The sequence below is a fragment of the Dendrobates tinctorius genome, unplaced genomic scaffold (genome assembly GCF_039654945.1).
Source record: "Dendrobates tinctorius isolate UK_male_01 unplaced genomic scaffold, ASM3965494v1 ptg000213l, whole genome shotgun sequence".
Classification (NCBI taxonomy): Eukaryota; Metazoa; Chordata; class Amphibia; order Anura; family Dendrobatidae; genus Dendrobates; species Dendrobates tinctorius.
In genome coordinates, this window is record NW_027361880.1 from 5,810,514 (window position 1) to 5,954,692 (window position 144,179).

At 44.7% G+C, this 144,179-nt stretch overlaps 2 protein-coding genes across 3 annotated transcripts; one reads left to right on the forward strand and one right to left on the reverse strand.

The window, feature by feature from the left end:
* Nucleotides 1-25,910: 25,910 nt before the first annotated feature.
* INPP5J (inositol polyphosphate-5-phosphatase J) lies at nucleotides 25,911-96,745 on the forward strand. Of its 2 annotated transcripts, XM_073554798.1 has the most exons (13): nucleotides 25,911-26,239; nucleotides 45,886-46,421; nucleotides 48,218-48,325; nucleotides 48,737-48,845; nucleotides 55,041-55,157; nucleotides 58,167-58,342; nucleotides 70,451-70,562; nucleotides 87,667-87,776; nucleotides 88,305-88,488; nucleotides 94,968-95,105; nucleotides 95,184-95,270; nucleotides 95,375-95,479; nucleotides 95,593-96,745. In XM_073554798.1, the coding sequence occupies exons 1-13, from the start codon at nucleotides 26,183-26,185 to the stop codon at nucleotides 96,091-96,093; spliced, it is 2,340 nt and encodes a 779-aa protein (XP_073410899.1). In that variant the 5' UTR covers nucleotides 25,911-26,182; the 3' UTR covers nucleotides 96,094-96,745. The 2 variants fall into 2 exon arrangements, with proteins under 2 accessions (XP_073410899.1, XP_073410900.1); XM_073554799.1 differs by lacking the exon at nucleotides 45,886-46,421 and having other exon boundaries at nucleotides 25,918-26,239.
* Nucleotides 96,746-113,903: 17,158 nt separating this feature from the next.
* Nucleotides 113,904-117,645, reverse strand: PLA2G3 (phospholipase A2 group III). Its single transcript, XM_073554800.1, has 4 exons — nucleotides 117,172-117,645; nucleotides 116,818-116,950; nucleotides 114,785-114,919; nucleotides 113,904-114,636 (listed from the first exon to the last, which is right to left on the reverse strand). The coding sequence occupies exons 1-4, from the start codon at nucleotides 117,329-117,331 to the stop codon at nucleotides 114,318-114,320; spliced, it is 747 nt and encodes a 248-aa protein (XP_073410901.1). The 5' UTR covers nucleotides 117,332-117,645; the 3' UTR covers nucleotides 113,904-114,317.
* Nucleotides 117,646-144,179: the final 26,534 nt, after the last annotated feature.

The following is a 144,179-nucleotide window of genomic DNA, read 5'->3' on the forward strand; positions in this document are numbered from 1 at the left end:
AATAAGTAACTAAATTTTAATTTTCTTTACTTTTTTTATATTGTGTAAACCCCTATAACACTGTCACTGTGAGGACAATTTTCACACATTTGATATATACAAAATTTAACTCATAATATAAAATTGATGTATATTTTATATCCTTGTACTCCAATTTTTATATTGTAGACACCTGGCACATTGTGGAAAATCCCATGCAGCACTACACACCCATTAATGCCTTGGCATCAGATGGTAAAGATTAAAAATAAAAAGGCAAAAAACTCCCTATGTCCAACCCAACCAAAACCTGGATGTTACACACTGTTACATTACTACAGTTCTGCTTCCGTCCCCTGGTTCTGCTGTACTCTGTTGTACTCCACATCAAGTTTTGCATGTTCAGTCGTGTGGATCAACATCATCATCTCCCGAGTGTTACATCTGCTGTCTGCCTGCACCTATGCAAGGTTCCCTCCTCCCACCATGTGGGGACGCCGGCTTAGGCTGAGTGCAGATGTGCTTTTTGGCCCTGCGGATTTTTCAGCGCAGAATTGAAGAAATCCGCAGGTCAAATGACCTGCATTTTTCCTGTGGATTTCTTCCATTTTTAATGCGGTTTTCTTGCGGTTTTTGTGCGGTTTTCCATTGCGGTTTTCCCCCTGTGGATTTGGAGACGGGAGATGGAAAACCGCACAAAAGAAGTAACATGCTGCGGATTTTGTACCGCAGGAAAACCGTGCGGAAAAATCCGCAGCGTCTGCACAGCGTTTTTTTCTCCCTCACCCATGACAGCACCACGGAGAGAGGGGGTCCGCCCATCAAGGACAGGAACCTACAGACAAAAGAGCGGCACCTCTCCTCCGCCCCCCAGTTGGGTTCCTGTCCTTGACGGGTGAACCACGGCAGCAGGAGCGCAGCGCTTACCGGAAGGTGAAGATCCGGGACCGTCCCGTCCGCGGTCAGACAGTGGGGAGGCCCCTGTCGCGGCGGGGTCGGTTGCCGAAGCCGCCACCGCTGCAGCTGAGGGGCTGTCCAGGGTGAGCGGGCGGGGAGGACCAGGCCGCCGCTCCGGGAGGAGTAGGGGCCGGGGGACGCCGGTATAGGGGCAGCGCCGGGTACAGAGGTGTACCAAGATGACGCTGCCCCGGAAGTAGAAGGAGGAACTTCCGGGTCCCCGCGGTCGGCACATGCGCAGTGCGCACTCCCCAGGGGAGGCAGCGGTGCAGGCCGGGAAGACAGGTGACGCCAGGGCGGCTTATTCAAATTTGGAACGCTGAAGCAGCCTCAGGGCTGGAAGCGTTCAGGCACGATGGATAGCGACCAGCATGAGGAGCTACAGCAGCCTAAGCAGCAGCAGCAGCAACATAGGCAGCATCACCAGCACCGCCAAAAGGATAAAGACGGACGGGGGAGCCGGTCCAGTAGCCACTCCATGCAGCATTCAACTGCAAGGAGCAAGTCACCTGCCGTGGATCGCCCAGTGAGGGATTTGGATCCACTTCCAGAACCGGTACCTGCAACCGCGCATGGGGGGTAAGTGGATCTTCGTGAATGTTCCCCATTGTAATAGACTTCTTTCCCTTATCAGGGAAAGAAGAAAGAAAAAACCAAGAACAGGGAATGCCCCACCTGTAGGAAACCATTACCAACGCCCTGGGAGAAAAAAATTGTGTGACTCCTATATTCAGGAGGTCCTCGGCGATGAAACCCCGGATCATGCCGCAGACCTAAGGGCGGTAATCCGTGCAGAAATTCAGAGTGCCCTTTCATCCAAAAAACGGGAAAGGAAAGGAAGGAAGGGGGACGTGGTAATAGAGTCCCAATCAGAGAGCTTATCGTCAGGGGAAGTCACCTCCCATACTGTAAATACCAACTCGTCATCCTCCGAAGAGGGGACGGAAGGTCGTCATTGTTTCCCCCTGGACGAAGTGGATGCCTTAGTAAAGGCGGTAAGATCCACTATGGGGGTGGAAGACCCCCGGACTGATAGATCAGTCCAGGACATTATGTTCGGAGGACTGGGTCAAAAGAAACGGAGGGTATTTCCGTTAAATAAGAACGTCCAAGGCCTCATAGATAAAGAATGGGAAAAACTCTACGGTTCCTTCCATCAAAAGAAAGTACCCATTTGATGAGGAGGCATCCACATCGTGGGATAAGGCCCCCAAACTAGACGTGGCGGTAGCCAAAGCTTCAAGAAGGTTTGCACTCCCCTTTGAAGATATGGGTACCCTGAAAGACCCGTTAGATAAAAAAGCGGATACCCTACTTAAGGGCACCTGGGAATCAGCAGGGGGAAACATCAGGCCGGCGGTAGCGGCAACCTGTACCTCCAGAGCTCTTATGGTATGGATAGACCAATTGGAGAGACAGATAAGGGAAGGGGTTCCCAGAGATAAAATCCTGGAATCCATGCCAATGACAAGAGGGGCGGCAGCCTTCCTGGCCGACTCTTCGGCTGATTCGATAAGATTGTCATCTAAAACGGCAGCCTTGTCGAATGCAGCTAGAAGAGCTTTATGGTTAAAATGTTGGCCTGGGGATCTCCAGACAAAAATGGAGTTATGCGCCATTCCCTGTGAAGGAAAATTCCTCTTCGGGGAAACCTTGGATGACATCCTCGAAAAGGCAGGCGACAAAAAGAAAGGCTTCCCAAACCTAGGACCAGTGAGCGCCACAGGCTTTAAACGGTCCTTTCGGAACAAAAAGTTCTTTCAGAGGAGACCCCCGAGAGACCAAAAATGGGAAGACAGAAGAAGGGACAGGGGGTTCATCTTCGGTAACTCGTCCCGGGATAAAAAACCCGCCAAGTGACTGTGGGCCCAGGGTGGGAGGGAGACTAAGTTTTTTCCTCCCAGCCTGGGAGAAAATATCCAACAATCCCTGGCTGATAAATCTTGTAAGATCAGGATTAAGGATAAACTTTTATTCTCTCCCGCCGCAAAAATATATAATTACCCCGATAAGGTCGTCAAAAAACGAACAGGACACCCTCGAAAAGGAGGTCCTGAGTATGTTGGACAAAAAAGTCCTACAGGAGGTTCCCCCACAGGAGAGAGGCAGGGGGTTCTACTCGCCTCTCTTCCTAGTAACCAAACCAGACGGCACCTTCCGCACCATCATAAATTTAAAAAGACTGAATTGCTATATCAAGAACGAAAAATTCAAGATGGAATCGATCATCAAAATTCTCTTTCCGCAATGCTTTATGGTGGTCTTAGACCTCAGCGATGCCTACTACCATGTCCCCATTCACAAAGAATCCAGGCAATACCTCAGGCTAGCAGTCTCGATAGCAGGAGAAATAAGAGAATTCCAATACAAGGCCCTGCCATTTGGGATCTCAGTGGCTCCACGGGTCTTTACGAAATTGGTGGCAGAGATGATGGCTCACATAAGAGAACAGGATGTTCTGATAGTGCCTTATTTGGACGACTTTTTAATAGCGAGCAACTCAGGCCAGAAATGCACAGAACAGAGGGACAGAGTGATGAGCACTCTAAAAAACCTCGGGTGGCTTTTGAACCTGAAAAAGTCAAGGCTGGAACCAAGGAGAGTCCAGGAGTTCCTAGGCCTGACACTGGATTCAAACATCCAAGTGTGTTACTTGCCAGATCACAAAAGCGACAGAATTATTCATATGGTACAAAAAGCGAGGCAAAACCCTTCTATGACACTAAGACGAGCAATGTCCCTGTTAGGGTCCCTCTCTGCATGCTTGCCGGCGGTCCAGTGGGCACAAATACACATGAGGGATCTGCAGTGGGATATCCTGACCAACCAGCGGGCCTTAGGAGACCACTTGGAACATCATATTACGCTAGTTTCAAAAACTATTCATTCCCTAGCATGGTGGGAGGACAAAAACAACTTGTCCAAAGGGATCCCCTGGGAGGCCAAGATCACACATGTAATTACCACCGACGCCAGTCCTGTGGGATGGGGAGCACACATGGGCATCAGTGTGGCTCAAGGGGGATGGAGAAGTCAAGAACTAAAAGCCTCCTCGAATCAAAAAGAACTGCTAGCAGTAAATTATGCCTTGAGTCACTTTTTGCCAGCATTAAAGGGCCATCATGTCCGGATATTCTCGGACAACCGAGTAACAGTGGCCTATATAAACCACCAGGGGGGAACCAGGTCCAGAACGCTAATGGAGGCATCCTCCGAGATATTCAGGTTAGCCGAGGAAAACTTACTGTCCCTATCGGCGCTACACATACGGGGAGTAGAGAACCAGACAGCAGACTTTCTGAGCCGTACCCAACTACATCAAGGGGAGTGGGCTCTAAATCAGTCCGTTTTTCAGAAGATTGTGGAAATGTGGGGAACCCCAGACATAGACTTATTTGCAGACCACAAAAACAAAAAAGTGGAAGCATTCTGTTCTCTAAATCCCAAGGGGAATCCTCAGACCCTGGACGCATTTATGCTCCCATGGACACGGGGACTACTGTATGCCTTCCCACCGACCATTCTCCTCCCGGCGGTGATAAGGAAAGTCAGGGAAGAGGGGGCTCGGGTAATACTTATAGCCCCTTTCTGGCCAAAAAGAACATGGTTTTCATGGCTCAGAATAATGTCAGTAACCGACCCCTGGGTTCTACCAGATCTCCCCGACCTTCTATCGCAGGGTCCTGTGCTACACCCCCAAGCAGTGAACCTCCATTTAACAGCATGGAATTTGAAAGGTCACTGCTGAGGGGGAAAGGATTTTCAGAAAATCTAATTTCCACGTTACAAAAAAGTAGAAAACCAATTACAATCAAAGCCTATGGTAGAACCTGGAGGAAATTCCTATCCAGTTCGGGGGGCAAAGGTTCAGGATGGAATACAAATGGATAAAATCCTGGAATTCCTCCAAAGGGGGTTAGAAGAGGGACTAGCGACTAACACACTGAGGGTACAGGTAGCGGCCCTAGGCGCCCTCTATAATCAGGAGGTGGCGAGCGACCCTTGGGAATCACGGTTTATGAGGGCCGCAGCCAGGTCTAGACCAATAGCTACCCAGAAAGTACCATCATGGGATCTGAACTTAGTGTTGTCAGCCCTAACAGGACCCCCATTCGAGCCTATCCAGTCAGCTCCACTAAAGACCCTATCATTAAAAACGATACTGCTAGTGGCCCTAACATCGGCTCGCAGAGTGAGTGACATTCAAGCCTTATCGGCATTACCCCCATTCATTAAAATTATGGAGGATAGAATTATATTGAAACCTGACCCTGCATATTTGCCCAAGGTAGCAACACACTTTCATAGATCACAGGAGGTAGTCCTTCCTTCCTTCTGCCCAAACCCTACGAATAGAGGAGAGGAGAAATTTCACACATTAGATGTGAAGAGGTGCTTAGTGCACTACCTAGAGGCCACCAAGGGATGTAGGAAGGAAGGATCTCTTTGTGTGTTTCCAGGGACCTCGTAAGGGGCTCGGGGCGTCCAAAAGTACCCTGGCAAGATGGATAAGGGATGCGATTGCCCTGGCATACTCATGCAGCGGGAATACCATCCCGGAGGGTCTAAAAGCCCACTCTACGAGAGCAATGGCGACCTCATGGGCAGAAAGATCAGAGGTATCAATAGAACAGATCTGTAAGGCGGCCACCTGGTCAACACCTTCTACCTTTTTCAAACACTATCGCCTAGATCTAGCCTCTGCGTCTGACCTGACCTTCGGGAGAAGGGTCCTTCAGGCGGTGGTCCCTCCCTAAGCTACCAATCTCTGAAATTCTCTCCGTGGTGCTGTCATGGGTGAGGGAGAATAGCTTAGTTACTCACCGATAACGGTGTTTCTCGGAACCCATGACAGCACCCGCTTAATTCCCCCCCTTTTTTCACGTGCGGTGAGCACGATTTAATGTGTGTAGAGTGTGTTCTTAGACACGAGGCTTCTCTATAAGTATACAAATTATAATGTTATGTATATACTTTTGTTGTTAACTAACCGGGAGACCCTCTGATGCTCCGTAACCAACTGGGGGCGGAGGAAAGGTGCCGCTCTTTTGTCTGTAGGTTCCTGTCCTTGATGGGCGGACCCCCTCTCTCCGTGGTGCTGTCATGGGTTCCGAGAAACACCGTTATCGGTGAGTAACTAAGCTATTTTTTTTCATTGCTTTAAATGCTACTGTACATCACAATGCGGATATGCAACGTTTCTGTGCGGTAAAATCCACTGTGGATCCGCTGGATATCCGCATCGTGTGCACACAGCCTTATTCACCACGACTGCAAAAGCTTCCTCGAGTGCTCCCTCCTCCTTCCCTGTGCCTGGTGTATTAACAATGCATTATACCTGCATTAAAAGTAAAAAAAAAAAAAAAAATTCCCATAAAGGGACTAAGTATAAAACTAAAACAAAAATGTAAAAAAAACAACAAAACAATACAAAATTACGCTAATAAATACACATTTTTTATGTAAAAAAAAAATAAAATAAAATAGAAAAAGTACACGTTTAGTATTGCCAGGTCCAGATCAACCCAATCTATAAAAGGGTCACACTAATTAACCCCTTCAATGCGACAGTGAACGCCGTAAAAAAACGCAAAAAGTAGCAAACTATGCTTAAGGGCTCATACTCACTTGCGAGAATCACATGAAACCCGGCACTGGGACCGGAGCGTGCGGATGCATAGAAATACATGTAGCCGCACGCTTCGGTGACAGTGCCGGGATTTCATGCGAGAGACCCGCACGAGAATGAGCCCTAAGCATCATGCTGCTGTAAAAAAAGTGGAATAAAACCTGATAAAAAAGAATGTACGGTAAATAAAAATTGTACCGCTAAAAACGACAGCTTGTTCTGGAAAAAACAAGCCATTGGCGGAAAAATAAAGAAGTTATAGCTCTCAGAATAAAGTAATGCAATTTTTTTTTTCTACAAAAGTTTTTGTGTAAACGCACCAAAATATAAAAAAATTTATATAAATGTGGTATCGCTGTAATCGTAATGACCTGAGGAATAACGCTGCCTTACCAATTATACCACACACAACTGGAAAAAAAACCCTCAAAAAAACTATTCCTGAATTGCTGTTTTTTTCTTTATTCTGCCTCCACAAAAATTGGAATAGAAAGCGATTAAAAAAGTCATGTGACCGAAAATAGGACAAAAAAACCCGTTAACTATACAACCAATATAAATCTGGTATCGCTATAATCGCACCAACATGCAGAATAAAGTTGCCTAATTTCTTATACCGCACAAGGAATGGCGTAAAAAATAAATTAAACCAATTATTCACCTGCTGTTGATTTGATCATTCTGCCTCCCAAAGATTGCAGTACGGCCCGACTCACATTTACAGTGGGCACAGAAAGTATTCAGACCCCTTTACATTTTTCACTCTGTTATATTGCAGCCATTTGGTAAATTCAAAAAAGTTCATTTTTTTCCTCATTAATGTACACTCTGCACCCCATCTTGACTGAAAAGAGACCCAGAAATGTAGAAATTTTTGCAAATTTATTAAAAAAAACAAAAAACAAAAAACAAAACATATCACATGTTTATAAGTCTTCAGAACCTTTGCTCAGACACTCAAATTTAAATTACATGCTGTCCATTTCCTTGTGATCCTCCCTGAGGTGGTTTTAGGTTCCGTTACATTTAGCGATGCACCAGCGATCCCGACAATGATACGACCCGTTCAGAATCGCTGGTGCATCGCTAAATGGTCGCTAGTGAGCTGCCAAACAGGCAGATCTCACCAGCGATGCAGCAGCAGTCGGCGGTCGTCACTTACCTGTCGCACGCAGCGAGGGTGACGTCTTCTGCCCGCGTCCATGGAGTCGCTCGTCGACGCCAACAGGAAGCCGATGACGAGAAATGGACCATCCCGTTCTCGCGCGATCAGTGATAGCCAGCGGGGTGATGCTTTAGCGATATCACTAGCGATCTCGCTATGTGTGAAGGGGCTTTACTCCTTCATTTGAGTCCAGCTGCGTTTAATTAAACTGATAGGACTTGACTTGTAAAGGCACACACCTGTCTATATAAGACCTCACAGTGCATGTCAGACCAAATGACAATCCTGAGGTCAAAGGAACTGGCCAAGGAACTCAGAGACAGAATTGTGGCAAGGCACAGATCTGGCCAAGGTTACAAAAGAATTTCTGCTGTACTCAAGGTTCCTAAGAGCACAGTGGCCTCCATAATCCTTAAATGGAAGAAGTTTGAGACCACCAGAAGTCTTCCTAGACCTGGCAGTCCAGCCAAACTGAGCAATCATCGGAGAAGAGCCTTGGTGAGAGAGGTAAAGAAGAACCACAAGATCACTGTGGCTGAGCTTCACAGATGCAGTAGGGAGATGGGAGAAAGTTCCACAAAGTCAACTATCACTGCAGCCCTCCACCAGTCTGGCCTTTATGGCAGAGTGGCCCAATGAAAGCCTCTCTTCAATGCCAAACATATGAAGGCCCGCATAGAGTTTCCTAAAAACACATGAAGGACTCTCAGAGTATGAGAAATAAGATTCTCTGGTCTGAAGAGATGAAGATAGAATTATCACCAAAAAATTCTAAGCGGTATGCGTGGAGAAAACCAGGCACTGCTCATCACCTGCCCAATACAATCCCAACAGTGAAACATGGTGGTGGCATCATCATGCTATGGGGGTGTTTTTCAACTGCAGGGACAGGATGACTGGTTGCAATTGAAGGAAACATGAATGCGGCCAAGTACAGAGATATCTAGGATGAAAACTTCTTCCAGAGTGCTCTGGACCTCAGACTTGGCCGAAGGTTAACCTTCCAACAAGAAAGTGACCTTAAGCACACAGCTAAAATAACAGAGGAGTGGCTTCAGAAGAACTCCGACCATTTTTGACTGGCCCAGCTAGAGCCCTGACCTAAACCCAATTGAGCATCTCTGGAGAGATCTGAAAATGGCTGTACACCAACGATCACCATTCAACCTGACGGAACTGGAGAGGATCTGCAAGGAAAAATGTCAGAGGATCCCCAAATCGAGGTGTCAAAAACTTGTTGCATCATTCCCAGGAACACTAATGGCTGTACTAGCTCAAAAGGGTGCTTCTACTCAATACTGAGCAAAGGGTCTGAATACTTATGACCATGTGATATTTCAGTTTTTTTCTTTTTAAAAAATTTGCAAAAATTTGTACATTTCTGTTTTTTTTTTTCAGTCAAGATGGGGTGCAGAGTGTACATTAATGAGAAAAAAAATGAACTTTTTGAATTTACCAAATGGCTGCAATGAAACAGAGTGAAAAATTTAAAGGGGTCTGAATACTTTTCATATTCACTGTGTCTTGCGCTCTGCGCTTACACAGGGGTTTCAGTGTAAATCTCTGAAATACATGATTCAGATGGAAACCCCGGCGGAAGATTCCCTATAATGAGGCAGACTAGGGCACTGTGGATGCCGTCTGATCTGTGATCCGGCAGTGTCAGTCTTTTTAGGTGTGCATAAAATCGTGGTCCACAGTTTTGTGCACTTTTGAAAAGAAGTACTCTGCTGAACAGAGGCGAGACAGAGTCCAGAATAACCTTGCTGCCTCATTCTAGTGAATGGATCCCTCGGGGATTTCATCTGAATCGGGGGGGTCCCTGTGCAAGAAATGTGTGTGGGCCCGTCTCCTTCTATGGCGGCAAAGATATATCCACAAACACATACATGTATATATATTACACAGTCTCCTTTATTATGTATATTGCCATCCCTTATTATACAGTGCCTTCTCTTGTTATGTACAGCACCATCCCTTACATATTGGATTATCTAGAGCCTTGTTTTTTATTACATACCGTCCTGTCTTGTTAGCTGTATAATGCAATGATGGATTATGGAGCATGGAAAAGCTTCTTTTCTAATGGAGGAGCTGATGGACTGGTAGTCTGGTCACCAGCTCCTCCATCAGCAGTCATTTTATATCTAAAAGAGAGGGGACTATGTAATAAGAGGGCACTGTGAATAACAAAAATAACAAGAATACACGGTAAGAGACAGCACTGTACATAACAGCAGAGAAACTTATATAATAAGGGATGGCATCATAAAAAGTGACTACACCATATACTGAGGGATGGCGCTATACATAATAAGCGAGTACACTACAGTGCTGTGCAAATTAATTGGGACAAAACATTTTTTTAAATAAAATCGTAAGTTGGTTACCAGTCAGTGATTCAAACCAGTTTTACCTGCTTTGAACAGGTGTGAGTGCCTGTTCAAAGCAGTTAAAACTGGTTTGAATCACTGACTGGTAACCAACTTACGATTTTACTTAAAAAAAAAAAAAAATGCTTTGTCCCAATTAATTTGCACAGCACTGTATATACTAAGGGACTGTGTTAGACATAGTAAGCGATAACGTCTTCCTCCCCCTGTTCCTAAATCCATTATAAATCCCCCTTCCTCCCATCCCAATGCCCCACAACTCTCATTGTACTCCTCCCCCGCATCCCATTATTGTCCTCTTCACCACCTCCGTCATTGCTTTCTCCACCACCAACCCCCATCATTGCCTATTCCATCACCTCCATTGTTTCCTTCTCCCCCACCACCCCATCCCTTTCCACCACCTCCTTCATTGCTTTCTCACCACCACCCTCATCATTGCCCTCTCCATCACCCCCATCATTGTCTTCTCCCCACCACCCCAATCATTGCCCATTCCACCACTTCCATCATTTCCTCCTCTCCCACCACCCCCATCATTGTCCTTTCAACTGCCACCATCATTGCTTTCTCCTTCACCACCCCATCATTGCTCTCTCCATCATTCCCTTCTCCCCCATCACTGCCCTCTCTTCCACCTACACACACAGCACCATTCACCTCTCTGCACATTCCCCCGCAGCAAAACACACACCTCTCACCGCTCCGCACGCTCTCCCGTAGCATCCCCGTCTCCGGTAGCTTCCTCTCTCTGGCACAGCCGCAGCGCTGAATGATGATGTCATCCAGTTATGCTGCTGACTGTGACAGGAAGCGCGGACAAGAAGCAGGACAGATCGCTGCAGCTCCGCTGCCATTTTCTCTTGCAGGCATGAGGGCAATCTGGCCAGGGTCCCCCCCAGATTGCCCTCATTATTAGCTGTCCTGCAGGGGCCCCCTCCACCTTCAGGCCCCGGTGTAGCCGCACTGGCTGCACATGCAGTATGTCTGCCCCTGATCTGAATTACGTCACTCAAGAGATTTAGATGGAAACTTCGATGTAAGTGCTTAGTGTAGAGTGCTGGATAAAAGTGATCCCAAATATTATGTAAAATGTTCCCTATAAAAGCTTCAACTAATCCACAAAAAAGCAAGTCCCCACCCAGGTCTGTCATCTGTTGAAGGAAATATAGGGGGCTTCAATATTACTGGCAGTACAAAAGCTCTGGAAAATCGAAATGGCTTCTCACCGGCAAAAGTGATTCAGACAATTCTGAGCTCCCAAATCCAAATGCCCCCCTCCCTTCTGAGCCCCAGTGTGCAAAAACCACCATTAGTGTCCACATGTTTGGCAGGGGTATAATTTCCAAAATGGGGTCACTTAAGGACGGATTCTACTCTTTTAGCACAAACTATTCTAGGAAAATTTGCACTGAAGGAGGTAAATAGGTCTTCATCCCTCCAGAGTCTCGCTGTATGGTTAAGCAGTACTGTACAGTCACATATAAGGTATTTCTATATTCATCAGAAATTGTGAGACACATTTTGGTGTAATTTTTACCCATTTTCCTGTGAAAATGTAAAATTTGGGGCTAAAACAAAATTTTGGTGGTAAAAATGTAATTATTTTTTCTTCACTGCCCAAGGGCATAAAATTCTGTGACACACCTGTGGTATCAATATGATCACTACATCCCTAGATGAATTCATTGAGAGGTTTAGTTTGTAAAATGGGGTCACTTATGGGGGATTCTGCTGTTCTTGCACCTCAGGGGCTCTCGCAGTGGGTCATGGCACACTCAAACCATAACAGTAAAATCTGCACTATAATATGGCGCTCCTTCTCTTTTGAGCTTTGCACTGTGCCTCAAAAGTGGTTCCCGATTACATGTAGAATATTGGCGCACACACGAGAAATTGCACAACAAATTGAGATGTCCTTTTTTCCTATTAGCCCTTATAGAAATTAAAAATTTGGTGCTAAAACAACATTTTAGTGGAATAAATTTAATTATTATTTCTTCACCACCCAATGATATAAATTTCTATGAGGCACATATGGTGTCAATATGATCACTGCACTCCTAGATGAATTCATTGAGAGGTGTAGTTTGTAAAATGACATCACTTATAGGGGGTTTCTGTTGTTTTGGCACCTCAGGGGTTTTGCCAATTTGACATGGCACCCTCAAACTATTCCAGCAAAATCTGAACTTCAATATGAGGCTTTTTCCCTTCTGAGCTTTGCACTGTGCCTCAAAAGTAGTTTTTTTTCCCCCACACATGGGGTAATGCCACACTCAGGAGAAATTGCACAACAAATTTTGGGTTTAAGTGTCTCCTGTTTCCCTTGTGAAAATAAAAAAAAATTGGGGCTAAAATAATTTTTTTTGCGGGAAAATATTTTATTTTTTAATTTTCTTAGCTCTGTTATAAACTTCTGTGAAGCTCCTGGGGGTTCAAGGTGCTCACCATAGATCTAGATAAGTTCCTTGAGTGGGTATAGTTTCCAAAATGGAGTCACTTGTGAGTGTGTTTCCACGTTTAGGCACATCAGAGGCACTCCAAACGTGACATGACGCCTGCACTCGATTCCATCCAATTTTACGGTGCTCCTTCCCTTCTGAGCTCTGTCATGCCCTCAAACAGTGGTTTTCCCCAACGTATGGGATATTGCTGTTCTCAGGAGAAATTTCACAACAATCTTTGGGTCTATTTTCTCCTGTTTTTCCAAAATTTGTGAAAATAAAAAAATTTAGAACTAAAAGATCATTTTTTTAGAATTTTTTTTTTTATTTTGACGGCTCTGTTATAAACTTCTGTGAAGCATCTGGGGATTCATGATGCTCACCACACATCTAGATAAGTTCCTTGATGGTTATAGTTTCCAAAATGGTGCCTCTTGTGGGTGTGTTTAAGCATATCAGAGGCTATCCAAACGTGACATGGCGCCTGCTCTCGATTCCAGCCAATTTTGTGCTCAAAAAGTCAAACCTTGCTCCTTCCCTTCAGAGCCCTGCCGTGTGCCACAAGCAGTGGTTTTCCTCTACACATGCAGCATCTGCGTACTGAGGAGAAATTGCACAACAATTTTTGGGATTTATTTTCTCCTGCTACCCTTGTGAATATAAAAAAAAAAAATTGGATCTTAAGTAAAATTGTTGTGAAAAACAGTTAAACGTTTATCTTTACACATTACTGCAGTTCCTGTGAAGCACCTGAAGGGTTAATAAACTTCTTGAATGTGGTTTTGAACACCTTGAGGGGTGCAGTTTTGACAATGGTGTCACTTTTGGTATTTTCTATTATATAGGCCCATCAAAGTGACTTCAAATGTGAGGTAGTCCCTAAAAAATGGTTTTGTAAATTGTTGGACAAATGTGAAATTGCTGGTCAACTTTGAACCCTTGTAACTTTTTGGGTAAAAATCTGGGTTCCAAAATTGTGCTGATGTAAGGCAGACATGTGGGAAATATTATTTATTAACTATTTTGTGTGACATATCTCTGAATTAAAGGCATAAAAATTAAAAGTTTGAAATGTGTGAAATCTTATAAATTTTTGTCAAATTTCTTTTTTTTTTTTTTTTCACAAACGCAAATCATATCGAATAATTTTACCGTTATCAAGTAGTACAATATGTCACGAAAAAATAATCTCAGAATTAGTGGGATCCATCGACACGTTCCAAAGTTATAACCTCAAAGTTACACTGGTCAGATTTAAAAAATGAGGCCCGGTCATTAATCTAAAAAGTGGCTCGGTACTTAAGAGGTTAATAGAGAAGTTCCTGTTTTCTGCTCAGGTCTCTGGAGGGTGCACCAGCAAAGACATGTGAACTTTCTTTCTGTTGTCAGTTGCTGCTTCCCCTTTACCATCCGTCCCTTACACATATTCAGAACAAGGAAGTAGCACATGTTCTTTAGCAAGTACCCAAAACTAAGGAGAGTTTACCATCATTAACTGCTTATGTAGCAAGTCACCTATAGGCAGCCAGAAATGTATGTTTAAGGCTATGTGCATACGTGCAGAATTGCCGCAGCAATTCCACAACTCCCTGCCGCGGGAAATCCGCATGCGGAATTCCCGCGAAAAACTAGTGTTTTGCAAGCGTAATTAGCTTGTAGAATGCTAGTGGTTTCCAAGCGATCTGTAGCAACACTTGGAAAACTGACAACTTTTTACTATTGAGGCTGCCTATGCAGCCTCAGTAGTAAAAAGATATAATGTTAAAAATAATAATAAAAAAATCGTGATATTCTCACCTGCCCGCAGCGTTCCCGAGCCTCGCGATGCTCCTAGCAAGTCCAGTTCCCAGAGATGCCTTGCGACAATGACCCCAGATGACATAGCATCACGCGATACCGCTACGTCATCACAGGTCATTGTCGCAAGGCATCACTGGGAACGGTGTTGCTGGGAGTATCACTGAGGCCTGGGAACACTGCGGGGGGGATGCCGGAAGGTGAGAATATCACGATTTTTTATTTTAATTTTTTTTTTAACAGGGATATGGTACTCAGGGCCTGGAGGAGAATCTCCTCTCCTCCAGACCGTGGGTACCATCCGCACATTTTCCACTTACTTTGTGCATGGTGGGCATATAGCCACATGTGTAAAGTAAGCAGAACAATGCATTCCTATGTGTGTGGAATCCCCGCGATTCCGCAAAAAGAATGAGAATGCTGCGTATTTTTCCGCGATGCGATTCCCCTGCGGAGAAATACGCAGCATTAGCACAGCATGTGCGGAATGCCACTGAATACAATGGGTTGCGTTGTGCAAGCGTTTTCGCAGCAAAAACGCTAAAAAACCGCAACGTGTGCACATAGCCTAAAGGGGTTGTCCGTTCTGATGAAAGACAGCAGACTTCACCATGCATAGAATGTGCACACTGCACGCTGTCAGGATTCTCCAGTGTGGCTGGTGAAACAGGCGGTCATCTGACCACAACTATGTGATTTGCATCCACGCAGCAACGTGATGCCTAGATGTGCTTAGCCTCGTTCAATGCATGTGAATTGAGTGAGGCCGATCATGTCTAGTCGGAATGTGTTTGGAAATCGCATATTTGTGGTCACATGTGTGCCCGCTCTTGTTCACATCGGAGAATCCTGAGAGCAGTGCGCGCTCTATAAGGATTCAGAAGTCTGCCGTCATCACAAGACCAGATGACCATTTGAAAGATACTGTTACCTCTCCATCTGTGTCTGGTGCAATTTCATCTACTTCTGTATTGTGCTGTTCCTCTGTTAGTCCTGCTAGAAATTTATGAATAAATTGACAATTAGGTGCTACCGGCAACATTGACTGATATTGTGCGACCGTGTCGGACTGGGGCTCCACAAATGTATATAACAATGATCTAGATAGATTGATAAATGAATTAGATTTCGCCTTTGTCTGTACATAGTGATTCAAGCATATTGTGACAAGTGCTGCTCATATAAGAGGGAGGTGGCTCGTTCCTGCACAGGGGCCCACCGGAGGATTCTCCTGTTCTCCTGTGGGCCAAGCCAAGCCTGCTGTCCAATCCGTGATGAGAGCGCAGTCACATACCCTATGACAAGGGCAGTAGTAACACCGTCTATCTATTAATACATTGATTTACAGGAGGAATAATGCAATGCGGAGTTAGAGGAAACGATGCTCCAAAAATGTGACGTGAAATTGTGTCCATAGATCCGAGTACAGCTTTGTGAAAGGAAGATTGGGGTAACCAAAGGAGTCTGATGTTTCTTTCCTGACTATAGGCTTTTATACATTTGTGTGGAGATTAGTGGGATATTTATCTATGCAATAAAAAACACAATATATTGAAAAACAAACTGTTGCCATTTGGCGCTTGGTGAATATTCTCATTAACCATTTCTTGTGCGCTCTACATACATTAATAACACAGGTCAACGAAAAAAAAATTTTTTTCTGGTGTCCAAAATATTTTAATGAATTTGGGGTATTTTTGGGGTGCTGATTCTGAATATGTCATCAGTTTTGCCAGATTGGCTCAAGTTTTTGAGATTTTTGGTATCTTATTTATAGCACTTGTTGGTAAATGCGACGCATCATCTCATTAATTTCTTTGGATTAGTACTTGAACTGAGCAGTTCTCAATATAGTTTTGTGTTAATTAGTGTTCTAAAAGTTTGTTCATAGCTTGATTTTTGCACTAACTTTATGTTGTTGTCTGTTTTCCAGTGAAAAGCATGAACTCATCATGAAGAAGTTGTCTTAACGATCCAGACTCATTCTGTTACATTTGTGGTGAATATACACTGCCAAAACATAGAAGAAACATAACACACTTCGTAAAAAAAGTGTATTTTGCCTATTTTGGGGTTATGCTTGGGGACCAAGACAAGTTTTGGGCACCACACATAGTGTGCAAAGCATGTATCGAATTATTACGAAAATGGAGCAAAGGACAAAGAAAAAGCTTCAAATTTGGTGTTCCAATGGTGTGGAGAGAGCCAAAAAATCATCATGATGACTGTTATTTCTGTGCAGTGCAAGTGCAAGGATTCAATAAGCATAAGAAACGAAAATGGGAGTAACATGGAATCTGCAAGAAGGCCTGTCCCTCATTGTGAAGATGTGCCTGTACCTGTGTTTACCATAAATAACAGTCATCATGATGATTTTTTGGCTCTCTCCACACCATTGGAACACCAAATTTGAAGCTTTTTCTTTGTCCTTTGCTCCATTTTCGTAATAATTCGATACATGCTTTGCACACTATGTGTGGTGCCCAAAACTTGTCTTGGTCCCCAAGCATAACCCCAAAATAGGCAAAATACACTTTTTTTACGAAGTCTGTTATGTTTCTTCTATGTTTTGGCAGTGTGTATTCACCACAAATGTAACAGAATGAGTCTGGATCGTTAAGACAACTTCTTCATGATGAGTTCATGCTTTTCACTGGAAAACAGACAACAACATAAAGTTAGTGCAAAAATCAAGCTATGAACAAACTTTTAGAACACTAATTAACACAAAACTATATTGAGAACTGCTCAGTTCAAGTACTAATCCAAAGAAATTAATGAGATGATGCGTCGCATTTACCAACAAGTGCTATAAATAAGATACCAAAAATCTCAAAAACTTGAGCCAATCTGGCAAAACTGATGACATATTCAGAATCAGCACCCCAAAAATACCCTAAATTCGATGAAATATCTTTGGCACCAAAAATGCTGTTGACCAGTGTAATAGATGGGACCTGGGGTCTTTGTGGGATACAAAGCTCACTGGTGAGTTCTCCGATTTTCGCAGACAATATGCCTTAAAAGCAACAGATGTCTCATACATAAAATGGTAAAGGTTTTGATGTTTTTCTCAACCCCAATCTGAGTTTATCTTGTTGTCATTGTTTTCCGCAGTTTCTAAAAACAAGGTGATTTTTTGCCATTTGCTCCTGAAAAACAAAGATGTCATTCTGCCAGTGCTAGAGAAATGCATCTGCCCACAATATCATACTCACAGGGCTTCTACAAATGATTCACCCCTGTACTGTCAGGTTTTATTGTTTGCCAGCATTGCATTATGGTGGCTTTATTAGGTTTTTTGATAATGATCAAAGGTAACATTTTTTTTTGTAGGATCTGAAAGCAGTTATATTTCCAAGGAAACATAATAACACAATATGTAACTAGAACAATGTGAACAGAAAACTCTAAGTAATTTACATCCATTGAAATGATTAAACGCCTTAATAACTGAGCGTGATCACCCCATAGGTGAACAGCACAAACATTAGTTTGGCCGGATAGGGTTGGGGACGGAGCCTTTGCTCTTGAGATATTGACAAATTCCAAAGTCCCCATTATTGGGAAAGAAATGCATAGGGAGATACTAACTGTACATCATTGGTAGATATTAACTATATATCATTGGCGGTGTCCTTATTAGGGTCCACTTGGGGCCTGTCCTTGTTAGGACAGGAGTCTTACAGGGGCACGGCAGGGAGCCTTAGGGAACCAACCCATATCCCTACCCCCATTGCTCCATTGATTGGACCCTATTCCTGGCATATACTACATTGGAATCACTGCTGGGTCTGAATGTTCGTCCTTAATGGTGAGATCAAACCATTTTTTAACTGAGCACTGGTTTGCACGAGCACTTTATTATGTGTGTGTTTTTGTGTGGTTTGTCCTTTTTAATTGATTATTAAAAGTTATGTTTTATCTTTTTTGGGCATCTCTCCAAGCTATAGTCAAATTCCAAAGTCATTCGATTCTAACAGAGCATTCAAGAACCACGATGCTGGGGCCATGAGGTTCTTATTGGTCAGACCAACAGCAATCAGCAAATTTTTGTCTATACAATGGATGAGAACAAACAAAGATCAGACAACCCTTTTAAACATCTCATCCTCTTGTTCAGGAGCGCATCGGTCCTCAGCCTCTGTTTCCTGCTTGATTGACAATTCGGATGCACAACCTGAACTGTGCCCTCTCCAAAACTGCAAACAGAGGTCGCTTTGCCTCTGCAGCAGACAAGCAGCACAGGGGACACTGAAGCTGCCTGAATCAGGAGATTACAGTCCACTCCTTCCAGTCTGAGCAATGCTTGCAAGCAGGGCCGGACTGGGACTAAAATTCAGCCCTGGCATTTGAAGTTACACAGGGCCACTAGTCACATGGTGACTATATAATATCTTTGTACACTTGTAGGTTACAAGAAGTGAGAGGAGATTAACACGACTATATAACATGTAGTCAGAGCTGTGCCCAGTATTTCAGCTCAGTCCTATTTATTGCTTTTAGGTACAGTACTCCTCCCAAAGCTCTGTCCCCTTTTGTACACACGGTGACAGAATTCCTGGCAGAACTGCTATCCATTGGGCAACCAGACCCCCTGGTCACAGCCGCCCCTATCATACCCCCCAACTTTTGAAGAAGGGAGAGAGGGAGCTGCAAATTTTAGGCCACGCCCCGGCCACATCCATTTCACAACTAGTCACACCCATGTCCACGCCCCACCGCACCCATTTAGCACTGCTGATCACACTGACTGGTACTGAGGGCACAGTGGCTGGCATTATGGGCACTCTGACTTGCACTAAGGAAGAGAAAACAGAGAGAAAAAAGAAAACAGAGAGAGAAAGGAGAGCGAGAGAGAAAGAACAGAGAATGAAAGAGGGGGAAAGAAAGAAAGAACAGAGAGAAAGAGAGGAAAGAAAAAGAAAGAAAGAGGGGAAAGAAAGAACAGAGAGAGAGAGAGAAAGAAAAAAGAAAGATTAGAGAGAGAAAGAAAGAACAGAGAGAGAGAAAATGAGGAAAAGACAGAACAGAGAATGAGAAAGAAAGAAAAAGAGAGAAATAAAGAGAGATTCTATAAAGATACTATAGCAGCCCAGCTCCCATTGTAGTGCCCACCTGAGCCTCCCGATGCAGGACATATCATGATCCGCTCACATGGCCGGCATCCCCGATTCCAAGGCGATCCTGCTGTCTGCGTTGTCGGAGGAGGACATGGTGATGGAACTGAAGCATTCCTAGTTCCGTCACAATCTCCTCATGAAATGATCTCATTTCCGGTCAGCTTCCAGCATATCACTTCCGGTAGAACGTCATGTGTGAGTTTTAAAATGCTCCTCGGGGCTCCGCCGTGTACTCCTGTGTCCGTGGGAAAAGCCTGCTTTGTATGCTTCGTACACACTTTTGGCTCCGCTCCGTACATCCCGTACACATATGGCTCCACTCCGTATACCCCATACACACACGGCTCCGGTCCGTACACCTCATACACGTGCGGCTCCTCTCCGTACACCTCGTACACACGCGGCTCCTCTCCGTACACCTTGTACACGCGGCTCCATTCTGTACACCTCATACACACACGGCTCCTCTCCGTACATCTTGTACACATCCAGCTCCGCTTCGTACACCTCGTACACACGCGGCTCCGCTCCGTACACCTCGTACACACACGGCTCCGCTCCGTAAACCTCGTACACACACGGCTCCGCTCCGTACACCTCATAAACACACAGCTCTGCTACATCTACCCTGTAAACCCCTCCTGACCCCACACATACTTACCTCATCCAGCACCATGACAACCAGCACAGCAGAGTCCGGCAGACACCAAGAGGCAGGGCTGTGCGCACAGGACCTGTGATGAGGTCACAGGAGGGGCGGAGTCAGGGGGTCACATGATCAGGGGTCTGGACAAATGCTCCTGATCATGTGACCCCTGACTCCTCCCCTCCTGTGACCTCATCACAGGTCCTGTGTACAGAGAAGAGAGCAGGCAAGCGATGCTGTGAGTGGCTGCGGGGGGGTCTCAAGCTAGGGCGAGGATGGGGTGCGTGGCGGCTTATCTCACTGCAGTGCGCGCAGAGGGCCGGCGGAAGGAACAACAGCCAGACCAGTGGCCGCATCAGCTGGCAAGCGGCCAGATGAGCGGTCGCTGCCGCCCGCGGCCCACATGACAGCGGCCCAGCGGGAAAATGCTCATTTGGGCATATTACCAATCCGGGCCTGCTTACAAGCTCTATAGGCAACAGCTTGTAAGCACCAGGATAACCAAAGACTAGAGATGGGTGGACCGGTGAAAGTTCAGGTTCTGGTACCAGAACAGTACCCGAATTTTCACCAGAACCCGAAAAAAATCTCTTTCCTCCTGAGCCACCACGGACTTACCCAAACACTGCATCAGACTTCAGCAGAAAATCCGTGTTCGGCGTTCAGGCCCAATCAGTCACTGTCTGTTACAAACGCCAAACTTTTCTGTTCAGGTTCGCCCACGTCGACCGAAAACCAGCTAAGTGCTGCTCCCAGTAAACGTGTATGGAACGATAGTGCACATGATCAACCACAACTCACTTCAGCCGGGGCTCCCAAGTTCTCAGGATTGCTGGGGGCCATGGCGGTCAGACCACCAGCGATTGGAAAGGTATCGCCTGTCCCTTGAGAAAATTGAGACTACCTCATTAATGTTTAGGTCCTGTAGAAACCCACTAAAAGTCTATTTTTTTTGTTGAGGAACTCAATACTTTTGACCCAAATTACTCTGATCCTATTATTTATCTTCTATTATTTAATATCTTATATTACTCTAGTCTATTGCCTCCTATCTGCAGGGCCGGATTTAGGCAAAGTGGGGCCCTAGGCAAAGTTTAAAATGGCCCCCCAAATGCTAACATATTGCACATCACACAGAAGCATTTTGATTGTATTTACATGCGCTGAGGGTGATCGACAATATTGAAGTCATTCAACACGTGTTTCCCGGCCTCTTTCCACCGTCTGAGAAAGAATGATGGGGACAGAACGATCACTAATGGATCACTAACAGATCACCATACAGTATCATGTTATCAGCAGCACATCTACAGTTTACACCCCATAGTCCTCCATATAATATAATGTGCCCCATAGTCCTCCATACAGTATAATACACGCCTCATCGTCCGCCATATAGTATAATACACTCCTCATAGCCCTCCATATATTAAAATACACTCAGTCCTCCATATAGTATAATACACGCCCCATAGTCCTCTGTTATGAATGGGTCACCGAGGAGGAAAACAAGACCAAGCCACGTCACAGAAAACCAGAGAGGTTGGTAACTACACGGATTGCAGACCCCTGATCCCAACCACACAACTAACAGCAGTCGTGGAGCGTACCTACGATCATTCTAGATGCCTCGTCACAGCCGGAGGACTAAATAAGCCTAAGGCTAAGTGCACACGTTGCAGAAAATTTCTGCACAAAAACCTGAATCCCTTCCCAGAAACCGCACCTATTTTTCCTGCGGCGTTTTTGGCGCGTTTTTTGCGCGGTTTTGATGCGCTTTTGATGCGTTTTTTACCGCAGCGGTTTCTAAACGCATGGAAGAAGCCAAAACCGCGGAAAAATCCACAAAATTAATGTGCATGCTGCGTTTTTTACCGCGATGCGTTTTCTTCGCGGTAAAAAACGCATCAATGTGCACAAAAAGTGAAAAATGCATAGAAAAGACTGTGCAGCTTATTTTTAGCGGTTTTATAGCGGTTGTATAGTGAAAACCGCGGTAAAAACCGCTAAAAAAATGCTGTGTGTGAACACAGCCTAAAGCAAAAAAAGGGGAAATCTAAAACTGCCCCAGAGCAGACCCCAAAGGAATAGACAGCCCCCACACATGTATTGATGGTGAGACAAGATGAAAACATGAACACAGGTAGGAAAATAGGCTGAGCAAACGATGGGGCCCATACTAACTAGAAAGGACAGGAAAGGAAAGATACTGTCTGCAATCATGCCAAAAAAACCCTGCAAAAAATACCCTGAAGTCACTAGACTTCTCCCACTAAATCAGCACTCTGGCATATTCTGAGAACAGAGCAAAAAGAGGCCAATCTAATAAGGGACAAAAAGCAAACTGACACAAACAGTAACATAAGGATGGAAATTCAGCACAGCCCCAGCAGGGGCTGGCTGACCACACAAAACTGAATAGACAAAACCAAATCAAATGTGAACAATAGCAAAGATAACTTAGCTTGAGAAGGCAGGAACTGAGCTGGAAACTAAGACCTCAGGAGGCAGGAAAAAATCACCAGCATGGGAATTGGGAGTCGGCTGTCTTAAATCTAGTCTGAGACTCCATATGTCCAATCCTCTTCCTCATTATCAGGTGGCAGGTCTCTGTTAATTAGATCAGCTTCACTACCTCCTGCCACCACCAGAGGGAGCCCGGAAAGAGAACTCACAACTCCTCTGTCAGCAGAACCAGCTCCCTCACCAGAAACCAGAGGCAGACCAGAAAATGAGTTAATAACAGTCCTCCATATAATGTAATACACTCCTCATAGTCCTCCAAATATTAAAATACACTGCTCAGTCCTCCATATAGAATAATACACTCCTCATAGTGCTCCATATAGTATAATACACCGCCAGTCATCCATGTAGTACAATTCACGTCCCATAGTATAATGGACCCCATAGTTCTTCATATAGTATAATGTATTCCCCATAGTCCTCAATACAGTATAATGTAGCCACCCCACAGAGTATAATGCAGCCCCACCATAAAATATAATGTAACCCCCCATAGAATATAATACATCCCCCCTCTTATAGTATAATGCAGCCACCCCACAGAATATAATGTAACCCCCCATAGAATATAATGCAGCCCCCCTCGTATGCTATAATGCAGCTCTTCCATAGAATATATGGCAGCCCCCTCATAGAGTATAATGCAGCCCCCCATAGAATATAATACAGCCCCTTATATAGTATAATGTTGCACCTCCATAGAATACAATGTAGCCCTCATATAGTATAATGTTGCACCTCCATAGAATACAATGTAGCCCTTCTCATATAGTATAATGCAGCCCCAATAGAATATAATGTAGCCCCCTCATAAAGTATAATGAAGCCCCCATAGAATATAATGCAGCTCCCCCATAGAATACAATGTAGCCCCGAATAGAATAGAATACAGCCCACCTCCCCATAGAATATAATGTAGCCCCACATAGAATATAATGTATAATGTACCCCACATGGTATATAGCACAGCCCCACATGGTATATAGCATTGCACCAAATAGCATATAACCCCCCCCCCCCGAGAATGGCCCCATAGTCCAGTACTCACTGTTACATTAAAAAAAGAAAAAAAATACAATCCTCGCCTCTCCTCGTGCTCCTGCCTCAGCAGCTGCACTGCCTGGACACAGTGACTGCGTGATGACGTCATCGTGCACCCGCCATGCCAGAGGCAGAGCGGGGAATGATAGGAGAGGGAGCGTCAACTGACACTCTCTCCTTTATCATTACTTTGAACTGTACCGGCGTCTATGACGCTGGTATAGGTCAATGTGGCGGGGGGGGAGTCAGCGCTGGCGGCAGGTGGGCCCCCCTACCTCACGGGCCCCATAACGGCTGTGTAACCTGCCGGTAGCTGGGGGCCCCTGGGGGAGCGGGGGCCCTAGGCAGCTGCCTGGTCTGCCTGCCGCCAACGCTGACCCTGCCTTTCTGCACATTACACCCCAAGCAGGTTTTAATTTAAAATTAAATATTTCTAATTCAGACCATTTTGTCATTGTGTTTAATTGAAACCATAAATATATAAATGAAAAAGTGGGCTTTCACACAATGTGCCCGATTTTCCCGGAAGGTATGTAGAGAATAACAGCCTGTGCCAGCACAGTGAATATACAGCCTACCCATAAACTGCCACCTGTGCATTATTTCATATTTGTATGCCACCAGTGGAGTTGCCCTGGGTGCCAAAGGCTATAAGGGCCCAAACTTTCACCCCATTGCCCGCATCTCACTGGATTGATACCACTTCTTCTTGGAGTGGCGCAGTGGGTGATTCACAAATCTGCTTACACAGAATGCAGAGGTAGAGAGACCAAAAGGACAAAGATCAGCACAATTAAATGATCTTTGTCATCTCGGTCGCTGTGTAAGAAGAGCGCAGCAGCCAATGACAAACCCATCTCCGCTGCTGGGCGCTGCACATGCAGGGATCGGGATGACAGATGCTTAGCAGCTAATGAATGAAGGCAGCATTGAATATGTAGTACACAGTAATGTCTTCGTCCAATACTAAGAGCTGTCTTTATAAGTTTACACTCCGTCTAACCCTTTGGGATGGGGATTAGTTTAGGGTTAGGCTTACAACTACTATTAGTGTAAGGATGGGCTCTCATGACCGCTGCCGAGTGCTCGCTGATGTTTTATTGGACAGCACTCGGACCAATGTTGTACTATGCGGCAAGGCAGATCTGTGGCTCCGGAATTCAGATCTACTAGCTTTGCCCGTGCGAAATTTTCGCACATTGGTCGTCGGGGGCGCAGGCAATTTCAGCAAAAGCAAGCTGGTCAAATGTAAATGTATTTCATGAGCTGATGAACACAGACAGGTATTTATATATGTAGATTGGTAATACAATAAATTGTTTTGATAAGTAGAGGCCAAAAAATGTCTTCCGGTTAAGGTGCCACCTGCAGGTCATTGTGTCTTTCTGCAGGTTTATGAAAATGAATTTATAAACTGTATTTAGTGATAAAATTGTGGATGTGTGGTTTGTTTGGCTGTTTTCTTGCTGAAGGGAGCAAGTTTACCTTTCAAATGGTGTATCATGTGTGTGTGGGGCGAAGTGATCAGCGAAAAAGCAGTGCAGGTTTACAAATGTGTTGGTAGTGTGCTTTGGGGTACTGTGGTGCCACCTGCAGGTCATATTTCCTTACTGCAGGTTTATGAAAATTAACATTTAAACTGTATTTTGTGATCAAATCGTGGATGTGTGGTTTGTTTGGCTATTTTTTTGCTGAAGGGGGCAAGTTTACCTTTCAAATGGTCTATCATTTGTGTGTGTGGGTGCAGTATGAACGGGGATACAAAGGAATCACTGAAAAACAGTGTTTAGAAATAATAAAATAGATGGGCGTGTGTGAATTATTGGACTGCACTCGGATATCATCAGAGTGCAGTCTGACATCCGCGGCCAGAGACAATGGAGAAGATGGAGGAATGAAGTTCTCCATCGTCTCCCCACTTGAGCTCTGATTCTTACATGGGAGAGAATCGGATCACACTAAGATGACCCTCGGCTCATACGCTGATCAGAGTGTCATTAGTGTAACCGGTGGGGAAGACTCTGGTGCGCTAATAGGTCACAGGATAAGGGGCACCAGATACCTGCCCCTGACAGCCCACCCACAGTGCAATGGGTCATGTGACTAGTGAAAGTGCCAGCTGTGGCCCCCACACCTGCCTGGCCGCCCAAGGACAGTATAGGGGTGCTGGGTAAGCCAATGCACTGCAGTGAATGCAGCAACTGCTGGTTCTCTTCCTGTAGTGCCAGCCAGGCCCCACCCCTGCTGGTGGGCATTTACTGGGCAAAGTAACTCCAGCCGCTCCCGAGGGACCACCATACCTATAGCATGGGTTACTAGAGAAGACATTGTTACCGGGGACACATTATTGCACCGGGTGGCGCCTCCGCCATCACAATCACCCGCCTGTCCCTTTAACGTGCTCCTGCAGGTTGGTGTCCTGACGTCACCTGCAGCTGAGGAGGAGGAGGAGGAGGAGGAGGGCATCTGCTGAGCAGCTATGGCAGAGCACGGGGACCGCGGGAGGACGCGCCGGGCGCGGGATGCGGGCTCACAGGTAACGTGCCGGCACCGGAATGTCAGCGAGCGGGGGCGGGCAGACGGAGATGGCGGGCTCCCCGGTATCCGGAGCTGCCTCATGCACTGACCTTGTGCCGGCTCGGGGACCCCAGTGCAATGTGACCCCTCTGTTCTCTAGAAGCACAATGTCACCCCTCCCTTGTGTGCCAGATAAATGCACGAAAAGCTGGTAGTGTATTTATAGCCCATTACTATCTGTAGAGGACAATGTGACTCCGATAAGGGGAGTAGTACACTGCTCTTATGTATATGCCCTGATAGGGGGAGTAGTACACTGCTCTTATGTATATGCCCTGATAGGGGGAGTAGTACACTGCTCTTATGTATATGCCCTGATAGGGGGAGTAGTACGCTGCTCTTATGTATGTGCCCTGATAGGGGGAGTAGTACACTGCTCTTATGTATATGCCCTCTGATAGGGGGAGTAGTACACTGCTCTTATGTATATGCCCTGATAGGGGGAGTAGTACACTGCTCTTATGTATGTGCCCTCTGATAGGGGGGAGTAGTACACTGCTCTTATGTATATGCCCTCTGATAGGGGGGAGTAGTACACTGCTCTTATGTATATGCCCTGATAGGGGGAGTAGTACACTGCTCTTATGTATGTGCCCTCTGATAGGGGGAGTAGTACACTGCTCTTATGTATATGCCCTCTGATAGGGGGAGTAGTACACTGCTCTTATGTATGTGCCCTGATAGGGGGAGTAGTACACTGCTCTTATGTATATGCCCTGATAGGGGGAGTAGTACACTGCTCTTATGTATATGCCCTGATAGGGGGAGTAGTACACTGCTCTTATGTATATGCCCTCTGATAGGGGGAGTAGTACACTGCTCTTATGTATATGCCCTGATAGGGGGAGTAGTACACTGCTCTTATGTATATGCCCTGATAGGGGGAGTAGTACACTGCTCTTATGTATATGCCCTGATAGGGGGAGTAGTACACTGCTCTTATGTATATGCCCTCTGATAGGGGGAGTAGTACGCCGCTCTTATGTATATGCCCTCTGATAGGGGGAGTAGTACACTGCTCTTATGTATATGCCCTGATAGGGGGAGTAGTACACTGCTCTTATGTATATGCCCTCTGATAGGGGGAGTAGTACACTGCTCTTATGTATATGCCCTCTGATAGGGGGAGTAGTACACTGCTCTTATGTATGTGCCCTGATAGGGGGAGTAGTACACTGCTCTTATGTATATGCCCTGATAGGGGGAGTAGTACACTGCTCTTATGTATATGCCCTCTGATAGGGGGAGTAGTACACTGCTCTTATGTATATGCCCTGATAGGGGGAGTAGTACACTGCTCTTATGTATATGCCCTCTGATAGGGGGAGTAGTACACTGCTCTTATGTATATGCCCTCTGATAGGGGGAGTAGTACGCCGCTCTTATGTATATGCCCTCTGATAGGGGGAGTAGTACGCTGCTCTTATGTATATGCCCTGATAGGGGGAGTAGTACACTGCTCTTATGTATATGCCCTCTGATAGGGGGAGTAGTACACTGCTCTTATGTATATGCCCTCTGATAGGGGGAGTAGTACACTGCTCTTATGTATGTGCCCTGATAGGGGGAGTAGTACACTGCTCTTATGTATATGCCCTGATAGGGGGAGTAGTACACTGCTCTTATGTATATGCCCTCTGATAGGGGGAGTAGTACACTGCTCTTATGTATATGCCCTGATAGGGGGAGTAGTACACTGCTCTTATGTATATGCCCTCTGATAGGGGGAGTAGTACACTGCTCTTATGTATATGCCCTGATAGGGGGAGTAGTACACTGCTCTTATGTATATGCCCTCTGATAGGGGGAGTAGTACACTGCTCTTATGTATATGCCCTGATAGGGGGGAGTAGTACACTGCTCTTATGTATATGCCCTCTGATGGGGGGAGTAGTACACTGCTCTTATGTATATGCCCTGATAGGGGGAGTAGTACACTGCTCTTATGTATATGCCCTCTGATAAGGGGAGTAGTACACTGCTCTTATGTATATGCCCTGATAGGGGGAGTAGTACACTGCTCTTATGTATATGCCCTCTGATAGGGGGAGTAGTACACTGCTCTTATGTATATGCCCTGATAGGGGGAGTAGTACACTGCTCTTATGTATATGCCCTCTGATAGGGGGAGTAGTACACTGCTCTTATGTATATGCCCTGATAGGGGGGAGTAGTACACTGCTCTTATGTATATGCCCTCTGATGGGGGGAGTAGTACACTGCTCTTATGTATATGCCCTGATAGGGGGAGTAGTACGCTGCTCTTATGTATATGCCCTCTGATAGGGGGAGTAGTACACTGCTCTTATGTATATGCCCTGATAGGGGGAGTAGTACACTGCTCTTATGTATATGCCCTGATAGGGGGAGTAGTACACTGCTCTTATGTATATGCCCTGATAGGGGGAGTAGTACACTGCTCTTATGTATATGCCCTCTGATAGGGGGAGTAGTACACTGCTCTTATGTATATGCCCTGATAGGGGGGAGTAGTACACTGCTCTTATGTATATGCCCTCTGATGGGGGGAGTAGTACACTGCTCTTATGTATATGCCCTGATAGGGGGAGTAGTACACTGCTCTTATGTATATGCCCTGATAGGGGGAGTAGTACACTGCTCTTATGTATATGCCCTCTGATAAGGGGAGTAGTACACTGCTCTTATGTATATGCCCTGATAGGGGGAGTAGTACACTGCTCTTATGTATATGCCCTCTGATAGGGGGAGTAGTACACTGCTCTTATGTATATGCCCTGATAGGGGGAGTAGTACACTGCTCTTATGTATATGCCCTCTGATAGGGGGAGTAGTACACTGCTCTTATGTATATGCCCTGATAGGGGGGAGTAGTACACTGCTCTTATGTATATGCCCTCTGATGGGGGGAGTAGTACACTGCTCTTATGTATATGCCCTGATAGGGGGAGTAGTACGCTGCTCTTATGTATATGCCCTCTGATAGGGGGAGTAGTACACTGCTCTTATGTATATGCCCTGATAGGGGGAGTAGTACACTGCTCTTATGTATATGCCCTGATAGGGGGAGTAGTACACTGCTCTTATGTATATGCCCTGATAGGGGGAGTAGTACGCTGCTCTTATGTATATGCCCTCTGATAGGGGGAGTAGTACACTGCTCTTATGTATATGCCCTGATAGGGGGAGTAGTACACTGCTCTTATGTATATGCCCTGATAGGGGGAGTAGTACACTGCTCTTATGTATATGCCCTCTGATAGGGGGGAGTAGTACACTGCTCTTATGTATATGCCCTGATAGGGGGAGTAGTACGCTGCTCTTATGTATATGCCCTCTGATAGGGGGAGTAGTACACTGCTCTTATGTATATGCCCTGATAGGGGGAGTAGTACACTGCTCTTATGTATATGCCCTCTGATAGGGGGAGTAGTACACTGCTCTTATGTATATGCCCTGATAGGGGGAGTAGTACACTGCTCTTATGTATATGCCCTCTGATAGGGGGAGTAGTACACTGCTCTTATGTATATGCCCTCTGATAGGGGGGGAGTAGTACACTGCTCTTATGTATATGCCCTGATAGGGGGAGTAGTACACTGCTCTTATGTATATGCCCTGATAGGGGGAGTAGTACACTGCTCTTATGTATATGCCCTGATAGGGGGAGTAGTACACTGCTCTTATGTATATGCCCTGGTAGGGGGAGTAGTACACTGCTCTTATGTATATGCCCTCTGATAGGGGGAGTAGTACACTGCTCTTATGTATATGCCCTGATAGGGGGAGTAGTACACTGCTCTTATGTATATGCCCTCTGATAGGGGGAGTAGTACACTGCTCTTATGTATATGCCCTCTGATAGGGGGAGTAGTACACTGCTCTTATGTATATGCCCTGATAGGGGGAGTAGTACACTGCTCTTATGTATATGCCCTCTGATAGGGGGAGTAGTACACTGCTCTTATGTATATGCCCTGATAGGGGGAGTAGTACACTGCTCTTATGTATATGCCCTGATAGGGGGAGTAGTACACTGCTCTTATGTATATGCCCTGATAGGGGGAGTAGTACACTGCTCTTATGTATATGCCCTGATAGGGGGAGTAGTACACTGCTCTTATGTATGTGCCCTCTGATAGGGGGAGTAGTACACTGCTCTTATGTATATGCCCTGATAGGGGGAGTAGTACACTGCTCTTATGTATATGCCCTCTGATAGGGGGAGTAGTACGCCGCTCTTATGTATATGCCCTGATAGGGGGAGTAGTACACTGCTCTTATGTATATGCCCTGATAGGGGGAGTAGTACACTGCTCTTATGTATATGCCCTGATAGGGGGAGTAGTACACTGCTCTTATGTATATGCCCTCTGATAGGGGGAGTAGTACGCCGCTCTTATGTATATGCCCTCTGATAGGGGGAGTAGTACACTGCTCTTATGTATATGCCCTGATAGGGGGAGTAGTACACTGCTCTTATGTATATGCCCTCTGATAGGGGGAGTAGTACACTGCTCTTATGTATATGCCCTCTGATAGGGGGAGTAGTACACTGCTCTTATGTATGTGCCCTGATAGGGGGAGTAGTACACTGCTCTTATGTATATGCCCTGATAGGGGGAGTAGTACACTGCTCTTATGTATATGCCCTCTGATAGGGGGAGTAGTACACTGCTCTTATGTATATGCCCTGATAGGGGGAGTAGTACACTGCTCTTATGTATATGCCCTCTGATAGGGGGAGTAGTACACTGCTCTTATGTATATGCCCTCTGATAGGGGGAGTAGTACGCCGCTCTTATGTATATGCCCTCTGATAGGGGGAGTAGTACGCTGCTCTTATGTATATGCCCTGATAGGGGGAGTAGTACACTGCTCTTATGTATATGCCCTCTGATAGGGGGAGTAGTACACTGCTCTTATGTATATGCCCTCTGATAGGGGGAGTAGTACACTGCTCTTATGTATGTGCCCTGATAGGGGGAGTAGTACACTGCTCTTATGTATATGCCCTGATAGGGGGAGTAGTACACTGCTCTTATGTATATGCCCTCTGATAGGGGGAGTAGTACACTGCTCTTATGTATATGCCCTGATAGGGGGAGTAGTACACTGCTCTTATGTATATGCCCTCTGATAGGGGGAGTAGTACACTGCTCTTATGTATATGCCCTGATAGGGGGAGTAGTACACTGCTCTTATGTATATGCCCTCTGATAGGGGGAGTAGTACACTGCTCTTATGTATATGCCCTGATAGGGGGGAGTAGTACACTGCTCTTATGTATATGCCCTCTGATGGGGGGAGTAGTACACTGCTCTTATGTATATGCCCTGATAGGGGGAGTAGTACACTGCTCTTATGTATATGCCCTCTGATAAGGGGAGTAGTACACTGCTCTTATGTATATGCCCTGATAGGGGGAGTAGTACACTGCTCTTATGTATATGCCCTCTGATAGGGGGAGTAGTACACTGCTCTTATGTATATGCCCTGATAGGGGGAGTAGTACACTGCTCTTATGTATATGCCCTGATAGGGGGAGTAGTACACTGCTCTTATGTATATGCCCTGATAGGGGGAGTAGTACACTGCTCTTATGTATATGCCCTGATAGGGGGAGTAGTACACTGCTCTTATGTATATGCCCTCTGATAGGGGGAGTAGTACACTGCTCTTATGTATATGCCCTGATAGGGGGAGTAGTACACTGCTCTTATGTATATGCCCTGATAGGGGGAGTAGTACACTGCTCTTATGTATATGCCCTCTGATAGGGGGAGTAGTACACTGCTCTTATGTATATGCCCTCTGATAGGGGGGAGTAGTACACTGCTCTTATGTATATGCCCTGATAGGGGGGAGTAGTACACTGCTCTTATGTATATGCCCTGATAGGGGGAGTAGTACACTGCTCTTTTGTATATGCCCTCTGATAGGGGGAGTAGTACACTGCTCTTATGTATATGCCCTGATAGGGGGAGTAGTACACTGCTCTTATGTATATGCCCTGATAGGGGGAGTAGTACACTGCTCTTATGTATATGCCCTCTGATAGGGGGGAGTAGTACACTGCTCTTATGTATATGCCCTGATAGGGGGAGTAGTACACTGCTCTTATGTATATGCCCTCTGATAGGGGGAGTAGTACACTGCTCTTATGTATATGCCCTGATAGGGGGGAGTAGTACACTGCTCTTATGTATATGCCCTCTGATAGGGGGAGTAGTACACTGCTCTTATGTATATGCCCTCTGATAGGGGGAGTAGTACACTGCTCTTATGTATATGCCCTCTGGTAGGGGGAGTAGTACACTGCTCTTATGTATATGCCCTGATAGGGGGAGTAGTGCGCTGCTCTTATGTATATGCCCTCTGATAGGGGGAGTAGTACACTGCTCTTATGTATATGCCCTGATAGGGGGAGTAGTACACTGCTCTTATGTATATGCCCTGATAGGGGGAGTAGTACACTGCTCTTATGTATATGCCCTGATAGGGGGAGTAGTACACTGCTCTTATGTATATGCCCTCTGATAGGGGGAGTAGTACACTGCTCTTATGTATATGCCCTCTGGTAGGGGGAGTAGTACACTGCTCTTATGTATATGCCCTGATAGGGGGAGTAGTACACTGCTCTTATGTATATGCCCTGATAGGGGGAGTAGTACACTGCTCTTATGTATATGCCCTGATAGGGGGTGTAGTGCGCTGCTCTTATGTATATGCCCTGATAGGGGGAGTAGTACACTGCTCTTATGTATATGCCCTCTGATAGGGGGAGTAGTACACTGCTCTTATGTATATGCCCTGATAGGGGGAGTAGTACACTGCTCTTATGTATATGCCCTCTGATAGGGGGAGTAGTACACTGCTCTTATGTATATGCCCTCTGGTAGGGGGAGTAGTACACTGCTCTTATGTATATGCCCTCTGGTAGGGGGAGTAGTACACTGCTCTTATGTATATGCCCTCTGATAGGGGGAGTAGTACACTGCTCTTATGTATATGCCCTGATAGGGGGAGTAGTACACTGCTCTTATGTATATGCCCTGATAGGGGGAGTAGTACACTGCTCTTATGTATATGCCCTGATAGGGGGAGTAGTACACTGCTCTTATGTATATGCCCTCTGGTAGGGGGAGTAGTACACTGCTCTTATGTATATGCCCTGATAGGGGGAGTAGTACACTGCTCTTATGTATATGCCCTGATAGGGGGAGTAGTACACTGCTCTTATGTATATGCCCTGATAGGGGGTGTAGTGCGCTGCTCTTATGTATATGCCCTGATAGGGGGAGTAGTACACTGCTCTTATGTATATGCCCTCTGATAGGGGGAGTAGTACACTGCTCTTATGTATATGCCCTGATAGGGGGAGTAGTACACTGCTCTTATGTATATGCCCTCTGATAGGGGGAGTAGTACACTGCTCTTATGTATATGCCCTCTGATAGGGGGAGTAGTACACTGCTCTTATGTATATGCCCTGATAGGGGGAGTAGTACACTGCTCTTATGTATGTGCCCTCTGATAGGGGGAGTAGTACACTGCTCTTATGTATACGCCCTCTGATAGGGGGAGTAGTACGCTGCTCTTATGTATATGCCCTCTGATAGGGGGAGTAGTACGCTGCTCTTATGTATATGCCCTCTGATAGGGGGAGTAGTACACTGCTCTTATGTATATGCCCTCTGATAGGGGGAGTAGTACACTGCTCTTATGTATATGCCCTCTGATAGGGGGAGTAGTACACTGCTCTTATGTATATGCCCTCTGGTAGGGGGAGTAGTACACTGCTCTTATGTATATGCCCTGATAGGGGGAGTAGTACACTGCTCTTATGTATATGCCCTGATAGGGGGTGTAGTGCGCTGCTCTTATGTATATGCCCTCTGATAGGGGGAGTAGTACACTGCTCTTATGTATATGCCCTGATAGGGGGAGTAGTACACTGCTCTTATGTATATGCCCTCTGATAAGGGGAGTAGTACACTGCTCTTATGTATATGCCCTGATAGGGGGAGTAGTGCGCTGCTCTTATGTATATGCCCTCTGATAAGGGGAGTAGTACACTGCTCTTATGTATATGCCCTCTGATAAGGGGAGTAGTACACTGCTCTTATGTATATGCCCTCTGATAGGGGGAGTAGTACACTGCTCTTATGTATATGCCCTGATAGGGGGAGTAGTGCGCTGCTCTTATGTATATGCCCTCTGATAGGGGGAGTAGTACACTGCTCTTATGTATATGCCCTGGTAGGGGGAGTTTTACACTGCTCTTATGTATATGCCCTGATAGGGGGAGTAGTGCGCTGCTCTTATGTATATGCCCTCTGATAGGGGGAGTAGTACACTGCTCTTATGTATATGCCCTCTGATAAGGGGAGTAGTACACTGCTCTTATGTATATGCCCTGATAGGGGGAGTAGTACACTGCTCTTATGTATACGCCCTGATAGGGGGAGTAGTACACTGCTCTTATGTATATGCCCTCTGATAGGGGGAGTAGTACACTGCTCTTATGTATATGCCCTGATAGGGGGAGTAGTACACTGCTCTTATGTATATGCCCTGATAGGGGGAGTAGTACACTGCTCTTATGTATATGCCCTCTGATAGGGGGGAGTAGTACACTGCTCTTATGTATATGCCCTCTGATAGGGGGGAGTAGTACACTGCTCTTATGTATATGCCCTGATAGGGGGAGTAGTACACTGCTCTTATGTATATGCCCTCTGATAGGGGGAGTAGTACACTGCTCTTATGTATATGCCCTGATAGGGGGGAGTAGTACACTGCTCTTATGTATATGCCCTCTGATAGGGGGGAGTAGTACACTGCTCTTATGTATATGCCCTGATAGGGGGAGTAGTACACTGCTCTTATGTATATGCCCTCTGATAGGGGGAGTAGTACACTGCTCTTATGTATATGCCCTCTGATAGGGGGAGTAGTACACTGCTCTTATGTATACGCCCTCTGATAGGGGGAGTAGTACACTGCTCTTATGTATATGCCCTCTGATAGGGGGAGTAGTACACTGCTCTTATGTATATGCCCTCTGATAGGGGGAGTAGTACACTGCTCTTATGTATATGCCCTCTGATAGGGGGAGTAGTACACTGCTCTTATGTATATGCCCTCTGATAAGGGGAGTAGTACACTGCTCTTATGTATATGCCCTCTGATAGGGGGAGTAGTACACTGCTCTTATGTATATGCCCTCTGATAGGGGGAGTAGTACACTGCTCTTATGTATATGCCCTCTGATAGGGGGAGTAGTACACTGCTCTTATGTATATGCCCTCTGATAGGGGGAGTAGTACACTGCTCTTATGTATATGCCCTCTGATAGGGGGAGTAGTACACTGCTCTTATGTATATGCCCTCTGATAGGGGGAGTAGTACACTGCTCTTATGTATATGCCCTCTGATAGGGGGAGTAGTACACTGCTCTTATGTATATGCCCTCTGATAGGGGGAGTAGTACACTGCTCTTATGTATATGCCCTCTGATAGGGGGAGTAGTACACTGCTCTTATGTATATGCCCTCTGATAGGGGGAGTAGTACACTGCTCTTATGTATATGCCCTGATAGGGGGAGTAGTACACTGCTCTTATGTATATGCCCTCTGATAGGGGGAGTAGTACACTGCTCTTATGTATATGCCCTCTGATAGGGGGAGTAGTACACTGCTCTTATGTATATGCCCTCTGATAGGGGGAGTAGTACACTGCTCTTATGTATATGCCCTGATAGGGGGAGTAGTACACTGCTCTTATGTATATGCCCTCTGATAGGGGGAGTAGTAGTACACTGCTTTTATGTGTACTGCTTTTTATGTATATTCAGTATCCAGTATGAGCTTCAAGGGTAGAAATACATGTACTTACACAACTTGCGTGCTCTCAGTGAAGGTATTAATGGTTGTCTGATGCATTTTCTACCATACTGAATGAACTTGGGCATGCAAGTCATCAAGATCCGCTGCTGGCAGCTCGCTTTGCAGTTGCCAACCAATTACATCCCAGATGTGCTCGATAGGAGACAATGCTGATGATGCTGCAGGCCAAGGTAACACGCAGGGCTGTGTAGTCAGTCGTGGAGTCGGTATGAAATGGACTTACTCCGACTACTAAAATGTTTAGTAAATAGGGTACAGTAGTTCAATGCAGGATATGCTATTAATGTTTTCATAAGAATTTGGGAAAGTTATGAAAGTGTCTGTTCTGTTCCTGATCTAAAGATCTCTGCTTTTAGGTGAGATGAATCTGTGCTGCACTTTATGTACATGCTCAGTAGTGAGGCAGTGCTGTGGGGTCGGAGGTTTAGGTGGGATGAGTCTGTGCTGCACTTTATGTACATGCTCAGTAGTGTCCAGTGCTGTGGGGTCGGAGGTTTAGGTGAGATGAATCTGTGCTGCACTTTATGTATATGCTCAGTAGTGAACAGTGCTGTGGAGTCGGAGGTTTAGGTGAGATGAATCTGCGCTGCACTTTATGTACATGCTCAGTAGTGACCAGTGCTGTGGGGTCGGAGGTTTAGGTGAGATGAGTCTGTGCTGCACTTTATGTACATGCTCAGTAGTGAGGCAGTGCTGTGGGGTCGGAGGTTTAGGTGAGATGAATCTGTGCTGCACTTTATGTACATGCTCAGTAGTGACCAGTGGTGTGGGGTCGGAGGTTTAGGTGAGATGAATCTATGTTGCACTTTATGTACATGCTCAGTAGTGAGGCAGTGCTGTGGGGTCGGAGGTTTAGGTGAGATGAATCTGTGCTGCACTTTATGTACATGCTCAGTAGTGAGGCAGTGCTGTGGGGTTGGAGGTTTAGGTGAGATGAATCTGTGCTGCACTTTATGTACATGCTCAGTAGTGAGGCAGTGCTGTGGGGTCAGAGGTTTAGATGAGATGAATCTGTGCTGCATTTTATGTACATGCTCAGTAATGACCAGTGCTGGGGAGTCGGAGGTTTAGGTGAGATGAATCTGTGCTGCATTTTATGTACATGCGCAGTAGTGACCAGTGCTGTGGGGTCAGAAGTTTAGGTGTGATGAATCTGTGCTGCACTTTATGTACATGCTCAGTAGTGACCAATGCTGTGGGGTCAGAGGTTTAGGTGAGATGAATCTGTGCTGCACTTTATGTACATGCTCAGTAGTGACCAGTGCTGTGGGATCGGAGGTTTAGGTGAGATGAATCTGTGCTGCACTTTATGTACATGCTCAGTAGTAAGGCAGTGCTGTGGGGTTGGAGGTTTAGTTGAGATGAATCTGTGCTGCACTTTATGTACATGCTCAGTAGTGACCAGTGCTGTGGGATCGGAGGTTTAGGTGAGATGAATCTGTGCTGCACTTTATGTACATGCTCAGTAGTAAGGCAGTGCTGTGGGGTTGGAGGTTTAGTTGAGATGAATCTGTGCTGCAATTTATGTACATGCTCAGTAGTGACCAGTGCTGTGGGGTCGGGGGTTTAGATGAGATGAATCTGTGCTGCACTTTATGTACATGCTCAGTAGTGACCAGTGCTGTGGGGTTGGAGGTTTAGGTGAGATGAATCTGTGCTGCACTTTATGTACATGCTCAGTAGTGACCAGTGCTGTGGGGTCAGAGGTTTAGGTGAGATGAATCTGTGCTGCACTTTATGTACATGCTCAGTAGTGACCAGTGCTGTGGGATCGGAGGTTTAGGTGAGATGAATCTGTGCTGCACTTTATGTACATGCTCAGTAGTAAGGCAGTGCTGTGGGGTTGGAGGTTTAGTTGAGATGAATCTGTGCTGCAATTTATGTACATGCTCAGTAGTGACCAGTGCTGTGGGGTCGGAGGTTTAGATGAGATGAATCTGTGCTGCACTTTATGTACATGCTCAGTAGTGACCAGTGCTGTGGGGTTGGAGGTTTAGGTGAGATGAATCTGTGCTGCACTTTATGTACATGCTCAGTAGTGACCAGTGCTGTGGGGTCAGAGGTTTAGGTGAGATGAATCTGTGCTGCACTTTATGTACATGCTCAGTAGTGACCAGTGCTGTGGGATCGGAGGTTTAGGTGAGATGAATCTGTGCTGCACTTTATGTACATGCTCAGTAGTAAGGCAGTGCTGTGGGGTTGGAGGTTTAGTTGAGATGAATCTGTGCTGCAATTTATGTACATGCTCAGTAGTGACCAGTGCTGTGGGGTCGGAGGTTTAGATGAGATGAATCTGTGCTGCACTTTATGTACATGCTCAGTAGTGACCAGTGCTGTGGTGTTGGAGGTTTAGGTGAGATGAATCTGTGCTGCACTTTATGTACATGCTCAGTAGTGACCAGTGCTGTGGAGTCGGAGGTTTAGATGAGATGAATCTGTGCTGCACTTTATGTACATGCTCAGTAGTGACCAGTGCTGTGGAGTCGGAGGTTTAGGTGAGATGAATCTGTGCGGCACTTTATGTACATGCTCAGTAGTGAGGCAGTGCTGTGGGGTCAGAGGTTTAGGTGAGATGAATCTGTGCTGCACTTTACGTACATGCTCAGTAGTGTCCAGTGCTGTGGGGTCGGAGGTTTAGGTGAGATGAATCTGTGCTGCACTTTATGTACATGCTCAGTAGTGACCAGTGCTGTGGAGTCGGAGGTTTAGGTGAGATGAATCTGTGCTGCACTTTATGTACATGCTCAGTAATGACCAGTTATTGGGAGTCGGGAGTCAGGGAAATTAAGGAGTTGGAGGTTTGGCTTGCCGACTCCACAGGCTAAGGGTATGTTTCCATGTGGCGTTATACTTCAGTATTTGCTGCGGATTTGACGCTGCGTACAGCTGCAGCGTCCAATCCGCAGAGTCCAGATGTTACAGCATAGTGGAGGGGATTTTATGAAATCCCGTCTCCACTATGCGTGCAGGGCCGCATCCGGAGGCCCTGCGTAACCAGACATGCGGCGCATCTTTATAGACAGCAGCATGTCTATCTTGCGGAGACGCTCCGTCTTACCAAGATAAATAACCCAGTCTATGGATGTGATGCGGTGATTCCGCATGTGTTCAATGAACACTTCTGGGATCACCGTGTGTACACGAAGGGGGCGGCGCTTTGGGCGGAGCGGGGTTTTTGCTGCGTCCAAAGCACTGCCAGTACACAGTGTGGAGACATAACCTATCACGTTTAGACCTCAGAGGGTGCTCACAGTAGCACAAGCAGCATGAGGCCTGGTTTTGTCATATTGAAAAACAGATCCTGGGACATTTTTAAGACATAGCCTTTCCACTGGTTCCACTATTGCATCATTCTGTACTTCAAGAGGAATTGGATGTCACCAAGCCTAAGGCATCAAACAGTGTCTACTACACAAACCATCAGAAAGTGTTTCCACAACATTGGGCTATGAGCCAGAAGGCCTGTTACATGTGTTCCTTTGACCTCAAGCCATCACTCTCAAAGGCTATTATGGTTAAGACTGCAATGAAGGCTGGAAAGTGGATGCAGTGAGAGCTGGAGATTGGTATGTACACCTCGTTGGCAACGCCATGAAGAGACCTTCGCAATTGAACGTTATATCAGTCTTAATCCCAGGATTATGGTGTAGGGTTCAATAATGTACAATAGCTGGACCCCTCGAATCTTCATTCTGTGTACACTAACAGCTCGTCGTGGCATGGATTAGATTGTGGAACCAGTGGTACGGCCATTTCTCTGTGGTGTCCCATGAACTGTTTTTCAACACATCAGAGGCTGCATGTTCTTTGTGCTACTGTGAGCAGACTGCGTGGCCTAAACTTTTTTCCATGGCCTGCGTCTCCAGACTGGTCTTACATCATGCATATTAGGGACATCATTGGTTCACAAATGGAGCTGCCAGCAGCCGCTCTTGATGGTTTGCATGCACAATTGCATTCAGCATGGCAGAATATTCCTCAGATAACTACAGTATTAGAGGGAACCTGTCAGCAGGATTGTGCGGAGTAGCCTACAGTGTCAGTTTGGCGCTGTTACGCTGATGAAAATAATCCCTTGGTTGTTGTTTAATATTTATTTTCAGTTTTAAGTTAATGAACTGTTTAGATATTCATCAGTATGTCTTCTGACAGATCACCGATCCCTCAGTGACCTGCCCCTTATTTTACATAATATTCTATATATTGTAATAAAAAAAAAAAACACCTGCAGCAGGCAGGCATTGGCACTGCACATGATTGCATGTGTAATGTGTATTAAATTGATTTATTTGATATAAGTAAATTCATTTAAAAAAAAGGCCTCCAAAATGGCACCGGTGGTGCCTGTGCAGTAGCAGCTATCGGCGATTGCCGATAGATGCTACTGTGCAGGCATCGGCGGCGCCATTTTGCCAGAGTAAAAAAAAAAATTGTCTCCACTAAGATGGCGCTGGTGGCTCCTGCACAGTAGCATCTATCAGATGACCCCACACGCCGACCCAGAGCACGAGAATCTCATTAATTGAAAACTAAAAATAAAGATTAAATAACCACAAGACGGATTTCATCAACCCAGGTATCATTGTAATCAGTATAATGGCACCATCCTGACAGTGTCTGTAGGTTACTGTGCACAATCCTGCTGTCAGGTTCCCTTTAACAACCTCACTGATGGCATACCTAGGCATGTAAGTGCATGTGTTTCTGCACATGGCTCTCATTTTCATTACTGAATAAATCGAGATGTTTTGAAAGTCGTCTGCATATCATTTCAGTGTTAACGATCCTATGATTTCCACAATTCCACAGCTTTTCCTTATTGGTGTAGCAATTTCAATGTTGAGGCGTGTACTGTATATACACGCTTTAGAATATTATACTGACTAATTTTAATGATTATAAATGCTGTCATTGAAGTAGTAAAGATTCAGGAGAAGGTCCAGCCTGGGCATTAATCTGTATCCTGCTGTCTTCGCCAAATTTAACCAAATATATAATATACTTGATACGCTTGGCCGCCACACTCTTGGCATCATCTCTTTGGGGAACACAGATTGATAGTACTTGCTGACTCGTGGTTTCCCTTGAGATGAGCAATGTTGGCAGCTAGTCAATTCTTGCCTTTCCTTGGGATTATATGTGCATTCTGCTGTTCTGAAAGATGGCGTAGGGAATTTACACAGTTGTGTGTGTATAAAGTGGCGAAAGTCTGGGCACCCCTGGTCAAACTTAGGGTCCCATTTCACTTAGCGACGCACCAGTGATCCCGACAACGATATGACCTGGTAAGGATCGCTGGTGTGTCGCTAAATGTTCGCTAGTAAGCTGCCAAACAGGCAGATCTCTTCAGTGACGCAGCAACCATCCAGCGATCCTCGGCGGTCGTTGGCACCTTGTCACACAGCAGCTTTTCTGAACGATTCCAACCTGCGTCCCTGAGTTCTGCGTCGCCAACGAGGTCGCTCGTCGGGTCAAACACAGTGATGCGCGCTGGCCAGCGGGACACCGACGATGAAAAAATGGCCCAGGACATTCGAGCACGATCAGCAATATTCAGCGGGGGGGCCGGTCACCGCTATGTGTCACATGTAGTGAGATCATTGGCGAGGTCGCTGTTGCGTCACAAAATCGGTGACATTTCAGCAATCTCGCTAGCGATCTCGCTATGTGAGACGGGGGCTTAAAGGGAACCTGTCATGTCCAGCTTTTGAATTTGGCGTCGCCTCCTCAGCATTCATTTCTTTTTCTGGTGCCAGTGGTGCAGCAGGATCTGTGATGATGTCAGCACCATGTGACCAGTAGGGGCAGAGCTTAGGAGAGCAGTGGTGCAGCAGGACCTGTGATGATGTCAGCACCATGTGACCAGTAGGGGCGGAGCTTAGCAGAGCAGTGGTGCAGCAGGACCTGTGATGATGTCAGCACCATGTGACCCATAGTGGCGGAGCTTAGCAGGGCAGCGGTGCAGCAAGACCTGTGTTGACATCAGAATATTACAGTGCAGCCGAGAGAAAAAGAAATGAACGCTGAGGAGGCGGCACCAAATTCAAAAGCAGGACATGACGGACATATGTGAGGCGTCTGTATCCAGGGGGGAAAGACCTGCCCCCCTGTCAAATATCAGGTAGATATGCGGTGGATGCTGCGTTTACACAGGTCCTGCTGCCACCCACCAATGACAGACATTTGAAACTACAGCCAGCTGCTGTTCTTACAGCGCAATATTGGGGTTTTCTATGAGTCACAGGATTTAACAATCCCACAAGTAATCCCCTTTGGGACAATTCCCTTCAGGCATAGCCATAGGATGTTTATGCCAACTTCTGGTTGGTGCAACCTTTGGAGCTTTTCAAAGTCACAGATCTAATAATCCTGTATATGATCTCGATTGGAATATTTCTCTACTACCCCTTCTCTTTGAAATCTACAGGTTTATATACCAGTTCTTACATGGTGGATGGTATCACCTCCAATAGCACCTAATTTACTATTGGTCATACAATATAATGTCCAGAAAATTATAGAGATAGGAGCAGTCTTGTTTACCACTGATAAAGGCTAGTTGATACAGCCGAAACATCTATATTTGTGACTGCAAATAAAAATTCTTCATCTTTGCAACGAGTTGAGTGCCAAAATTTTTTTTGATTATTATTATTATAAATATCAGGTATGTCTGACCAATTTTAAAAACGATTATTTCTGAAGTGGAAGGGACGCTAAATAAAAGAGCCACCATGACAGAATACAGCATTAGTGCTGCACAAGGTGGCTCTTTTACTTAAAAACGCCTTGGGGGGGGGGGCGTGACAGGTTCCCTTTAACTGTTATTGTGAACAGATAAGCAGATTGAAGATGATATGATCTCTAAAAAGCCTAAAGTTAAAGTTGACACATTTCCTTTGTATTTTATGCGGAAAAAATATTTCATCTTTTACATTTTAAAAATTACAAAAATGAAAATGGGCTGATGCACAATTTTGGGCACCCTTGGAGATTTGTGTGGTCAGATAACTTTGACCAAGGTTTCAGACCTTAATTAGCCTGTTAGGGTTATAGCTTGTTCACTATCATCATTATGAAAGGCCAGGTGATGCAAATTTCCCAGTTTTATAAAAACCCAGCCACCTCTAACCTTGTTCCTAAAAACAGCAGCCTTGAGTACTTCTAAGCAGCTTCCTAGTACTCTGAAAATAGTGGAGGCTCACAAAGCAGGAGACGGCTATAAGAAGATAGCAAAGCGTTTTCAAGTTGCCCTTATCTCAGTATAAAATGTAATTAAGAAATGGCAGTTAGCAGGAACAGTGGAAGTCAAGATGAGGTTTGGGAGTCCAAGCAAAACTTCAGTGAGCGCTGCTCATTGGATTGCTAGAGAGTCAAATCAGAACCCGTGTTTGACAGCAGAAGACCTTCAGAAAGATTTAGCAGACTCTGAAGTTGTGGTGTGAATTGATCTACTATTTAGAGACACCTGCACAAATATGGTCTTCATGGAAGAGTCATCAGAAGAAAACCTCTCCTGCATCCTCACCATAAAATTCAGTGTCAGACGTATGCAAAAGAATATCTAAACAAGCATGATGCATTTTGGAAACAAATCCTGTGGACCGATGAGGTTAAAATATACCTCTTTGGCAACAATGATCAAAGGTATATGTGGAGAAAAAGGGGCACAGAATTTCAGGAAAAAAAACATCTTGCCAAACATTACGTTTGGGGGTGGATCAATTATGCTTTTGGGTTGTTCTGCAGCCAATGGCACGGGGAACATTTCACATGTATAGGCAAGAATGTATTCAACAAATTATTGATGCAAACATAACACCATATAGACCTTGATCCATCAAATTGTTTGTTTACACCAGAAATTTGATGTAAGTCACAACATTTTTGCACAAACTTTGTAGCTTTTAGAGTTTTTTGGCATGCTCTTCCAAAATGTGCAGAGCTGGTGTGGGACGGGGGCATGGTGACTCCCGTTCATCTAGTTCATTATGAGCTGTGGAGTTCCTTATGTCACCACTCTTACTCCAGTCTTTGAATGGAGTAAGATTTGGGTGAGGTGCATGCAACTTTTTAATACGCGTCTAATTCAATAAGACTTTAACACGCCCCCTCATGAAGACTGGAATGATCAACGCCAGTCTTGTTGAATTGGGGCCATATTCTGTATCTTCTGTCTATAGGGCCCCGTACCCACTAGATAGCTGTCGGCTGAATAATTCCCAGTTGTCTCACACTCAGTAAGGCTCAGCTGACTAATCCTGTAACAGAGAGACAGATTTCTTTAAAGGCTGAGTCCTCTCTACCCTGACATCTGTCAGGTAAAGGTTGGAAGGCCTATGCAAATTTGACCATCCAACTAAATTTTTCGGGGTCAGATGACTTCAGAGGCCCATACAGACATTGGTGAGGACTCATTGCTAGCCATTTTAAAACAGTTCATGTTTTTTCAACCATATCTGTGTACTTTTGGATGTGTGCTTTGGGTCATTGTCTTGCTGGAGAAAACATGATCTTCGACTCAAACCAAGTTTTCTTACACTGGGTAGAACATTTTGCTCTAAAATCTATTGATAATTCTCTGATTTCATGATTCCTGTGATACGGTCAAGGCCTCCAGCAACAGACACAGCAAAGCAACCCCACAGCTTTGTGGATCCTTCACCATGCTTAACTGTTGGTAGGGTGTTCTTTTCCAAGTTTTCCTTATAAGCTTCATTGTACCGTCTGTAAATAAATTGTGGCTTTGCATTGCCAAAAAGCTCTATTTTTGTTTCATCTGCCCACAGAACATTTTCGCAGAAGAATTGTGATTTGTCAAGGTACTCTTTTGAATAGATCAGTTGTTCCTTTTTATGTCTTTTGTTCAGCAATGGTTTCTTCCTTGGCCTTCGCCCATAGAACTCTGCTTGGTTTTAGTGTGCGGCGTATGGTACTTGTTGAACCCATGACCCCCATGACTATTCCAGGTTGGCCTTCAGGTCTTTGGATGTTTGCCGTGGTGTGTTTTTCCACAATTTGCACCAACCATCGAAGACCTCTCTTGTCAATTTTCATCTTTCTCTCACGTCTAGGGATGTTCTTGATGGTTCCATGCTTGGCAAACTTCTTAATAACATTGCGCACTGTTGAAACTGGGATACCAATGTCTTTAAAGATGGGATTACACCCTTTGGAAGTCTTGTGTTTGCTAGTAATAGTAGTTCTGATGTCCTCAGACAGCTCCTTTGTCTTCACCATTGTTACAAAGGAACATGGCCTACCATGTGGCTTTTTAAAACACTGTGACTAATTCATTGGCTAATTCATGTCACATGGACACCGATAATTAATCACAGGTGATTCTCATTTATGATTTACCAGGCGACTCAAAATGTGTTTCCATACTAATTTAATGTAAAGGTTGCCAATATCAGTGTCACAGCGAAAATTATTTTTTTATTTTTTATTTTTCCCTCCCATTGTTTTTTTGTTTTAAATTGTTGTTTATAATTTGCTCTTTTGTATTTAACACGAGTGCACTATTAAAAAAAAACCTGTTTCACTTGATTCATTTTTTTCAGGAGATATTCCACATTATGTACTTAAACTTCATGAGTGCCAATAACGATGAGCAGCACTGTACTTAATGTAAAGTTGTGATATTTGCCAGATGTGCTTTTTGACTTATTTTGATCATGTTGACACTGTATGCTTTGTGCTTGCTTCCTAAAGATGGATGCCCAACTTGTGTTTGTTGCTCCACCATCTCCAGAGTTGTCCACAAGGCATGTCTCTTCGACTTCTCCTCGACTTAGTCCTGCAGGATCTGGTAGATCTCAACCTGAAGGTTCTAGCTGTTCACAAACTTCACTTCCGGTAGGACAACTGTCTATTCGTCCTGTTGCACCTGTGGGATCTTCTGCTCCTGACCGGTCACAACCAGAAGGATCCTTGAGACTTCATCCTGTGGGTTCCCAGTTCAGTCCAAAAAATGAATTTGGTAGATCGCAACCTGAAGGATCTTGTCCAGGTCTTCTATCTCCAACTCATCAATATAGGCCACTTCCTCCTGCTCCATCCTCCCCTCATCGATCGCCAGTCCCTAGCCCAAGAGGATCACCACAGCCTAGCAGATCCCAAGCTTCTCCACGTCCTGTTAGATCTCAGGATTCTTGTTTGAGATCTCATTCCAATCCATCATCTCAAGTTGAAGCAGACAAATCACTTTTTAATGGTGCTGAATTAAACAAAGCAGGAGAGGATTTTAGGTAAATGTATAAACATAAACCAAAATGCTTAGCTATAGCATGTTACAAATGAAATGCACTCATTTGGTCTAATTGCATTTTAATAGCTGAAACCTGATTATATCGGACCTGTTGTGACAAACCTTGTGTGTAATTTCATTCTTCTGTCTTGAGTTAGGCTGTATGTGCATTGTGTTTGAGACTTTTCTTCAGCAGGATATCTCCAATGGAAGGCTCTTACCTCTTGTAGTACTATATAGGCATACATACAGTGGGATTCTTTGCCCATAGGTTGTAAAGGAAGAAAAAGTTCTTATGTTGCAGAGTCTAAATTGTAAAGTGCAGTGTGCCTTGCTTTTCTATACCATTGGATCTGGTCTCCCTTTGTTTGAAGGAAGCCGTATAGATATGTTTGGTGTCTAAGAAATATAGACCATTGTTCACTGATCTTTTCTTCACTCCTTCTTCCTCCTCCTATTGTTACCTTTACATACAGAATGAATGCAGTAAAACAAGACTGCACACAGAGGGTTTGATTGTAGATTGTAACCACAGAGCAACATCTGAATCCAAGCCACACAGAATACATTCATCAGTCTTAAAATGATTGCCAAACTGCAGTCTTCCTGTAGAACAGTCATAAACCAACTCTGTGGATCCTCAGGAGGAAGGAATGAACAATAGGCTCTGACGATGAATACATGTAATGTCCATTAGTCTGACACCAGAAATATATTTTTGTGGTCTTGAGTCTGCTTACCTAAATATCAAGAGTGAGTGCCTAGTGGTGTACTTACCTATGTGTAGATTAGCCGCTTTCTAAATTTAAGTAAGAGTTTTGCTATGAAATATGCTATTTGTATAGAGGGAGTAGCGATGTGGGGCTTCTTACTTCTGGTGCTGCTTATCTCTCGAGAAAACAGATGATGGGACCAGCACTCTTTTCAGCATATGTTCTGAGTAGAGATGAATGGATCTGGCCAGATTAGAATTCGCCAAACCATGTGGCTTTGACCTAGAAATTCGATGTGCTTTGAGTTTATTCTCTGTGAATTGAATGTCCCTTATCATCATCTGGAGAGATAACAAAACTTAGGATGTAGAGAAAAAAAAAGCCGATACTTGCCTTACTGACCCACTTACCGTTCTTGGTGCCCCTTATTACTCCTACGCGTTTAAACCTTTGGCATCTTCACACTGCATTTGCAGAGACGTTCCAGGCCTAGTCGCGGCTTGAAGTCCCAGCCTAGATAGAGCTTCGTAAGGTCGGGACGCAGGTCATAATGTCACGATGTGTGCAGCAACGTTACAACGCTCACTCACATCCCTGCGCGTGCAGTCTCGGCCTGGCATCTAGATGCCTAGTGTTTCAGTGTGCCATGGCGGTAAATGGCTCCAAGGACCATGTAGGGGAAAATGAACAGCAGAGATGAGGTGATTATTCTTTTTTTTTTTTTTTTGTAACTATTTGCTGGTCCTATACAATTTAGCAGTTTTGCTGAATTTGCGCAGGGGGAATTACAAAAAAGTGTTTTCTGGAGAATATGGATTTTTGTAAAATGCGCATAGAATTTAATTTCACTCAGATAAATGACTCCAACTCTAACTCTGAGCATGAGTTTATATCCAGAAATGTGACTTCTAGTTTGGGGATTTGATTCATTGCGTTCTTGCATGTAACGCAAATACTGTATGATACTATCCCCAAACTACATTCATTTTTAATTGTGTGTTTTCCTGTGCTGATGCTATAATTGCTTGACTATATATTGTGTTCATGTTTTCCCACTATTGTTGTATACTATGTCCCTGTGCAGGGTATATATCCTCACGTGGAATGTGGGCTGTTCTGTGCCACCGTCAGACCTCACGGGTCTTCTGTGCCTAAATGCTGGAGATGGCAAGACCGATATGTTTGTTATTGGGTAAGATATATCCTTTACATCCTATCCCTTAAATGTTACAATAATAAATAATATCCGTGGCCACTTTTAAGTTCCCGTATACTTTAGATAGCTGTCGGCTGATGGTTTGGTCGATCGTTCGGCTGTCAGCTCTCTCACCTGAATCTCTCTTACAAAAAGTGCTTCTGTTTTCTTTATGAAGGCCAATGCCAGACATCTCTGGCAGCAGTTTCTCTTGTAGGGAACAAAAGGATCGGCAGTCAGAAATCTGACATGACAGATCCTTATCTTCCCTGACAATCATCTGTCGGGGGCCCCTATACATATTAGCCGAATCCGTCAATAATGGCGGGTACGGCCAGAAATCATCTAATATGTGGGGGCCTTTTTTGCTGTCATTTATCAGCCTGCTCATATACTATATTTCTGCAGATTACAGGAGGTCAATTCCATGATCAACAAGCGTCTGAAGGATGCTCTGTTCTCAGATCAGTGGAGTGAAGTGTTCATGGATGTCCTGAGCCCCTTCAGCTATGTGCTGGTGAGATATATAGGTGGAAAGCATGTAGACCACTGCCTGTATTATCTAATATGTCGATTTCTGTCTGTTTATTGTTGTGCTTGTGCTCGGTATATGCCCGTAATGGAGATACCTATGTGCAAGTGTATGTGTATGGATATGTATATACATAATATATACATGTATTTCTATCTATCTATCTATCTATCTTTGTTTTAGTGATGTGATCCTGTAAGTTTGCTCCAGCATGCTATGTGCTAAGAAGGGTTAGTCCGACTATGATTGAGCCAGGTTTCTTTGTTTAACACAGTGGTTCCCAAACTCCAGTCCTTGCATACCCAACAGGTCTTGTTTTCAGGATTTCCATAGTGTTTTGCAACTTCATGGCTGAGTTGCTGTGGTTCTTAAATGGTTACACTTTTTAGAAATGTCATGAGCTGACTTCTTACAATAGTAAGACCCTATTACTGTACCACACTGGTATCAGTGAGCTCTTTAGAACAACCAATTCTATCACAAATGCTAATAAAGGATGATTGCGTGACTGGGGGCTGCATTTTATACACCTGCGGCAATGGGACTGAATAAAAAACCTAAATGCAATGATATAGAGGCGTTAAAATTCTTTTTGTCCATATAACTAGATTATGTAGGAATTGCTGCCTCACTTGTCTTCTTGACAGCATAATTACCAGTAATGAAAAGCTTGAATGTTTTCCGGAGTAAAGTATCTTTGGGATATATTTTGCTGTGTTGCAGCTTGGTAATGCCAGAAATGTAATGCTTGTAATGGATTACTGTTGGCACTGGGCTATTTTCTGCATTATCATTAGTCAGGAGTGCTGATTACTACCTTTAGGCAGAGGACCACATTACAGTGATTGGGCCAGGAGAGAAAAGGAAGTTTGAATTGGGGCTATGGGATTGGATCACTAAGGGGAGGGGACAGTAAAGGGGAATATAAAAGGAAAAGTGCGGGAAAGGAGGCCATATTTGGGGGGGATGCTAGAGAGAAGAATCCATCCCCACTCTCTCCCTCACCTGCTTACCTGATCGTGATGTCTAAACTGAATGCTCTCCTGGGCCACCTGAGAGCTGCGGCAGGTGCGAGAGGTGAAGCCTGGCTGGAGGAGCAGTTGTCCGGGCTGCTGAAAGGAGCGGAGCCACAGCCTGTTCCTGAAGGGTACAATCGATGACCTAGGAGAACAAGGCCGCCGAAAAGGTTGAGCCCCGATGTGACTCCAGGCGTCGGCTCAGGAGCCCCTCCGATCAGCTGGTGCCGTCTTGATGCAGTGTTCAGGTGGCCTGGGAGGAATCATGGCAGCCATCCTGGGCTGCAGGAGGAGGCAGGCCATGGTGCTAGCAGGCCGCATGTCCTGCTTCTCCTGGGAGTTCAGAATTCAGTTCTGCAACGTTGGGCACTACCGGCGATGTTCCTGTCGCAGGGCAGGTGGAAGGACAGCTGGTGCTGAATCCAGACAAGAGGAACGAGGGCAGGCGACGGGTCCTGGTGCTGTGGTTCCTGGTGCAGAGCCTACTGTGACATCATAGACCAGGGACAGAGGTGAAGAGATTGGGTACAAGAAAATAAAAGATGGGCTACAGTGAGAAGTCGTCAAGCAGGCAGAAGGTGCATGAATGGGCAGCAGTATGCTGGCCTGGATAACAAGAAGGCAATTGGATCGCAAATACCCCCAGCCTCCACAGAAGTGAGAGGTTAGGGTCAAATGGAAGACAGGATTGACAGAGAATCATCAGGACCAAGAGTGTCTATTGGAGAATGACTGACTAGATTCGGGTTCTGCGACTGGCAGGATTACAGCACCTTCTCAGCCTGTTGAGTATGGCTCTGTTTTGTCCGTTGCAGAATGTTAGATTGTCAGATTTGGGGACGGGAGGGCAGGTAGAGTCCACTTGTTCACTTTTTGAAATGTTTAGTTCCTTTCTCGAATGGGTGGTGAGGGATGTTTCTAACATTGTCCGTCATTCATTATTTGGAAGACTTTTTGTTTATAGGTCCACCTGAGTCAGTACTTTGTGAGAATTTATTAGGAACCATGTTTTGGAATGCCTTTAGCTGCTGAAAAAATGGAGGGATCTATCACACAGTTTATTTTTTGGGGCTTTTTTGATAGATTCAGTGGCTATGGAGTGTCGGTTACCTGAAGACAAGCTGGTGTCATTAAAGCATGAAGTGGACAGGGCGCAATGTTGACATTGAAACAGTTGCAGTCATTGTTGGAAAAATTGAATTTTGCCTGTAGAATTATGCCCATGACCCAATTGTTTTGCAGGAGATTAGTGGCAGTAATGGTGGGGGTGCGAGCTCTTCACCATTATGTGCGCTTCAAAAAGGAGCACAGGTATGACTTAGTGGTTTGGGGTATGTTTTTGAAAAATTATAACAGGTGGTCCATAGTTCAGAACGAGGTTCAGGATAATGTTGACTTTAATACGGATGCTGCGGGTGGTGCAGATTTTGAAGCCTATTGAAAGGGGCAGTGATTTGCAAGCAAATGGCCCAATGAATGGAAAGATCAAGGTTTCATGAATAATTTGATATTATTGGAGCTATTTCCAATTGTGGTAGCTGTGTCCATTTGGGGAAAATAATTTAAGAACCGCAAGATTAGGTTTCATTGTGATAACATGGGGGTGGTAGTTATTATTAATAATCTAACGACTTCATCCCCACCAGTGATAAAATTACTTAGGGAATTAGTCTTGCGTTGCTTTAAACTGAATGCTTATATTGTAGCGGTCCATGTTCCAGGAGTTGAGAATTCCATTGCAGATTCTTTATCTTAATTTCAGTGGGATTGCTTTTGCAAATTGGCCTCAGAGTCTCAGGATTCGGGATTGGAGTGCCCGGTGCACCTGTGAAGGCTGGTTATCGAGGAGCGAGACGGCTGATTCATTGTTCGGTTGATGACTGTACGTGGAAGGGCTTATGAAGTGACTTGGCGAGTATGGATAAGTTGTATAATGTATTGGGGGGGGGGAGGTCAATCTGCATAGGCATAGAATGTTTGCAGTTTTGTTTTTTTATTGGACAAGTGGCGGAATTGCATTGGTCGGTAGCAAAAATTAATAGTTTTGTAGCGGCACTGGTGTTTGGTTTTAATCTTCGGGGATAAAAGCATGTGACTGATGAATTCATGGTTAGTCAGGCTCTAAAGGGTTCTAAAAAGGGTCAGGGATTAAAGTATAATCGACGTTCAGTTTAATTTGACGCTTTGGAAAGACTTGGAGGGCAGTTGGGTTTGGTTTGTATTTTAGGTTTTGAGACGGTTTTATTTAGGTTAGCATTCTCATTGGACTTTTTCGGGGAGCTGAGAGTGGGGAAATTAGTGTTACCAACCAAAATTAAAGGAGGAAGTTTGTTATGGGAAGATATTTGTCGTTCGGATAGAGTAATGGAGTTTTGGAATAGAAGGTTAAAAACTGATCAGGCTGGTAGGAGCAGAATGGTTTTGTTGGGGCCAGTAGTTGGTTCAGTGATGTGCCCTTTATGCTGATTTCAGGAATACTAGTGATAGATGAGAAGGGACCCTTGCTGCGCCATGAGAATGGGTTTTTTCACTATACTAATTTATGGCTGTTAAGTGAAAGTGCTTGGGCAAGTTGGGCTTGCATTCTTCCTGTTTTGCTTCTCATCCTTTTTGAATAGGTGCGGCTACTGAGGTTCCAGACAGAGACCTTAGACCGGAAGAAATATAACGGATAGGGAGGTGGAGCTCTATTCATTATAAGACTTATGTTCTTTGTTAAAATGTAGTGGCTATAGTTGTAAGGTAGACATAACTGATTTTGTTGATAATTAGGTGTGGTATTGTCTGTTGCAGATGGAGACCATGTTTATCCTGGCTATTTGGACATTCTTGTGTGCATTGGGGGCCCGCCATGTGGATATCAGACCCGAGGGAAGGCAGCTAGGTTTTCATAGAGAAACCCTGATTGTTAGATGGCTTGGATTTAGAGGTATGGTGTGGTGCAGGGTTTTATGCGTTTAGATAGTATGCCCAACATTCTAGGTCTGCACTTTGGAGGCAATAAGTGTAAGAGCGGTTAGAGAAATTGATTAAGGACATTCATTTTCATCTCCTGAAGTTCTGGCTGGTGTCTCCAAAAACAGTATGTAGTATGGTCTGATATAGTGTCTAGATGAACTTGGCAGGGAGAAAGATCCCCAAAAGGTATTAATAAGTGAAGGGTGAAACTGAATAAAGTTATTTTAGGTTTTGTAGCACGTAATGGGGGAGTTAGTGCACGGCATCATGACTTTAAAAAGGGGCGATGGGAATTTTTGGAGAAGCGATGGGGTACATCTGAATGCGATTTGATTTGACTTGTGGGTACGTTCCATTTAGAAAGGGAAGGAATGTGCTCTGGAATTGGTTGGGGGCGCACACACATGAGGTTTCATAGGCCATTTGCGGTGGGCGGGGTCTTTGGGGTTGGTGGAATTTGTTATAGAGGGGAATTTATATGGATGATTCCCTTCAGGATGGAATTATGATAGGATGATCTGGCACTTTGTGTGGCTCTGGACAGGGGTGTACGCTGGGATCCAGTGGTGGTGTTTGTGTTTTTTTTTTTTGTTTTTTTTTTACCACTGATGGTGGTGTGGTGCCCTCGCGCTGGGGGTTACGGCTGAGGCTAAAATAATATTTTTGGAAAATTTAAATTTGTTTGTCGAATTTTTGTTTGTGAATAAATGGCCTCTGTGGCCATTTATATCCAGAAAGAATGTATCCTATGTAGTATTATTATTTAACGTTAAGAGGTGTGGGGGCTGAGGGAAAAATTATTGAAGGGATTGTTTCAACGGAACGATTTGGACCATACACTGTCATGCAAATTAGTTAATGTGACCGTTATTTACAAGGCACGGTCACGTTCTTTTTTAGGAAGCGTCTACATGTGTAAGAGCAAGAGCAACTCTCACAGTGATTCTTGATGACAGTTGACTTATCTTAGGTCACGTGCACATGTTCAGTATTTGGCGAGTTTTTTACCTCAGTATTTGTAAGCAAAAACCAGGAGAGGAACAATCAGAGGAAGACTATAATAGAAACACATCACCACTTCTGTAGTTATCGCCCACTCCTGGTTTTGGCTTGCATGTAGTGAGGTAAAAAACTCACCAAATACACAATGTGTGCACGTGGCCCTAGACATAATGCAGCCAGTTAAAATGTATTTATATGCACCAAATAAAAGGAGAGGCCCCTATATGCTATATTAGAGCTCTTTATATTCGGTTTCTTACAGTTCCTTGGTGTTCTGTTGAGTGAAATCTTTGAGTAGCACTTATCCTTTATATGTGGTGACACAATTGAATGATGTAACTGGATTTATATTGATTTACTTGTCCGATTATCGTAAATGTGTGCGGAGAGTAGAGAAGATGTCTGGTGATAGCAAAGCCATACAGCAAGTCTTTGGGACTGAACCATAATAGCCTTTTTTCTAGTGTATTGACGTGAATACCTCTCAAATAATGTTAGTTATTTTTTGTGGTTTAGTTTGCTTTCTGATTTTTATGTCGATATGGGTTTTCCAGATGTTTTTGTCTGTTTCATCAACTAAGACTTTTTCAAAAGTTACAAATCTTGGCACAATTGTACTCTAGTCCACCCCTGCAATGATTTAATGCGCGTCTGATATTTTGGCGCAATTTTTCCCCCATTTCGTGAAAAGAGCAACTTTTTGCGGTAAGAAGTCATAAAACAAGTCAAAGACATGGAAAAAGAGCAATTTTGAATTTGCACAAGACTCATGTGACATGTGCAGATATTTGAAGAATTAACTTCAATGAATACCACAAGATAAAAAAAAAAGCCTTCATGAAAACCGCAAATGAGAAATTGGGGTCTTAGATCAGGGTTTTCACAACAGGCATAAGAGCCTCAATTCATCATGCCGTACATAAAATTATTCCAGGAATGGACTGAAGTATAGTTGTGCCAAATCTAAAAAAAGATGAATTCGATGGATTAGACTAAATCATTTGATACATTTGTCATGAATCAAAAAGTCACTGAGTGAGAGGTATTCACGACAACTACATTGGTGGAAACAATGAGGAATTGGGCCCAGTGTTATCTGTTACATATCAAGGCACGGCAAGGCTTCATTTATTGCTCCTCATATTTAATAACGTGCTTTTTTTTTACACAATGGTTTCAGTTGCTCTCTGATTTATTGTCATAGGTCAGCTCTGTGCGGATGCAAGGTTGTCTTCTGTTGGTGTTTTCAAAGTATTTCCACCTTCCATATCTGCGCGATGTACAGACGGACTGCACAAGAACTGGCTTAGGGGGTTACTGGGTTAGTATACTGCAGTAGACAATTAGTCCTCCTTTATGCCACAAATATAGTGTGAAGAGACTGTACCAAATATTGCATTGTATTCCCCTCTAGAATCACTGGTTCTAGAAATGAAAAGAGCCAATGTTGTCCAATAAGATAAAGCAGGCGAAATAAGTATGGTATTAAACATGTCACCAATTTTCTAAGTAAATATATTTCTAAAGGTGTTGTTGACATGAAATTCTCACCAGATGTTGGTATCAACCCATCCAATCCACACAGGCAAAGAAATCAAACCATAGATGTGTAGAAATTATGTGTAATAATGAGAAATGATACAGAGAAAAAGTGTTGATCACTCTCTTACAGAAATTCAATTAATACTTTGTGAAAAAGCCTTTGTTGGTCTTGACCACTTCAAGGTGCCATCTGTATGGAAAAACTAGTCGCATGCATTGCTCAGGTGTGATTTTTTTTTTTTTTTTGGCCCATTCTTCCACACAAACAATCTTCAAATCCTGAAGGTTCCGTGGGCTCCCTCTATGAACTCTAAGCTTTTGTTCCTTTCATAAATTTTCTATCTAATTCAGGTCAGGTAATTGCCAGGGTCATTCTAGCAGCTTTATTTTCTTTCTCTGCAACCAATTGAGAATTTAAAAAAAAAAAGGAAAAAAGAGGGCACCGCGCTAAAGTTGCTGCTGGATGGGCTGGAAATGCCTGGTCACAATAAACGGTCAAAGAAACAATGGCTGAAAAGGTAGACAGTATAGCATATAGATAATAAGATGCCTGCCTACCTTTGGGTGAGTTGGTGCTCTGGCAGAGAAATGAGAATGAAGTGGAATGGAGGGTCGTGCAGGGTAAACTACTAGGCTGCTGACCCACGGGTTAATCCACGAGAATGACTACAGCAGGAGGATCCTGAGCGCTGTAGCAGGGGGAGGTGAGCTCAGTAATTCACTAATACTCACGCAGGACCACACCAATCGCGATTGGCCCTTCTCAGCCTCCGTCTCTCAGCTCTCTGCTCTAGATGATGTCACCCAGACCACGCCCCCCCACACTCCGGCACTGACAGCGACGTCTGCCGGCCGGCGCACTCCGTGTGCACCCAGTCTCTGGCGAGGGTAAGGTGGGTTCCATCCAGGGGAGGACGCTCCCCGGTCCCCAGCCTCCCTCTACTCGCTGCACCTAACACCCTTCACCTGCTGGTGTGGTCCTGCGCGAGTATTAGTGAATTACTGAGCTCACCTCCCCCTGCTACAGCGCTCAGGATCCTCCTGCTGTAGTCATTCTCGTGGATTAACCCGTCTGTCAGCAGCCTAGTAGTTTACCCTTCACAACCCTCCATTCCACTTCATTCTCATTTCTCTGCCGAGCACCAATTCACCCCAAGGTAGGCAGGCATCTTTTTATCTATATGCTATACTGTCTACCTTTTCAGCCATTGTTTCTTTGACCGTTTATTGTGACCAGGCATTTCCAGCCCATCCAGCAGCAACTTAACGCGGTGCCCTCTTTTTTTTCTTTTTATATCACTGCCAGCCATTAGCACAGAGGCTGCCCAAGCACCTGCAGCTTCAGTTTGCACTAGTAGGAGCGCCGGTGTATTTCATTTGCTTTTATCAATTGAGAGTTTCCTTGGCTGTGTATTTGGGTTCATTGTCTTGCTGAAATGGACGCTCTCGTTTCATCTTCATCATCCTGGTAAATGGCAGCAGTTTTTTATCAAGAATGTCTCCGTACGTTAAGTTTGCCAGTGCCATATGCTGAAAAACAGCCCCATTCCATGATGTTCCCATCTCGAAACTTCATTGTTAGTATGGTGCTTTTGGCGTGATATGCAGTGCCTTTTGGCCTCAAAACATGGTGTGTATTATGGCATCCAAAGAGTTTAATTTTGGTCTCATCTGACCAGATTATGTTCTCCCAGTATATCAGAAGGCTTGTCTAAATTTTGTTGAGCAAACTTTAAACGTGCATGTTTTTTTTCCGCAATGAATTCTTGTGAGCGTGCATACAGAAAATGGAGGTTGAGTGTATTGCTTACTTTTGTTGAAACAATTGTAGCTGCTAATTCCAGGTCATTCTGTACCTCTCCACAGGTGGTCCTTGTCTCTTGGACAACTCTTCTAATAATTCTTTTCACTCCTCTGTCTGAAATCTTACAGGGATCACCTGGTTGTAGCTGGTTTATGTTGAAATTATGTTCTTTCCACTTCCGGATTATTGTCCCAACAGTGCATACTGAAACATTCAGTAGTTTAGAAATTCTTCTCTAAGCAATGTGATCAGTAGATTTTGCAATAATAAGGTTGTTAAGGTCTTGAGACAGCTCACTGGTTTTACCCATCATAAGATGTTTCTTTTGTGGCACCTTGGTAATGAGGCACCATTTTATAGGCCATCAGTTAAACCAGCTGATATTATTGTCAGTATTGCTTTGTAATTACTGATAGATTTTAGTTTGGGTCATGACTTTCCATGGCTTTTTGCACCTCTTTCTTCATGTGTTTAATTCTTTTTCCCTGTTATATTTCTCATTATTACACGTAACAATTTATGGATATCTATGGGTTGATTCCTTTGCCTGTGTGGATTCGATGGGTTGTTACCGACATCTGGGAAGAATTTCATGTCAGCAGCACATTTAGAAATATATTTTTACTTATAAAATTGGTGATGTGTTCAATACTTATTTCATGCTCTGTATATGATTTAGCAACTTCTTACATGTGTGGTGTGTGCTCGCACACTCAAGGAACATAAATCCCATATATCACTGTGTAAGAAAACGATAATGTACTTGTCTTCCATTATCACTTTATTGTGGTTTTTAATAACTCGGATCTCAAATACGGTAGTGTGTATGTGGCCTTATGACTGAAGTCGGTCCTCTTCATTAGGACTTGTTCCCATAATGCTCTCTTCTAGCATCGCCTCACTCTTTTAGTGTTCAGCATGCTTTTATTGTTTGTAGGTATGTTTGTGGAATTTTAATTGCCTCATTTTTGCTTCCATTTTTAGGGTAACAAAGGTGGCGTCAGCATTCGGCTGTCCCTCTTTGGACATTTGGTGTGCTTTCTGAACTGTCATTTGCCAGCTCACATGGAAAATTCTGACCAGCGTGTGGACAATTTTGAGAGTATTCTGCATCTTCAGCAATTTCAGGGTCCCCTGGCGAATGGTGTCCTAGATCATGAGTAAGTTCCTGGTCTCAATGTGAATATTAAAAGTTGAATGATTTGGCATGTAGATTGTACTATCTATCTTCGTGGTATATTTTTACTCCTAAAACAAAATTCTGCCACTATAATGGGTAATCATGTGAAACTTTCACTTAGGGCTCAGTTCTAACAAGTGTAAATGGAGATTCCAAGAAGCCATAATATTGATGGTGTATGTTAATGATTAGCTAGATAAAGTAAATGCTTACTGCTTGTGAGTAACGGATATACAGGTGCTTCTCACAAAATTAAAATATCATCAAAAAGTTAATTTATTTCAGTTCTTCAATACAAAAAGTGAAACTCATATATTACCATATATAGAGTCATTACAAACAGAGTGATTTATTTCAAGTATTTATTTATATTAATGTTGATGATTATGGCTTACAGCCAATGAAAACCCAAAAGTCATTATCTCAGTAAATTAGACTAATTACCGTATTTTTTGGACTATAAGACGCACCGGACCATAAGACGCACCCCAATTTTCAGAAGGAAAATAGGGAAAAAAATAATAATGTGTCAAATGGGGGTCCGTCTTACAATCCGAATTCAGCATACCTGGGAAGGGATCCGGCACAAGTGGAGGAGTGGTCACAGGGGTCATTCAGTGGTCCAGGCTCGTGCGGTGGCGGCTCTGTGCTGGGGCAGGTTGGTTGTGCTGGGGCAGCTGCGCTGGGGCTGGGGCAGGTGGGCTGGGGCAGGGGCAGCTGTGCTGGGGCAGGGGCAGCTGTGCTGGGGCTGGTGGCCTGTGCTGAGCTGGGGCAGGTGGGCTCTGCGGGGTGAGGGTGGCGGCGGGCTGTGCTCCGGTGCAGGGGCGGCGGCTCCGCCGGCATTTCCTTGCAGCCCGGAGGCCCCCGCACATCCCTTGCCGGCCGCCGCCATGTTGCGGTGGCCTCCGGGAACATGGACGCCGGAAAGATGGCCGCCGGTCCGGGGACGGCGCATGCGCGGGTTCAGATCTCGTCCCGAGGGATGTGCGGGGCCTCCGGGCTGCGAGGAAATGCCGGCGGAGCCGCCGCCCCTGCATCGGAGCCCCGCCCTCCGCCACCACCGCACCGCAGAGCCCCGCCCACTGCCACCACCGCACCGCAGGTTAGTATATTGCGACCATAAGACGCACCCCCCACTTTCCCCCAAAATTTTTTGGGAAAAAAGTGCGTCTTATGGTCGGAAAAATACGGTAACAAAATACACATGCAAAGGCTTCCTAAGCATTTAAAAAGGTCCCTTAGTCTGTTTTCATGGGGTAGACTTCTAACTTGACAGATGTCCAGAAGGCAGTCATTGACACACTTCACAAGGAGGATAATCTACAAAAGGTCATTGCTAAAGAAGCTGGCTGTTCACAACTGTATCCAAGCATACTAATGGAAAGTTGAGTGGAAAGAAAAAGTGTGGTAGAAAAAGGTGCACAAGCAACTGGGATAACCGCAGCCTTGAAAGAATTAAGAAAAGGCAATTCAAAAATTTGGAGGAGATTCACTAGGAGTGGACTGTTGCTGGAGTCATTGCTTCAAGAGCCACCACACACGGACGTATCCAGGACATGGGTTACAAGTGTCGCATTGCTTGTGTCAAGCCACTCATGACCAATAGACAACACCAGAAGCATCATACCTGGGCCAAGGAGAAAAAGAACTGGACTGTTGCTCAGTGGTCCAAGGTGTTGTTTTCAGATGAAAGTAAATTTTGCATTTTTTTTTTTTTTCTAAATATATTTTTATTGGTTTCAATAACATACAGAATTGAAAAGAAGCGGCATTTCAAAACAAGTTCAAGGTATACAAGTTCAAGGTATACAATTCGTTTGGTCATGCAAGACATTAGTATCTTATAAATTCCCCAAATACCCTACTTCTTCCCTCTGCCCTCCCTCCCCAACCCCATCATAGTCCTCTCCACTCTAATTGGTTAGAAGATGTTTATGGTATTGGTGTATGACCACCAATTCTTTTTAAAAGGTACCATTGAGTGTTTTCAATTTGGGATCTGAGCTGGTCCTTGGTGTCCTGAGGTAGTGTCAGGACAAATAACAACCATGTGGTCAAAAACCTCCCCACCATTCTCTCCTTACAGGTCAAGGCGTCCAACCAAGCCATGCGAAAAGGAAACATTATCTTAGATTGTATGAGTGTCTTAGGTGGCAGCATTGGGTTCAACCAGTGCTGTAGAATGCTCTTTCTAGCTGCGGAGGCCCATAGTATCAGTGTGGCTTTTATATGTTTGGGGAGCTTGTCTGACCTCTGACCGAGTATGTTAAAGAGCGCCCATTGAGGAGTGAGTTTGAACGTTATTCCGCACATCTGCTGAACTTCTGCATGAATGCGCTCCCATAGTTTATGGATTTTGTGCATCCCCACATATGGTGCAGGATGTCCGTGTTTTCCATGCCACACTTGGTACAAGCGAACGTGCCCTGGGGCGACATTTTGGATTTAGTATATGGGGTGACATAGGCTCTATGAAGGAGCAAATGCGCCATGTCTGTATAACTGCTAGATGAAACAACCTGTCTCTGTATGTTGGTGGCTTCCAAAATATCGCCAACCGTTATATCATGTATGTCCCCCGCCCATCTCGCCGGACCTGTGGTTCTACTCTCCTATGACCATCTGTTATGTATCAAAGAGTAAATGCTGCTAGTTGACGCGATTTGTGTCTTAGTGTTCCTTAGAAAGTTGTTCATTTTGTTGGTCCTCTTTCCCTGCTGACCATCCCCCAAGCTCTTTTGGGCTAAACTTCGTGCCTGAAGGAAGAGGAAGGGCCTATTAGCAAATATAGGGAATCGATGTACCGCGTTGCTGAATGTAAGTAAGGAAAACCCATCGTCCAGCAAGTCCAGTGCCATCGCACACCCCTGTCTGGCCAGAACTGCATAAAGTAAGGGCGGTTTACCGTGCAGAAATCTGGGGTTGCCTAAAAATGGCATGAAAGGTGAAGAATCAGTGTGCATATGGCATATTTTCCTACATTTTCGCCATACCCGTATGGTCTGCCATATGGTTGGGTGTTGATCCACGTCGGTAGGAAGGCTGTCGTAACAAGGCAGAGAGTGCAATGTGTGGGTAGAACTGCTGGTCCATATCCACATTAGCAAAGTGAGAAGTTCCCCGCAACCAATCAATAGCATATTGTAAATTTGCAGCCAGATTATCTGGGAAGTTAATACCTCCTTCTTTGGGGGCTTGTAATTTTGGCAGACCAATTCTAGCCCTCTTCCCCGCTCCCCAGATGAATGAACGGAATGCTTTATTCAGCAGATGCACGTCCGCGTTAGATAATAATAAGGGCAAGGTCTGAAATAAGTACATGAGTTTTGGAAATATAACCATTTTGATCAGATGGCATCGTCCGGAGAAGGACAGGGTGTAATGTTTCCAGGAGGTTAAAAGACCAAGTATAGAGGCAATCAGTGGTTTTATATTTATTTGGTATAAGTCAGCTAAATCAGCCAGAAGATGGATTCCTAAATATTTTATATAAGATGTGCACCATCTGAAAGGAAAGGATGGGATTGATCTTCCTTGTTTGAACAAGAACAATCACACCATGTCCTGTACGGTCAGACACAGCCATTACACAGTACACAGCAGGGGCACATTTGTAAGATTATCTCAGCACAGGAACATTTTTTGTTTTAGACATCCAATTGTGGAAATTATTATTACTCCAAGATTTATTACTTAAAATGAACTTTATTTGTGAGAAAACTCCTTTTTCTGTCTGACAAGGGGATAGATGCACTGGATTTATAGAGAGTAGTGTGCCCACTTATAAAATTAAATAAAATAACTCACGGAACAGTGCAGTACAAGATCACCTTATAACAATAAAAATATCGCACACATGGAAAAATAAGAGGACAAATCGGATAATAAAATCAAACAACGAAAGAAACCGAAGAAATGTCCAATGATTAAAGTTTATTTAATTAATATAGAATAATATAAAAGAAAAATGCCATGGATAAGGCACAACCGGGGACAATAGTAAGTACTATGCTGTATGTCAAAATAATATCACACAGTACAAGGTAAAACACAATGAGTAAAGTGCTAGTGCTAATATAGCAATAATGTGCAAACAACCAAATAGAACTTATTCGTGATATTATATAAAGTGCAAATGCTTATGAATCAGTGCAGCAAGCAATGAACATATATAAAATAACCACAAGTAAATAAAGTGCAGTGCTAAGGAATAGTGGAGTGAATCTAATCCATCATACTAAATGTTCAAAAAGAACTCTAGAGGCAAAACAAAAGTGTTAAATGTGCAAGCACAGTGCTATACCTGTTATGCTGCTGGAGTCCCCAGGCTGTGCCAGTCCCGACGCGCGTTTCAGCGTACCTTCGTCAGGGGGTCACTGCACTGATTCATATGCATTTGCACTTTATATAATATCACGAGTAAGTTCTATCTACTTATAAAATGGAAGCATGTTACATTACTTAACTTGGCCTGTGAAATGTCAATCATAATAAATTCTCCTCATAGGTTTTTAAGAATTCCAGCCCTAAGCAAAAGCATTCCATTCTGCTCCTCCTCTCGATTAGGGAATGCGCCCACGACGCCTTTTTCAGGCAGTTTGTGCCTGAACACCGCCTTATAATTCACTGTTAACCCACCGCAAAAAAATGAGTGTAACTTGTCAAAATGATGCACATGTTCAGTTTGTTACTTAGGACTTCTGAAACCTTAAAGCATTTAAAAGAGGTAATGTGTACATTCTTCAGACTGCTTTGTTTGGAAGCCACACTTTAAAATATAAAGCAAAGACGCTGGCGGAAACATTATTGTAAAGACACTTGGGGAAAATGAAGTGCTAAATGACTTTTTTTCAACAGTATTTACACAAGAAAATCCCATGACAGATAACATGTTCAGGGATAAAAATTCTCCATTAAACGTCACCTGCTTAACCCAGCAGGAAGTACGGCAGCGTCTAAAAATCACCACTAAAATTGACAAATCCCCGGGCCCGGATGGGATACACCCCCGAGTACTGCAGGAATTAAGCACAGTCATAGATAGACCATTATTTTTAATCTTTAAAGATTCCCTAATAACAGGGTCTGTACCACAGGACTGGCGTATAGCAAATGTGGTGCCAATATTCAAAAAGGGGACAAAAACTGAACTTGGAAATTATAGGCCAGTAAGTTTAACCTCAACTGTGGGTAAAATCCTGGAGGATTTTCTAAGAGCTACTATACTGGAGTATCTGGAGAAGAATACCATCATGATCCAATATCAACATGGGTTTACAAGGAACCGTTCCTGTCAGACTAATCTGATGAGTTTCAATGAAGAAGTAAGTTCCGGACTGGACTAAGGGAATGCAGTGGACGTGGTGTACATGTACTTTTGATAAGGTGCCACACAAAAGGTTGATAAATAAAATGAGAACAATGGGGATAGGGGAAAATGTGTAAGTGGGTTAAGAGCTGGCTCAGGGATAGGAAACAAAGGGTGGTTATTAATGGAGCACACTCGGACTGGGTCACAGTTAGCAGTGGGGTACCACAGGGGTCAGTTTTGGGCCCGCTTCTTTTTAACTTTAATGACCTTGTAGGGGGCATAGAGAGTAGAATTTCAATATTTGCAGATGACACGAAACTCTGCAGGGTAATCAATACAGAGGATTTACGTAAACTAGAAGGTTGGGCTTATAAATGGCAAATGAGCTATAATAGGGATAAATGTAAGGTCATGCACTTGGGTAGAACGAACAAGATGTATAATTATGTGCTTAATCGTAAAACACTGGGCAAAACTGTCACTGAAAAAGACCTGGGTGTATGGGTGGATGACAAACTCACATTTAGTGGCCAGTGTCAGGCAGCTGCTGCAAAGGCAAATAAAATAATGGGATGCATTAAAAGAGGCATAGATACTCATGAGGAGAACATAATTTTACCTCTATATAAGTCACTAGTGCGACCACACTTAGAATACTGTGTACAGTTCTGGTCTCCGGTGTATAAGAAAGACATAGCTGAACTGGAGCGGGTGCAGAGAAGAGCGACCAAGTTTATTTAGGGAACTGGGGGGTCTGCAATACCAAGACAGATTATTACACTTGAGGTTATTTAGCTTGGAAAATCGAAGGCTTAGGGGTAATCTTATTACAATGTATAAATATATGCGGGGACAATACAAAGACCTTTCTAATGATCTTTTTACTCTTAGACCTGTGACGGGGACAAGGGGGCATCCTCTACGTCTGGAGGAAAGAAGGTTTAAGCATACTCACAGATGTGGATTCTTTACTGTAAGAGCAGTGAGACTATGGAACTCTCTGCCATATGATGTTGTAATGAGTGATTCCCTACTAAAATTTAAGAGGGGACTGGATGCCTTTCTTGAAAAGTATAAAATTACAGGGTATATACACTAGTTTCCTTAATATTGCGTTGATCCAGGGAGCTAGTCTGATTGCCGTATGTGGAGTCGGGAAGAAATTTTTTTCCCCAATGTGAAGCTTACTGTTTGCCACATGGGGTTTTTTTTTGCCTTCCTCTGGATCAACATGTTAGGGCAAGTTAGTATAGGATATGGGTTGAACTAGGTGGACTTAAAGTCTTCCTTCAACCTTAATAACTATGTTACTATGTTTTTCTGAAGTCTTTTCGCCATGGAAAAGGATGTGATTACACTGGCAACTTTAAGCATGCTGTGGGAACATACCCTTAATAAGTCTTTCCCTATTTATGTATGGTAAAAGACCTGTTGTCACGATCCACTTTTGGATTCTGGTTCCACTATGATTTAAATTAAACTTTTTCTTTATCGCTTCATTGGGGGACACAGATTACCATGGGTGTATGCTGCTGCTGCTTGGAGGCTGACACTAGGCAAAACAAGAAAATTAGCTCCTCCCCGGCAGTATACACCCACCGACAGGCACCAAGTACCTCAGTTTGTGCTTAGTGTCTGTAGGAGGCGGACCGGGATCTCCCCAGATCCGCAGTTAACGATTCCTTTTTTCCTTTTTAGGTTTTAGTTGTGTGTATTAACTTTTTCCCATTTATTTTTCAGATCCAGCGTCTGGAAACGGGGTGTAAGTTCTCACCCTGCTTTCCCATATCAGGCGGCTGAGCGAGCAATGTGGTGTTGCCCACATCGCAACTCTCAGAACCGCAGGCAGGACTTTTTCCCTATCACCTTCGGGTGCTATGGGCTGATGACAGGTGGCCGGTCCTAGCCGATTCCCCTCCGCACCCCTCTCCCGGGACAGGGCTGAGAGGAAGACGGTGGTCACCAGCGGTGACTTTCCCCCTTCTAGCAAGGGGTTGGCGCCGTCTTCTGCACTATTCGGACATGGTGCAGGTACAGAGGATCTTCTCTCCCAGCGGCCTTCTCTCTATTCGTGGGCCCCTGTGGTCATCCTCTTCAGGGACGTCAGGTAAGCGGTCTCAATGACCCCTCTAGCCCCGCATTCATCCCACATGGAAGTTATCGCGGTCGGCGCCTATGGTAGCCACTACATCGCCCCCTGTTTGAAATTCCCACCCTTTTTTACAGGCCCGCGCCTCTCTTCCCACCGCACAACAGCCGGGGGGTTCGGCAGTGGAGTCCGCAGGCAGCGAATTACCCTGTACCTTCCTTATCCCTGCGGTGTCACGGGCATCGGGTGCGTCATCGGACAGAGAGTCTCAGGTGTGGAAACTACGATTCTTACTTTCACTTTGGACGCTTTCTCCATCCCCGCTCTGCGCACGCTCTTTTCGCTCCTTTCTTAGCCCATCACAGGGATACTTTCGCTTTGGCGCCGTCAGTCCCCCCCTTAACTGCGCCCCCCGCAGTCTTCATTCAATCCCGCGGCTTGGCCGCTAAGCTCCGCCCACTGCTTAGCGGCCTGCTGCGCCTCTGAATCTCGGTAGGCTCTGCTCTGCTATTGTCCTGAGGCTACAATTAGCTTCCCTCGGCAGTTCCCTCACAGATGCGTGCGGCCATACTACCGCAGACTACACATATGCCCAACCCTGCAAGGGCTCTCTATTGTAGACCCACCGCTACTCAGTTCTGCAGGGGAGGTCCTTTCTCCCGCTTCAGTGGCAAGTCATCACCACTGAAGCCAGTCTTCTAGGATGGGGGGCGGTTTTCCATCGGAAAACGGCCCAAGGGCGCTGGAGCGCCCAGAAGTCTCTCCTCCCCATCAACCTTCTAGAAATCAGAGCGATCTTCCTTGCCCTCCTCAGCTGGCAACCTCTCCTCGTTGGCAAACCAGTCCGCATTCAATCAGACAACGCCACGGCCGTGGCGTACATAAACCACCAGGGCGGTACTCACAGCAGGCAAGTAATGGCAGAAGTGGCAAAGATACTGTGTTGGGCAGAGCGTTACATTCTGGCGATCTCCGCCGTTCACATTCCAGGGGTGGAAAATTGAGCAGCCGACTTCCTAAATCGCCAGGGCCTAGCGTCAGGTGAATGGTCCCTTCACCCCACAGTCTTCAGTCAGATATGCCAGCGTTGGGGCTCCCCGGATGTCGATCTCATGGCATCTCGGATGAACCACAAAGTTCCTCGCTTCGTAGCCAGGTCCAGGGACCCTCTAGCCGTCGGTTGCGACGCCCTGGCAATTCCATGGTCCCAGTTCCAACTTCCTTACCTGTTTCCTCCCCTTGCCTTGATCCCAAGGGTGGTCAAGAAAATAAAATCAGAAGGCATCCCAGTAATTCTGGTGGCTCCAGACTGGCCAAGACGACCTTGGTATGCGGAGCTGGTGAACATGCTTGCGGACGTCCCCTGGAGGCTTCCAGACCGTCCAGATCTTCTCTCACAAGGCCCCCTTTACCACCATAATTCTCAGTATCTAAGTTTAACGGCGTGGCCGTTGAGGCCGCGATTCTGAGAGAATCAGGTTTTTCCAACCAGGTCATTCAGACCATGATCAGAGCTAGAAAACCAGCCTCCTCCCGCATTTACCATAGGTACTGGAAGGCTTTTTTCCGTTGGTGCGACAATATCAATGTTTTTCCATTGTCGTTCTCCATTCCATCCATACTTGGCTTTCTCCAGTCCGGCCTAGATGCGGGCCTGTCTCTCAGTACCCTCAAAGGCCAGGTCTAGGCTCTGTCGATTCTTTTCCAGAGGGATCTGGCCTCCTTAACGCAAGTTAAGACCTTTCTCCAGGGAGTCGCCCATGTGGCTCCTCCTCATCATTCTCCGATAGATCCGTGGGACCTCAATCTCTTTCTTGGCGCTCTCCAAAAGGCGCCGTTCGAGCCTATCCAGGACATTCCTCTTTCCCTTATCTCATGGAAGGTAACTTTCCTGATCGCCATTACATCCATTAGGAGAGTTTCTGAGCTGGCGGCTTTATCCTGTCGTTTCCCTTACCTAATCCTCCATCAGGATAAGGTCGTTCTCAGGCCCGTTCCCTCCTTCCTTCCCAAAGTGGTATCCTCTTTCCACATTGATGAGGAGATCGTCCTTCCCTCATTTTGCCCTGCGCCTGCTCACCCTCTGGAAAAGTCACTCCACAAACTGGATGTAGTGAGAGCCTTGCATGTCTATCTGGCCAGGACCGCTTCTCTTCGTCAGTCCGATTCCCTGCTTGTCGTCTCTGAAGGTCGCCGGAAAGGACTTCCAGCATCCAAATCCACAATCGCTCGCTGGATTAATTCTACCATTCTGGAAGTTTACCGCCTTCAGGAGAAACGGCCCCCTCCGGGAGTGAGAGCCCACTCCACCCGGGCTGTAGGAGCTTCTTGGGCTGTTCGACACCAGGCTTCGGCTTTACAACTTTGCAGGGCCGCGACCTGGTAGTCTTTGCACACGTTTGCTAGGTTCTACAAGGTTCATACCCAGGCCTCGTCTGATGCAGCTTTTGGTAGGAAGGTTCTGCATGCGGCGGTAGCATACCGGCCGACCTAAGCCTTTCCTTCTCATTCCTTTATTGCTGTTCCCACCCTCGGGACTGCTTTGGAACGTCCCATGGTAATCTGTGTCCCCCAATGAAGCGATAAAGAAAGAGGGATTTTTGGGTTCTTACCGTAAAATCCCTTTCTTGGAGCCTTCATTGGGGGACACAGCACCCTCCCTGTTTAAGTTGTACCGTGTTGGGTCTTCGAGCCCTTTGTTGGGTTGGTACGTATTTTGAGAGTTTTTGTTGCTTCTCCTACTGCTTTCTCACCAACTGAGGTACTTGGTGCCTGACGGTGGGTGTATACTGCCGGGGAGGAGCTAATTTTCTTGTTTTGCATAGTGTCAGCCCCCTAGCAGCAGCAGCATACACCCATGGTAATCTGTGTCCCCCACTGAAGGCTCCAAGAAAGAGATTTTACGGTAAGAACCCAAAAATCCCTCTTTTCCTTTCAAGACCAGTGGGGGTTAATATCAGTTCCTCTCACTGGCAATCTGTTGTAACGGCAGAGTAGTTGAGTCAGCTGATGTGGGTAGTGACCACTCCCACCATCCTTTAAATGGCCACCTGATGCATCAGCTGACTGTCAGTAATGGAGCAATCTACAGTGACCAAGCATGGAGTATCAGATGATTTTGTGATCCTGGTGCCTTAATTCTGCTGTGCGGTGCTTTGCAGCAGAAGAAGTTAAGTTGTGTTACTGCCCTGTCAGTCTCGTGTTTGTCACTGTCCTCTGTGTTGTACTTTCTGCAGTGGTGAGACTAGCGCCCATGCCAGACAGTGCACTAGCCAGGGCAGTGTGAAGTGACAGCGATGGATGAGGTTCCTGACGGCGGTGGGGGGAAGGACCCACTTAGGGCATTAGGAGAATGTAAGGTCAGGCTCAGGTTTGAGCAGGAGGTAACTATTCCTCATTTCCCTGTTGGTAGGACCTTCCTCACCCCTTTACCATCCTGTTGTGTGTTGTGCCATCCGCCGACCGACCCCACCCCCTCGTTGGGTTGCTTTACGTATCGTGACACCTGTCAATCAAACACTTTTCCATTTAGCAACCTGTCGTGGATACGAATGACTGAGCAGTCAGTTATGCTGAGGTCAATGGATTCCTGCATGCCTCAGCTGTAAAGATAACTTCTGTTCGCAGTCGCTTTCTGCTTTCAGAAAACACATTTAACATGCTGTACCTTATATATTTTTATTATTATAAAGATTTTATGATTTTTCATAATGTGTACAAAAGATATGGTACAAAACACAAATGTGATAACAATTCCCCACTCACTTCAGAAAAAAACACTCCCCAGTCATGTATGGGAAGTAATAACAGGAGTAATACTACGTTAAAAAATGCTTTTTCCTTCTCCTTGCCCCATCTCCCCTTTTAATTTCTTTAAAATACTTCCACTAAAATCAGGTTTAAGGCTCAGGAATTAGGCAGAACTTTTATGAATAGAAAGAGTTAAATCATGGACTTGATGTCCCACTGGTTTACTGCAGGGAAATGTCATAGTTTACATGTTGCTTTAGTGAAAGTCAGGAGGACTGGGAGCAGCCATATGAAAATGAGTTTATGTGGGCACAATAAGAGGTCTCAGAACAGGTTTTTATGGTTATACAAATGTATGCAAACACATGGACACTCTCGCAATAACATATATTAATAACGACTGCCAGGTTGTGCAGGTCGGATTATAACATTGATGGATTCCAATTTTAGGAGCGAGTTTTACAACATCTTGTAGGAAAGCTCAGAATATTGATGGTTCTGTATTCTCAATTTATAGAAGCAGTTTTCCAGTTTTTTTTTTCTTAGTTCAGCCATAGTAAAAACAAAAAAAAAAAACTATAGGAATTGTCCGACACCAGAATTGATCCCTGATTGAATAGAAATATTAAAATCTATAGTGAAAATTCCGTTCATAACATGTTACAGGTTGTGGAAAGGTGTACTTTTATGAAAGTCATAAGCTGCCGTGCTATTTTAATTTTATTGTGCTTAATAGAAAAAAGGGACGAAATCTAAAAATTTGATAGGCTATTCATGGTGTCACCGCACATCTAAAGCATCCATATTGGAGGATTGCAGTCCGCTAACTACCTTGAGCACTATGGTTTTCTGTTGGTCGTTCCGTTTGCAATACTTATTCTTCTTCCAAGATATATTTGTTTTAGGTACAATTAATTTCTTTCTGTATAACATTTCAGCCTGGTGTTCTGGTTTGGAGACTTAAATTTCCGAATAGATGACCTAGACCTGTATTTTGTGAAGAATGCTATCCAAGGCAACAAACTGTCTCTGCTTTGGGAGAAAGATCAGGTGAGGACGAGGGTAGAATGGGGGTAAATAGGCAAACAGCGGAAACGCATACATTCCTCAATGTCAGTAGGAATCATATTTAACCGGGAAGCCAAGCTTAAACTTTCAGATTGAATTTTCAAAGTAATTACACCAGCCTTGTTTGGTCTAATACATTTTTTAACGGTGTATATAGTTTGTATTGCGAAATCGGGTGACATATCAATTTAAATAGCATATACAGCTCTGACAAAAACTAAGAGACCACTGCAAATTTTTCATTTTGTCTGATTTTTCTCTTTCTAGGTATATTTTTGAGTAAAATGTAAATTGCTCTTTTATTCTATAAACTACTGATGACATGTCATTGCTCTTTTATTCTATAAACTACTGACGACATATCTTCGAATTTCCAAGCACTGAATTTTGTATTTATTTTCAGAAAATGAGAAATGGTCACTATAACAAAAAATGCAGTGCTTGCAGACCTCAAATAATGCTAAGAAAACAAGTTCAGAATCATTTAGAAACAACAATACTAATGTTTTAACTCAGGAAGAGTTCAGAAATCAATATTTTGTGGAATAACCATGATTTTTTAATCACAGGTTTCATGCGTCTTGGCATGCTTTCCACCAGTCTTTCACACTGCTTTTGGGTGACCTTATGCCACTCCTAGTACAAAAATGTAAGGCGTTCTTCTTTGTTTGATGGCTTGTGACTATCCATCTTCCTCTTGATTTCATTCCAGAGGTTTTCAATGGGGTTTAGGTGTGGGGATTGGGCTGGCCATGACAGGGATTTGATGTGGTGGTCCTTCATCCACACATTGATTGATCTAGCTGTGTGTCATGGTGCATTGTCCTGCTGGAAAAACCAGTCCTCAGAGTTGGGGAACATTGCCTGAGCAGAAGGAAGCAACTGTTTTTACAGGATAACCTTAAATGTGGCTTGATTCATATGTCCTTCTCAAAGATTAACCTATCAAGACCAGAAAGCACCAAAAACAAAAACCCCGTAAAATTTAGCTTTTAATAGAATCATTAAAACAACCCATGAAATTGGACATAACTATATACCAGGGGGTCAAAAAGTCAGTCAATTATATAGACAATGTTAGAAATAAATGTATAAAGGGGCAAAAAACTATAATGCCCTAGTGGGCCCTAAAATGACCTTTTCTGACTGTGTAGGTTGGCACCCTAGTTGTAGACGATATGGTGCCCCCGCTCAACGTCGGCGTCCCTAGTTACGCCCTAGACCACCCTACGTATGCAAAAAGGGACACAAAAAGAAAACACGCACACACACCTATGGTACCGAAAAACAAAAGTGAGGAGACAATAGGTCTCATATAAAAGTGCTATAGTGCTGTAAACCTTATTTCGTAGTAAAAATGCAGTCTTATCTCGGAGTTTGAGCAAAAAGTATGAAAAATGCAGCTTCAATAAAACTTATCTTGTAGTCAAAAAGACAGCACGCTGCAGTAGACAAAAACCTGGGCTTAATACCCTGTTCAAAAAATTTTGAAAAAGCATCTACATAGGGGTTAAACTGAAATACTGAAAGATGCAGCTACAATAGGACTTATCTCATAGTAAAAGAAATAGCAGGTTGCAGTAGACAAACACCTGGGTTTAATCCCCCATTCTATGATCTGAAATAAGACTGAAATACTCAGTGGCACATATAACACAAGCGTACCAAAGTCAGGACGCACGTTTGGACTAGAGTACCCTGCACACCTTAAATGATAGACATAACTGCTTGGATATCAAAGCAAATATGCTCTCTGCGCAATATCAATTGAAAAAAAGCTGAGGTATGCAATCGCCCAGTATTCTATGCAACAGAAAGGGTAACAATAAATAATAGCCCCATATACAGTATCAAAATGCTATCTCCGCCAAAAAATACCAGAAGCAGAGACAAACATAATATTATGCAAAGACTGTTCAGTATTTCTTGCAGCAAAAACAGGTTTATCAATACATCTGTTTATCATGAGGTACACAATTTCACCTCAGCGTCCATTAATGGACAGTCTGCCGAATACAATGTGCAGTAAAGATACTTATCAGCCATTGATGGAAACGGGACCCGACGCGTTTCCCCCTCAAAATAGGTGAGGGTTCATCAGGGGTCAGAAAAAGGGGGTCTCATCACCCCTGGCCATCCGTTCAGTGCAGCGTGCGGCTCTAGACCCACTACGTGCACGGCGTCGCACCTGCGAACGCCACTAATAGACGCTGGCTACTGTGGAGTGCAGACCAAGTGCACAGTGGCGTACAGGCAAGCCACTACTTGGCGCTGAAGCTAGGCCCTGACTCTACCTCCTACCTGCACGATCAGCCTAGGCACTAACTGGCAGTGCACGCTGCACTGACCGGACGGCCAGGGGTGATGAGACCCCCTTTTTCTGACCCCCTGATGAACCCTCACCTATTTTGTCATTTAATGTGTGCAGTGTACTCTAGTCCAAACGTGCGCCCTGACTTTGGTACGCTTGTGTTATATGTGCCGCTGAGTATTTCAGTCTTTTCTCTCTCACCCATGACAGCACCACGTAGAGAGGGGGTCTGCCCATCAAGGACAGGAACCTACAGATAAAAAGGCAGCACCTCTCCTCCGCCCCCAGTTGGGTTCCTGTCCTTGACGGGTGACCCGTGGATCCTGCAGCAGGGTTACCTGTGAAGAGGAGCCAGGGCCGTCCCGTTCGTAGTCCAATGACAGCGGGGAGGCCCCTGCCGCGGCGGGATCGGTGCCTGAAGCCGCCACCGCTGTAACCGAGGGGCTGTACAGGGTGAGCGGGCGGGAGAGGACCGAGCCGCCGCTCCAGAAAGGAGAATGGGGCTGGGGGGATGTCGGTACACGCGGGGGCAGCGTGCGGTACAGAGATGTACCAATATGGCGCTGCGCCGGAGATGGAATGACGACTTCCGGGTCGGCGCATGCGCATTGAGTGCTCCCCGGGGCACAGCTGGCAGGCTGGGAGGAGGAGGTGACGTCAGAGCCCGGGAGATTCAAAAGAAGAACGTGGGAGCTGCTCCTTCCTGGAGGCGTCCTATAGACATGGAGGACAGCGACCAGCACGAGGAGCAGCCAATGATGCAGCATTGGAGCAGCACAGGCACCAAGGAGCAGCAGCACAGGCACCATCGCCGGCAGAAAGAAAAGGACAGGCGAGAGGGCCGGTCCAGTAGCCACTCCACGCAGCAGAGCAAGTCGACTGCGAGGAGCAAGACACCTCCTATGGATCAGCCCGTGAGGGATCCGAATCCACCTCCTGAACCGGTACCTGCAACCTTGCATAATGGGGTAAGTGATCTATGTGAATGTCCCCCATTATAATTGACTTATTTCCCCTATTTGGGAAAGAAGAAAGAAAAGACAAAGAACAGGGAATGCCCCACCTGTAGCAGGCCAGTTCCAGCAGCTTGGGATAAAAAACTCTGCGACTCCTGCATACAGGAAGTTCTTTGTGAGGAAACTCCGGATTACGCCTCGGATCTAAGAGCGGTAATCCGATTGGAGTTTCAAAGTGCCCTTTCATCCCTAAAACACAAAGAGAGGGGAAAGAAAAGGGACACAGTAGCAGTCTCCCAGTCAGAGGCCTCGACGTCGGGGGAAGTTACATCACATACTTCAGACACCGACTCGTCATCCTCAGATGAGGAAACAGAGGGTTGTCATTGCTTTCCCCTGGATGAGGTAGACATGTTAGTAAAAGCAGTAAGGTCTACCATGGGGGGTAGCATGACCTCGGCCAGATAGATCAGTCCAGGACATAAAGTTTGGGGGACTAGGCCAAAAGAGACGCAGAGTATTCCCACTAAACGAGAATGTACAGGGCCTGATAAAAAAAAAGAATGGGAGAGACCAGATAGGAAGAACTCCACGGTTCCCTCCCTTAAAAGAAAATACCCATTTGACGAGGAAGCGTCCACGTCCTGGGACAGAGCCCCGAAGTTAGATGTGGCGGTCTCCAAAGCCTCGAAAAAATTTGCACTCCCCTTTGAGGATATGGGTACTCTAAAGGACCCATTAGACAAAAAAGCTGATACCTTCCTCAAGGGCACCTGGGAATCAGCAGGAGGAAATCTTAGGCCAGCGATAGCGGCATCTTGTACCTCCAGAGCCCTCATGGTGTGGGTGGACCGGCTAGAGAAGCAGCTAAGGGAAGGTACACCCAGGGAGAAGATCCTGGAATCCATTTCCATGATAAGGGGGGCGGCGGCCTTCTTAGCCGACTTTTCGGCTGATTCGGTAAGGTTGTCATCCAAAACGGCAGCCCTGTCAAACGCAGCCGGAAGAACGCTGTGGCTTAAATGTTTGCCTGGGGGACTTACAGGCCAAGATGAAACTATGTGCCATCCCTTGTGAAGGAAAATTCTTATTTGGAGAGACATTGGATGACATCCTCCAAAAGGCGGGGGACAAAAAGAAGGGATTCCCAAATTTAGGCCCCACAGGCTTTAAAAGATCCTTTCGAAACAAAAAATTTTTTCAGAGGAGACCCCTGAGAGAACAGAAATGGGACAGCAGAAGGAGAGACAGGGGGTTCTTCTTTGGTAATTCGTCCCGAGACAAAAAGCCCTACAAGTGACTGTTTGCCCAGGGTGGGAGGGAGGCTAAGCTTTTTTCTCCCAGCCTGGAGGAAAATATCGAACAACCCTTCGTTATTAAATCTGATAGGATCAGATAAGGATAGACTTCCTCTCTCTCCCACCTCAAAAATATATAGTGACCCCACTAAGATCCTCAGTAAAAGAACAAGAAGCCCTTGAAAAAGAGGTCCTAAGCCTGTTGAACAAAAGAGTCCTCCAGGAGGTTCCCCCGGGGGAGAAAGGCAGCGGATTCTACTCGCCTCTCTTCCTAATAACCAAACCGGATGGTACCTTCCGGACAATTATAAATCTAAAGAGACTGAACGATTACGTCAAAAACGAGAAATTCAAAATGGAGTCGATGAAGTCGACCGTCAAAATTCTCTTTCCACATTGCTTCATGGTAGTATTAAACCTCAGCGATGCCTACTATCACGTCCCCATCCACAAAGACTCCCGAGAATACCTCAGACTTGCGGTCTCCATAGGAGGCGAAATAAGGGAATTTCAGTACAGGGCCCTGCCATTTGGGATCTCGGTAGCCCCGCAAATCTTCATGAAACTAGTGGCAGAGATGATGGCTCACCTAAGAGAACAAGATGTTCTAATAGTCCCATATCTGGACGACTTTTTAATAGCGAGCAACTCGGCCCAAAGATGCAGAGAACAGAGGGACAGAGTGATGGGCACTCTAAAAAAAAAAAAAAAAAAAAAACCTCGGATGGCTCCTAAACCTAAAAAAATCAAGACTGGAGCCCAGAAAAGTCCAGGAGTTCCTAGGCCTGACACTGGACTCAAACACCCAGGAGTGTTACCTACCAGACCACAAAAAGGAGAGGATCGCTCAGATGGTAGCAAGAGCAACGCAGAACCCTTCCTGTTGTGAGTTCATTCTCTGGTTCACCAGTTGTGAGTTCCCCTTCTGGACTCCCTCTGGTGGTGACGGGAGGTGGTGTGGCTGGTTTGATCGGTGGAGATCTGCCACCTGAGAATGAGGATGACGATTGGATCTCAGGATTCTCAGATTGGATTTAAGACAGCCGACGCCCTATTCAGTTGCTGGTGATTCCTTCTGACTTGTCCGCTCTTGGTTTTCAGCTCTGTTCCAGTCATCTAAAGCTAAGTTTTTCTGCTAATGTTCACACTTGATTTTGTTGGTCTATTCAGTTTTTTCTGTGGTCTGCCAGCCCCGGCTGGGGGCTGAGCTGAATTTCCACTCTTATTTATCAGTATTTTGCCAATTGGCTTTTTGTCCCTTACTAGTTCGGTCTCTTTTTGCTCTGTCTCAGAATATTCCAGAGTGCTGATATAGCGGGAGAAGTCTAGTGACTTCAGGGTTAATTTTGCTATCAGAAGTGTTGGACATTATTTTTGTAGGGTTTTTTGCAGGTTGCAGACAGTGACTTGCCTTTCCTTTCCTGTCTAGTTTGGGCCCCATCATTTGCTCAGCCTATTTTCCTGCCTGTGTTTGTGCCTTCCTCTTGTTTCACCGTCAATACATGTGTGGGGGCTATCTATTCCTTTGGGGTCTGCTCTGGGGCAGTTAGTTTTCCCTTTTCTTGCTTTAGGCTTATGTAGTCCTCCGGCCGTGACGAGGCGTCTAGGAACATCGTAGGCACGCTCCACGGCTACTGCTAGTTGTGTGGTAAGATCAGGGATCTGCAATCTGCATAGTTACCAACTTCTCTGGTTTTCTGTGGCTTAGCTTGTTTTGTTTTTTTTCTCCTCGGTGACCCATTCATAACACCTTCCATGACGCTACGAAAAGCAATGTCACTATTAGGGTCCCTCTCCGCCTGCCTGCCGGCGGTCCAGTGGGCGCAGCTACATACGAGAGATCTCCAATGGGATGTTTTAGCCAACCAGTCAACATTGAAGTCACTTGGAATGTTACACTAGACTCCAAAACTATTCATTCCCTAGCTTGGTGGGGAAACAGAGACAACCTATCCAAAGAGATTCCCTGGGTGATAAAAGTCACACACATAATCACCACGGATGCCAGTCCCAAGGGATGGGGAGCACATATGAACAACAGGGTGGCTCAGGGGGAATGGGGAGGTCAGGAACTAGAAGCCTCGAACCAAAAGGAACTGCTGGCAGTAGGCTACGCCCTAACACACTTTCTACTGGTATTAAAGGGACATCATGTCCGAATATTTTCGGACAATCGAGTGAAGGTGGCCGACTTAAATCATCAGGGGGGAACCAGGTCCCGAACACTAATGAACACATCCTACGAAATATTCACGCTAGCCGAGAATAACCTACTATCCCTATCTGCACTACACATACGGGGAGCAGAAAACCAGACAGCAGACTTTCTAAGTCGCCCCCAGCTACATCAAGGGGAGTGGGTTCTAAAACAGTCCATTTTTTGGAAGATTATGAAAATGTGGGGAACCCCGGACATGGATCTGTTTTGCCGACCACAAAAACAAAAAAGTGGAAGCATTTTGTTCCCTAGACCCCAGGGGGAATTCCCGGACCCTGGATGCGTTTATGCTTCCATGGAAGCAGGGCCTAATGTATGCCTTTCCGCCGCCCATTCTCATTCCGTCAGTCATAAGGAAAGTCAGAGAAGACAGGGCACAAATGATACTAATAGCCCCGTTTTGGCCAAAAAGAACTTGGTTTTCCTGGCTGAGAATGTCAATAACCGACCCCTGGGTTCTACCATATCTCCCCGACCTTCTGTCCCAAGGTCCCGTGTTACACCCTCAGCAGTGAACCTTCATTTAACAGCATGGAATTTGAAAGGGCACTGCTGAGGGGGAGGGGGTTCTCAGAAAACCTGGTTTCCATGCTACAAAAGAGTAGGAAACCGATCACAACCAGGGCCTATGGTAGAACTTGGAGGAAATTTCTATACAGCTCCCGGGGTAAGGGTTCAGGATGGAGTACAAATTGACAAAATTCTCAAATTCCTGCAAAGAGGTTTAGAGCAGGGGCTGGCAACTAATACATTGAAGGTACAGATAGCGGCTCTAGGTGCCCTTTATAACCAGGATGTGGCAGGCAACGCTTGGGTGGCACGGTTTATGAGGGCTGCAGCCAGGTCTAGACCAATAAGCACCCAGAAAATACCATCATGGGATCTAAACCTAGTGTTCTCTACACTAACAGGGCCCCCATTCGAGCCCATCCAGTCAGCACCCCTAAAAACCCTATCATTAAAAACTATACTTTTAGTGGCCCTAACATCCTCTCGCAGAGTGAGCGATATTCAAGCTTTGTCAGCAATACCCCCTTTCACTAAAATCCTAGACGATGGTCATATTAATACCTGACCCAGCATATCTACCTAAGGTGTCGACACACTTCCATAGGTCCCAAGAAGTGGTCCTTCCTTCCTTCTGCCCAAACCCTAGGAATAGGGGAGAGGAGAAATTTCACACCCTGGATGTGAAGAGGTGCCTAGTTCAGTACTTAGAGGCCACCAAGGGATGTAGGAAGGAAGGGTCTCTCTTTGTGTGTTTCCAGGGACCTCGGAAGGGACTCAAGGCATCCAAGAGTACCCTAGCAAGGTGGATTCGGGATGCGATTGCCCTGGCGTATTCATCCAGTGGGAATACCATCCCGGATGGTTTAAAAGCTCACTCTACAAGGGCAATGGCGACCTCATGGGCAGAAAGATCAGAGGTATCAATAGAGCAGGTCTGTAAGGCGGCCACCTGGTCAACACCTTCTACCTTTTTTTTAGGCACTATCGCTTAGATCTAGCCTCTATGTCTGACCTGACCTTTGAGAGAAGGGTCCTTCAGGCGGTGGTCCCTCCCTAAGCTACCAATCTCTGAAATTCTCTCCGTGGTGCTGTCATGGGTGAGAGAGAATAGCTTAGTTACTCACCGATAACGGTGTTTCTCGGAACCCATGACAGTACCCGCTTATTCCCCCCCTTTTCACGTGTGCGGTGAGCACAAGTTAATGTGTGTAAAGTGTTTTTGTTAGACAGTGCTTCTCCATAATATGCAATATTATAATGTTATGTATATACTTTTGTTGTTAACTAACCAGGAGACCCTCTGATGCTCTGTAACCAACTGGGGGCGGAGGAGAGGTGCCGCCTTTTTATCTGTAGGTTCCTGCCCTTGATGGCCGGACCCCCTCTCTACGTGGTGCTGTCATGGGTTCCGAGAAACAACGTTATCGGTGAGTAACTAAGCTATTTTTAGATCATAGAATGGGGGATTAAACCCAGGTGTTTGTCTACTGCAGCCTGCTATTTCTTTTACTACGAGATAAGTCCTATTGTAGCTGCATCTTTCAGTATTTCAGTTTAACCCCTATGTAGATGTTTTTTTCAAAAATGTTTGAACAGGGTATTAAGCCCAGGTTTTTGTCTACTGCAGCCTGCTGTCTTTTTGACAGCAAGATACGTTTTATTGAAGCTGCATTTTTCATACTTTTTGCTCAAACTCCGAGATAAGACTTTATTTTTACTACGAGATAAGGTTTACAGCACTATAGCACTTTTATATGAGACCTATTGTCTCCTCACTTTTGTTTTTCGGTACCATAGGTGTGAGTGTGTGTTTTCTTTTTGTGTCCCTTTTTGTATACGTAGGGGGGTCTAGGGCGTAACTAGGGACGCCGACATTGAGCGGGGGCGCCATATCGTCTACAACTAGGGTGCCAACCTCCGCTGTCAGGAAGGGTCATTTTAGGGCCCATTAGGGCATTATAGTTTTTTGCCCCTTTATACATTTATTTTTAACATTGTCTATATAAGTGACTGACCTTTTGACCCCCTGGTATATAGTTATGTCCAATTTCATGGGTTGTTTTAATGATTCTATTAAAAGCTAAATTTTAAGGGGTTTTTGTTTTTGGTGCTTTCTGGTCTTGATATTTGATTCTTGAACCCTGAATATTCTCGCTTGAGTTTTTTTTTCAAAGACTATCCTACCCAATTCCAGCCTTGCTGAAGCATCCCCAGATCATCACCGATCCTCCACCAAATGTCACAGTGGGTGCAAGACACTGTGGCTTGTACATCTCTCCAGGTCTCCAACTAACCATTAGATGACCAGGTGTTGTTCAAAGCTGAAAATTAGACTCATCAGGGAAGATTACCTAACTCCAGTCCTCTATGGCAAACTTCAGCCTGGCTCTCCTTTGCTTCTCATTGTTGAAAGGTTTCTTTCTAGCTTTACATGATTTGAGCCCTGCCTCTGGGAGCCTGTTACGAACTGTTCTTTCCGTGCACTTCACCCCAGCTGCCATTTTCCATTCCTTTTGTAGGTCACTTGATGTCATCCTGCAGTTGCTGAGTGACATTCGAATAAGATGACAGTCATCCTGGTCAGTGGAGAGTCGTTTTCGCCTTCTGCCAGTCTGTAGCTTTGTTGTCCCCAATGTCTGCTGCTTGACCTTGCTTGACTGCCGTCTTAGAAATTTTAAGGATGGAGGCAACATGATGCTCACTGTATCCCTCTGCTAGTAAAGCCAGAATTGAGCCCTTCTTTTCCTCACTCAAGACTTTTCTTTTCTTTTCAACTCGTTTGGCATGGTTAAAAGTTATTTTTTCATTCCTATTACTTTTGTAATATTACTAGCACTTTTTTTGCCATCCAGATTGTACTATTGCAAGAGGATTGTGAACATCACAGCAGGGTTTTTTATACTTTTCCTTCTTTAAATAAGATTTGGTTCAGGTGATCACCTAATCAAAAGCACATTAAGTAGAACGAGGTGTACTCTGGTTGGAATCAAACTGACTGGAATGGAAGTCAGACTTGTAGAGAAGCTGATTTTTATAAAACGGTGCAGTGCTCTGAATTTGCCAGTTATATACAGTATATATAATATATACTCACACAAACACACAGTGGGGAAAACAAGTATGTGATACACTGCAGATTTTGAAATATATAAAATAATGATGTGGTGAGTTCAGATCAGACTGAGTATTTCGATCAGAGCATGGTCTAGGAACATGGGCCTTATGCAATCTGTCTTAAAGTACATGTTTGTCTTTTCTCATTATGACATTTTCTAGCTCCTTTAGTCTACACTTACAATATATCTTTATAGGGGCCAAGGATCTACTTTTCCGATATAGAACTCCTAATCTTCTGACTAGACATATAGTTACATGCCATGAATCTTGCAGCGTGCAGTCACACTTAAACAGGTTGTCCTCTACAGAGGCCCATCAGTGCTGACTTCACGCTCCTCTCCTATGGACGTAATAGACTTCCGGAGAAAGTGAGGGCTGCTTCTGGTCTCTCGTTTCTTCTGAATGTTTTATTTATCCGTAGAACAGGAGAGTTTAGGATCCTAAATATTTAATTCTTGTCATAGACATCACGTATCCTCTCCCGCGACGTGGGACATGATGCCGGAATTGGCCCTGACCACCCTAAGGTATTGAAACCCTAGGCTGTACAGAGGCACAAGTGTAGTCCGTGCGGCCCCCAACTGCTCCACCAATGCTAGACTGCGGTGCTGCAAGGCGGCGGACGGTCCCTCTCCTCACCCCTTGAATGGTAAGACGGAGCTAGGGTGCCTGCACCGTCCTTTATGTGGCCCCCCTCTACCTGAGCTGGAACTGAAGTGTCACAGATGAGGGTGGCCTGGGAGGGCTCCTGCAGCGGCGTTCCACAGGGCTGGAGCCCTTAGCCTCATTTTTGGGGGTCAGAGCGGCAGCGTCCGCTACAGAATAAGCGCTTCCTGCCGTCTGGTGGCAACGGTCACCTTTTTCCCGGCCTTGGCCTCCATGGTCCGGCGGGTCCGCCCCCTCCCCCCCGCGGGAGGACGCTGAAAATCCAGCCCGCAACTTTGCCGTCGCTAGACCGCGGGCAGAAGTCCCGCCCTCCTTCATCGCGTCACGCCCGGCGGGCCCGCCCCCCGTTGCCTGGGCGGGCGCCGAAGAAATTTAGCCCCCGGCTTCAGGCCGACACTAGGCCGCAGGTGGAAGTACCGCCCCCAAGACTCCTTTTTTCTGCCGGCGGCCTGCCCGTAGTTGTGGCGCGCACCTGTTTAAACCGGAGCAACGCTCTGCACTTCCAGAACGCAGGGGACACAGGACTGTGGTAAGTGCTACCCCCCCCCCAACCCCCCGAGAGGCCACGCTAGGTGAATACGAAGAGTGCTCTCCCCCAGCGGTCTGCAGCGCTGATGCCTGGCAGATACAGCATGTCCGGAAAAGCTAAGACGCACACGTTTCTATACGCTGCATGCATCTCCTGTCGGTCTGCCTTTCCGCAGGCGCAGACCAAGCTATTTGTGAAGCCTGCGAGTCCAAACGCACCCAGGAGCCCTCTCCTGTTACCGAGCCCCGTGTACCAAGTCCCTCGAAATGGGCACTATCACTGTCGCAATCTATGGCCTCACTTACTAGAGCAATCGAGTCCCTTCGTGCTCCAGATAGGGGCAGGGATAGTGACTCACCTGTCTTAGAGGGGTCCTCTACCTCACAGGAGCCTCCGGCCTGCAGGGGCCGTTCTCACTCCAGGCAGACGCGGGGGAAACGAGCCCACACGCCGTCTCCCGGTCTATCCGGTGCCTCGGCATCCATGAGTTCTGCTTCTCGCTCTCCTTCACCAGCAGTCGATAGCAAGCAAGGCTCAGACTACGACTCGGACGCACCCCTTGACCTAGATACGCCGGGGAGTCGGGAAACAGTTGACAGCCTCATTGAAGCCGTCAACCAGACTCTGGGGATCGAGGATGATTCCACCTTGGCCTCAGGTCATAAGGTGACATTTAAGCGAGTCAAGCGCCCCAATAGAGTATTTTGCACTCTCCCAGACTTTGAGGACATAGTGCAACCACACAGGGAACGGCCGGACAGGTGCTTCTCGGGCCAGAAAGCACTCGAGGCGAGATATTCGTTTGCCTCGGATCTCCGTAAATAATGGATGGAATCCCCAATGGTGGATCCACCTGTGTCACGCTTGGCTTCTAAAACCCTGCTATCCGTACCTAGTGGGTCTTCTATTAAGGATCCCACTGATCGTCTCATAGAGAGCTTGGCTCGCTCAGTGTTTGAGGCATCAGGATCAGCACTCTCTCCCTCGTTTGCGGCAACATGGGTAGCCAAGGCCAAGGTTTCTTGGTCAGAATCATTGAACAGAGCCTTGCAAGATATGGACCTACCAGCAGAAGTGTCAGCGATCGCAAATCAGATTTAGATGCGGCCAACTGCGCGGCACTCACTGCCGCAAATGCAATTTCCATTAGGATAGATCTGTGGTTAAGGACATGGCGGGCCGATTCAGCGTCGAAGAATTCCTTGACTTCCCTACCATATCAGTGCGGCTGCCTATTCGGAGAGATGTTAGATAAGCTCATCTCTGACTCCACAGGAGGGAAAAGCGGTTTTCTCCCTCAACAAAGGGTCAAACCGCCGTTTCGTCACCTGTTTCAGGCACGGTTTTGGGCCTTTCACAACCCTGGGTGGACTACGGCAGCCAATTCCGCCGCTTCAGGTCGCCCCAACTAGGATAGGGATCGACAGGTCTCACATAGAGCCAACCCTTTGGGGAGGATGCGTACTCACCAGCCCAGGTCAAGGAGACCCAGGTCCCAAAGATCTTCAGCCAAATGACTCGAGGCATTTTCCAGGCGACACCAGCAAGGTAGGAGGCCGCCTACTCTGGTTTTGCCACATCTGGCTCACCATCACACACGACACATGGGTAAGAGAGCTGGTGTCCTCAGGGTACAAGATAGAATTTGTCAGGTAACCCCCAAGGCGGTTTTTTCTTTTCCGTCTTCCCAGGGTGGATGCTCGGGCAAAAGCTTTACTAGGGGCCAACAAATTGCTTCATCTCAAGAGAGTCATTATTCCTGTACCGGAAAACGAGAAGGCTCAAGGTTTCTATTCCAACCTGTTTGCAGTCCCCAAAAAGGATGGGACTGTCAGGCCCGTTTTGGACCTAAAGTTCCTGAACAAATTTATCAGGATCACACATTTCCGGATGGAGTCTCTCCGTTCAGTCATATCGGCCAAGGGGCAGGGAGAATATTTGGCCTCTATCGATATCCAGGACGCCTACCTACATATCCCCATTTTCCCTCCGCATCAAAGATTTCTACGCTTCGCCATCAACGGTCTACATTTCCAGTTTGCAGCGCTGCCCTTCGGGCTAGCCACCGCCCCCAGAGTGTTCACAAAGGTCATGGCAGTTGTCATGGCCATCCTGCACTCCCTGGGCATAGTCGTCTTGCCTTACTTAGACGACCTCTTGGTCAAGGGCCCTTCAATTCGGGCATGCGAGGAAAATGTCAGCATCACGCTAGATACTCTTTCCCGCTTAGGATGGTTGGTCAACGTGAAAAAAATCATCCCTTGTGCCAGTTCAGAGGATTTCCTTTTTAGGGATGATCTTCGACACCTTACAAGGGTTAATAATTCTCCCTCGAGACAAGGCACTAGCGCTCCGGCAGGGAGTCCAGACACTTTGCCAACCAGTCCCTCATACCAACCGGTTCGGGATAAGGATTCTAGGGAAGATGGTGGCTGTAATGGAAGCAATCCCGTTTGCCCAGTTCCATCTTCGCCCCCTGCAACACGCTCTCTTGTCATTCTGGGACAAGAACCCTTTCACGCTCGATCACCAGTGCCGGTTGTGCTCGCAGGTCAGACAGTCACTCAAGTGGTGGACAATCAGGTCCTCCCTTCTCCAGGGGAAACCCTTTCCCCAGACTATTGGTTGGTGGTCACAACCGACGCCAGCCTCCTCGGCTGGGGAGCTGTTTGTCGACACCACACGACCCAGGGACTGTGGTCGCTGCAGGAGGCACGTCTCCCCATCAACTTGTTGGAGATATGAGCGATCCGGCTCCCTGTGCAACATTTTCATCACCTTCTAGCAGGCCGCCCCGTCCAGATTCAATCGGACAACGCCACGGCGGTGGCTTACATAAATCATCAAGGGGGCACCCGGAGCAGAGCAACCATGCGCGAGGTAGGGCACGTTCTTCACTGGGCCGAGAGTAATCACTCGGTGATATCGGTGGTCCACATCCCGGGCGTAGAGAACTGGGCAGCAGACTTCCTCAGCCGGCAGGATCTTGCATCTGAGGAATGGTCATTACACCCCGAGGTCTTCCAGCAGATTTGCAAACGGTGGGGAACACCGGATGTGGACCTCATGGCCTCCAGGGTGAACGCCAAGGTGCCCACATTTGTCGCTCGGTACCGGGACCCACATCGCCGTGGATGCGTTGGTTCTGCCATGGAACCAGTTTCGCCTCCCATACCTATTTCCCCCGCTGCCACTGCTTCCGGGAGTCATCAAGAAGATCAAGGCAGAAGAGGTTCCAGCGGTTCTGCTGGCCCCAGACTGGCCCCGTCGGGCATGGTACGCGGAGCTAGTGCAGCTGCTCGCCGACGTTCCCTGGCGAGTGCCAGAGCGCCCAGATCTACTTTCCCAGGGCCCGATCTGCTACCCGAACTCGGGGGCCCTGCGTTTGACGGCTTGGCCATTGAATCTTGGATTCTGACCCAGGCGGGGTTTGGGCGCGAAGTGGTTGCTACAATGATCAGCGCCCGGAAGCCTACCTCGGCACGAATATACCATCACACCTGGAAGGTTTTCTTCTCATGGTGTCGAGGCCGTGGTTGTTCTCCACTGAGATTCTCTATCCCTAATATCTTGGCTTTTCTCCAGTCTGGCTTAGACTCAGGCTTAGCCCCAAGTTCCCTCAGGAGACAGATATTGGCCTTATCCGTCCTTTTCCAGCGCAGGATTGCTACCAATTTTCAGGTAAAGACTTTCATCCAGGGAGTATCCCACTTGGTACCTCCCTATAGGGCGACTGTGGACGCCTGGAACTTTAACCTGGTCTTAGGCGTTCTGCAGGAAGCTCCATTTGAACTGCTACAGGATGTCTTTGTCGTACCTTTCCTGGAAGGTGGCATTCCTCGTAACTATAACTTCTATCAGGCGGGTCTCGGAGCTGGCAGCCCTATCTTGTCGAGCCCCGTTTCTCACTTTCCACAAGGCTAAGGTGGTGCTCAGACCAGCTTCTCCTCTTCTGCCAAAGGTCATTTCCTCGTTTCCCATTAATGAGGATATTGTCTTGCCCTCTTTTTGTCCAGCAGCGGTACACCATGTGGAAAAGGCCCTTCATACGTTGGATCTGGTGAGAGCACTCAGGAGGTACGTGTCACGGACGGCACCTTTTCGTCAGTCAGAGGTGCTGTTCGTGCTCCCTGAAGGTCACAGGAAGGGACTCGCTGCCTCAAAATTGACGATAGCCAGGTGGATTCGGTTAACTATTCAAGAGTCTTACCCCATCAGAGGCGTACCAATTCCAGCAAGGATCAGAGCACACTTTACTTGGGCGGTGGGCGCCTCTTGGGCTCTTCGGCACCAGGCATCGGCAGAACAGGTTTGCAAGGCAGCAACCTGGTCCAGCCTGCACACATTTGCCAAACATTACAATATCCATACTCAGGCTTCAGCGGATGGGAGCCTGGGTAGAAGGATTCTCCAAGCTGCAGTGGCGCACCTTTAGACAGGAGGTTCATGTAGCTTGGGTCTGTGAGTCAACTTCCCTCCCAGGGACTGCTTTAGGATGTCCCACAGTACCTGTGTCCCCCAATAAGGCGAAGGAGAAACATAGATTTTTGTGATACTCACCGTAAAATCCTTTTCTCAGACGCTCATTGGGGGACACAGCACCCACCCTGGTAGCCAATTGGCTCTTGTTTGGTTAATTAATATGCATTTTCTTTTTGATATTAGGGTGGTTTTTTTCTGGACATGTTGTTACCTGCATTAAGGCTGATTTTGTTGTTCTCCTACTGCTTTTGCAGTAAACTGATTTCCGCCCGCAATCGGGGCGAGGGTGTATACGGTGGAGGAGGAGCTAACCTCTTTTTTTCACTTAGTGTCAACCTCCAGGCAGTAGTAGCATACACCCACAGTACCTGAGTCCCCCAATGAGCGTCTCGGAGAAAAGGATTTTACGGTGAGTTTATCACAAAAATCCATGTTTTTTGCTGTACTTAGACCACAAAAAGCAAATAAACAGTTTTTTTTTAACAAAAATGGATATTAACTTTTAAAGCCTCTCATATGATTTTGTTAGCTGTTGCAGAAACAATCATTCGGCCATACAGAAGAGCGCTTGCTCGGTCGAGTGGTCCTGTGTTTTCTATGAGAGCGCTGTTTCCAGGCATCTCAGGTGGTGGCTTTTCTCAGGGAGAACAAGAGGATAATTCATTGTAAAATCAGACATGTACGAGGGACAATCGGTAGGCCCTGATGCACATTAAACTGTCATTGGAGCCCAGTGATATTGGACACTTTTGCCAGATCTAGTCTAAAATATATGGTGGCCTAAAGTCTTGGGATTCTATGGAAAGATCCATTTACACAGATAAAGACAGATAAATTGCCTGTGGTATCACCAATTGATGATAAAGCAAATTATGCTGCAAAGTCTATTTTTATTGCACTACTTATTTATGTATACTCTGTGAAAAGGAGACCCATAACTTGTGGCAAACAAAGACACCTGTAAAACTACCTAAATCCAGTCATAATCTCTTCTTACAGCTAAACATGGCAAAATGCTGTGAACCTGTGCTGTCTGGCTTTATGGAAGGGCCCCTGACCTTCCCTCCCACATATAAGTATGATGTTGGGACCAACATCTATGACACTAGGTAAGTTTTTATGTAAAGGAGTACAATGCGTTAGCAGACTTGTGAAAGTTGTCACATTTTGGGGTATTTTCTGGAATTACGTGCACTAAAAGGGTTGTCCGGTCACATGATATTGATAGCCTATCCATGTAATAGGTCATCAGCATCGGGTCAGTGGGGTCCAACACCAGGCATCCTCATTTATCCCTTGTTATAAGCTCAGGCTACTGTCAGAACTAAGCATTAAATACAGCTATGCAGCAAACTTCTATTCAATGTGTAGCAGCCGCTGCGGAGCAGAACAGCACCAATTCTCTCAGTAGGAGGTGTACTGCATTACTCAACAGCACCTGCTACACATCGAATGAAAGTTTGCTGTGCAGCTGTGTTTCAGTTTTCTGACTGTCACTGGGTAAATGGCACCAGATTGGAGACTGTGCAAGGTGTTGGACCCCTATTGATGCAATATTTATGAACCAAGACCGAACACTCTCTTCAATCTTACCTTGTACCTTACCTTATCTTTTTCTGTATTTATGCAATATTCAGTTCTAAAAAGAGGAAGCCTGCATGGACTGACCGAATTCTATGGAAAATGAAAAATCCAATTTCACAGGGTGACACGAGCAGCAGTGTGTCTGCGGGCCTGTCAGCAACACTGCTCAGCTATGGGTCCCATATGCAATACACCGAGAGTGACCACAAACCTGTGTCTGCTATCTTCTCAGTAAAGGTAAGATTGCAATCAATATCATACGACAGAAATCAATCGATGTCATTGTTGACTTGTGGTGCACACCAGTCATCATTAATACAGAGTTATGGTGTCATCGCCACCATTATGAGGTGTGCTTGTAGAGCCTAGAATGCAGGATATTATTTTATACCATTGTGGGGTTTTGCCTAGGGTTGTATTGGCATAATGATATTGTGCGTATGACAAAAAGAAAGGTTAGACAGTCCTCAGTCATACTGGTGTATTCTAACTTTATGTTACTATCCTCATTCTGGATGTAACACCTTGACCCTGTGGTTTTACTTACGGCATGATGGGTCCATATAGTGCTGTAAGTGCAATTCAGCAGAACTGTCTGAGGAGAGAGAAAAGGCAGACTGTACCATGATTTACAGTACACATAGTTATTCAAACATAGGTACGATATGTCTGTCCAAACCAGGTATTAGGGTGAGCAATACTAGATATAATACAGGTACAATATACAAACAAAACAATGCGGGCACTCGTATATCACATTCATCGGCTCTCGTTGAACTATGGGCACTATTCTGGATTTTGACTCTTTCTGAAGTAAGAATGCCAGAGAAGCTTTTATTAAGAAGCTGTCCACATTTTCACTCGAAACAGAAGCAATTTAGTGAAAATGAGCATACAGCGACCATCAAGCTGCATCACTGTCCATGAATGTCTACAGTTGAATAGTTGTACTTGGTGCTTATAGTTCATTACTTTGCTAAATCTTAGTAGCAGCAAAAAGCTTCTATCATAATCAGGCCTCATTCAGACGTCTGTTTGGAGATGTCTGAATCATGGATCAAACTTGCCATTACAAGCCTGTGGGCCCATGAAAAACTCGGCAGCTCACTGATGACATCCTAGTTGCATCCATCTGCTGTCCGCTTTTCACTGACTGAGTCAAGAAACTTGAGAAACCGTTTTGCATACGAAAAAAATGGAAAAACACTAATGGTGAAAACTGATCATTCACTGATGAAAATCAATCCTTTTTTATTGTGGGAATCAGTGACAGATGTTGCTATATCTGCTGTTGCAAGTTGTAATAAATACTTACAACTCTACCAAGGAAATAATCTGATAGTTATAGCCTACTCCCACAATGCACTTTGCATTAAGATGTTATGTTCTGTTTACACGGACTGACTTGCAGAACAATATGACCTCCAATCAGTATATCTTTAACAATCGGCGGACATTTAAATACAGTATTTTTCGGATTATAAGATGCACTTTTTTCCTCCCAAAATGTGGAGGAAATTGGGGGGTGCATCTTATAGTCCAGATGCATCAGCTCTGGCTGTGGTGGGGAGGTGGGGGAGCCGTTTCGGCAGAGCAGCGGGTCACAGAGGCAGGAGCCGGCGGCTGCGGCTAACTCCTCTGCCCGCTGTTAAAGAGAAAAGAATATTCACTGCATTCCACACCCATAGGCGAGGAGGGCAGTGAATATTCATTTCTTTTAGGCATCCTGGTATGATTGGCCCCATCCCATTCCTGGTATGATTGGTCCCATCCTTATTCTAATGATTGGCCCCATCCCGGTCCTGGTATGCATGGCCCCATCAGAAAAGATTAAAACACCAAACCATTACACTTACCTTCCTCCGCTCCCTCGCAGTGTCCTGTTCTGTTGCCAGCAGCTGCTTAATGCTTGTAAGCAACACATGGCAGGGACGTCATGTGCTGCTCACAAGCAGATCACAGCTGCCGGAATACGCACCAGGACTGTTCATCACAGAGAGCAGTGAGTATTCATTGCTCTTCAGTAGCGCGCAGTGTGAGCCGTAGCCTTCCTACTGCTGCCGGCGGTCACGTGTGCCGATACTTAAGAGAAATGAATATTCTGAATATTAATTTCTCAAGTATTGGCACACGTGACCGCCGGCAGCAGCAGGAAGCCGGTGGCTGACACTGTGCCCAACTGAAGAGCAATGAATACTCACTGCACTCTGCGATTAACAGTCCCGGTGAGTTTTCCTGGAACTGTGCTCTGCTTGTGAGCAGCACATGACGTCCCTGCCATGCACTGCTTACAAGCATTAAGCAGCTGCTGGCAACGGAGCAGGATGCTGCAAGGGAGTGGCGAAAGGTAAGTTTAATGGTTTGGTTTTTTTTTAAACTTTTCTGATGGAGCCATGCAACCAGGACCGGGATGGGGCCAATCATATAGGATAAGGATGGGGCCAATCATACAGGATAAGGATGGGACCATGCAACCAGGACCGGGATGGGGCTAATCATACAGGATAAGGATGGGGCCATGCATACCAGGACCTGGATGGGGACAATCATACCAGGATAAGGATGGGACAAGGCATACCAGGACCACGATGGGGCCAGTCATACCAGTATAAGTATAGGGTCATGCATACCAGGACTGGGAATGGGGACATTCATACCAGAATAAGGATGGGAGGAGGCATACAAGGACCAGAATGGGGTCAATCATACCAGGTTAAGGTTGGGGCCCTGCATACCAGTATAAGGATGGGGCCATGCATACTTGGACGAGATGGGGACCCTGCATACCAGTATAGGGTTGGGGGCAATCATTCCTGTCAAGATAAGGTCGAGGAGGCATGCATACCAGGATGGGGATAAGGGGTCCCAGGCATACCAGGATAGGGATGAGGGGGCATGTGTATCAGGATGGGGATGAGGGGACCATATTTACTAGGATAGGGGATATTAAGTACAGAATTTACCATATTTTTTGTTTCAGTTTTTTTTTCCTAATTTCCTCCTGTAAAACCTAGGTGTGTCTTGTGGTCCGAGAAACAAAATCTCGAGCACAGAAAACATGATATATGGCACATTCCTAGTCTTCAATACCTAGGTTTGGGAAAATACCCTATGGAGCTCCTTCTAACTGAGAAACACACGAAAAAACAATGGAGCCTATAACCCATAACAAAGAGTCTGCATAGTTTCATTAAATATAAAAATATTTTTAATTAATTTGCATACAAAAAGGCAGACTATAGTTATTTAGTACATGTAATAACCAAAACAGAGATCAGATGGTACAAATCAAGGTGCATCGGCTAAGAGAAAAGCGTACTGTTACAAAGTCCAGAAAAATGGGCTCACCACCCCAATGTACATATATATCATGATAGGTTCGCATCTGAATTAGACTGGGTCGTCATATAAAATGCCAGTGCCGTCTCAGACGTAACTACAATAAGGGGGAGGAAAGGCGGGTGAGGGGGAAAAAGGGACCATACCATACTTTTATCCCCACCAAAATAATTCCATCCTATATCTCATGACAAAGTGTCACTGCCCGTAAAGTGTATCCACTACAAAATCTGCCCACAAAGTAAAGGACATAAAGAGGATAGGAAAGATCAATTACCCATGCTGGGGTCCATGAACAAGTACGCGCCCCTTCGCTCGTTTCACGGTTGCTTCTTCGGGGGGAGGAAAGAACCGGATGTCTTATAGTCCGAAAAATACATAGGCTGCCATTGTTCTTGGCACTGTGAGTCCTCTTTAGACAGGATGATGCATCACTGAGAACGATATTTTTTGCGCTGCGCAAATGCGTTTTGCTCATTCATTGGGTGATTGGCAGCCTGTTTAGACGACAAGATAATACTCACAAAAGCGTTTATAAGAACACTCATTTATGGCTATCACTCAGTGTAAATGCAGCTTTACTGAGATTTGCTACAGGCCAATCAAAAGTCTCCCACTTTTTTTTCCCATCATCCTTAATGACAGTCTACATACTAATATTCTTTTAAAAAAAGTGAGACCATAAAAAATAACAGAAAAACAGCAAGACAGAATTTACATAAAGTTAGTGGATTTCCAAAATGAACTTTTCTCTAATGAGTAGAGATGGGCGAATTCCTGAAAGGGGGGCCTGAACATCCGGTGTTTGTGACGCTGTCATGTGCATGACAGCGCTGTAAACACTGCTTCTGATCAGCGGTGAAAACATAACCGCCGGTCAAAGAGCAACTGTTCCTACGCTGTCAAATGATAGCGTGAGCCCGTAGCTATGATCAGAGGTAAAAAGTTTGCCTCTGGTCACTGGCGTCAGATGATGGGATTACTGCACCCCATTAGCCTATGCCTGCTGCTGCTAATAACAGCGAGAGCAGGTGGTGGCTGATGGGAGTATTCATCAGCCGCTGCCTGTACTCTAAATAAATAATTTAAAAAAATTGATGGTGTGGGTTCTCCTGTTTTTTTGATAACCAGCCAGGCAAAACTCACAGTTGGGGGCTACAACCCTCACCTGTCAGCTTTAGCAAGGCTGGTTATCAAGAATAGAGGAAATATAACCTTTATTGATTCCTTTAAAAACCATATAATCAAAACGAAAAAAACATGTGCCAAAGTGCAATTGTGCAGTGCTCTATTAAAAACAAACCGTGTTGTACTTTCCAGGTATCATATGGCCCAGGAAAATGCCGTATTGTTATATGTCCAGGTGTCTCCTCACACCTAGAATCTAAGACCATATGACCCTTAAATAATTGTAATTATGTATAGACCAGGCCTTTATGTCATCAATAATATTGTTACTTTTTTTAGACATATACATCCGGCCCATATACATTAACACAACATATATACAGCGTCGGTTAAATGCATCAGGATATATATCATCTCATATAAGCATAGTGTAACCATTTATAATACCACTATAGATACTGAGACCGCTGTACTTATCTTTAACGCTTCTGTAAAAAACGGACCCTACCCGATCATCTGTTTTTTACATAATTACAATTATTTAAGGGTCATATGGTCTTAGATTCTAGGTGTGAGGAGACACCTGGACATATAAAAATACGGCATTGTCCTGGGCCATATGATACCTGGAAAGTACAACACGGTTTGTTTTTAATAGAGCACTGCACAATTGCACTTTGGCACATGTTTTTTTCGTTTTGATTATATGGTTTTTAAAGGAATCAATAAAGGTTATATTTTATATTATAAATATTATACCAATTTGCTACTTCTATTGATCTGATATTGGTTTGAGATACCCCCGCTATATAGTTATCAAGACTAGAGTTGTCCTCACTCCGATTTGTTTAATTATTTAAATAAATAACTTAAAAAAATGGAGTGGGTTCCCCCCCATTTTTGGCAACCAAATAAGCTAAAGCAGACAGCTGGGGGCTGGTATTCTCAGGCTGGTAAGGTGCCATGGACATTGCCTCCCTCCAGCCTAAAAATAATAGCCTGCAGCCTCACAGAAAAGGTTCATCTATTAGATACGCCAATTCTGGTGCTTTGGCCAGCTCTTTCCACTTACCCTGTGGTGTAATATTTGTGGGCTTGATGTCATCTTTGTATTGTCCAGTGACATCACGCCCATGGCTTAGTAATGGAGAGGCGTGTATAAGACACACAGCAAGTATAAAGTCTTTTATTTAAAATAAAACAAAACACACTTTTGCTTTATTTAAAAATAACAAACACAGTTATACTCACTTAACGCCCATTCCATTGACGCCCTCTTCACTTGTAATAAAACAAAAATAAAAAACAACAATATCCCTCACCTGTCCGTCCTTCTGTCCCACGTCACAATAAATATATCTGGGGATAAATAGTTTTTAACTTGGCGGTGCCAAAATTCGACTGTCCAGGCTGAGAACCACTGATGAATGCGCTGCTGCGAGCTCAGCCTCAGTGACTAGCGGTGACGTCATCGAAGTTACCACCGGTCACTGAGGCTGTGTTTCCAGCCGGTTCCCTGAACTGCAGTGACGTCGGTGAGTTCCCTGCTAGCACAGTGAGACTTTAAATCCATAAATAAATAATTTAAAAAATGACGTGGGTTCCCCTATATTTTTGATAACCAGCCAGGTAAAACTCACGGCTGCGGGCTGCAACCCTCAGCTGTCAGTGTTAGCAAGGCTGGTTATGATGAATAGAGTGGCCCCCATGCTGTTTTTTTAGTTATTTATATAAACTATTTTAAACAGTGGCGTGGAGTCCCCCCACTTTTGACAACCAGCCAAGCTCAATCAGGCAGCTGAGGGCTGGTATTCTTAGGCTGGTAAGGGGCCAAGGATATTGCTGCCCCCACCCAGTCTAAAAATAGCAGTCCGCAACCGCCCAGAAAAGGCGCATCTATTAGATGCGCCGATTTTGGTGCTTTGCCCATCTCTTCCCAATTGCCTTGTGGCGGTAGCAAATGTGGTTTATATTTGTGGGGTTGATTTCACCTTTATATTGTCTGGTGACATCAATACCAAGGGTTAGTAATGGATGGACATCTATAAGACACCTATCCATTACTAATTCTTTAGTTATATTGTAATTAAGCACACACCCAGAATAAAGTCTTTTAATTGAAAGAATGGCACAGACTCCTTTAATGATTCTAAATTAAACCATCAAGTTTTTGGAAAGTTTCTGCTCCAAAAACTCAGCAAATAAAACTCCATGTGAACACACCTTTACAGTTGTTTGTTTTGTTTCAGTTTTCCACCTGTCTTGTTGCCCCACTTGTACACATTTCGGTACGTGATGAGTGGATACTTCCTGCAGATGCACGTGTCACCTACCTGTGGTCTCCCATTTACATGAAGAGTTCTTGGGACTGGATTGGACTTTATAAGGTGAGAAGCATTAAATAGGTGTAATAATTTATCTTATGAATTCCAATTGTTTTACATCTTGTCCTGCTTTATTTTCAGGTTGGGTTTCGACATCATAAAGATTATGTGTCCTATGTGTGGGTAAAAACAGAGGATGAAGCAGATGGAGGAAGATACCAGCACCAGGTTGTTAGCTCACAGCTTTAGCAGTAGTGCGGTGCAGCAAAACAATGGGATCATACAATATTATTTGCCATGGTTATCTTTAAATCAATATATCCCTTTCACAGGTAATGTTCAGTGAAGAATCACTTCCCAGAGGCACAGGTGAATATCTTCTTGGCTACTACAGCAACAACATGAACACCCTAATTGGGGTTACAGAGCCCTTTCAGGTGAGTGAAGTCCCAGTTCCCATTTACATTAATTTATTCCTGTTCTGTAAGAAACTGTCAACATGTTCTTTTCTATATCAGTATTTTTGTTTTACCTTCCCTCTTTGCCCCAGATCTCTCTGCCAGGTTCAGAACCGAGCTCAACTACTGACAGCTCAGACTCCAGTTCAGAGGATGATAACAGCACTCAAGTCCTCCTCCGGCCAAAATCCCGATCCCGCAGTCCCAGCCCAGGAAGTGCTCGTTCCCCACGAAGCAGAAGTCCAGCACTTGCACGATTGCACGACCTTATTCTTCCCAGTTCTTCTCGACAGAAGAGTCGAAGCCCTTCCCCATGTGGGGCTAAAAGCCCCAGACAAGAGAGGCCTCAAAGGCCACGATCTAGAGATACTACTCGTGAACCCAAAGGTAAAAAAGTCCACCATTCTCAAGTCTCCCAGTGCATTGTTGTACCGTATGTGAGACCAGCTGCAGTGGGCCAAGGTTTTAGTCCAAAAGGAATAACCCCTGTCTCACCCAAGTCATCCGGTAGAGACACCAGCCTGACAGTTACGGCTCCTATACAAAATACAGACTCCAAAAATCAAATTCAGAGTTTAGAGAAAGCGAATTAGAGAAGATGTTGTGTTATCCTTTCAGCATGGCTGAACGTTTTTCTGCTCATTAGATTGTAAATCAGAGGTATTTTATGAACCATTACAACTTGTAGGTTGTGACTATGATGTATGTCAAATTTGAAATTGTGTTAAGTGCAGTTCTCAAAGATAACCACTGTAGGCACATTACAATCATTTAGGCGTATGAAAAACCGAGTCATTTTTATATACAGCAGTCAACTGCTCATGTGAATAGAATATGACTTTGACTAGTCTGACGTATTGGCTGACTTACAGGTCCATGGGGAAAAAAAAACAAGAAATCTGATTAAAATGAGACCAAGTCTTTCCAATTAAAAAAAAGAATGTGGAAAGGAGTTTAGCTGTTGTTGTCCCGAGAACCATTATATAAATGGATGTACAAATATTATCAGATTACTTCATACAAAGGTTCTATGATGTGTTAACGCAGAAATGAAAATAACACATATACAGTTGATATACTATATATTTTATCTTCAGTATTTATTATGAGACTTGCCATCTCAGTTTGAGTGGGATCCCAAATTGTTCTTACCCTTTGCACCTTCACACTCTTGCCAGATGTGCCATACCCACTCAGCTGCCCTTTTCTTGCACTGTTGTACTATTATAAGAAGTTCTGCAAGTGTCCTGGTGTTTCGTTATTATAGAGAATGTGCTGATAAAGAATGTATGTGTGTGTGTGTATGCATATTCAGTTGTGTGAAGTGTTTGCCACCTTCCTGATTTCATATTCCTTAGCATGTTTGTCACACTTAAATGTTTCAGGTCACCAAACAAATTTAAATATTAGGCAAAGATATCACGAGTAAACACAAAATGCAGTTTTGAAATTAAGTTCTTTACTATAAAGGGAAAAAGAGATCCAAACGTACAGTGCCCTTTGTGAGAAAGTGATCCCCCACTTTAAACCATACGTTAACAGTGGTTTATCACATCTTTGGGAAGCGGAGTTCAAATTTACTAGCCACACGCAGGCCTGTTTACTGCCACACTTGTTCTCAATCAAGAAATCACTTAACTAGGACCTGCCTGACAAAGTGAAGTAGACTAAACGAGCCTCAAAAGCTAGTCATTATGCTGTGATCAAAAGAAATTCTGGAACAAATGAGAAACAAAGTAATTGAGATCTATCAGTCTGGGAAAGGTTATGAAGCCATTTCTCAAGCTTTCGGACTCCAGCGAACCACAATTATCCACAAATGGTGAAAACATGGAACAGTGTTGATCCTTCCCAGGATTGTCCGGCTGACCAAAATTACCCCAAGAGCGCAGCGACGACTCATCCAAGAGGTCACAAAATACCCCACAACATCCAAAGAACTGCAGAAATCCCTTACCTCAGTTAAGGTCAGTGTTCATGACTCCAACATTATAAAGAGACTGGGCAAAAATGGCCTGCATGGCAGAGTTTCAAGACGAAAACCATTGCTGAGCAATAAGAACATAAAAGCTTGTCTCCGTTTCGCCAGAAGACATCGTGATAATCCCCAAGACTTTTGGGAGAATGCTCTGTGGATTGACGAGACAAAAGTTGAACTTTTTTGAAGGTGTATGTCCCTTATATCTGGCGTAGAAGTAACACAGCATTTCAGAAAAGGAACAACATACCAACTGTACAATATGATGGTGGTAGTGTGATGGTCTGGGCTGTTTTGTTGCTTCAGCACCCAGCTTACTTGCTGTTGTAAATGGAACCATGAATTCTGCAGTCAATCAATGAATCCTGAAGGACAATTTCCAGCCATCTGTTCGTGACCTCAAGCTGAAGCACACTTGGGTTATGCAGCAGGACAATGATCCAAAACACACCATCAAGTCCACCTCTGATTGGCTTAAAAAAAAACAAAATTAAGACTTTGGAATGGCCTAGTCAAAGTCCTGAACTTAATCCAATTGAGGTGCTGTGGCATGACCTTAAAAAGTTAGTTCATGCTTGGAAACCCTCCAATATGACTGAATTACAACAATTCTTCAAAGATGAATGGGACAAAATTCCTCCAGAGCTAGTAAAAGAATCATTGCCAGTTATCGCAAACAATTGATTACAGTTATTGGCCCAACTAGTTATTAGGCTTAGGGGGCAAACACTTTTTCACACAGGGCACTGTATGTTTGGATTTCTTTTTCCCTTATTAATTAAGACCTTCATTTAAAAACTGCATTTTGTGGTTACTTGTGTTATCTTTGTCTAATATTTAAATTTGTTTGGTGATCTGAAACATTTAAGTGTGACAAAGATGCAAAAGAATAGGAGGTCAGGAAGGGGCATACACTTTTGCACAACTGTATGTACATACAGTCATGGCTGAAGGGTTGGCACCCTTGCAATTGTTCCTGAAAATGATGTTTTTCTCTCAGAAAATTATTGCAATTGCACATGTTTTGTTATACACATGTTCATTTCCTTTTTTGTCTATTTGAACAACACAAAAAAGAGAGAAAGAAAGGCAAATTGGACATAATTTCACATAAAAACCCCAAAATGATCCAGACAGAATTGTTGGCACCCTCGACTTTAACATTTGGTTGCACACCCTTTGAAATAAATAACTGCAATTAATGTTTTCATATAACCATTAAAAAGCTTCTTACATCTCTCAAATGGAATTATGGGCCACTCTTCTTTTGCAAACTGATCCATTTCTCTCATATTTGAAGGTGCCTTCTCCCAACAGCAATTTTAAAATCTCTCCACGGGTGTTCAATAGGATTTAGATCCAGACTCACTTCTAGCCATTTCAGAAATCCCCAGTTCTTTGTTTCCATCCATTTTTTGGTGCTTCCTAAATTATGTTTAGGGTTATTGTCATAACCTAGGACACAAAACCATTTTTCAAACACTGGGCACTACATTACAAAAGGGATTTTGTGTCGTAATCTTCAGATTTCATGATTCCTTGCACACAGACAAGCCACTCAGTGCCAGAGGCAGAAAAACCACCTGAAAACATCTTTGAACCTCCACCATATTTGACTGTAGGTGCTGTGTTCTTTTCTTTGTAGGCATTATTCCATTTTTGGTAAAAAGTAGAGTGAAGTGTTTTACCAAAAAGCTCTACCCTGGTCTCATCTGTCCACAAGACGCTTACCCAGAAGGATTTTGGCTTACTCAACTCACATACATTTTGGCAAACTACAGTCTAGATTTTTTATGTCTCTTTCATTCAATTGTCAACGGAAAGTTCAGACTGAGAGTGATGCACCCTGAGCCTGCAGGACAGCTTGAAATTCTTTGAAATTTGATTGGGGCTGCTTATTCATCATCTGCACTATCCTGCGTTTCAACCGTTCATTAGTTTTTCTCTGCCATCCACGTCCAGGGAGATTAGCTACAGTGCTATGGGTTGTAAACTTCTAGATTATGTTGTGAATCGTGGACAAAGGAACATCAAGGTCTCTGGATATGGACTTGTAACCTTGAGATTGTTGATATTGTTCAATAATTTTAGTTCTCAAGTCCTCAGATAGTTCTCTTCTCCTTTATCTGTTCTCCATGCTTAGTGTTGCACATAAAGACACATTATGCAAAGATTGAGTCAACTTCTCCCCTTTTTATTTGGTCTCAGGTGTGATTTTCATATTGCCCAAACCTGTTACCACAGGTGAGCTTGAAACAAAGTTGTTTATCCAAAATTTTTGAAAAGGTGTCTTCAATTTTGTCCAGCCCATTTTTGGGGCTTTGTGTGAATTTATTCCCAATTTGCTTTTTTTCCTCTTTTTTGTTACTCCAATGCATAGGAAATAAACATGTATAAGAAAACATGTGTAATTGCAATAAGTTTCTGGGAGACATACTTCTGCATACTACAATTTCAAAGGTGCCAACACATTCGGCCATGACTATATATGTTTTTGTATGTACCATGCGCACACACTTTTGTATGGAGGATATATATAATGTTAATGACATTTGAAACTATTTTTTTTCATTTTTATATTTTCTTTTTATTTGTAGAAAATTTAAAACATGAAAGGGGTTTACTGTTTTCAGAAAACCTTTTCCTTCAAGTGCAGTTTGTTATAAAAAAAAACAAGCATACTGCGTTTTACTTAAGGGTCCAGAGCCGAGTCTGTACCTCTCCCCCCAGTGTTTGCTATTGTCTGCCGTGCTGATGTCATGCCGACAGCACTGCAGGCAATCAGTGAGCTTGTTAGTTGGCAGTTTCGCTATCAAGGTGACCTCAGTGCTGCAGACATTGGGAGCATCAGGGGAGGGTGAGTGTTTGTTTTTTTTTTTAAACAAAGTAAAGCCAGCAAACGGGTTTTATGATCGTAGAAGCCCACTTTATATTTATTATTATTTATTATGCTTTGCTTGTATATCGCCATCATGTTCCACAGCGCTTTACACACATTATCATCATTGTCCCTATTGGCGCTCACAATCTAAACTCCCTATCAGTATGTGTTTGAAATGTGGAAGGATACTGGTGTACCCAGAGGAAACCCACGCAAACACGGGGAGAACATACAAACTCCTTTGCAGATGTTGTCCTTGGTGGGATTTGAACCCTGGACCCCAGCGCTGCAAAGCTTTATAATTTTTCATATTTCCCACTGATATACACTAGAGGGCGCCACTCTCATTCACCTACATAAGCAATAGTATTGAAAACTAGCATTACGATTGCTGCACAGGTGGGAAAGAACTGCTCTGAGTAGTGTGACGTCACACCTCCCTTCCACTTCTGGTTGTGTGCTGAAGGCGAGGGGATGATAATGTCAAGCTGCCCTGACCACTTCAATAACTTCAGAAAAGTGCCACCTTGATTTATACATCACCATAGTCCCTCTCAGCCTCTTTGTGCCTGGCTGCTCATAACGTTAGGCTGAGCAGTGCTGCTGTACACTGGCCCTTCTTCTACAAACACATTCCTGCTGGTCAAGACCTGGATTACCAGAGGCTGTCAAAATTCAGTTTAGTGGAGGTCAGTGAATCATGTAGGGCTTCCATAGCATAGTGCCAGGCAGCGTGCCCAGGGCACAACTAATAAGGCCACAGAATAAGAGGTGGGATTGGAGACCGTCCACACTCCCCATTGTATGCCATATTTGCGTCCTGTAAGTTGTGCATTGACACGTTGCACAGAAGCAAATACATATGGCATCCCGCAGTGGAAAAAAGTTAGTTGAATAAACTGCTGTTATATTTTTTTAATGATTTAATCCTCACTCTCCCCCTCCCCCCCAAAAAAAACCCAAACAAAATCATTTAATTTTAAATACATTTCATTAATGGAAAAACATGTGACACCTTCCCTTCAATGAGGGGAAGCAGGCTGGTAGTGTTTAGGTACCATCTTCCTGTGTAGGCAGGCCTGATTTTGTTTTTTGGGGAGTAGATAAGGGGGTTGTTTCAGCACTGAATGTCCGAATGCATAAAGTACCTTTCTGTACTGTATGTAGCACGCCTCACATAGTGCACATCTTACTGATACGTTCTCCGGGACTCTTTCTTTTTTTATTTAATTCGATTATTGAACTTCAGGACATAAAAAATGCACAACATACAATTGGCCTATGGTAATAAACATTTTCCACAGAGCATACATGTTTCCGTCCATTATAAAGTATAGAGCCAAGAAATTGCACACTATTTTTTAAAAAACAAGGTAGCATTGTACATAACCTTCCCAGTATGCGCAAAGGACAGTTGGCTATATATCATAAAACATGTATATCGAACAAATCTCATAAGCCTTTAACATATTATTCGGATAAGGAAATCTAATCAGAAATTCCTAAACTAAACTACGACTATCACTACATCAACCTATAGCTACTATTTCACAGCCTAGTATCCTACAGCATACTATCTCATATGTGATGTCTCAACCTTGCAGGGTAAGATGAGAGGAGTTCCACCTCCCCCAAATCTTTTCAAATTTACCCGGGAATCCCCTATTTTGGTATAACGTGCGCTCGTATGGAACGATCGAATTTACCAAGTCAATCCAAATTCTAAGGGAGGGGGACAAAGTTCCCATCCTCCGTTATGCCAGTACCTTCCGTGCCATAAATAACGTCTCACGCAGGAAGACCCCATTATATCGATCCCAGATCTCCTGATCCCATACCCCAAACAAGCAGACCAGTGGCTCTAGAGGGACCGGGGCTTGTCCTAGGGATGACAGTAATGATGTCACCTCTCTCCAGTAATGCAGGACAGTGGGACACTGCCATACCATATGAATAAAATCTGCGTCTGGAGAGTGGCACCGTAAACATTCTGATGATTGGAATCGACCCATCCTAAAAAGTCGTGTCGGAGTCAAGTACGACTGATTATATATAATTGTATCATTCTGTTGTTAATAGATGGTGATACTCCAATCGGAGATTCCAAAATCTCCTCCCACTCCTCGTCCTGCGTATTAGGGGTGAGTCGTTCCCACTTTCTCTTGATAGAACTTATGGCAGATTCTGCTCCCGCTGACAGCATATATGTATATAAAGAGGAGATGAGACCCTGAGGGCCCTGCAATTTAAGGATTCCTATCAGAGGTAGAGATGAAATAGTACGGCCTACACCCTTACATCTCATATGCGATTGAAGAGCTGATGTCAGTTGTAAATAGCGGAAAAATTGGGATCTTGTGATATCATGCGTGACCTGTAATTGCTCAAAAGACTTCAATGTCCCCTGATCATATAAGTCTCCCATCGAAGAAACGTCATGCTGAATCCAAAATTCATTGAACGGGTGGTTTAGCAATTCTGGAAAATAATCATTATTCCACAGGGGCATTTCAGCCATAAAATCTCCAAACCCAGACACTTTCTTGATTTGCCTCCATGTTAATCGTGCCAGTCGGAGCAAGGGCAGCAGACGAGGGGCACTAGTTCTTTCTAACTCAAGGAAACCCAGTGGGCAATCAGTCTGTGCAGCATGAAGCAGGTGACTTTCAGAGTTGGGAATGTAGCTACCCGGCATCCAGTTACTTAAAGCTTTAGCTTGCCCAGCCAAATAATATAGGAAAAAATCTGGTAGCGCCACTCCACCTCCCTTTTTAGGTCTTTGTAAGGTGGCCAATTTAAGTTTGGGCCTAGTCTTCCCCCATATAAAAGACGTGATCTGGGAGTTGAGATTCACAAAGAAATATTTGGGCACCATCACAGCACTGTGCTGAAGGGAGTAGCTAACTTGGGAAGTAATATCATTTGAATCAAGTTAATGCGTCCGGCTACAGACAACGGAGGTTTGCTCCAGGATGCAAATTTAACTTTAACTAGTTCCAGCAGTGGGTGGATATTAAGTTGTGAATCAAACACACTGTCACGGGATATGTAGACACCCAGATATTTAAAATTAGATACAATAGTCAGTGAGGAGAGAGCCTCTAGCTGCGGCATCGGGGCATGAGAAAGGGGTAACAGAGCAGACTTCTCCCAATTTATATATAAGCCTGAATATTTGCTGAATCAATCTATAAGGGCTATCACTTGCGGCAAAGTTTCTTCCGCTTCATCCATGAATACCACCATATCATCAGCATATAGACCTATAATGTCCACCCGACCCGCTACATCAATTCCCTTAATATATATATTACAACTTCTGCCACCAATCTGTGCAGACAAAAAGGCAATAGGCAAATAGATGAATCAATAAAATCAATTATTTATTCATATAATTTCATAAAATAGTAACAAGGACATTTCTCAAAAAAAAAAAAAAAAACAGGTATGAACATAGTTAAGGTGCACACAGAAATAAATATAATGTCATATGATCATGAGTTATATCAAATTTTAACCATACTTATACCAGTGTACCATGCTACATGATCGAAAAATCAGCGCTTCCAAAACTGTTATAACAAAAGTGAGCTCCTCACACATAAACTCGCTTAGCTGTATATACCATCAGTGTCCTAAATAAATTTAGTAGCAAAGGGAACTAGCCTTTAAATAAACATCATAAAGTGCATAGTGCTAAAGGTTAATTGCTTTGCTATATTCCCTGCATGATATGCCTGCTGTAATGGCTAGGAACACTCCTCAATTAAACAGCATAAAGAACATAGTGCTAGAGATTGATTACAACTTCGCTTTGTTCCCTGCATAAAATGCCTGCCATAATGGCTAGGAGCAGGGAGAACTGTTGCTAGATGGAGCAGTGTATAATGCACAGCGCTCAAGATTGAATGCGACTTACATGAATGCAGCTTTCGTGGCCCTTTCACTCGTGTACCCGGCTACCCCTTACAGCGCCGTTTCGCCGTACTGGCTTCCTCAATAGGGGGCATATATATATACGCCATCACCGAAACCTGGCTCAACTCCTCTGACACAGCATCTCCTGCTGCACTCTCATATGGTGGATTCCACCTTTCCCACACCCCCCGCCCCAGCTGCAAGCATGGTGGAGGAGTTGGTTTTCTCCTGTCAGATAACTGCTCCTTCACCCCAATCTCACTGCCGCCCTCTGTTACCCTCCCTTCCTTCGAGGTGCACTCTGTGCGCATCTACTCCCCCTCCAACTAGCTGTCATATACCGCACTCCAGGGTCAGCCACCACCTTCTTCGACCACTTCAACACCTGGCTACTTCATTTCCTACTTCATATCCCCAATATCATCTTGGGCGACTTCAACATCCCCATTGACACTTCCCTCTCAGCTGCCACTAAACTTCTATTTCTCACTTCCTCCTTCGGCCTCACTCAATGGTCTTCTGCAGCCACTCACAAAGATGGCCACACCCTAGACCTCATCTTCACCCGCCTCTGCTCCCTATCTAGCCTCTCTAACTCACCTCTTCCTCTCTCTGACCACAACCTACTTACATTCTCTTCCCTCTCCTCCTCAGGTCCACAATCCCCACCACAAAAACTCACACACCCTCGCAGAGATCTTCAACACCTCGATCTACACTCACTGTCTAAATCCCTCCTCCCTCTTACAGACATAAGTTCCCTACACAATGCGGATGCCGCTGCCACTCTATATAACACCACAATAGCTGTAGCTTAGGAATCAGTTGCCCCTCTCAAACATATCAAAGCTCGCAAAATCAACAGACACCAGTCTGACCAAAGAACTGAGGCGGGCTTCCAGGGCTGCTGAGCGGAGATGGAAAAAATCCCACTCCAATGAGGGCTTCATCACATTCAAACAGTCCCTCACTACTTTCAAGGCCACACTCGCTGCAGCAAAACAAACCTACTTCTCATCTCTCATATCCTCCCTGTCTCACAACCCTAAACAGTTATTCAACACCTTCAATTCTCTCCTCCTCCCCCCAGCACCTCCTCCCTCTCCACTCATCTCAGCTTAAGACTTTGCCTAATTTTTCAAGGAGAAGATTGATAACATCAGAGACAGTTTTGGTCAACAACCCCCAGTGCCCTTCCTCCTCCCCCAAAACCAACTTCTCCACTATTACAGAAGATCGACTCTCCACTCTACTCTCAAGATCACATCTCACTACCTGTGCACTTGACCCGATCCCATCCCACTTCATCCCAAACCTCACCGCAGTCTTCATCCCAACCCTAACCCATCTCTTCAACCTATCACTAAGAACTGGTGTTTTCCCCTCAAGCTTTAAACATGCCTCAATCACACCTATCCTCAAAAAACCCTCTCTTGACCCATCCTCTGTATCTAGCTATCGCCCTATATCACTTCTCTCCTATGCCTCAAAACTACTGGAACAACACGTCCATCTTGAACTATCCTCCCACCTCTCTTCTTGCTCCCTCCCTGACCACTTGCAATCCGGCTTCCAACCACACCACTCCACTGAAACTGCCCTAAGGTCACCAATGACCTACTAGCCGCCAAGGCCAAGCGACACTACTCTGTCCTCCTCCTCCTGGACCTGTCCTCTGCCTTTGACACAGTGGACCATTTCCTATTACCACAGACCCTCTCATCTCTTGGTATCACAGACTTGGCCCTATCTTGGATTGCGTCATACCTAGCAGACCGGACATTCTTTTTTGAATCAGATCTTTTTTATTAAACATTCAGGAATCAATACAGAAAGAATATGACATCTTATATAGCTAGTAAAATTTACATTGAGAGCAAATATTATTTAAAGGGTAAAACTCTTCCTGTGTAAGAATAAATAAAAAGAAGAAATCTCAAAACACAGATATTTGCATAAAATTGAGCCTATAAACAACATGGCTCCACAAATAAACAAAAATCAAAATTATACATCAGTGCCTCATTTCAGCGGGAAAACCATCCCCGCCAGCCGCGCCACTCCGCATCATATTTCGCCCCCCCCCGCCCCCCACGGATATCAGGTCCAATCCACCCCAGCTCCCTCCCACCGCGCCACTCAAAATCTACTTCGCCACAAAGGGCACTAGACTTTATTTTCACCCCCCAAGCATCCCCTCATCGCAAGCACAACAGCAACTGGTCCAACATCGCATCCCGTACCAGTGCGCCCGAGGGGAGACCCGGTGACTCCATCCATGGCTGCCAAATTTTGTAAAACTTTCTTAATGCATTTCTTTTTAAATAAGCCCCCCTTTCCAATCTGATGACATTATTTAGTTTATTTTTAAGCTCTGACAATGTTGGTGGCATAGGATCCAACCAATGATATGCAAGTATCTTTCTTGCCCAGACCGGACATTCAGCGTCTCCCATTCGCACACCACCTCCTCACAGCACCCCCTATCCGTCGGAGTCCCGCAAGGTTCAGTCCTAGGGCCCCTGCTCTTCTCCATTTACACCTTTGGCCTCGGACAGCTCATAGAATAGAATCTCATGGCTTTCAGTATCATCTCTATGCTGATGACACACAGATCTAGATCTCTGGACCAGATATCACCTCCCTACTAAACAGAATCCCTCAATGTCTGTCTGCTATTTCATCCTTCTTCTCCGCTAGATTTCTAAAACTTAATATGGACAAAACAGAATTAATCGTCTTTCGCCCATCTCACGTGACCCCAATGGACCTATCCATTAAAGTAAACGGCTGCCCACTCTCTACAGTCCCACAAGCTCGCTGCCTCGAGGTTATCCTTGACACTGATCTCTTTCAAACCACATATCCAAGCCCTTTCCGCTTCCTTCCAGTCCCTGCACTGGCTCCCCATTACCCAAATACTCCAGTTCAAAACCCTAACCATGACATACAAAGCCATCCACAACCTGAGTCCTCCGTACATCTGTGACCTAGTCTCCCAGTACTTACCTGCACGAAACCTCCGATCCTCACAAGATCTCCTTCTGTACTCCCCTCTTATCTCCTCTTCCCTCTATCGCATACAAGATTTCTCCCGCGCATCCCCTCTACTCTGGAACTCTCTACCACAACATATCAGACTCTCGTCTACCATGGAAACCTTCAAAAAGAACTTGAAGACCTACCTCTTCCGACAAGCCTACAACTTGCAGTAACCACCGATCCACCAAACCGCTGCACGACCCGCTCTACCCTCCTCACCCATCCCGTTGTAGATTGTGAGCCCTCACGGGCAGGGTCCTCTCTCATCCTGTACCAGTTGTGACTTGTATTGTTTAAGATTACTGTACTTGTATGTATTATATATACCCCTCCTCACATGTAAAGCGCCATGGAATAAATGGCGCTATAATAATAATTTATCAAGGCAGTTGTTCATAACCATATTGAAATCTCCCATACAAATAACATCCGCATCTGGATAATTCAGGGCAAAACTCATTGCCCTCTGAAGAAGGGACATACTAGCTGGAGGGGGGTTATAGACACATAGGATTACATATTCCCTGGCATTTATCAGTGCATGCACAAAAACAAAGCGAACTTCAGGATCCCTCCGAGTCTCCCTGGCTTCCCATCTAGCGTCTCTCTGTACCAACAATGAAACCCCTCTCGAGTAGCTGGTATGGAATGCGTGAACAGACCATTGTACCCAAGGGTTCTGCACACACCGAACTGTATCCCTGGTCAGGTGCGTCTCCACCAAGGCCACAATGTGAGGGTGATAATGTCTGACCTGCGAGAAAACCTTTTTTTTTTTTTCTGGGGAGTTTTTATACCCCTCACATTCCATGTCATACATATCAACTCAGACCCCATGTTTTACTCTGCTGAATATGGGGCACATCATTACCCAGGTAGAATTTAGAGACATCACCTAACGATGAAAATTGTTGTTGGCTGCGAATCTTACCTAAAAAACATATAAAACCACAACAAAGAAAAAACAAAGTAAATAACAAACAGTATTGGAGCGGAGTCCTGTACTCCCGTCATGAAGCAAACAAGGGGATACCATCACTGAGCACAGTGTCCGGTATTGTTAGTAATTGGACGCATGCGGATAGAGCTCCAATCAGACCATTGATGCAAAGGTATTGACTAGCGATATATTCACTAGGATTCCTTTGCAGCAGACCCTTTGTGGGACCGTAGCCACTCAATCGCCTCCACCGGATCCGTGAAAAACAGGGTGGAACCCTCATGAACCACTCGAAGCCGGGCCGGATAAATCATTGAGTACATAACATTCCTCGCCCGGAGGCTCTTTTTGACCTCCATGAACCGTGCCCGTTGTTTCTGAAGTTTCATGGAGAAGTCTGGGAAAATCGAGATCGTGGCATTGTTGAACTTGGTGGGGCTTTTCTGTCGTGCCAAACGCAGAGCCACATCCCTATCCCTGCAGTTAAGGAGACGTGCCAGAAAAGGTCTAGGTGGGGCTCCAGGAGGAAGAGGCCTAGTGGGGACTCTGTGGGCCCGCTCCACCGCAAATGATGGAGAGAATTCATCTCTCAAAGTAGTTTTGAGACAATCTTCCAGAAATTGCTCCGGGTGTTGACCCTCCGAACGTTGCGGGAGCCCAATAATTCGGATATTATTCCGACGCATTCTGTTCTCCAGGTCGTCCGCTTTTTGCCTCCATGCATTCATAGAGCCTGCCACTTTTGTTAACTTGGCTTCCATAGGTGTGACGGTATCCTCTACCTGGGACACCCGTGTCTCCACCTCCATAATGCGGCCCCTCATAGCTTGCATATCTTGTCGGAGGCGTCCCACCTCAGTGTGCACGTCCTCAATCTTCCCAGTCAGAGATGTCCTGGTTAAGGAGATGGCCTGCATCAGTTGTTCAGACGCCTGTTTAAGGGTCAACTCCTCTTGCTCACTCGCCTACAAAAGAGCGGCTTTTACGCTGAGCCTGTGAGGGGTTATTTTTAAGGGGTCTTGAGACGTCAGAATGATCTATTCTAGCATATTCTTTCAGTCTTTCAGCTACTCCTGACCCCTTAGAGCGGCTCATTTTAACAGCAATATGGCACAGCTGGTTATTAAGAACAGTACACTGGAGACCTCTATTATAGGTGCAGCAGGGCTATCATACAGTGGCAGCAGAGCCCCAAAGGTGCCACAGATCTGTAAGGCCACGCAGGGAAACAATGTCCGGCTCCAAGCAGCAAACAAGGGCCCTTATAACCCGGGGGGGGGGGGAGACCACAGCAGCCAGGAAGGGACCCAGGCCCTTAGTAATAGCACCAGCAGGCTAGGTGACGTAGCAAAGAGGAGGAACGCGGGGCCCAATCTCTCAGGGCACTCACCGCTTGTCCTCCACAGTCCTTGAAGGATATGTGCTCACCCGTCCGTCAGCGCTGCAGCAATGGGGACCAGCACCGCGTCTCACATGCGACGCGTGTGCTTCAAAGATGGCCGCCGCCTCTGCAGGCACCGCCGGCCGCCCCAGCTTTCAACTGCCACAAGCACACAGGAGCCCAGCAGCGCTCTCCCACGGGGGTCCAGGAGTGCCCGGAATCCATGGCCGTCCAGAGAGAGGCAGGTAAAGCGCAGTGGTGAGGGTCCACTGACCGGATAATGTCAGGATTCCAGAGCTCCCTCTCAACGCGTCTATCCGCCGCCGCTACATAGCCACGCCCCCCCGGGACTCTTTCTGCATGTTTGCACTGAGGATTGTGAGATCTTCACAGTCAGATGACAATTTCACATAGTAACTTATATTTTGACATAGAAGGGTTTCTTTTTTGTTTTTAGCAGAATTGATAACAATATTTTGTATTAATCATAAATATAATGCATACACCATTTGCATCGCGATTTGCTGGTTATGATATACATAAAGGTTTGTTTTTCTACTCAGCATATGTCTTTAATTAACAGTTCCTCCTCAGTCCCTCTGACAAACTTCTTGGTCCCTAAACAGTGACATGAATGCCCAATCCTAAGTCACTGAATTTGCCATCAGTGGTTTGATTGTTTCAAAGGAAAATCAAATTTCAATTTTTAATTATTTTACTTTTAAAGAGGTTTTCCAGAAAAAAAAAATTGTTTGGTTGTCGCACAATTAAAAATTTGGAAAACTTTTTAATCTATGTCCATTCTGAATACTGTCACAAAGTTCAGACTCGAGACACAGAGGGCTCGCTCCTCCTAAGTGTTGGCGTGTCAGTATTGTGTATGAAGGGACCTAGCTCATTTCAATACCACCTCCATTCAGCGTTCATGAATTAAGGTCGCTGTTATGGAGAATAGCCTGGCTTAGATATTGACATACTCCAGTCATGCAGCCCCCATTATAAACTGCTCAAAAAATTAAGAGAACACTAAAATGCCACATCCTAGATATCACTGAATTACATATTCCAGTTGCAAATCTTTATTCATTACATAGTGGAATGTGTTGAGAACAAGAAAACATAAAAATTATCAATGTAAATCAAAATTAATATCCCATGGAGGTCTGGATTTGGAATGATACTCAAAATCAAAGTGGAAAATCAAATTACAGGCAGATCCAACTTCAGTGGAAATTCCTCAAGACAAGGAAACGATTCTCCGTAGTGTGTGTGGCCTCCACGTGCCTGTATGACCTCCCTACAATGCCTGGGCATGCTGTTGATGAGGCGGCTGATGTTCTCCTGAGGGATCGCCTCCTGGACCTGATTAAAGCATCAGTTAGCTCCTGTGGTGGAATGTGGCGTTGGTGGATGGAACAAGACATAGTGTCTCAGCTGTGTTCAATTGGATGCAGGTCTGGGGAACAGGCACTCCAGTCCATAGCTTTAATGCCTTCATCATGCAAGAACTGCTGACACACTTCAGCCACATGAGGCGTAACATTGTCATGCATCAGATGGAACCCAGGGCCCACTGCATCTGCATATGGTCTCACAGTTGGTCTGAGGATCTCATCCCGGTACCTAATGGCAGTCCGGGTACCTCTGGCTAGCACATGGAGAGCTGTGCGGCCCTCCAAGGAAATACCTCTCCACACCATTACTGACCCACTGCCAATCCGGTCATAATGGAGGAAGTTGGTGACGGCAGAATGCTCTCCACGGCGTCTCCAGACTCTGTCACGTATGTAACGTGCTCAGTGTTAACCTGCTCTCCGTGAAGAGCACAGTGTGCCAAAGTCAAATCTGCCAATCTTGGTGTTCTCTGGCAAATGTAAGTCACCGTGCACGGTGTTGAGCTGTAAGCCCAACACCCACTTGTGGATGTCAGGCCCTTATACCATCCTCATGGAGTCTGTTTCTGACAGTTTGAGCAGACACATGAATGTTAGTAGCCTGCTGGAGGTCATTTTGTAGGGCTCTGGCACTGCTCTTCCTCAAGGAGGAGGTAGTAGACCTGCTGCTAGGTTGTTGCCTTCCTGTGGCCCCCTTCACATCTCCTGGTATACTGGCCTGTCTCCTGATATCTGCTCCATGCTCTGGACACTGTGCTGACAGAAACAACTCCCCTTCTTGCCGCAGCTCGCATTTATGTGACATACTGGATCATCTGCACTTCCAGAGCAACTTCTGTCGGTTGTAGACACCACCTCATGCTACTGTACCTCTAGGGGTGAGAACAATGTCAAAATGCAAGAGAGACTGAAACAACAGACAAAAAGGATGAGAACAGAGAAAAGGTCCGTGGTCAACCCCTGCAGAGCCACTCCTTTATAGGGGCTGTCTTGCTAATTGGCTATCATTTGTACCTGTTGTCTGTTCCATTTTCAGAACAGCAGGAGAAATTCATTCACAATCAGTGTTACTTCATAACTGGACAGGTTGATTTCACAGAAGTGTGATTAACTTGGAGTTACATTGTGTTGTTTAAGTGTTCCCTTTATTTTTTTGAGCAGTGTACATATTACCAACCAAGTATGGGAGGAATACCTCTGCTGTAGTGAAATGAAGCCAGAATTGGAGTGGCTTTGATCGGGAGTCTGGAATATTTTCAATAACAAACTAACCTTTTTTTTTTAACAATGGATAACCTTTTTTATTGAAAACTTCAGGCGTATTGCAATGTACCTGATTAGATATAGAGGTGAGCGATTCTTCACTAAGAGCACTGACTTTACATGCTGTAACCACGCCGACATCCTCCTCTCTCACCACACCTTCCTATGCCCAGGAGACAAAGACATCATGTACATGTGTGAGACTTTAGGCACAGGAAAGTAGACAGAGAGTCAGGAGGATGTCAGTTGTGCCATGGGATGTGTGATTACAGCACGCAAAGTAAAATTGCTTCAACTCAAGAGGAGCCCCCTGAAACTAGTCAGACACATTTGCATATGCCCAGGGCGGCATTTGGGGGTTTCTGGCGCCTTACTGATCTGACAGGTTCCCTTTAAGGCATGTTGCTCCACGATCGTACTTTGTAATATACTTTTTTTTTTAGCTTAAAGGGAATCCGTCACCAAGTCTTTGCTTCCCAATCTGAAAGTAGGATAAGGTCCAGACGGTGACTCTGATTCCAGTGATGTCATTACACTACTTTTTGTAGTTTTGATACAATTTGTTTTAACAGGAGTAGATTATCACTAGAGCACTAGTTATCCTGCTGCTATGTAGTCCTCCATATTCATTACCACTGCCGATCAGTGCTGTGGGCGAGGCTATACAGAGCTCCACATTTAAAGAACTGCTAGATCTGCAGCAGATTGAACAGTGATTTTATCTAAATTGCTGCAAGCAGCCCAGTAAGTGACACGTTGCTGGAATAATGGTCTCTGTCCCTACATCATGCGTCTCTCAGAAGGGTAGCAGAAATCTGGTGACAGATTCCCTTTAATCATGTTTAGCCACAATGTGAGCGGTTCTCAGCACTGCTCTGTTTCTATTAGGGGATTATGTGGCTGATACAATCGCACTAGATGGAGAGACATAATACTCATCTCCTATGTTTTGTTGCCTGTGATATGTTCCATTAAATGAAATTCCAAGCTTCATTCTTTTTAACAGAGAATCTTTATCAAAACTGCATCCAGTTTGATTTTATGTGAGAAAGGATACCAATGCCTATTGACATACTCTAGATTAATTGGCAAATACAAGTGTTTCTGGCTTTTTAATAAGATCCCTGTTTTATCACCATTAGAGGACTAGTAAACCTGCTGCCATATAGTCCTCCATATTCATGAGCCCTGTATAACCCTGCCCCCAGCACTGATTAGCAGCTGTGTGTGTACACTGTACATGGACAGAAAGCTGCCAATCAGTGGTGTGGGCGAGGTAATAAAGAGCTCAACATTCAGAGAACTGCTAGATCTGCAGCAGATAAAACAGTTATTTTATCAAAACTACAGCAAGAAACTCTCAGTAAATTACACATCACTGGAATCAGGGTCTCTGCCCCTATATTATACTTCTTTCAAATGGTATAGCAAAAACCTGATGACAGATTCTAGTTAAACTATACTATTACAACGAAAGGTTCTATATACAAAATGTAGAATACTGGAACAGATTCAATACTAGGACAAAATTATTTCTACATGATCTCAGAAATATGAAGACACTTAATGATTAGTTACCCATAGTATGGACTACAGCACAAAAACGGTTGGTTCCAAAAATATTTATATAGCACAGTAGTTACAAACTGTAATTGTGTTTTTTTGCATAGCTAGCATAATAAAATACAATATGGTCAGTGAAAATTGCAATCTAAAATGTAATTATGTGATAGTGGCAGGAATTCAGCTTCTCCACATCATCGTTCTCCTATGTATGTCATAAACCAGAGCTGCCCCAGTATTGTATACAGCAGTCTACATTTGGGTTACATCTTCTGCGATGCCATACGATAGATCCGGCGCCGCACTGTTCCACACATGAAGTTCGTGAGCTCTGTTCTAGAATAAATGTCACAGTGTCTTTTCTTTCATTTTCCATATATGTGTACGCCTTCTTTCCAGTGACATTCCAGATCCTTATGTCAGGCGCTTTATTTTCTTTTAATAAATGTTTCTTTTCTCAGTCTACCAAGAACCGTTTGGATTTTACTTTCTGTTTTTTAGATTTTTCTTCTGCTGTGTAGTCTTTTATGATATTTTTACTGCCCCTTTTAGCTTTTGCTCTCTGCAGTTTGTTGAGCCTCCTTCTCCTTGGCTTAGCATTGTTTGCCAATGACGGGAAGAGAGTTGTATGATTGTGGGTATGTGAGCTGAGGTCTGCTCTTTGTCCAGCTCTGTGCAGTTTAGGGGCAGGTGTGTGACTGTCTTCTGGATTGCTGTAGTTGAAGCTCTCTGGTTTGCGAAGCTCGGCTTTCGGGACCATGCCCTTGGTTTTACAACTGAAAAACAGATGGAAGGAAAATACCTTACAACTTCATACTGAATATTCCTCAAGCTTGTTCAATGTCGGAGCAATGTATTGTTGTGACGGATAAGATTGAGCGCTTACAAGTGCTGGACAAGCCAGAAGTGGGGAAACGCACTCACCCTCGCCACCAGTGCCACTCCACACACTGTTCTTCCTCTCCCAGGCTGAAACAGGGCATTTCCAAGATGTTGAAGAACATGATGCCAACAAATGTAGAAACTGTATCATTAAGATTATGAAGACATCGCCTAAACCTAAAGGGGAAAAGAAGAAATGAAAGGGATGGTTGGAATAGGAAACAATGTCAACCTTACTATGTTTTCCTATACAAGAATGCCCAGGAGATAAATCAGCAATATTTCCTGCCACAGGACCTTTTTTCCGTAGATGGAGTCATTGCGTAGGGCTATTGGCAGTCACTTTACTTGGAAGTTGTTTGCTTTGTTTATGGTGAAAACAGAAAAAAATAAATTATTTCTTTACAAACACAAGAGCAAAACAAAGAGTGAAATTCACAGTCAAATCCACACAAATTTATTGAAAATGTTGGTGCAGATTTGCCTTGGATGTTTTACATCTTGTTTTTACGATTTTTTTTTTTTTTACCACACACATTGCAGTCCATGTTCCCACAGTGAGTATTTGGCGAGTTTCTGATGCTGCAGGTTTTCTGCACCTGTTAGATAAATTGTGTTTCTTTCATTTTTTTTTCATTGCTCTTTTTAGTGTGTTTCTTTTACATGGGTTTTGATTGCATGTGTGACACTTGTCTATTTTTGGTGTGTTATGTTTTAAATAAAGCTGGTGTTTTGCTTAGCTTACGTGTGTTTTTAGTGCTCTTCCGCAGCGTAAAATGCGGTAAAAATGCAAATCTGTGTTGGAAATCCGCACGTAATCCTCAGCGTACCCGCAAGAGAAATTGACATGTTGTGGATTTGAAACACGCTCCGCAGGTCAATTTATACAACGTAAGAAGAAAACACACAGTGGACAAGACATTTCTATAAATTCCATCCACTTGTCTAGAACTATAAGACGCTGTGTTTTTGGCACAATGAAGATATGTGGTGTCAAAAACTCATTGGGGGAACTTATCCTTAGGTGGAAACACTGGTTTATTACTGACTAATTTACACTGCCATTTTAAAACCTTAAGGGTACGTTTCCACCGTCAATATCCGGCAGCAATTTGGACGCAGCACATGCCCGCTTCGTCCAAAGCGTTGCCGGCTTTTGAACGCCAGTGATTCCGCATGTGTTCATTGAACCGTGCGGAATCACTGCATCCAATACATTGTATGGGTGACTTTATCTTGTGGAGACTGCGCGGCTCTGCAAGATAAATAGACATGCTGTGGTCTGTAAAGACATGCCGCATGTCCGGTAGCGTGCAGGGACGCCACCGGCTTTCCTGCGTATAGTCGAGATGGGATTTCATGAAATCCCATCCACTATGCTATAACGTCTGGCCGCTGCGGGTAGAATGTGTTTACTGACCATGGAAACATACCCTTAAGGGTATCTGTCAGCAGGCTTTTGCTACTTCATCTGAGAGAGCAGTATAATGTAGGGAAAGAGACTCTGATTCCAGTGATGTATCACTGAATTTATTGGGTGCAGCAGTTGTGATGCAATCAGAGTTTTGTCTGCTGTAGATATAGCAGAGCTCAGAAAGCTCCCACTGCCCACACCACTGATTACCAGCTTACTATATACATTGTGTATTGACCGTAAGCTGCTAATCAGTGCTGGGGGCAGGGTTAGGCCAGGAGGCACATGGGTTGCTAGTTCGGTAGTGATAATCTCCTGGTGATAAAATACTGATTGTAATGAAACAACAGCACACAGTCTAGTAAGTAACACAATGCCAAAATCAGCCTCTACCTCAGATTACACAACAAAAACCTACTGACAGATTGATTTTAAAACATGAAATGGAGATACATGCTATAAAGGTTTGCATTATTCCCAGTAGTGCAGTGGTGTCTCCATGGAAGCCAGACTGCAGGAAATCACAGGAAATTGATATCACACATTTCTCTTGTGCTCGATGACCACATCTTTCCTGCACAAAGCTACATTTCCCTATAAGTCTGCGATTCAGAATCAAATTTCAATTTCCAAGCAAGTGTCCATTGAGCACGATCCTCACCTCTGGTCACAGTCGCAGTGAGAGACGGTGTAAAGTCTGCAGTTTCGTATACCATACTGAAATTCAAATGCCTGAATTTGTGGAAAGCAGTGGTCATGTTCCCTGCAACAATGGTCCACGCCTTGAAATAAACCTTAAAATAATACAAAAGAAAATGAAAGTGGTTTAGCGTTTATATACAATTTGTTGTTTGGAAAAAGCGCACTTATATGGTTAAAAACCGCTCAGCTGTACACTACATAGAAGATAACGGCCATCATTTTCAGGTTGCATATTGTAAATAATCTGAGGATTTTGGACCCTCACCTTGACACGGGAAGTCTAGTGTACGTGGTTTTGGTGCATTCATCTTACCTAAGCTGGTAAAGTTTTCTGCAGTGCTTCCAACACCACACCACTCTGTACCAGGCATTATCCAGCTCCGTCTAGTCCTGGATTTCGGCATGTCCCCATTTACGGTGAATAAAGCAATGAGATAGATCACTTCTATGGCTAAAAAAATTCTCCAAAACATAGTGACAGAACAACCTATGTGCTGTATGTTGCGGCTGTCCGTAACACATATGTGCTGCAGAGTTATAGATCCAAGGCTAAAACTGCACAAAGTGAAGAATGCTACAAAAAAAATGTGGACCTGCCACTTCTCAAGACCACCGCAATGAGGGTTCCTAGCCTAGCTGTAGATCAATGATGCCGAAGTATGAATGAAGCCGGCTGCAGGTGACTAGCACTTTTATGGTGGTTGTGATGAGGTGATGTGTGAGACTTCTCTCCTGATCTCAGGGTCACACCTACCAATGTCTCATTCAAGCTCGGCATCCACAGGCAGCAGCTGTTATCAAGCTTTATCTCCAGGCTTTAAAGAGACACGCCAATGTATTTCTCTGTTGTGTGGAGGAATATTTTTCTCTACAAGTACAATCTAATTTGGGAGAGAGTAAGGGTATGTTTCCACTAAGCGCATTGCTTGCGCTTTGGACGGAGCGGAAACCCCGCTCCGCCCAAAGCTCCGCCCCCTTCTGTATGCGTGGTGATTCCGGATGTGTTCATTGAACACATGCGGCATCACCGCATCGCATACATAGACCGGGTTATTTACCTTGCGGAGACTGGGCGTCTCCACAAGGTAAACAGACATGCTGCGGTCTATAAAGACGCGCCGCATGTCCGGTTTCGCGGGTGGGTCACCCACGTATTAGGACGCATAGAGGAGACGGGATTTCATAAAATCCCCTCCACTATGCTGTAACATCTGGACGCTGCGGCTGTACGCACCGTTCAATCTGCAGCAAATCCGGATGTAATGCGGCCCGTGGAAACTCACCCTCAGACGTAGTAGATGTGTAGTGGTGGTGTGATCTGACATTATCTCTGCCTGTTTGCTATAAAAATAAATAGGAATCTGGACTAAAATCGAAACAAACAATGTGACCGCAGGTAAACTGGATTCACACTGTGGTCATGGAGGAACAGTGAGGTGGGATCGTCACACACCATTATACCGTTAGGAGTCATTATCGAATCAACAGTGTCATGATGGAAGCAAACAAAAGCAAAAATAGAATTCTCTCCCCAAGAAATATTTCGAAAGATCACCTCCAAGATAAAAACTAACTTTCGATATCTTTTATTTATGCGTTGCTTTTATTGAACCTTCAATTCAACAGCACTTTACAGACATTATCATCTCTGTCCCCATTGGGGCTCACAATCCAAATTCTCTATCAGTATATCTTTGGAGAGTGGTAGGAAACCCCCGCAAACATGAGAACATACAAACACCTGCGGATTTTGTCCTTGGTGGGATTTGAACCTGGGACCCAGTCGTATGTGTAGGCAGCATGGTATAGAGCAGGCGGAGCTGAGACAATTAGTATCATCACTCACCTATACTAGTGCTGCAGTACTTCTCACTGACCAGTCCTGTCTCCTGTCCTGCACATTGCGTTTCCAAGGCATCACAACACATCGATATTGTCATCAAAAGGGGTGTTTTTTAAATGGGCTCAGGTGGTAGGATTCCACATGAGTATTTGGGGTCCTGGCACTACTTAGTGGCACACCTCTACTACTTTGTTCCCTACCACTACTACAGCTCTGCTCCATTATTCCATAGCACTGCTACATCACTCCCTCGCTTTATATACAACCTAATACATTGTGCATTTGGGAGAGAAAAGGCACAGTGAATGTGCTATATTTGGATTTTTGCGAAATATTGACAGATTTCAACATTTGCACTGATAAGGAGTATTATACCTGGTGCTTATAGCAAACATGTCGCTACGGAAGTAATTGTAAGAAGCAGGCTCCAAATCATCACTTTGGGTGTCATTTAGTAGGAATAAATGAAATACTAGTTAAAAAGGGTAGTCCCATCATGGACAGTTATGCCATATCCACATGATTTACCTGTAATATCTAATAGATGTGTGTTCCCCCTCCGCGACCGGCACCTACTGTATCTTGAGTATGAGGGCCCTTCATTGTGCTGATGGAAAAGAAGAGGTGGCCATATCCCCACTTTCTGTTGTTTGCTCCCTCTCCAAATTTGCATATAGAGTAAATAAAAAAATCCACAAAACTAACACAAGATTTAAGTTATCTAACATTTTCAGCATGGGAAAAATGTTCTGATCATCACATAGTTAAAAAAAAGTTTCTTGCTTTCATGATGTGTCTGGAGTGGGGTCAGTTACTATTTACACACATTATGTCATGCCTGTGGAAAGGGCAGGCAACTTGACCTCTGCCCATTTGACACTCAGGCATATTCTCTGGAAGTCCATGGTCCATAGTGACAGTGACAATAAGACGGGAAGTATACAAAGGTCAAAGTACAAATTTTTGCTATAGATTGGTTAAAACAGAAAGTGGAATCAAAACATGAGAGCTCAGGGTGCAGGAGCGCTCAGGCAGACAAGATTACATAACATGTAGTATTAGGCTTATATAGTACAAGGAGTACATAAATACGTTGTATAGAAAAAACATGGCTCATGCAGCGATGGTCAATCCCACCCCAGATTGTCAGTCACTATTAGGGATGAGCGAATCCGAACTGGAAAGTTCTTTGTCCGTACCGGGTCCGTTACCGAAGCCTGAACACGGACTTTTTACTATATGTCCAGTTTCCTGTTCGGGTTTGGCTCGGTTTGGGTTTGGATTGCAGCCCATTTTTCTTCAAGTGACACCTTATTGTGCATCTTGAAACAGCCGCACCGCTAGTTTTCAGAGTCCAGTATTTCAGCTGATGTTATTTGTGGGTTTTTCTTTGGATCCCAAACAATTTTCCTGGCATTTGTCACAGGTCACAGGTGAGGATGTTACCTTTAGGGTATGTGCACACGTTGCGGATTCGTCTGCGGATCCACAGCGGATTTGGCCCTGTGGATCCGCAGCAGTTTTCCAAGGGATGTACGGTACCATGTTATCCTATGGAAAACAAACCGTTGTGCACATGCTGCGGAAAAATCCACACGGAAATGGAGAGGTTTTTTTTCCACAGCACGTCAATTCTTTGTGCAGATTCCGCAGCGTTTTAACACCCATTCCATTCTAGGAATCCACAGGTGTAAAAATGCAGGCCAAATCCACACGAAATCTGCAGTAAATCCGCAGGTAAAACGCAGGCATTTTGACCTGCAGATTCCGCAAGGAAAAATCCGCAGACGAATCCGCAACGTGTGCACATACCCTTATTAGCCATTCAAACCCATTTGTGTCAACTTCTGTGCATGTTATCAGGCCAAAATCACCAGGGTATGTGAACTTTTGATCAGGGCCATTTGGATGTTTTGGGCTGTCATTATGAGTTAAAAAGAGAAAACACAGTAGTTTGACAATAATTGGCTTCACCCAACCACTAACCATGAGTGGAGAAAAAGTTTTGGTGTTATCATTCATATTCTCGGAAAAAAGGCCAATAAAGCAAAAATTCGGCCAGTGTATGTAAACTTTTGAGCACAACTGTAACCCCACTCCAAAAAAAGGGTTGTTATTGTTCATTCTGCCTCCCAACAATCAGAATAGAAAGCAATCAAAAAATGTCATGTGTCTTAAAAATTGTATCTCTCAAAATATTATGATGCAAAAGCTATTTTTTGCATTAAAAAGCATTTTTTGTAGTGTGTGACAGCAGCCAAACATAAAAACCAGATATAAATCTGGTATCACTGAAATTGCACTGACCCAAAGAATAATGTCACCTTATGTCGCACGAGGAACGGAGGAAAAAATAAAACCAATTCTTCACCTGATGTTGATTTTTTCATTCTGCCTCCCAGAGATCGCAGTAAGGCTCGGCGCACATTTATCCTGCGCTCTGCGCTGAGCCCTTGCATCAGCGTTTCCGTGTACATCTCTGAAATACGTGATTCATTAGGAATCTCTGGCGGATGAACCTATAATGAGGCAGATGGAAGCACCATGGATGCCGTCTGACATGTGATCCGGCAGAGTCCATCTTTTTAGGATAGCATAAAAGTGCCATCGGCCACAGTTTTGTGCACTTCAGAATAGAAGGACACCGCTGTACAGAGGCCAGACGGAGTTCAGAGTAACTGCTGCCTTATTATAGTGAATGGATCCCTTGGGGGTTTCATCTGAATTATTTAGATGGAAACCCCAAAGTAAGTGATCAGTAAAGAGCGCCGGATAAATGTCATCCCAAACGTTACATAAAATGTTCCCAATAAAAGCTTCAACTCCATAAAAAAAGCAAATCCCCACTTAGGTCTATCATCTGTTAATGGAAATTTAGGGGGCTTTTACATTACTGATAGTACAAAGGCTCTGGAAAAGTGAAATGGCTCCTCACCTGCCAAAAGAAATTCAGCAAATTCTGTGCTCCCAAATCCAAATTCCCCACTCCTTTCTGAGCCCCACAGTGTACCTAAATCACATATATCGTTCACATGCTTGGCATTTCTGAAGCGATGAGAGCCCACCTAATTTATGGGTGCATGTCTAAAGAAGCATAGGCTGGGCATAACATACTGGTGACTGAAACGTACTGGTCACTACAGCATAATGGTCACTACAACGGCATTTTGCAATTTTCACACTGCAACATTCATTGCTACTTGTTTCTGGAAAATACCCATGAAGTCAAAATCGTCACTACACCTGTAGATAAATTCTCTAATTTCCAAAATGGAGTCATTTGAGGGGGAATTCTGCTCTTCTAGCAATTAGGGGCTCTGTATATGGAGTCCGCAAAATGTTCTAGGAAAATCTGCGCTCTAGGAGGCAAATAACGCTACGTTCCTACCGAGTCTCTCCATATGGCTAAGTAGTACTGTACAGCCACATATGGGGAATTGCCACATTCAGTAGAAATTGTGAGACAAACTAAGGTGTCATTTTTACCCACTTCTTGAGTGAAAATGTAAAATCTGGAACTAAAACAAAATTTTGGTAAAAGATTTCGATATTTTCTCTTTACTTCGACACACTCGTGATGTCAATATGATCTCTGTACCCCCTAGATGAATTTGTTGAGAGGTGTAGTTTGTAAAACTGGTCACTTATGGGGTATTCTGCTGTTCTGGCACCTCATGGGCTTTCCCAGTGGGTCATGGCATCTGCAAACCATAACAGTAAAATCTGACGCTCCTTGCCTTCTGAGCTTTGCACTGTGCCTGAAAAATATTTCCCGATTAGGGTGAGTGCACACGCTGCGGATTCTGCTGCGTGTTTTTTCCCGCGGAAACGCAGGTAAAACCGCAGGTAAAGTGACCTGCGGTTTTGCTGCGGTTTGGCCTGCGGTTTTGCCCTGCGGTTTCACACCTCTACTATGTTAAAGGTGTGAAACCGCAGCAGAATCCGCAGAAACAATTGACATGCTGCGGAAAAAAAACCGCAGCTTTTCCGCAGGTAAAAAACCGCAGCGTGAGCACTGCGGTTTTGAAAACCCATAGGCTAACATGGTAAAGTACCATGTCTGCGGAACTGCTGCAGTTCTGCAGGGCCAAAACCGCAGCGTGTGCACATACCCTTACATGTAGGGTATTAGCGCACTCAAGAAAAAATGGATCTGTTTGTTGTAAACAAATTTTTTCTAGTAGCCCTTAGAAAAATTAAAAACTTGGGGTTGAAACATTATAGTGGTAAAAAGGTAATTTATTCTTTCTTCACCGCTCAATGGTATAAAATTCTGTGAGGCACATGTGTTGTCAGTATGACCACTGCACCCCTAAGTGAATTCATTGGGGAGTCTAAAATGAGTTCACATATAGGTGGTTTCTGTTCTGGCACCTCAGGGGCCCTGCCAATGTGACATGGCACCCTCAAACCATTCCAGCAAATCTGAACTCCAATATGGTACCTCTTCCCTTCTGAGCTTTGTACTGTGCATCGAAAGTAGTATTTCCCCACATATGGGGCATTGGCGTACTCAGGAGAAATTGCAGAACAAATTGTATTGTGCAATTTCTCCTGTTACCCTTATGAAAATGCAACATTTGGGGTTAAAACATATTTGTGGGGGAAATGTGATTTTTTATTGACAAAAAATAGGTTTCTAAAATTGTGCTGATGTAAAGTAGCCATGTGGAAAATGTTATTTATTAATTTTGTGCAATATGACTAATTTAAGTGTACAAAAATTAAAAGTTTGAAAATTGCAAAAAAATTTATTTTTTTGGCCAAATTTCCTTTTTTTTCATATGTAAACATAAGTTATATTGAAGAAATTTTACCACCAACATTAAGTACAATATGTCGCAAAAAAAATAATCTCAGAATCACCTGGATCCGTTGAAGCGTTCCAGAGTTATAACCTCATAAAATGACAGTGGCCAGAATTGTAAAAATTGGCCTGGTTATTAACGTGAAAACCACCTTCATGGGTAAAGGGGTTAAGGGCGTCATGCAGGGATGTGCTGCACAAGACCGGAGACGATGGAAGTCTGCAGAGACGGACTGTGGATGAGAAAACTCATCATGGCGTCTGGCAGGGGCTGGCTGGCTGGCACTTTTCAGCCTGGGGGGCAATCACAATGCAGTGGCCCTCGAGTTGTGGTGGCCCTCCTTTTCCCTGCTTATCTATGGCCATTGCATTAAAGCAGCAGAGATAACAGGCTTTAAAAGCAGGCTGTTACGTAGATATGGGAACAGTAAGGAGCTTGCTGCATAGATATGGGAGCAGAATCAAGCTTACTCCAGAGATATGGGAGCAGAATTGAGCTTACTCCAGAGATATGGGAGCAGAACCAAGCTTCCTCCAGAGATATGGGAGCAGAACCGAGTTTCCTCCAGAGATATGGGAGCAGAACCGAGCTTACTCCAGAGATATGGGAGCAGAACAGAGCTTACCCCAGAGATATGGGAGCAGAATGGAGCTTACTCCAGAGATATGGGAGCAGAATGGAGCTTACTCCAAAGATTTGGGAGCAGAACGGAGCTTACTCCAGAGATATGGCAGCAGAACTGAGCTTACTACAGAGAAAAGGGAGCAGGACCGAGATTACTACAGAGATAAGGGAGCAGAATCGAGCTTACTACTGAGATATGGGAGCAGAACCAACCTTACTTCAAAGATATGTTAGCAGAACCGAGCTTACTACAGAGATATGGATCAGAACGGAGAATACTCCAGAGATATGGAAGCAGATTGGAGCTTACAACGGAGATATGGGCGCAGAACCAGATTAGTACAAAGATAAGGGAGCAGAACTGAGCTTACTACAGAGAAAAGGGAGCAGAACCGAGCTTGCTACAGAGATTTGAAGCAGAACTGAGCTTACACCAGAACTATGGGAGCAGAACAGAGCTTACCACAGAGATATGGGAGCAGATTCGAGCTTACTATAGATATATGGGGTATATATACAGTATATATAGTGCGACGGCCCCAGTTCCCACCATAAATATAGTGCGATGGCCCCAGCTGCCGATATATACTGCTCAAAAAAATAAAGGGAACACTTAAACAACAAAATGTAACTCCAAGTCAGTCATACTTCTATGAAATCAACATTGATTGTGATTCAATTTCTCCTGCTGTTGTGCCAATGGAATAAACAACAGGTACAAATGATAGGAAGGTCACTAACATCCATGTGTCTGCTCAGTAAGAGTGTCTAGTGTACCCGTTATTTTTTTGAGCAGTGTTTATAGTATGATGGCCCCAGTTCAACTCACATATATATAGTCAGGGCCGGTTTTAGGCAACGTGGGGCCCTAGGCAAAGTTTAAAATGGGGCCCCAAATGCTAACATATTGCACATCACACAGAAGCATTTTGATTGTATTTACATGCGCTGAGTTCAGGCCACTAAATGAGTGTGATCAACAATATTGAAGTCGTTCAACACTTGTTTCCCGGCCTCTTTCCATCATTTGAGAAAGAATGATGGGGACAGAACAATCACTAATGGATCACTAACAGATCACCATACAGTATCATATTATCAGCAGCACATCTACAGTTTACACCCCATAGTCCTCCATATAATATAATGTGCCCCATAGTCCTCCATATAGTATAATACACTCCTCAGTCCTCCACATAGTACAATACACTCCCCATAGTCCTCCATACAGTATAATATACTCCTCATAGTCTTCCATATAGTATAATACACTCCTCATAGCCCTCCATATATTAAAATACATTCAGTCCTCCATATGTTATAATACACTCCTCATAGTTCTCCATATAGTATAATACACCGCCAGTCATCCATGTAGTACAATTCACTTTCCATAGTATAATGTACCCCATATTTCTTCATATAGTATAATGTATTTCCCATAGTCCTCGATACAGTATAATGCAGCCACCCAATAGAGCATAATGCAGCCACCCCACAGTATAATGCAGCCCCACCATACAATATAATGTAACCCCCCATAGAATATAATGCAGCCCCCTCTTATACTATAATCCAGCCACCCCACAGAATATAATGAAACCCCCCATAGAATATAATGCAGCCCCCCTCATAGTCTAATGCAGCCCCTCCATAGAATATATGGCAGCCCCCTCATAGAGTATAATGCAGCCCCCCATAGAATATAATGCAGCCCCTTCATAGAATACAATGTAGCCCTCCTCATATAGTATACTGCAGGCCCAATAGATTATAATGCAGCCCCCTCATAGAATACAATGTAACCTCATATAGTATAATGTAGCACCATCATAGAGTGTGATGCAATCACCCCCATAGAATATAATAAATATAATACAGCACCCCCATAGAATATAATGTAGCCCCCCATATTATATAACACAGCATCCCCCATAGAATATAATGAATAATGTACCCCCATGGTATATAACACAGCCACATAGTATATAGCACAGCCGCATAGTATATAACACAGCACCACATGGTATACAGCACAGCCCCACATGGTATATAGCACAGCACCACAAGGTATATAGCACAGAACCATGGTATATAGCACAACACTACATGGTATACAGCACAGCCCCACATGGTATACAGCACAGCCCCACATGGTATATAGCACAGCACCACATGGTATATAGCACAGACCCACATGGTATATAACAGCATCACATGGTATACAGCACAGCCCCACATGGTATACAGCACAGCCCCACATGGTATATAGCACAGCAACACATGGTATATAGCACAGCACCATGGTATATAGCATAGCACCACATGGTATACAGCACAGCCCCACATGGTATATAGCACAGCACCACATGGTATATAGCACAGAACCATGGTATATAGTACAACACTACATGGTATACAGCACAGCCCTACATGGTATATAGCACAGCCCCACATAGTATACAGCACAGCCTCACATGGTATATAGCACAGCACCCCATGGTATATAGCACAGCACCACATAGTATATAGCACAGCACCACATGGTATATAGCACAGCATCATGGTATACAGCACAGCCCCACATGGTATATAGCACAGCACCACATAGCATATATCACCCCCCCGAGAATAGCCCCACAGTTAAGTACTGTTACATTTTTAAAAAAAACACTCCTCACCTCTCTTCGTGCCCGCTCTGCTCCCACAGTCTCATGCAGAGCGGGGAATGATGGGTGAGGGAGCGTCAGCTGACACTCTCTCCTCCATCATTGCTTTGAACTGTACCGACGTCTATGTCGCAGGTATAGTTCAATGCGGCGGCAGGTGGAGTTGGCACTGGTGGCAGGCGAGCCTCCCTGCCTCACAGGGGTCCCATAGCGGCTGCCTGATGTGCCGATAGCTGGGGGGATAGGGGGCCCTAGCCAGCTGCCTGGTCTGCCTGCCGCCAACACCGGCCCTGTATATAGTATGATGGCCCCAGTTCTCACCACATATCTATTATGATGGCCCCAGTTATCCCCATATATATAGTATGAGAGCCCCAGTTATCCCCATATATATATATAGTATGACGGTACCAGTTATCCCCATATATATAGTAGGATGGAGCCAGTTCTCCATATTAAAAATAATGAAGTTTATACTCGCCTCATCCTGATTCCCAGCACTGCAGCCATTTTCTCTTCCGGTCCGCAGAGCGGCATGAGACAATAATGCCATCACACCGCCTGCGTGACCACACTGAAGTGTCAGGAAGCTGTAATCTGCAGCTTATGAGACAGACCTGGGCTTTCACTGGGAATTTCGGGCCCCATACTGGCAAAATTTTCGGGTTCCCTTGAGACTTTGCCCAGGTTCCACATCAGCTCCGCCTCCACCGTCCCACTCTTGGAAAAACTCAACTTCACCACCACATCCTCACCGATGAGCTATTAATAGTTCCCATCAAGCACCAGATCACATTCAAAACCAACAGCTTTTGTTCTGGCCAAAATAATTTTTAAGCTGATACCACGGCATGGTAGACTCTTTTGGTGGGGCCCTATTCTACTTAAAACAATTAAAAATAAATATATATTTATGTATTTTTCTTTAAGGGAATGAGTCATATACATTTACATTTTAATACCACATACAAGGACAAATATCGTTACACCATGACTAAACCACATATTAACACCATATAGTGACCGAATAATACCACATACAAGGAACAAATACTGCCGCACTATGGCCAGACCACATATTACCACCACATAGTGACTGAATACTACAATACTGATCATTAGTAAAATATACAAAACACAATACTAAGTGCCATTGTATACAGGAACTCTGTGTTTACTGCCAGTGATCACTGGTGACATTATACGCAAGAGTTCCGTATATAGCGTCAGTGTACAGGTAATACAGGGATTACCAGTGACATTATACACAGAAGCTCTGTATATAGTGTCAGTGTACAGGTAATACAGTGATCACCAGTGACATTATACATGAGCTCTGTATAAAGTGTCAGTGTACAGGTAATACAGTGATCACTGATGATAATTTACACAAGAGCTCTGTATAAAGTGTAAGTGTACAGGTAATACAGTGATCACTAGGGATGAGCGAGTAGTGAAGTATTCGGACTCGCTGTACTCATTACGAGTACCTCCTAATACTCGGGTACTCATAACGAGTAGCGAGTCCAATGTAAGTCTATGGGAAATGCGATTAATGGGCTGTGTGTGCTGGGTTGGGCTGGGACTGTGCGAAAACTGTGCCGGGCTGTGCGGGACTGTGCTAGCCTCTACGAAGATTGTGCTGGGCTGTGCGGGACTGTGCTGGCCTGTAGAGCACCACTTCCAGAGCACAGTCCTATTTTAATAGCCAGTAAAGGCTATGCAGATAGCTGCGGGCTGATATTCATAGCCTGGGAAGGGGCCATGGGTATTACCCTCTTCTCAGGCTACAAATATTGGCCCCCAGCCATCAGCTTTTCCCCTCTGACGCAGAAAATTGCGTGGGAGCCCACATCATTTTTTTCCGTGTTTTTTTTTTTTTTAAATAAAAAATATTGTTCATTAATAAATATCGGCCTTGCTATTATCTATCCATAGATATATCCATAGATACAGTGCCTTGCGAAAGTATTCGGCCCCCTGGAACTTTTCAACCTTTTCCCACATATGCTTCAAACATAAAGATATCAAATGTAAATTTTTGGCGAAGAATCAACAACAGGTGGAACACAATTGTGAAGTTGAACGAAATGTATTGGTTATTTTAAATTTTTGTGGAAAGTAAAAAACTGAAAAGTGGGGTGTTCAATATTATTCGGCCCCTTTAACTTAATACTTTGTTGCGCCACCTTTTGCTGCGATTACAGCTGCAAGTCTCTTGGGGTATGTCTCTATCAGTTTTGTACATCAAGAGACTGAAATTCTTGCCCATTCTTCCTTGGCAAAGAGCTCGAGCTCAGTGAGTTTTGATGGAGATCGTTTGTGAACAGCAGTTTTCAGCTCTTTCCACAGATTCTCGACTGGATTCAGGTCTGGACTTTGACTTGGCCATTCTAACACCTGGATATGTTTATTTGTGAACCAGTCCATTGTAGATTTGGCTTTATGTCTGGGATCATTGTCTTGTTGGAAGACAAATCTCTGTCCCAGTCTCAGGTCTTTTGCAGACTCCAACAGGTTTTCTTCAAGAATGGCCCTGTATTTGGCTCCATCCATCTTCCCATCAATTTTAACCATCTTCCCTGTCCCTGCTGAAGAAAAGCAGGCCCAAACCATGATGCTGCCACCACCATGTTTGACAGTGGGGATGGTGTGTTCAGGGTGATGAGCTGTGTTGCCTTTATGCTGTCGTAGCTGTTTTCGTTCTGACCAAAGTCAGTTCTGCCAGATCACCAGTGAGTCCGAATTGAGAGGTTTTTCGCCCTTTCTGTTGCAAGCGCTTGGAGACAAAGAGACTTCAACACACAAGCCGTGGTCAAATCACTTTATCTGCCGTAATGCAGCAAAAGGCAATATTTTTATACCATTTACTACAACAATATGTGAGTCTATGGAGCTCATTTGGCCCCCACCATCACCTCAGGGTCATACCTTGTTTACAATGTACCCAGAACATGTTGTTGAGAACAAATATGATAACAAGTATAGTTTCCTTGAAGACAGAGACTAGGAGTCTACATTAGAATAATACATAGCAATACTAGGCAAAAGGCAATTGAAGTCTTAAAGGCATTTAAAGGGATATAAAAGCAAACCATTAACTCTTCTTATCAATTTCCCCTTTTGTAAATGGTATAACCTTTGCCACAGGGTCAGCTGATGTCCACAAAGGAGCTACTGTCTCATGGGTCTAGTACCCATAAGGGGGCTTCCTACCTGCTTCGCCCATCCACCCTCAGTGTGGACACTCAATTTCCCCATCAGCAATGGCTACCTGGGGTCTATGATACACTGCAGAAGGTTCAGCCTTAGATTCTTTTTTATGCATACATTCTTCAGTAGCTTAAGTAATACATATATTAGCGCTTTACTGCTACATAAAGCAATAAGCAAAACAATAAAATTTGCATACAAGCCTGTACAATGACAAAAATCCATCCTGCAAGGCCATTAAACCAATTTGCTGGATTTAGGAAAGAGAATGTGTTACCTCACCAGGAGTCTCTGTTTGCACTGTGTTGCTTTAACCATTTGTCTATACCGGCCCTGATCTGGAGATTGCCAGCAGGGTCGATATAATTACAACAGGTGGGACCAATTATCTGACACATTCCTCCTAGGTAATCTAGTACTATAGTATGTTGCTTAGTAACTACGATTAATTGTCTCTGTATTGTATTAGTTTCATTAAGAACTTCAAGAATCTGGAAAATCTGATCGTCCAAGCAGTCGGTAGCTTCCACTAATTTATCCCACATTTGTGTTATGAAGGGGTATATTAGCATACTACTGAATATTTTATTTGTTATCCCCATTTCTACTAGATGCGGCCTACCATTTGGCTTATTGTCTGCAGCCCTTCTATACATAGTATGAATTGGGACTGCTGCTGTGTCTATTTTACTATGAGGAACTATGAAAGTGGCTGGTGTTAGTTTGGCAAGATTGCAAACTCCTCTTATGTCTGGGCTCACCCACCTGTAGGCAATATGTCCATAAACCAAGAATACTCCTACTGGGAGAACACAAACGTGACCAAGGGTCTGTATACATTGGTATAAACTCAAAAGTCCTGACATAGGCTTATGGGCACACCAAGTATTATTCATTCATTTTCCCCTTATACCAGATGTACATTTACCCCTATCTTTCCTTATTATTTTACCCGTAGATGATTTACAGCCTTCAACACCATCCTGGTACACCGTATCATTAACCTGTGTTTGATCGCGAGTGTATATGTGGAAGCAATTATTGTCCTCACCACAGGTGTTTGCTCCAGTGTGTTGAAGACTGAACCACAGTCCATCATTGGGAATGGGGTCTGAGTGAGGGATTTCAGTCCTCCTCCTGGCGACCATATTTCCGACATCTGAGTCATATTCCCGCCACCACATTTGCACCTTTAGGCCGCGTTACATTAAACTGAAACCAGGGATTAGCGGCCCATCCGATTATAGCCAATGAGGCAAATATATCACGGGGCACATCTTTTCCCCAAAACCTAGATTGAGTCCAAGTCTCATTGTGTATGCAGTGTGGGGTAATACCTCCCATGGCTCCAGAGGTAAGGCTAAGTACGGCATGGTCCCCGCAGATACTGGGCTGTGTGTACAGATCCAACAGTCCTTCGGTTTCTGTCCTTCCATGTCCTTTATAAGAAGAGCATGATGCCGAATAAGTTTGTTGTCCCAGTCAGCATTTAAGAGTGTGTCCTGTGTCTCTGTAGAGTGCAATAATCCTGTCACTGCCAGCAAGGTGATGAGGAGAACAGTCATTCTGCTGTTGAAAGGACCTTCTTGCAGAGACTGGCGTGGATACAGGTGGGTTTTCCCTCAAGTTTTACTGAGGTGGATGTGGTCAGCTGGACTTGGAAGGGGCTGTCAAATCGTGGGTCCAGGCTCCTTCTCACGTGTCTACGTATAACCACCCAATCACCTGGATTCAGCTGATACACATCTGCACTGGCATTAGGATCTGGAATGTATGAGAACACATGTTTACGCACCACATTGTCTTTCCTGCAAGGCCTGGACATAGGCTGTCATAGAACCGTGTTGCATTTGTAGCACCTGTGGGAAGTACAGACCAGTCTTTGGTGCACTACCAAACAGGACTTCAAAGGGAGACAAGCCTGTCTTTCTATTTGGAGTGTGTCTGGAAAGAGTGCAAGAGGCAAGCACTCTACCCAGCTCTTTCCTGTGTCTGCCATGGCCTTTTGAATTTTCAGTTTAAGGCTGAGTTCACACGTGGCGTTTTTTTTGCATTTCCGCGGCGGTTTTAACCGCGCGATTTTGCAGCGAAAACGCGAAAAATAAGCATCCCATGCATTCCTGTGGGATTCCGCAATGCTGTGCTAATGCTGCGGTTTTTACCGCGGCGGAATCGCTTCGCGGTAAAAAACGCAGCATGCTCATTAATTTGCGGAATCGCAGCGATCCCGCACCCATAGGAATGCATTGTTCCGCTTACTTTCCGCATGTGGCTGTGCACAACATGCGGAAAGTAAGCAGAACAATGGCGGATGGTACCCACGGTCCGGAGGAGAGGAGACTGTCCTCCGGGCTTTGGGTACCATATCCCTGTACAAAATAGAATTTTAAAATAAAAAATATTGTTATTCTCACCTTCCGGCGTCCCGCGCAGCATTCCCGCCTCTCTCCACGCTCCCGTTCCCAGTAATCCTTTGCGAAAATGCCCGCGATGGCGTCCGTTCCAGCGGGATCGCGAAGTCTCGCGGTCATTCCCGCGACGTCATCGCGAATGACCGTGAGACATCGCGATCCCACGAGAACGGACGTCATCGCGGGCATTTTCGCAAAGGATTACTGGGAACGCCTGCGCGGGACGTCAGAAGGTAAGAATAACACCATTTTTTATTTTTTTTTACATTCTATCTTTTACTACTGATGCCGCATAGGCGGCCTCAGTAGTAAAAAGTTGGTCACACTCGTCAAACACTATTTTTGACGAGTGTGACCAACCTGTCAATCAGTTCTCCAAGCGATGCTACAGATCGCTTGGAAAACGCTAGCATTTTGCAAGCTAAATACGCTTGCAAAATGCTAGTTTTTCCACGGGAAAATTGCGGGAATTTAAAATGCGATTTTCCCACGGAATGGAATTCTGGTACGTGTGCACTTAGCCTAAGTGTCCCATTTAGTCTGTCCACTTTCCCACTACCTTGTATGAAGTAAGGTGTATGAAATGCTTGCTGTACACCCGGGGCCTGCATGACTTCCCTCATTATTTCTCCCGTGAAGTGTGTACCCCTATCTGTTTCTGTGGTTTCTGGGACACCATACCTGCAGATCAGTTCTTTCATCAGTTTGTCTGCAGTCGTTTTATTATTTGCACATTTTACCGGATAGGCTTCCGGCCAACCAGAGAAGAGATCTACACTTACTAGGATATTTGCATACACTCCTACCTTGGTAGCTGTATGTCGTCAATCTGCAGTCTCTGAAATGGGTAGAGAGGCCTAGGTGTCGCTTTCTTAGGGACTTTTACTGTTTTACCTGGGTTGTGCTGTGCACAGATGAGGCATGATTGTACAAGTTTCGCGGCTGCGTAACTTAAACCAGGAGCGATCCAGAAGGCATCCACCATGGCACACATGTGACTTTTTGAGGTGTGAGTGGGGCCATGTGCTGCTTGCGCCATGATTGGGAACAGGGACTTTGGTGGGCACAATTTATCCTTATTCTCCCATACTCCATTTGAGTTCAGCTCAGCTCCCATTCTCCCCCAGTGTACCTTCTCTGTTTGGGCAGCCTTTTTCCAGAGGGATTTCAGGACATCTAGACCGAATGTGGCTGGAATACGCTGACTCCCTGCCACCATCCACTGCTCTCTCTAGGCCGCCTTGTGCTACTTTAGCAGCATCGTTCGCCCTTCTGTTGCCCTCTACCTCCACAGAGTCACCTTTGTGTGTGCTTTTACCTTGACAATGCCAACCTGGACTGGTAACATCAATGCCTCCATTAATTGTAGGTGACCCTCTGATCACTGGGTCTAATTGTGCTGAGTAGTAAGCTATTGGTCTCAGTTTCCCTCCATGTTGTTGTGTCAGTACTGCAGCAGCATGTCCTCCCTGCATTGTGCAAAACACGAAAAATGGCTGGTCATAATTTGGAATGCCTAAGGCCGGGGCAGACACAATGAGCAATTTGAGAGAATGGAAGGAATCAATTGCATTTTGTGTGAGGTCATACGGGTCTGATAACAAGCAGTCATAAAGTGGTTGCAACATTTGTGAAGCAGACCTTATCCAAGGCCTACTGTAGGTTACTAAGCCTAGGAAAGGTGCATAGATGCTGATGTGACCTGGGTAGAGGGAAAATTTTGAACTGCCTGTTTCCTGTCAGGTGTCTGGTACCTTCGGCAATGCAATGTCCCAAAAATGTCACCTTTTGTTTGTAATAATGTAATTTGTCATGTGAGACCTTGCAACCCTTTCCTGATAAAAAAAAACATAGCAAGGAAACTGTAGCTTCCCTGCAGGACCTCTGGTCCAGGCAGAACTGCAAAAGGTCATCCACGTACTGTAATAGTACAATCAGCGGATGAAGTGATTGCCACTACTCAAGGATCCCTGCCATCACTGCTGAAAAGATGGCAGGGGATTTCTTTCCTCCTTTGTGGGAGGACTGTCCAACAATATTGTTCACCTTTATGTGTAAAGGAAAAAAGATACTGACAGTCAGGGTGCAGGGGTACAGAGAAAAATGCACCTGCTAAATCAATGACCATGAAACATGTTGACGTTGCTGGGATCTGTGACAGTATTGTGTGTGGGTTAGGGACAATTGAGGTCACACTCGCTGTATCATCATTAACAGCCCTTAAGTCATGAACCTTTCTGTAAGTGTCAGCAAACCCTTGAATCCTTTTTTCCTAATGGGATACACAGGGGTGTTGCAGGGGGAAGATCTTTGCACCAGAACCCCTGCCTTTACATACTCTCTAATATCTCTGCTGGGGCCATTGATTTTGCTAGGCTCAAGGGGTATTGCTTAAAACAAGGAGTGTTTCCTTTTTTCAATTTAATCATGACTGTAAACTCATAGCGGTATTGTCACTAACAATAAGTTTTGTAAGTACCACAATTCCAGCACCTCACTGTTTCTAGGTCCCTTGGTACCTTACTACGTCTCCACTGTTTTCCTTGTGCTCCAGCATACATGACAGGTCGTCTTACCGTCCTTGTTTGCTCAACTTTTTTAGCTACCTTAAGGAGGTCTTTCGGATCTACATATCTCCATTCAGGTCTGGCTGTCTGTACTGCGTCTCGTAAGTCTTTGTTCATACTGTCAATGAATGCATTCACCAGTATTCTAACATCAAGTGGGTTTATGCAAATGTACCCCATGTCTGCACATTTCAGCTGTAACCGTCCAAAGTACATCTCTACACTCTCTCCTCTTTGCTGTGTCACGTTAGTCAGGAGTACAGACTGCTCTGATTGTTTCACTACAGCCCATTGTTTTAGTGATTCACAGTATGTCTCCCCAGACCGTGCAGATTTATTATCCATGCCCAGAGCTTGATCCTTTGTCACATCTGTGTGTGTCTTAATTATATTTCCTAGTGCATCACCTGCCTTTAAACTCACCAACCTCTCTAGGTCTGCCCAGGTACACTTATATGTCTGCTGTATTTCCTTTATGTGTCTGTAAAACGGGAATGGTTGGTCTTCAGGATCAGGCAACTGCTTCAACAAAGCTAGCTGGTGAGAGGGGCTCCAGGGATAATACACCTGCATCTTTCTTATTCTAGTCGCCCTTCTAGGTCCTGATGTGGTTGGTCGTCTGATGTCTACTGTCAGCTTAAGGTACTGTCACACTAAGCGATATCGCTAGCAATATCGCTATAACTTGTGACGTTATAGCGATATTGCTAGCGATATCGCTGTGTGTGATACTTACCTACAACCCGCTCCCCCGCTGGTTATCGCTGATCGCGCGAGAACGTTCAGGACCGTTTCTCGTCGTCAGCTTCCTGCGGCGCTTCCTGCTGTGACGACGAGCGACGCGTGGAGCCGGGCGGGAGGACGCAGGATCGCCTGGTGAGACAGGTAAGTAGCGACCCCCGTCCCCAGCGATGTCACTGGTGAGATCTGCCTGTGTGGCAGCTCACTAGCGATCACTTAGCGATGTACCAGCGATCCTGACCGCGTCATATCACTGGTCGGGATCGCTGGTACATCGCTAAGTGTGACAGTACCTTTACTCCTCAAAGGTCAATGTCCCCACTACCCACTAACCACACTATTATGTCAGCTTCTTATGTCACTACATATGATCTTGTCTGGACAGGATTTAGTGCAACTCGCTTAGGTCAGTAGCACAGGTCACACAAGTAGCTATTCAGGTTTGTCTGAGTCTGATCACAGTGTTTACAAGTCCATCTGTTTTGTCTGGGTCTCTGGTTACACTTTGTCAATCAAAACATTCATAATACACCCTCCATACTGCTGCACATTCTCAAACATCATTCACTTGCTATTTTCTTCCCTTGTCTGTGCCTTTTTGTACATCCAAACATTCACACTCTGGTATTTTTGCCTTTTTCAATATTGGTCCCACTTGTTTTCACTGCTTCCTTTCTTCTCTGTCTTTTACAATTTGCTTAGCCGTCTTGGATCCCATTGGGGGCACCGACTACACAGAAAAAGTTGCCATGGCTTCAACCTTTTTCTGCTGACAGCTCACCTTTCATCTGAAATGCCCTCCCAGTGTGCCTGGGACCTCTGACTTACAGGCCACACTTAGCAAGTCAGAGAGAGCCTGCCAAGGTGTAGCGGGAAGGCTCCTTGCCTCTCACCCGGTAGACCTACAGGATGTAATGAAAAGGCTTTCTGCCTCTCACCCGTTAGATCAGCTGGCTAGAAATGGAATAGGCTTTTTTCCTTCCAGCCCAGCTCCATGGATTGTGGGAAGGTTACTTCAACTTAGACAGCTCATCTCTCTTCTGAAATGCCCTTCTGTGTGTCTGGACCTCTGTCTTACAGCCCACACATAGCAAGTCAGAGTGAGCCTGCCAAGGTATATCCAGAGGGCTCCTTGCCCTCACCTCTCACCCACAACAAAAAAAACCCGCTGACTAAAGTAAGAAGGCCCAGGTGTGATAGGCCTCTGACCTACTTTATCAGCCATACAGTCGGCTACCTCCTTTGTTGATCCACAATTTGCTATACAAATCAATCACTCAACTACTGTAGAAGCAGGTTCAAAACACATTAATGACCAAACAATCACTTACAATGACCAAACAATCACTTACAATTTCCTTCTAAATTAGGCACCATATTTTACTTTCAACTTCAACTTCAACTTACAAAATTTCATTCCACTTCAATTAAGTACTGTTGCTTTAAAATGCACAAATCTTATAGCGAGCATTTCAAAACCACAGAGAATCTGAGCACAGCTCTGTGAATCCTCTTATTAGACACTCAGCAGAAATAAGGGGAGAAGAGAAAGTGCGCAGCGCCATCCTTCCCCCTCCCATCAGAATGTAGTGTCCTTCAACTACCAGAATGCCGTAGCTCTTTAGACTTATCAAAATCAATTTCTATAAAGAAAACTCAAAATCACGGTATTTCACTGTAAGAGCAGATAACTGTATAATGAGATTAACTGAGTCTTGCCCTTTTTCTGGCCAAATGCATTCAGGAAACTTTACAATGTAATGCCACATATAACACGAGCTATATCATTACTCAATTAATTCAGTCTCAGATGTAGATTTGAAATATCTATAACGCATCTGTCCGGGATTCCCCCACAACTAGAAAGGTAACAATCTCTTGACACAAAATGATGTGTGATAATTCATTCATACGTGCTCATTCAGGGATTTTTTCTTTCACTTTTCAGCGGTCATTTGATTTTACAGAGAAGATAACAAAAATCCCTTATCTCAATCACTCCTCTCTCATCTCATTCAGAGGTTCTCATAGACATACATACAAGGATTCACACAGCCTGCCTATCTTGCACTTTGGATTTGATTGACACTTTAACCTACAGCAGTGTCCACTGACACTCCAAGAGCACCAAAGCCAACTTCTTAAACAACCAGAATCAATGAAAACCAAACCAACCAAAACCCACAGCCCTATACAAAATACAGCCTCAAATGATTTACTGCCAATCCAAAATAACCGCTGCACAGAGTCTATCCCAGGCTTTGTGCTACACAGTACACCAGTACACAACCAGTTAGTATATTAGTATATTACCAGAACAGATTAACAGATAATACAGATGACAATTATCTTATTACTCTATTATTCAACTCTCATACAGACATACTCACCGCTCACTGGTGATGTGGGTTCTTTTGAACCGTGTTTGTACAGTCTTACCCAGAGATATGTGGACATCCTTAGAAAGGTTGCAGATGCAGAATCAATGTAAGAATAAATGTTCTCACCTGCTGCAGCCTGGATTCTGCATATTCAACCTCCCAGGAAGCTCCCACATACAGATTCCGAATAGTCTGGTTTCCACGGTCACCGTTGGGCGTCAAAAAATGTCGTAGCTGATTTGCGTTCTGACCAAAGTCAGTTCTGCCAGATCACCAGTGAGTCCGAATTGTGAGGTTTTTCGCCCTTTCTGTTGCAAGCGCTTGGAGACAAAGAGACTTCAACACACCAGCCCTGGTCAAATCACTTTATCTGCCGTAATGCAGCAAAACGCAATATTTTTATACCATTAACAACAATATGTGAGTCTATGGAGCTCTTTTGGCCCCCACCATCACCTCAGGGTCGTACCTTGTTTACAATGTACCCAGAACATGTTGTTGAGAATAAATATGATAACAAGTATAGTTTCCTTGAAGACAGAGACTAGTAGTCTACATTAGAATAATACATAGCAATATTAGGCAAAAGGCAATTGAAGTCTTAAAGGAATTAGAGGGATATAAAAGCAAACCATTAACTCTTCTATATCAATGCCAAACATATCGTTTGATTTTGGTTTCATCTGACCAGAGCACCTTCTTCCACATGTCTGGTGTGTCTCCCAGGTGGCTTGTTGCAAACTTTAAACGACACTTTTTATGGATATCTTTGAGAAATAGCTTTCTTCTTGCCACTCTTCCATAAAGGCCAGATTTGTGCAAAGTACGACTGATTGTTATCCTATGGACAGACTGTCCCACCTCAGCTGTAGATCTCTGAAGTTCATCGAGAGTGATCATGGGCCTCTTGGCTGCATCTCTGATCAGTCTTCTCCTTGTTTGAGATGAAAGTTTAGAGGGACGGCAGGGTCTTGGTAGATTTGCAGTGGTATGATACTCTTTCCATTTCAATATGATCGCTTGCACAGTGCCCCTTGGGATGTTTAAAGTTTTGGAAATCATTTTGTATCCAAATCCGGCTTTAAACTTCTCCTGTTGTGAGTTCATCTGTTCATTCACCTTTTGTGTCCGAGGATCTCCCTCTTCTGGTGAAGGAAGGTAGTGAGGCTGATTTGGATGAAAGAAACCAAACACCTGATCAGGTGGATTGTGACTGGGTAACAGGAACTTCAGGCTGGATATAGGGCAGCCGACGCCCTTCTGAGTTGCTGGTGATTTCTCTGCTGGATTCTTGGAGACCAGTCTGATTCCTGCTTCCCAAAGATAAGTTTTTGCTCTGCTATTGAACTTATTAGTTTTGGTTTTGTTTGCCTTGTTTTTTTGGGTTCAGCCATCCCCGGCCGGGGGTGTGCTGGATTCTTATTCCTTGATCAGTGTTCTCTTTTGCTCTGCTTTCAGAATATTCTGAGTGCTGATATAGGGTTTGAAGTCTAGTGACTTCAGGGTCCTTTTTGCTTATCAGTTGTGTTGGTAATATTTTTAGCAGGGTTTTCTCGGATTGCAGACAGTAGCTTTTCTGTCCTGTCCTTTTTAGTTAGCTTGGGCCCCATCGTTTGCTCAACCTATCTTTCTATCTGTGTTAGTGTTTTCATCTTGTTTCACTGTCATTATATGTTGGGGGCTGCCTATTGCTTTGGGGTCTGCTCTGGGGCAGTCAGTTTTTCTCTTTTCTCTCTTTAGGCTTATTAAGATCTCCGGCTGTGACGAGGTGTCTAGGATCACCGTAGGAACACTCCACGGCTACTGCTAGTTGTGTGATAGGATTAGGGGTCTGCAATCCGCTAGTTTCCAACCGCTCTGATTTTCTGGGCTGAGCTTGTGTTTTGTTTTATCCTCCTCGGTGACTCAATTATAACAGAATCACCAGCCAAAATGCAGATTCTAGGGTACTCAAAAGCAGGAAAGAATTGTTAAAAAAAAAAAAAAAAAAAAGGTCAAAATTTTTTGTGTATATTTTTTCCTCTTTTTCTTTGAGGCCGTAGGAGGAATATTTTTTTTTTCTGATGGAGTTTAAGCAATTGTCTGATCGTGTGGAGCAGCTTGCTGCTGAAGTGCGAGGAATTTCTGCCTATCTTGCTCATTCACACGCTGCTGAACCAAAAATCCCCACTCCTGATGTGTTTTTTGGGGATCGATCTAAGTTTTTGAATTTTAAGAATAATTGTAAATTATTTCTTGCCTTGAAGCCTAACTCATCGGGGAGCTCTGCGCAGCAGGTTAAAATTGTCATCTCCTTGCTGCACGGCGATCCCCAGGATTGGGCGTTTTCTTTAGTACCAGATGATCCTATTCTAACTAATGTGGACGCATTTTTTCAGGCCTTGGGGTTGTTGTATGATGAACCTAATGTGATTGATCAAGCTGAAAAGACCCTGTTGGCATTGAGCCAGGGTAAAGATTCTGCAGAACTGTACTGTCAAAAATTCCGAAAGTGGGCGGTCCTCACCTCTTGGAATGATGGTGCCTGGGCAGCTCTCTTTCGGAAGGGTTTGTCAGAAACCGTATAAGATACTATGGTGGGATTTCCTGTTCCCTCTGGTCTTGACGATTCTATGTCATTAGCCATTCAGGTTGATTGGCGTTTACGTGAACGTAAAATTACACGGGAAATGCTGCCACCTGTTGAACAAATGTCTGAACCTATGCAATGTGATAGAGTTTTGTCTAGGGCGCAACGTCAGGAGTTCAGAAGGCGTAATAAGCTGTGTTTTTTCTGTGGAGATGCCTCTCACATTATTTCTGTCTGCCCTAAACGAGAGAAACGTTTTGCACACACATTTGCTGTAGGTGGTGTACAACCTAAGTTTCTTCTGGCAATTACTCTGATCTGCTCCCTGTCCACATTTTCTGCTAAAGCCTTTGTGGATTCAGGAGCGGCCTTGAACCTAATGGATTTGGATTTTGCTAAACGTTGTGGTTTCCCTATGACACCCCTGCGGACGCCTATTCCTTTGAGGGGTATTGATGCTACTCCTTTGGCGAAGAATAAACTTCAGTTTTGGACCCAGGTGGTAATGCGGGTCGCCCCAGACCATCAAGAAAATTGCAGATTTTTGGTGTTGCATAATTTGCATGATACCATCGTGCTGGGTTTCCCCTGGTTGCAAATCCATAATCCAGTTTTGGATTGGAAATCTGTGTCTGTGTTGAGTTGGGGTTGTCGGTGTGCTCTTAGTGACACTCCTGTTTTCTCCACCTCTCCCCAGTCACATGAGGTTCCTGACTATTTGGCTGATTTTTATGATGTGTTTAGTGAGAGTAAGTCTGTGTCTTTGCCTCCTCATAGGAGTTATGACTGTGCAATTGAGCTGAGTCCGGGGTGTAAATTTCCTAAGGGTCTACTTTTTAATTTATCTGTACCCGAACATGAGGCTATGCGTTCTTATATTAAGGAGTCGTTGGAGAAGGGTCATATTATACCATCCTCTTCACCCTTGGATGCTGTTTTTTTTGTGGCCAAGAAGGATGGTTCATTAAGGCCCTGTATTGACTATCGCTCCCTTGACAAAATTACTGTTAAATATCAGTATCCGTTACCCCTGATTTCTGACCTATTTTCTAGAGTTGAGGGTGCTTGCTGGTTTACCAAGCTTGACCTCAGGGGGGCGTATAATCTTATTCGCATTAAGCATGGGGATGAATGGAAGACAGCGTTTAATACTCCGGAGGGACATTTTGAGTACCTGGTGATGCCTTTTGGGCTCACTAACGCCCCTTCTGTCTTCCAGTGCTTCATGAATGATATTTTCTGGGACTTTGTGGATAAGTTTCTGATCATCTATTTGGATGATATTTTGATCTTTTCCAGGGATTGGGACTCTCATGTGGAACATGTTCGGACTGTGTTCCGGATTTTGAGGGAAAACTCCCTGTATGTTAAGGGATCGAAATGTCTTTTTGGTGTACAGAGGATTTCATTTTTGGGATTTATTTTGTCTCCGTCAACTATTGAAATGGACCCGGCCAAGGTACAGGCCATTTATGATTGGGTGCAGCCCACTTCTTTGATGGCTCTCCAGAAGGTTTTGGGTTTTGCTAATTTTTATCGGAAGTTTATAGCCAATTTTTCTGTTATTGCCAAACCATTGACTGATTTGACTAAGAAGGGCGCTGATTTGCTGAATTGGTCTCCAGAGGCTGTTTCTTCTTTTCAGGAGCTGAAGCGGAGGTTCACTTCTCCGGTTTTGCGACAACCCGATGTCTCACTTCCATTTCAGGTGGAGGTGGATGCTTCAGAGACTGGTGCAGGAGCTGTTTTGTCCCAAAAAGATCCTGTAACATCTAAAATGAACCCCTGTGCCTTCTTTTCCCGAAAGTTCTCTCCTTCGGAGCGCAACTATGATGTGGGGAATCGAGAACTGTTGGCCATGAAGTGGGCATTTGAGGAGTGGAGACATTGGTTGGAGGGAGCTAGACATCAAGTTGTGGTCCTCACTGACCACAAGAATTTGATCTACCTTGAGTCGGCTAAACGCTTGAATCCGAGACAGGCCAGGTGGGCCTTGTTTTTCACACGTATTGATTTTGTGGTCTCCTTTCTTCCGGGCACTAAGAACGTTAAGACTGATGCCCTCTCTAGGAGTTTTTTGGCTGATTCTCCAATTGTGACCAAGCCTGCTACCATCTTAGGTGAGGGGGTGGTTCTTTCTGCCATCTCGCCTGATTTGAGACGTGTTCTGGAGAAGTTTCAGGAGGATAAGCCTGAGCGTTGTCCCAGTGGTAGGTTGTATGTTCCTGACCAGTGGAGGAGGAAAGTGATGTCTGAGGTTCATTGCTCCGTGTTGGCTGGTCATCCAGGTATTTTTGGTACTAGAGATTTGGTGAGTCGGTCTTTTTGGTGGCCTGCCTTGTCTCGTGATGTCAGAAATTTTGTGCAGTCCTGTGGGACTTGCTCCCGATCTAAGCCTTGTTCTCGTTCTAGTGGGTTGTTGATGCCTTTGCCGGTGCCCAGGAGGCCATGGACCCATATTTCAATGGATTTTATTTCTGATCTGCCTGTCTCTCAGAGGATGACTGCTATCTGGGTGATTTGTGATAGATTCTCTAAGATGGTCCATCTTGTACCACTCCCTAAGTTGCCATCTTCCTCAGAGTTGGTGCCCTTGTTTTTGCAACAGGTGGTTCGCTTGCATGGGATTCCTGAGAACATTGCATCGGACAGAGGAGTTCAGTTTGTCTCTAGATTCTGGAGGACCTTTTGTTCCAAGTTGGGAATTCAGTTGTCCTTCTCCTCTGCATTTCACCCTCAGACCAATGGGCAGACGGAGAGAACAAACCAGACTTTGGAGGCTTATTTGAGATGTTTTATATCTGCTGATCAGGATGACTGGGTCTCATTTTTACCCTTGGCCGAATTTGCTTTAAATAATAGAGCTAGTTCTGCCACTTTGATGTCACCCTTTTTCTGTAACTTTGGGTTTCATCCTCGATTTTCTTCAGGGCAGGTGGGGTCTTCTGCCTGTCCAGGGGTTGACACTGTGGTGGAAAGAATGCAGCAGATTTGGGACCAAGTGGTGGATAAGTTGTCTCTTTCCCAGGAAAAGGCCCAGCGGTTTTCTAACCGGCATAGGACCATTGGTCCCCGGTTTAAGGTGGGTGATATGGTCTGGTTGTCATCAAAGAATATCTCTATGAAAGTGGCTTCTCCAAAGTTTAAACCTAGATTTATTGGACCTTACAAGATTTTGGAGATTATTAATCCGGTCTCTTTTCAGTTGGCTCTTCCTGTCACATTTAAGATTCATAATGTGTTTCATAAGTCCTTGTTGAAGAGGTTTGTTGAACCAGTGGTTCCTATGGCGGCACCTCTGGCTAGACGGAGACTCCAGTATTTGGTTAAGTGGAAGGGTTATGGTCAGGAGGATAATTCCTGGGTCTATGCCTCTGATATTCATGCCGAAAGATTGGTGCGTGCTTTTCATCGGGCTCATCCTGATCGGCCTGGTGGCTTGGATGAGGGTTCGGTGACCCCTCCTCAAGGGGGAGGTACTGTTGTGAGCTCATC

Excerpts from the sequence above, each read along its gene's own strand:
- INPP5J (XM_073554798.1), top strand. The coding sequence starts at position 26,183 with ATGGCAGAGCACGGGGACCGCGGGAGGACGCGCCGGGCGCGGGATGCG. Across the intron at positions 48,846-55,040 it reads GCCCCTTCAGCTATGTGCTG|GTCAGCTCTGTGCGGATGCA; the intron begins GTGAGATATATA and ends TTATTGTCATAG. Across the intron at positions 58,343-70,450 it reads AATGGTGTCCTAGATCATGA|CCTGGTGTTCTGGTTTGGAG; the intron begins GTAAGTTCCTGG and ends ATAACATTTCAG.
- PLA2G3 (XM_073554800.1), bottom strand. The coding sequence starts at position 117,331 with ATGTTTTGGAGAATTTTTTTAGCCATAGAAGTGATCTATCTCATTGCT. Across the intron at positions 116,951-117,171 it reads AGAAAACTTTACCAGCTTAG|GTTTATTTCAAGGCGTGGAC; the intron begins GTAAGATGAATG and ends TATTATTTTAAG. Across the intron at positions 114,920-116,817 it reads CACTGCGACTGTGACCAGAG|GTTTAGGCGATGTCTTCATA; the intron begins GTGAGGATCGTG and ends TTTCCCCTTTAG.